General features: G+C 36.4%; 17 protein-coding genes across 19 annotated transcripts; 8 read left to right on the top strand and 9 right to left on the bottom strand.

The window, feature by feature from the left end:
* Nucleotides 1-613: 613 nt before the first annotated feature.
* LOC130747314 (polyadenylate-binding protein RBP47B'-like) lies at nt 614-4,161 on the bottom strand. Its single transcript, XM_057600211.1, has 7 exons — nt 3,545-4,161; nt 3,065-3,147; nt 2,678-2,808; nt 2,301-2,397; nt 1,451-1,609; nt 1,276-1,358; nt 614-1,039 (listed from the first exon to the last, which is right to left on the bottom strand). Exons 1-7 carry the CDS (start codon nt 4,119-4,121, stop codon nt 949-951), a joined length of 1,221 nt encoding a protein of 406 aa, XP_057456194.1. The 5' UTR covers nt 4,122-4,161; the 3' UTR covers nt 614-948.
* Nucleotides 4,162-8,507: 4,346 nt separating this feature from the next.
* LOC130747315 (extensin-2-like) lies at nt 8,508-10,959 on the bottom strand. Its single transcript, XM_057600213.1, has one exon. It carries the CDS (start codon nt 10,903-10,905, stop codon nt 8,806-8,808), a length of 2,100 nt encoding a protein of 699 aa, XP_057456196.1. The 5' UTR covers nt 10,906-10,959; the 3' UTR covers nt 8,508-8,805.
* A 6,411-nt stretch (nt 10,960-17,370) lies between these two features.
* LOC130745003 (ATP-dependent zinc metalloprotease FTSH 8, mitochondrial-like) lies at nt 17,371-19,888 on the bottom strand. Its single transcript, XM_057597156.1, has 5 exons — nt 19,880-19,888; nt 19,567-19,629; nt 18,974-19,159; nt 17,881-18,108; nt 17,371-17,394 (listed from the first exon to the last, which is right to left on the bottom strand). Exons 1-5 carry the CDS (start codon nt 19,886-19,888, stop codon nt 17,386-17,388), a joined length of 495 nt encoding a protein of 164 aa, XP_057453139.1. The 3' UTR covers nt 17,371-17,385.
* Nucleotides 19,889-22,822: 2,934 nt separating this feature from the next.
* Nucleotides 22,823-24,335, bottom strand: LOC130747316 (extensin-2-like). The gene has a single exon (XM_057600214.1). The coding sequence runs from the start codon at nt 24,272-24,274 to the stop codon at nt 23,024-23,026; it is 1,251 nt and encodes a 416-aa protein (XP_057456197.1). The 5' UTR covers nt 24,275-24,335; the 3' UTR covers nt 22,823-23,023.
* A 20,273-nt stretch (nt 24,336-44,608) lies between these two features.
* Nucleotides 44,609-46,579, bottom strand: LOC130747317 (extensin-2-like). Its single transcript, XM_057600215.1, has one exon. It carries the CDS (start codon nt 46,550-46,552, stop codon nt 44,861-44,863), a length of 1,692 nt encoding a protein of 563 aa, XP_057456198.1. The 5' UTR covers nt 46,553-46,579; the 3' UTR covers nt 44,609-44,860.
* A 5,737-nt stretch (nt 46,580-52,316) lies between these two features.
* Nucleotides 52,317-57,383, top strand: LOC130747318 (copper-transporting ATPase HMA4-like). The gene is made up of 9 exons (XM_057600216.1): nt 52,317-52,432; nt 52,511-52,764; nt 53,161-53,909; nt 54,150-54,621; nt 54,711-54,878; nt 55,173-55,427; nt 55,868-55,990; nt 56,076-56,561; nt 56,751-57,383. Exons 1-9 carry the CDS (start codon nt 52,408-52,410, stop codon nt 57,141-57,143), a joined length of 2,925 nt encoding a protein of 974 aa, XP_057456199.1. The 5' UTR covers nt 52,317-52,407; the 3' UTR covers nt 57,144-57,383.
* Nucleotides 57,384-58,078: 695 nt separating this feature from the next.
* Nucleotides 58,079-58,408, bottom strand: LOC130745004 (uncharacterized). The gene has a single exon (XM_057597157.1). The coding sequence runs from the start codon at nt 58,406-58,408 to the stop codon at nt 58,079-58,081; it is 330 nt and encodes a 109-aa protein (XP_057453140.1).
* Nucleotides 58,409-59,319: 911 nt separating this feature from the next.
* LOC130745005 (F-box protein SKIP23-like) lies at nt 59,320-60,447 on the top strand. Its single transcript, XM_057597158.1, has one exon. The coding sequence runs from the start codon at nt 59,320-59,322 to the stop codon at nt 60,445-60,447; it is 1,128 nt and encodes a 375-aa protein (XP_057453141.1).
* A 5,584-nt stretch (nt 60,448-66,031) lies between these two features.
* LOC130747319 (E3 ubiquitin-protein ligase BIG BROTHER-like) lies at nt 66,032-70,972 on the top strand. Its single transcript, XM_057600217.1, has 9 exons — nt 66,032-66,190; nt 66,759-66,874; nt 66,966-67,128; nt 67,356-67,587; nt 68,222-68,259; nt 68,400-68,444; nt 68,990-69,117; nt 70,348-70,456; nt 70,559-70,972. Exons 3-9 carry the CDS (start codon nt 66,988-66,990, stop codon nt 70,610-70,612), a joined length of 747 nt encoding a protein of 248 aa, XP_057456200.1. The 5' UTR covers nt 66,032-66,190; nt 66,759-66,874; nt 66,966-66,987; the 3' UTR covers nt 70,613-70,972.
* A 3,065-nt stretch (nt 70,973-74,037) lies between these two features.
* On the top strand, nt 74,038-77,292 carry LOC130747320 (BTB/POZ domain-containing protein At2g46260-like). The gene is made up of 5 exons (XM_057600218.1): nt 74,038-74,299; nt 74,443-74,570; nt 74,653-74,716; nt 74,790-75,858; nt 76,349-77,292. The coding sequence occupies exons 1-5, from the start codon at nt 74,089-74,091 to the stop codon at nt 77,172-77,174; spliced, it is 2,298 nt and encodes a 765-aa protein (XP_057456201.1). The 5' UTR covers nt 74,038-74,088; the 3' UTR covers nt 77,175-77,292.
* Nucleotides 77,293-79,250: 1,958 nt separating this feature from the next.
* LOC130747321 (BTB/POZ domain-containing protein POB1-like) lies at nt 79,251-81,160 on the top strand. Its single transcript, XM_057600219.1, has one exon. It carries the CDS (start codon nt 79,415-79,417, stop codon nt 80,813-80,815), a length of 1,401 nt encoding a protein of 466 aa, XP_057456202.1. The 5' UTR covers nt 79,251-79,414; the 3' UTR covers nt 80,816-81,160.
* Nucleotides 81,161-89,217: 8,057 nt separating this feature from the next.
* On the top strand, nt 89,218-91,713 carry LOC130745006 (uncharacterized). The gene is made up of 6 exons (XM_057597159.1): nt 89,218-89,322; nt 89,692-89,823; nt 90,025-90,093; nt 90,618-90,666; nt 90,882-91,094; nt 91,667-91,713. Exons 1-6 carry the CDS (start codon nt 89,218-89,220, stop codon nt 91,711-91,713), a joined length of 615 nt encoding a protein of 204 aa, XP_057453142.1.
* Nucleotides 91,714-91,890: 177 nt separating this feature from the next.
* On the bottom strand, nt 91,891-98,065 carry LOC130747323 (zinc transporter ZTP29-like). 2 transcript variants are annotated; one of them, XM_057600221.1, is made up of 12 exons: nt 97,874-98,065; nt 95,044-95,102; nt 94,551-94,643; nt 94,354-94,446; nt 94,059-94,137; nt 93,868-93,923; nt 93,690-93,746; nt 93,457-93,497; nt 92,926-92,993; nt 92,702-92,758; nt 92,490-92,607; nt 91,891-92,179 (listed from the first exon to the last, which is right to left on the bottom strand). In XM_057600221.1, exons 1-12 carry the CDS (start codon nt 97,935-97,937, stop codon nt 92,134-92,136), a joined length of 831 nt encoding a protein of 276 aa, XP_057456204.1. In that variant the 5' UTR covers nt 97,938-98,065; the 3' UTR covers nt 91,891-92,133. The 2 variants fall into 2 exon arrangements, with proteins under 2 accessions (XP_057456204.1, XP_057456203.1); XM_057600220.1 differs by having other exon boundaries at nt 94,059-94,140.
* A 1,189-nt stretch (nt 98,066-99,254) lies between these two features.
* Nucleotides 99,255-103,289, top strand: LOC130747325 (cytochrome c-type biogenesis protein CcmE homolog, mitochondrial). The gene has a single exon (XM_057600223.1). It carries the CDS (start codon nt 99,415-99,417, stop codon nt 100,183-100,185), a length of 771 nt encoding a protein of 256 aa, XP_057456206.1. The 5' UTR covers nt 99,255-99,414; the 3' UTR covers nt 100,186-103,289.
* Nucleotides 103,290-108,653: 5,364 nt separating this feature from the next.
* LOC130747326 (uncharacterized) lies at nt 108,654-111,519 on the bottom strand. The gene is made up of 2 exons (XM_057600224.1): nt 109,220-111,519; nt 108,654-108,971 (listed from the first exon to the last, which is right to left on the bottom strand). Exons 1-2 carry the CDS (start codon nt 110,451-110,453, stop codon nt 108,946-108,948), a joined length of 1,260 nt encoding a protein of 419 aa, XP_057456207.1. The 5' UTR covers nt 110,454-111,519; the 3' UTR covers nt 108,654-108,945.
* Nucleotides 111,520-125,381: 13,862 nt separating this feature from the next.
* On the top strand, nt 125,382-128,948 carry LOC130747327 (zinc finger A20 and AN1 domain-containing stress-associated protein 8-like). Its single transcript, XM_057600225.1, has 3 exons — nt 125,382-125,539; nt 125,642-125,732; nt 127,962-128,948. The coding sequence occupies exon 3, from the start codon at nt 127,982-127,984 to the stop codon at nt 128,513-128,515; it is 534 nt and encodes a 177-aa protein (XP_057456208.1). The 5' UTR covers nt 125,382-125,539; nt 125,642-125,732; nt 127,962-127,981; the 3' UTR covers nt 128,516-128,948.
* A 2,005-nt stretch (nt 128,949-130,953) lies between these two features.
* Nucleotides 130,954-134,427, bottom strand: LOC130747328 (AP2-like ethylene-responsive transcription factor PLT2). 2 transcript variants are annotated; one of them, XM_057600227.1, is made up of 11 exons: nt 134,272-134,427; nt 133,962-134,156; nt 133,801-133,860; nt 133,485-133,698; nt 133,169-133,251; nt 133,008-133,016; nt 132,798-132,886; nt 132,636-132,709; nt 132,435-132,485; nt 132,267-132,343; nt 130,954-131,851 (listed from the first exon to the last, which is right to left on the bottom strand). In XM_057600227.1, the coding sequence occupies exons 2-11, from the start codon at nt 134,101-134,103 to the stop codon at nt 131,082-131,084; spliced, it is 1,569 nt and encodes a 522-aa protein (XP_057456210.1). In that variant the 5' UTR covers nt 134,104-134,156; nt 134,272-134,427; the 3' UTR covers nt 130,954-131,081. The 2 variants fall into 2 exon arrangements, with proteins under 2 accessions (XP_057456210.1, XP_057456209.1); XM_057600226.1 differs by having other exon boundaries at nt 133,485-133,860.
* Nucleotides 134,428-142,337: the final 7,910 nt, after the last annotated feature.

Below are 142,337 nucleotides of genomic sequence, written 5' to 3' on the forward strand. Positions count from 1 at the left end.
GTGGTGTCTCATGAGCACCCTTTGGTGAAAGCCTTGAAGCAGATGCAATTGATCTGCGGTACCGGCAAAGTCGGCTAGGCTAAAAGCGACATAAAAATTCTAAGATTAAATTTTCGCTTTGAGAGCAGGTCAAGTTTGAATAGAGATTACTTGTTTGTTTGTTGTGGTTTGCTTAGTCTTTGGTCTGTTTAGTTTGGATTTCAGGTTTGATACCCTTTGCTTGTAAGTGTCGTTTGGCTTAGATTATGCCAGGAAGATACTTAAAGACTATAAATCAAATCCTAAACTAAATAAAAATAAAAATATCCCGCCTGTCTTAATTGATATTCTCACTTATCTAATTATCATACTATTCTACCCATATTGAAAAAGAAAAAATTTGGTGAACAGCAATTCATCAAAAGGTCTACGGCTAAACAATGGTGAAACTGTTTCGAGATTAATTCAACTTGACTTGTTCTTAAGTGCATGTTTGAATTACAGACTTACAGTGCATCTAAGCGGGAAAAAAGGTATCTACGCATATCTATTTCCTCATATTTTGATTTCTATGTAGTTTCTTTCTTTTCTACAACTGGTAACAAAAAGTCGTTGTTTTGGACGATATATAATATGTAGAAAGCTCCTTTGATGTTCTTTTTCCATATGAAAATGAGTTTCCGTTTAGTATTCATTGCAAAGCAGACAAATATAAATAAATGATATAACAAAGACACAGTCATATTCTACAGCAGTTTTGAAACTGCCTGAAATAAAGTACAACAAACTCCACCTAAGGCAACTTAGAAGCCAACAAGTTCCATGAGTAGGAGGCCTTGCCTCACCTTTGCCAGATCTTCACTCGCAGTTTCTAACATAGGTTGAAGTCCATCCAATTAAGCTATGTCTACTGGAGGCTATATTTTGAAGAGTTGATGCCTAAGATTGATCATGTAGTACAAATAGATCCTAAGCTTGCTGCAAAAACGGCGAGGTTTTCTGCCAGAGGGACCGTCCTAAAATGGCGCTTCCATGTATTGAAACATATGCAGTATTTAACCTGGCAAAGCAATGAAAATTCAGTCATAAAAACACCAGGGGCCAATACACAAAAACATCTGATCAAGCCTATACACATATTAGTTCGTTTGGATACCAGTTGACTGCAATGGTAACAAACTTTTATCCCAATCTATAAGCGTTAACTTCACTTTTTACCTTGAAGTGGCTAGCGGATATTTAATCAAGCCAACTTTTGATTGGAAAAAGGAGAGGGAGAAGGGGGGGAAAGCTTACTTATCGACATCAGGCATTGCCATGGGATCATACAGCTCCTCTGTAGGCATAGACACAGCTGACATGTCTTGAGCACCTTCAACCTGAAAATTATAAAATCAATATCCATGAGTTGCCCGATAAAGTTGTTCTAAGCCGCAGGAACTATTATGCAAACTAAACTTAAGATCTTTACCTGTTGAGGATATTGTGCAAAACCAGCATATGCACCATATGCATATGAGGAAGGATCTTGAGTAGCTCCATAAGCATATGCTTCATAACCTTGTCCATATGCATAGTAGGCATTCCATTGATTTGGATCCACAGGCTGCCCCCAGCCACCAGGTACATCCTGGAATTGTTCCGTTCAAAATTTTGATTAGAGCTAATCTTATTGAGCAGATCAGAGATAATAATACTCATTCATATTCATTCACACATTGGGGATGCACATGTTACCCTCTAAAATTTTACTGTCTCACCTTAATTTTAACTGAGCTGATCTTTTCATTCTTATCGTATGTTTCCTTATTTTACCACATATCATAACAATCTCATGACCTACGTTACGGTGAATGAAAGTTTACAGGAAGGGGAAGTTGCTCTAATCCCAGGTCAGGATATCTGATGGCTGATAACCTACAGAGTACTAATGAAAGACCTGGAGCAGAAATTAAACCTCAAGTCTTTTTCATCAACATTGTCCACTCATACCATTTGAGCCAACCTCTTGGCATCATAATCTCATAATTGTCAGGTAGAGTCTAGATTCATTTTCTAAACATGTCATTCAACGACCAAACCACTAAACGCGGCAAAATCTAATGAAGGCCGTCAAATCTATACTAGAACCGTGCATGAACTTATATTACTCGTTACTACATAGAAATAATGGAAGACATGTAGTTAAGTAGTAGTTATATACATTGTACGATTTCTTGAAATTAAAACGCATGATATTTTACAAGAGTGCAGTAGTCACAGAATGACGAACTAATTATAATCAACATCAAGAAATGAACCATTTGCTATGGCAAAATCACCTGTCTAGCAGTTAAGCTACTACCCCAAGAGATCTGGACCACTTGCTGACCTATCATCTTCCCCTGCATCCTCTGAATAGCATCCTCAGCAGATGCTCTACAGACATAAACCATGGTAGAGGTTAAAAACCCAATTAATAATAGGATAAAGAAAAGGAATAGTAGAAGAAGAAAATAAGATTGATGGAAGACCTCGCAAGATGCAGAGTAACATCAAGCCACATGAAACACTTATTGCCTTGGAAAAGAAAAAAGGGGTAGCAACAGTCAAAAGCATACCATTTCCCTTTTAGTTTCAAAAACATTAGAGCAACCCCATAAAGATGATTCACAATTCACATATTAAAAATTAAGGAAAGGGAATAAAAACAGAAAACCTAGTCCCAAATTGAACAAAACCATATCCTTTGCCAGCATGAACTTTGACAGACGCAACATCCCCACACTGCACAAACGTTTGCTTAAGCTCCTCCTCCGTTACATTAAGATCCAAATTACCAACACAAACCTACAATACAAACCAAAAGATGAGTTCAAACTCCAAATCCAATGTAACATCTTGATCTAACGACTGGCCTCACGGTTACGACAGAAGTCTTGTGCGCTTTGTCCTCACTCACGCACTTTCCGGGAAAACTTCCCAGGAGGTCAAAGTGCACTGAAAAGACTTGTGTTGTTACCGTGAGGTCAATCGTCAAGTTGGGAACAAATAAAAAAACAACAGAAATCACAAAAAGCATAGTTCTGTGATCTATTTGACTTACAGTAGTATTATTCACATCATTCTCTGGTGCAACTACACTCACTGGGGCAACTGGGGCAGTGTATGCCGGATATTGATACATTGCTGCAAAAGAAAAGAGACTCACCATTAGTGCCTCTTCTAAGCTTAATTAACAACAAAACATTAAGGCCCCGTTTGGGAAAACAGCTTAATTAAAAGCTTATGGTAAGCGCCATAAGCTATTTTTAACAATTTATTGAAATAAATTGAAAATAAGCTATATATAAGCATAAGCTCTTTTTTCATAAGCTATCCTGACTAGCTTATGAAAATAAGCTCAAAACAGCATCATAAACTGTTTGCATAAGCTCTCTCAAACACTTACACAAGCGCTTATGCTATCAGACAAAGTCAAATAAGCTCTTCCAAACGGGCTTAAACACATAATTCAACTATGCGCATAAATAATAAGCATAATTAACCATAGGATGAGCCTTAAACTCATGGGAAATTCAAGAACCTTTGGTTGGAGCATATTGCTGTTGAAAAGAAGGGGTTTTCTTCGGCGTTGCAGCGCTGATACGCATTGGACGAGAGGAGCAATAAACGCCGTTCATTTCAGTCATGGCGCGGTTCCTCTGCGCCTCGTCGGAGAATTTGACAAACCCGTAACCCTTGGACCTTCCGGTGACGGGGTCGGTGACGACCTTGGCGCCTCTAACAGAAGGGTAATGAGTCCGAAAAGTTTCCTGGAGGAGGAAATCAGTGACGTCAGGGGCAAGATCGCCGACGAAGATGGAGTGGTCAGGGCCGGCGTCGCCGCCGCCGCCGGAAGAAGCCCAGTTGAGTCTGAAGGGTTGTTCGGTTCCGGGCATGAGGGTTCCGTTGTAGGTGTGGAGAACGCGTTCGGCGGCGGCGTGGGAGACGAACTCGACGAAGCCGTAGCCCTCCGGTTGGCCGGTGATCTTGTTGCGGATGATCTTGACGGAGAGAACATCGCCGGTGTGTGCGAAGCACTGAGAGAGGTAGTTTTCGTCGACCCAGTACTGTAAATCTCCGACCCAAAGGGTTCGTACTTCACCGCTCGGAGTTCCCATTCTGAACTGAAAACTTCACTTTCACTTTCACTTTCGCACCGAACTGATTGAGCCTGCTTTATAGCATCCTAATGGGCTGGGCTCTACATGTCTCAATTGTTGAAAAAATAAAAACTATTCCTATTAGCTTAAAAAAAACATTTGTAGACTAGTAAGTAGTAACTAGGGCGTTAGTAACATGCTGAGGAGGTTGGAAGAAGCTTGCTCCCGATTTGAACTCTCAACTTATGGGGATGATAGAGTTAAACTTGAAAGTCGCGGTCAGTTGTGTCAACTCAAGTTGGCGCCCTAAAAGTATTTTGATTTTTGGCAAATTGCACTAATATTCACTGAGGTTTATAATTACTCCATTGATCTACCATCTATTATTTAGTTAGATAAAAAAAATTCAATAAAAAATCTATTATTTAGTTAGATATTAACTGCCAATATTATATGGGAGACATTGGAGTGGCCTCATGTTAGGTTTACATTGTTGTAATAAACTCTCATAAGATTTAGTATTATGGCATTGAACATCCCTCAATTATTTTTAAATGGTGGGGGAAGGAGGGGAGGTCGGTGCATTTTTGAAAATCATAATTATAAATTTCGGTGTAGTGGAGGTTTAATGGCTTACTAAGAATGCATTCCTTGAGGATCAAACTTTCGATCTAAGAGATTGAAATAATTACTTTTAACTATTGTGACCAGCACCCATTGAGTGTTTGGTGGTTATTTTATTGTGGTATTTGATAGTTGATAATATGCTTTCACACTTTTTTTTTTTGAAATATCTTTCATACATTTTAAAAGAAAAAAGATTTAGCTTTTTGAAAATCATAATTATAAATTACTTTAAATGTAAAATAAATTAAAAAAAATGTATATTATTATCATATTTGATAGTTATATAAATTTTGTTTTAAAAATCACTTTCAAATTTAATATCCATTAAAAAATTGATGTATGCATTATTATTAGTATACAAGATTTATGATCTCTTCAATGTAAAAAAAAAATTATGTATGAATATGAATGGTAGATTAGTATTTTAATCTTTACTATTCCTCAGAGCATCTACATCCATCATACTCACTAAAATATCTACACTTCATTTTTTATAGTTCCCTATAATGTCACATCATCTACACCACTTTACTGACTTTTTCCTCCAACCCAACAACTCTTAAAAGTTTCTATAGTGGAACCCATCATCAACATCACATTTGTATTTTTATTATTTATATTCATTTTAATTAATTATATAATCTAATTATATTAATTATAAGTGCTTGGAATAAATACAAGCACACTTTTCAAGTCTAGTGTAGAGTATCTATTCCCACATACTCATATTTGTCATGTTGAAATTAAATATGTACTCCAATGGTAATAAATACTCATATGAGTATGTATTTAACATTAGATACTACAATTGGAGATGTTTTTGAATGCATTTATCTTAGCAAACAAGCTAGAATTATCATCTCATTTTAAGTTTTTAACCCCCCTCTTTGTTTTCTTCTTCTTCCTTACCTTCATTTTCCTTTTACAACCAATACGGTAATTCTTCAGCTTCCGGTAACGTGCTCGCGTCTGTCCTCGCCTTCAGGCTTCGCACATCTTCTCCCTCTCGCGTTTGTACTCGCACTAGCGCTCATTCTCACATTGGTCTTGCAAAAAAATGGCTGAAGCTTGTTGCAGGGTTTCGGGTAAGCTAGTTCAGGTTTAAATTTCGATTTATTAGTTGGTTCTTTCTTCAAACGGGTCTATTAGTGATAACTTTTCTGGCGGTTTATCATTCTGTTTTTTGCTCTTAATCATCGGTTCAGAATGTTAAATGGGGAATGATTATGCTCAATTTCTTTACAATGCTAGGTTTGGGTAGCACCAACATTCGACAATGCCATTATTAAAGGCTTACATGACAAGTTTCTTGAGTATCCTGATTCTGAGAAAGCTAAGAGATACATGCTTGCACAATATCATCATGTTGAGAAAAGCATTACTTCATGCTTACTGTGTATATCCCAACTCACAATATATAGTGTAAAGGGTAAACCTTGTAACTCTAATTCATTACTAATTTAAATGAATGATTGGAAAAAGAAAAGAAATCTAATGATACATTGTTATGGTAGTCTCAACTCTCAATGAGGTGTTATTCTGTCTCCTTAAGAAACATGGACTAGGACCACAATTTATTTTTTTTGTTTTTCTTTCAGTTTGTCTCTCAATTTGTTTGTATTTGATGATTTTGTATAGAGACATGCATACAATTCAATCCTTTGAATGATAATATTTCATTGGTGGATCTATAGATGGTAAAGTATGATCTGAGCAGTGCCTGATTGCCAGGTTGTTGATTGGACTAATATCAGAGATATAGTGACTGTTGTATGTTATCGGCTTGATGTGAAGGGAGAGATTATTGTCTCCTTGGTAGGCAATTGTTGGTTTTATAATGTATCCTTAAGCATAATATTGGTAACATGAAACTTAGTGGCAGAGGGGTATCTGGCTTTCAGGTTTAAAAAAAAATCATTTTTCTTTTGCATCTTAAGATGAACGGATCACTTTACTTGAGGTGAAGTTTTCTGTTTCAAGCTCCAAGCTTTCAGATTTCAGGAGGTATAACACTGCCTATTGCTTCATGCCAAGTGGTGGCACTTTTGTGGTTACTTGTAAGGTAACCCTGCTGGATATTAGCAAGTGTCCAAGCTTTAGCTTGTCCTGGTGCCTGGGCCAAATTAATTTGGTTTAATGTGGTTCATTTGTCATGGTGATTGATTGAGAAGAGACTAGAGACCCAAATAGTTGAATGTGGTTGTTATACATGCAGGTTTTGAATTTCTATTATGAGCAAGACCAGAAAAACCTAGTTTTATGTTCAAGTAAAGTTGTCACTATTTTCTTCTATTTTCAGCTCTTGGTTCTTTTAGATGCTTGTGAAAATGATAGATTTAATCACTGAAATGTCTGGTTGCAAAAATGCAATAGAGTGCAATACAAATAATGATGCAGGATCTTGTTGCAATATTAAGAGCTATTAAATTCTTGTTTGCTATGCAGATCCTTCCACTGCCAATTTGGACAAAGTTGGATCATTGCAGAAGTCTAGAAGTCTGTGGGTGAGGCACACAAAGGTAAGAGCTTGTGGACTATGTTATCCTCTCAGCAACTATAAATTTCGCTATTTCATTAGCTGCCTATGTTTCTAGAGGATTTTGAATTGTTAAAAACTAGCATGATCGAATGTTTTTAATGTTTCTCTCATACTAGGATTTAATTCTCATGGAATTAGTTTTTCTTAAGAGAAGGAGATATTTCAGTTAGGTGTTCAATCTTAATCGTCCTTCCGTTTTAAGGTGTAGACTGCAGTTGTATAAAGGCCAAACTGTTTTTCAAAATTTATTTTTAGAAAATATTCTTTGATGATGTAATGGTTTTCCAATTATCCCTCTAGAGTTGATATTATTAAATTCCTTGGATAATATTATATGCTGAAGTCACAAGCTCCAATGTTCCTTCCTTTACTTCTCCAGTGCCTAAGTTTAGCTTCAATGACCAAGTTTTCTTTCTCCTCGCATTCATTTCCTGCACAGTATGATGCTCATTGGTAGTTTCACTAAGCTCTTGTGTTTTAAGGTTGTCATATCCATACTTAAAGGTTGTCATAGATAAACAAGATAGAAGGGAAACTTAAATCACTATTGTCTATTCATATTTTTGAGGTCCCTCATGACTAGAGGTTTGACCAAATTAGTCCATATATAGGGCAGAGCAAACCTCACCCTTGAACTAGCTTTTTGGGTAGAATTAGGCGTAACCCGCATTTTGAGATTGTATCAGAGCCTATCAGATCCGTTTATTGGAGACACCACATATATTCGTCACCTGTACATGTTCATTTATGCAAGCACCTTGATATCGATTGTCATCTTGTTAGAGAATGTCTCCAGTATCGTCTTCTCAAATTGCTTTACTTGTATTCTCTTGACCAACTTGCCGATGTTCTCACCAGGTGGCTACATCCACGTTCCTTCTTGACCAAGCTGAGCATGGTGAATGTTTCTTCACCCTCCTCCAGCTTATCTGGGGGAGGATATCAAACCTAGCAACTTACGAGAGTTAGGTGTGTGAAGAGCCTGTTAGTAACTAAATATAGTTGGCACGTGTCAATTACTCATGCACACTATGTGTGTATAAAACAACACTCTGTAGATGTTTTTCATTCCTTATTCTGAATACACGGAAAGTTTCTTCTCAAAGTCATTTCTCTCAATCTTTCCTTAGATAAGCACATGTGCAAATGTTGATATCTCTCTCAGTTAATTGTTATCGAATAAATTTTATTTCTTAGTTTGTGATTTTGTACTATCATAAATAAACAATGCAAAGAAGGAAATGAAAACCAACATATATCAAGATAGACAAAAAAATGATATTACATGGAATTTGGAAAAAAAAGAAGCAATAGTACACACTTTAGAATTAGCACCAATACATACACAATTACACTAATCTTGACTTTTTTATAACATCTTATTAACTTTAACAATGTTGAATGTAATTTACTGAAAAGATTCAAGTTGCTTTAGCCACAAGCTTGATACTCGGGAGACGAGGATGATATCATATTAACTGTGACAAGTTTGAACACCATTTTACTGAAAATATTCAAACTTCCTTAGTCGCAAGCTTAATACACAGGAGGTGGGGGTGACTTATAGAGGTAGGGGTTATAAGGAGGGGTTGGAGATGGTGGAGGTGGGGACTTGTATATATAAGGAGGAGGAGGAGAAGGTGAAGGAAGTGGTGGTGATTTATAGACATAAGGTGGAGGAGGTGACGGAGAAGGTGGTGGTGGAGATTTGTATACATATGGTGGAGGTGGTGAAGGAGAAGGAGGAGGTGGTGACTTATAGACATAGGGTGGAGGTGGTGAGGGAGATGGTGGGGGTGGAGATTTGTAGACATATGGAGGTGGTGGAGATGGAGAAGGAGGTGGTGGGGACTTGTAAATGTATGGTGGTGGAGGAGAAGGAGACGGTGGAGGTGGAGATTCATAAATATATGGAGGTGGTGGGGAGGGAGATGGTGGGGGTGGGGACTTGTAGATATATGGAGGCGGTGGTGAAGGGGATGGTGGAGGTGGTGACTTATAGACATAAGGTGGAGGAGGTGAGGGAGATGGTGGGGGTGGAGATTTGTAGACATACAGAGGTGGTGGGGATGGAGAAGGAGGTGGTGGGGACTTGTAAATGTATGGTGGAGGAGGAGAAGGAGATGGTGGAGGTGGAGATTTATAAACATATGGAGGTGGTGGAGAGGGAGATGGTGGGGGTGGGGACTTGTAGACATATGGAGGTGGTGGTGAAGGGGATGGTGGTGGTGGTGACTTGTAGATGTATGGAGGAGGGGGTGAAGGAGATGGTGGAGGAGGAGACTTATAAATGTATGGAGGTGGTTGTGAAGGTGATGGTGGTGGTGGTGACTTGTAAACATAGGGTGGGGGTGGTGAAGGTGAGGGTGGGGGTGGAGACTTATAGACATATGGTGGAGGAGGTGAAGGTGACGGCGGGGGTGGAGACTTATAAACATATGGTGGGGGAGGGGAGGGTGATGGAGGAGGTGGAGATTTGTAAACATATGGAGGGGGTGGTGAAGGAGATGGTGGTGGTGGAGACTTGTAAGCATATGGTGGAGGTGGTGAAGGAGAAGGAGGAGGTGGGGATTTGTAAACATATGGAGGGGGTGGTGATGGGGATGGTGGAGGTGGTGACTTGTATACATATGGTGGAGGTGGTGAAGGAGAAGGAGGAGGTGGTGACTTATACACATATGGAGGGGGTGGTGAAGGAGATGGTGGTGGTGGAGACTTGTAAACATATGGTGGAGGTGGTGAAGGAGAAGGAGGAGGTGGGGACTTGTAAACATATGGAGGGGGTGGTGATGGGGATGGTGGAGGTGGTGACTTGTAAACATATGGTGGAGGTGGTGAAGGAGAAGGAGGAGGTGGTGACTTATACACATATGGAGGGGGTGGTGAAGGAGATGGCGGTGGTGGAGACTTGTAAACATATGGTGGAGGTGGTGAAGGAGAAGGAGGAGGTGGTGATTTGTAAACATATGGTGGAGGTGGTGAAGGAGAAGGAGGAGGTGGGGACTTGTAAACATATGGAGGGGGTGGTGAAGGCGATGGTGGTGGTGGAGACTTGTAAACATATGGTGGAGGTGGTGAAGGTGATGGAGGAGGTGGTGACTTATACACATATGGAGGAGGTGGTGAAGGAGATGGTGGAGGAGGAGATTTATAAACATATGGAGGTGGTGGTGATGGAGATGGTGGTGGTGGAGACTTATAAACATATGGTGGGGGTGGTGAAGGAGATGGAGGAGGAGGTGACTTATACACATATGGAGGTGGTGGTGATGGAGATGGTGGAGGAGGAGACTTGTAGACATAAGGTGGAGGAGGTGAGGGAGATGGTGGTGGAGGGGACTTGTACACATATGGAGGTGGTGGTGAAGGAGAAGGGGGAGGAGGAGACTTGTAGACATAAGGTGGTGGTGGAGATGGGGATGGAGGTGGTGGTGATTTGTAGACATAAGGTTGAGGAGGGGATTTGTAGTAATATGGAGGGACATTGGGGCCATGATTATCTGGGTGTTGCTCATGAGATGGTGGTGCTGCATAGTATGGCTTATCATAATCAGCGGCAACACTGAGAGCCATTAGGCACAATGCTACTCCACAGAGGAGTTGAGGCCACTGCCTCTGCCAAACTAAGTTTCCCATTTTCTCTCAATGTTTAGTGATGAGTTGCTATGATTGGTTGCCAATGTGTATGGTTTCTAACCCTTTATATAGTGTTTGCCTTCAAGGCTTCAACCAATCATGTCTTGAGACATTTTCTTCCACAGGCTGGCTTAATGTTTTTTAAATAAATTCTGGTTTTAGGTATAGATGCATCCTAGCTACCTTCTGTTTGTTCATAATACATTTAACTTGATATTGATACATGTTTTAGTCTTCCATGAAAGGAGTTAACTAATATATATTTTACACAATACTGGATACAAAGTCAATGTAGAGAGTTGGTGATGGCGAGTGCTGAATGAGTTCTTGGCACATATGAACAACAAATGAATTTGGTAAGCGCGTTAGAGCAGGCAACTCTGAGATTTTCCTTTGTCTTTTAAATTTTTTTGCCAATTGTTATGGATAGCCTAAATTGAAGTGTGAAATGGCTGATAAAGTCTCATATATGCCAAAATTTCCTGCATTCTCTCTAATCTTTGTTTACTTTGAAATTGATTAGCTTATATGTTCTTTCTTCCTAACAAACAAATTTCTGGATTACAAAAACGTAAAATTCATTATCTTTTGTCGGCGAATTTGATAAACTGCTTCAGCTTACTAGACATCATTGTCAACATGTTAATATAGCTTTGACATATGGTTTATATATAATGTAGAAATTCTCAATCGTGGCTGAAAGAATTTATTTTTTTGACTTGGGAGTTGGGACATCTATCCTGGCAGACCTACATTTTTATTTTATTTTTGAAACTACCTACATTAATCTTTTATAATCAATTTAATAAGTGTTATTATATGTAAACTTTTGCCCCTTTTTCAATCTCATTGAGTGTTTTTGTGTATAATTCTATTTATTTATGGTTTACTAGTGTTTTTTACCCGCGCGTTGCACGGGAAATATGTCTATTGTATTTGATACATTAATTAATACTTTGATTATTAAAAATATATTAAACAACGAATGAAATAGAAAAGTCAGAATTGATGAGTAAAGTGGACATAAAGACTTATCTTCTAAGCCCGATTGAGACCAAGAGGAACTCGTTTCACATTCTTTGTAAATATGAAGATGATAACACAAATCATAGATATAAGGAATTATCAGCATATTAATCTTAAAAAAAATTAATGTGATAGTAGTACAAATCAGGATTGTGTAAGATATATCATAAAGTATAACATTATTGTGTTTATTCCAACTAAGTAGGGATGACAATGGTAGGTACTATAGTACCATCTCCATACCCGCATTTTTAAAAATTACATGTACCCGTCTCCATACTCACGTGGGTAGCAACTCGAAGCTCTCCACCTTTAGACAATTCAATGTCATTATAGGAAGCTATCCATCTTTGCCAAAATCTAAATCTATGGATGACAATGGGTCTCAAAATCATAGGGTACCTGCAAAAAATATCCACTATGGGTAGGGTAAAAAACCGCTAAATGGGTATGAGGTTGAGTATAGATAATTACCCGCAAAAAATAGAGGGTATGGGTGCGGGTATGGGTACTATAGTACCCAACCGGCCCATATCCGCACACACATGTTATCATTATTATTATTATTATTATTATTATTATTATTATTATTATTATTATTATTATTATTATTTGGGAATATATTAACAAATTAACTTAAGCTATAGCTTTCAAACTCACTCTTTTTTAAAAAAAAGTTTGGGATATATTAATTAATACTCTAAAAATAAATAATAAATAAATTAAGATAAAATCAAGAAATAAACACCTAAATCCTAATCAAATCTAAAATTTAAAAATGTATTTTTTTTACTCTAAAAATAAATCAAAAATAAATTAAGATAAAATCAAGAAATAAACAACATAAATCCTAATCAAATCTAAAATTTTAAAATGTATTTTTTTATGAGAATTAATCTGAGAATGACACGTGTTATTTTTTTTTTCAATTAGTGAATATTCTGCACCCTAGAAGATTTTCTTTTCCTCAATCCTTTTGCTTTTGATTAAGAAGATAAAAGCAGGAATCCTTAAAGCATATGACATCTTACAATTAGTTGAAGAACAAAATCAATTCATGAAGAAGATTGAAACAGAAACCCAAAATGAAGTCTTGAAGAACAAAATACCCTCTTTCACCAATTTGAAAGGACTGTGGTGAAAGAATTGTATTTAGTGTATTTGTGAATCTTGGGGTGGAGCCCTTGTGAAACAAAAAATCAAAGGAACATTTCAGTCAAGAGAAACAAAAAATGATGTATTGCCTCATATGTGCGCACCCCAGCAAATTATCTATATATGTAAGAAAAAAAACAAAATAATTCTCTCACCCAAAATAATTGTGGTTACTTCACCAATAAAGTTATACTAACAATCAATTTAAATTGAACTTAAGGAAATATATAGAGTAAAGTAAGATAAGTCACCCAATTGGCATACTAAAACATGAGTATATGCAAAACTAATGAGTTTGAGGAAAACATGAACCAACCTTAAGAATGAGCTAACCATACTCATGAAGATTAAATGTGAGCTCTTCATATGCTTTCATCAATTTGACTGACTGTGCATCATTAAAAAAAAATTAGTAAGTTGTGCATCATTCACATACAGTGCAAATAGTATGCTTATACACACAGCTCAAACATGATGAATAAAAACGTGTAAAATTTGAGAAATGAATATAAATTCGGGCTATCCTAAGTTTCGTAAATTTCTATAAATTATACCAAAATCTGGTTTAGAATGGCTTCAAACGCATGGATTTCTACAAACTATACTAAAATCTGGTTTAAAAAAATACAAAAGCGGAAGTAGAACAATAGAAAAAATATTACGTCTTCAACAATGATTCGTTAAAGGGTCTATGCAAAAATTTGTAAACTTTTGGATCAAAACACACAAAATATGTGAAATTTAAGAATCCAGGATTGAATTACGAACAAAGGATAAACTGAAATAGCACAAACCATCAATCACAACATGATAAACTCTTCTTCACGTAACATCATCTTACGGCATACCTCTGTCGTGATCGCGACATGTGGCAGGGGTAGAAAGAATTATGATTTCTTCACACCTCATTTTGAGGTGGAAGGAGGTGGAGGAGGAGAGAGATATGAAGAAAAGAAAAAGTATGAGAGAGAAAGTATGAGATGTGATAGATGATAAGAGGAGAGAGGTAGAAAAAAAAATATGTGGAAATGATGTGTTTAAAAGATGAGGTGTGCATATATCATTACTCAGGTAGAAATAGCAGCTATCAAATCTCTGCGTGTCCATGTTAGTTTTGTGGACCCTCAGCACCAAATCAACTCCCTTTTCTTAGAATTAGCATTAAATAAATAATAAGATAAATTAAGATAAAGTTAAGAAATAAACAACCTAAATCCTAATCAAATCTAAACTTTAAAAAGGTACTAAATAAAGATAGATAAAAAATACCAAAATCTAGCAAATCACAATAAAAAACTCATAAAATCCTGAATTAAATAAAAATATGAAAATTCAATAAAAATACCATAAAAATTCATTTATACTCTAAATGTAACTCAAAAATAAAATAAATTATTTCATGAAATTAAAATTAAATAAATAATAAATAAGGATAGATAAAAACTATCAAAATCTAGTAAATCACAATAAAAACTCATAAAATCCTGCATTAATTAAAATTTTGAAAATTCAATAAAAATTAATTATTATACTCTATAAATAAATGTAAAATAAAATAAAATATTTCCTGGAAGTAAAATTAAATAAATAATAAGATAAAATTAAGAAATAAACAACCTAAATTCTAATCAATTCTAAAATTTAAAAAGGTACTAAATAAAGATAGATAAAAACTATCAAGTCTAGCAAATCACAATAAAAACTCATAAAATCCTGAATTAATTAAAAATCTGAAAATTTAAGAAAATTTAATTAATATACTTTAAAAGTGAATCTAAAATAAAATAAAGTATTTTCTGGATTTAAAATAAATGATAAGATAAATTAAAATAAAATTAAGAAATAAACAACCTAAATCTCAATCAAATCTAATATTAAAAATGGTATTAAATAAAGATAGATAAAAATTAACAAAATCTAGCAAATCACAATAAAAACTCATAAAATCCCGAATTAATAAAAAATTCGAAAATTCAATAAAAATTAATCAATTTATTCTAAAAATAAATTTAAAATAAATTAAAAGACTAAATCTTATCTTTTAAAATAATATCAATCAATTATTTTAGAATATATAAAATTAAAACATATATCAATTGAAAATTATATCTTCTAAAATAATATCAATTAATTAGGTTAGAATATATAAAATTAAAATATATATCAATTGAAAATTATATCCTCTAACAAATTGACACGTGGAATAATTTTTATGAGAATTAATTTGGGAGCGACACGTCACTAACTTGGCCTGTGGGAGCGACACGTCATGCTAGAAGTTGTTCTTTTCTAATATATATAGATTTGATGTAAGGATATTATCCCGACGGGACATCATAACCCATCTCCTTAAAGGGAACGAAAAAGCGAAGCTATCCCCCTGGTGACGGGTTTGAAGCGATCGAAAGACTAAATATACACTCACGGAATAAGGAGTAGGTAAGCCTGTGAACGAGCGCAATAATATTTATAGGTTGCCGCCGGATTTATCTTTAAAAAAGTCATTGGTAATTTATAAATACTCATGTAGACATCCTTATCATCACAACTTTTCTTCTTTCTATTTTTTTTTTCTTCTCTTTTATGCTTTTATTTTATTTTTATTTTTAGTTTGTTTTAAAATTTTGTTCGTTTAATTTGTTTTGTAGTTTAAATATGCATGGTTGATACGTGGTCATGTAATGTTTTGTACGTCGTGACATCGATAATTATCAATGTTAGTTTTTCGAATTTCTATAGTAAAATTAAGATTACTAGTAAACTATATATAATTAGAAGAGTTTAATGTATAATTAGATATAAATTAATATTTGATTGGCCCCCTTTTGTTGGGGAATATGTATTATCTCGATGGAAGTATTTCAACCTTTTAGTTTCTTATGTCATTTGTTGTGATCCTCAATTCCTCATTCATTTTTTTATGAATGAGGAATTGGAATCCTTTCCTTTCAATTCCTCATTCATAAAACTACTATTATGTGTTTTCAAACAATCCTAAACTAAATCTGGTTTTTGATTAATGAGATATTTATTGAATGGTGAAAACTACTTTATAGCTTTCAAAAATTGAGTTTTGAAAGACTTTCAAACTCATCATTCATATCAATATAGATTCTTTGTTGGTTGTTTGAGGGTTTCTAAGTTGGAGGATATTGTGCGATAGCAGTACCTCACATCTCATCTATGTGCAGTTTGAGATGAGTCAAGTTATTCGAGTCGTTGAGTATCGTAATCGATTCAAAACTGTATAGCAACACGAAGTGGGAGGTACTACTTTGAATGATACCTACTTGTTTATAGACCTACAAACCTGGGCCAAATTATTCTAAGGTGAAAGAAAATGTTAAGTTTGAAGCTCTTTCAAAATTCAAATTGTTAGTTGTTAAGTATTTTTCACCATATAAATAATATTTTATTGATGAGCGACAGTTGTTTTGTACAGTATGGCTTTGTTTGGATTGGGGGAAGGGGATGAAGTGGAGTGGAGTGGTGGGGAAGGAGGGAGTGATCCATTGTTTTGTACATGATGGAAGGGAGTGGTAAGTGGGGGTCCAAGATCCATCATGCTCCATTACTTTCCCTCAGGTTGTGTTTGGATGGAGGAATGTAGAAATCCAAGGGATTTTAAATGCTAGGGAATTCAATTGATTCAATTGAATTTCCTTGATTTTCAAATTCCCTTGTTTGGATAAGGTGATGAAATTCCATCAATTTTAAAATTCTTTGTTTGGGTAATGCTAGGGAATTCAATTGAATCAATTGAATTTCCTTTATCTTATTTTTTTAATCTAATTAATATTATTTGAATAATTATAATAAAATAAACTTAACTTAAAATCATCCCATAATTTTATAATCGGCCCAAACCCCCTGAATTGACTCAAAAATCTGAAATTAGTTGGATCACAACAGTGGCATAATGAAAAGTTGGAAACACTGTGTTTTTAACAAGTGCGAACATCAATCCAAACAAACATTCATAGAGATATCACATTTTCTATTATTTAAATTTCAAACTGTGTTTATAACAAGTGCTAACATCAATCCAAATGAAAAATAAATAAAACAAAGTCTCAACAGTGGCATAATGAAAAGTTGGAAACACTACAAATGAGTCCATAAACTATAGCAAATCACGAATCAGTGCATAAAAGCTAAGATGTAATCTTTCTTTCTCTCCATGGGAAGAGCTTTCAAAATCAGCAAGTGCACGGTCCATCTCCAAGTTCCAAGTAAAGTAAGCTCTGCTATCATCTTTCTTATCCTCGTTACTAGCTTCCGCCATTTTCCTTTTTCCCCTCATCTCTCCTTCAAACATAAACAAACATTAGACAATTACTAATAACCAGAAGAATTTTGAAATACATCCGCAGAACTGAACAAAGATAATAGCAGCAAAATGAGCTTCTATGATTGAATACATCATGTGCAGAAATCATAAGTGATTATGATCCTGATTGCTGTTACAGTTTATGGTAGGTTATTGTCTATTTGGAAATCAATACTGCATGTCATGTGCCCACATCTAGGATAGACTTGATACCCTATTCGAATTCGGGCTAGACCTAACTTATCCCCAAAGACCAAAAGCTAAGGTCAAGGTGAGGATTGCTCTACCATATATAATGACTTATTAAGCGATATCACTAGTCAATGTGAAAAATAAAAGTCTGAATCATATTACACCCTTTAACTAGAAAGATCAGCAATTCAGCATTACTCATACAACAAAGAGCTAATGAAAAAACAGAAGACAAAAACAGTAAGTAAACAAAATAGGAAATGCTATACAACCTGCTCTGCAGCCCGACCAACAAGGGTCATACAAGTCATATTGAAAAGCTGCTCCTTTGTCATGAGAAGGTTCTCACTCGGAACATACTGCGCAAATCCAAGAGCAGCTGTTCCACGAGGAACAATAGTTACTTTCAACAAGGGTTCAGAATGTTCCAAGAACCAACCTGCAACAGCATGGCCTGACTCATGGTAAGCGATAGTACGCCTTTCCAGCTTGCTTATTACCTTGATATGAAACAGGGTATTAGATAAACTTTAACCAGTAACTGAAAAAAGCAAAGTGAGAGCTCCAAACTCAGTTCAATACTTTCAATTCATTGCAGCCTATAGTCTTCATATATCATGAAGTCTTAAATTGCAACAACAGCCAAAGAACAACTATTTCTGCAGATTAGATACACAGATAGAGTAGAAGATTTGGGGTATAATGGACAGTCTACTCAGGAACATTATCATTCTCCATGGTACGTGTTAGATACCCAAACTCACAATCACAGTAAACAGAGTAATAACTGGGAAATGAACTGTTGATGATTGCTTATTTATGAAAATGGAAAGATTACAGAAGGGAATGGTTCCCAGATTTCTGCCCAGAGCTAAGCTCCTATAGGAAGCTAATGCTTCCTACTCATATCTCTATCACACAAAATATCTCGATACCTCTCAACCTCTCTCTAGCCTTCCTTATATTCAGGGAAGTATTACAATCATTCTCTCTCACTATTATGTTAGTCCGTTACCTAAGATTCCTTTCTTTACCTCTTCTAGAATATACCTTCCATACTCTAGGACCCGCTCTCTCATGTTGGGCCAAACTCTCTTGTGGGCTCTTCACTTCTTCAGTCCTAACAGTACGTAACCAAATATCATGTGGAACAATATTTATTAAAATAAATGAACAATATTATCTGCTAAAGCTTCATTTTTCTCACAATGATGATGAAAGGAAAGTAATATGGAAAAAATGAAGGCTACAACTATGCCTATAGTGTACAGATCTTTTATAAACTTAAATACTAAGCCCTACCCTGCCTATTTCCTATAGGCTAGATCTTTCTAAATATGAATATAAAAACTAAAAATGGCATACCTTGTTCTTCTTCTCCAAACCACCAATAATCCTATCAATAGCTGCCTCAAAATGGTCCATTGTGACTTGTGTTTTGTCACCTCTTGCAGCAATCAGAGCAGCTTCATTGCAAACATTAGCAATGTCGGCTCCAGCAAATCCTGGAGTAAGGGCTGCAAGTCCATTTTTCGCCTTTACTTTTAAATCCTGAAATAAACATATATGTGTTTGGTTTTATGATGAAATGTTCTAAAATAAATTCAGACTATAAGCTGCAAGTCTTATCTCTGTGCAGATTATAAAACTAAACTTGGACATAGTAGCAGAGTTGATGGACCCCTTTTCCAACTAAACTTAATCTATTCCGGAATAACCACAGCAATGAAAATGTAATAAAATCTCCTTTACTCCATAAATTCTTTTTGCTGATAAATTAATTCATCTTTTAATACTACCTAGTTATTATAGCAAGACAATATAGCAGCAGCAATGAACGTCTGAAGTGTAGTGAAAAGTTCTTTCTATCCTAATATGTCCATGGTTGTTTTGAAATAAAACTCACTACAAATATTAAAATCACAGGCTTGACTATAAGATGAAATGAATAACTTTACCTTCTTCTTTCTGCACTTCTTGGCAGAAGCAGAGTTGCTAGTGTATCCACTTATAGCAGTAGCCTGAAATATTTTTCCGATCATCAAGGATTAGCAAAAAACAGTGACAATAAACACAAATCACTGTCATGACAACTTGAATAATGCTTGAGGAATGCAATGCACCTTATTATATATAACACACATCATGCTATTGCTACTTGCTATAAAAATACTCTTTATTCATCAAACTCCTTCTCTGCATAATGGGTTTTTGTCCCTTTGTTTCTCCCCAAAACCATCCTAATCTAGAAATACACCTACAAAAGCATACCATCACCATGGAAGGACCAAAGAAATTCCAAAAGGGTGGTTGGAAATCAAGGTGGGTCAAGGCCAAGAGCAACAGAGGATTAAAGTACCTTTGATTTACACAAGAATTGAGGCCTAGTCAATTTTCAGATTCAGTTTGAGCAATTCTTATGTAACTCTAATTATTGTTTTGGTAAAAAAATAGAAACTATTGCCTTCCTCACCTATGTTCATCTGCTTCTGAACCAGGCACAAAATGGAGAAAAAAAACATCACAAACCCAATACTAGCATCAACGAACAAAACTCAAGACAAGAACAAAACAGATATTTTCAACTCCAAAAACAAAATCAAATTCGAAAAAACAACAACAACCACAACAACAATACTGCAAAATTTGTGAAAGAATCAAGAGATTTTACCTGAATCAAGAGGGAAGAAAGAGCCACTCCATGAATCGGGAGAGCAAGAACGAGAGAGCGAGATTGCAGAGAGAGTGAGATCGGGATTTGCAGAGAGAGTGAGATCGGGAGAGCGAGAACGAGAGAACGAGATCGCGAGAGGGTGAGATCGGGAGCGAGGGTGAGATCGAAAGAGCGAAATTGCAGAGAGAGTGAGATTGGGAGCGAGAACGAGAGTGAGAGACACGAGCAGTGAGGGATTTTCCAATTACTTCCTATTTTGAGGGTATTCTGATTACCCGATAATCCCTTAATTAAATTACCTCTTTTAATTACCAGTATTTTCAGAATTCCACAAATAAATATCCAAACAAGGTATTTCAATTTAAGGGATTTAAAATACCCTCTAGAATTACATTCCCCCCAAAAATCACCCCATCCAAACACAACCTCAGATTTGCTCCCCCCGAAATTGGGTGGAAAGGAATGGAAAGAAAAACTGACTATGTTGTTAAATTATGAAAATACTAATTTACCCATGGTAACCTCCTTTATAACTTCCCACTTTCACTTGCAGTTATTATTCCATCCTTCTTTCACCCATTCTCAAGAGGTCCAACGTTGTGAATTGGGTGCTGGATGAGTCAATTATTTTTATCTAGAAAGTGAGCTATATATGGATACTTCGTGTAAAGGTTAATTAAATCACTTTAGCCCTGCATGTTAAGTTCTAAGGACCCAAAGTTTTAATTCTCTTTGTGAGCAATAACGTCATTTGCCCTTAAACAATCAGCAAATAATGCTATGGTGAAGAACTTTATGTTTCAAAAAAAAAGTCATAGAACCACTATACTCATCTTGTTTTTGATACAAGTCATGTCCTGATAATCTTTCTACTGTACACTCTAAAAGGATAATAGCATAACTATAATTTCTTTTGAGTAAGGGTAATATAGGAATAAAATAACAATAACTCATACCCAAACAATAGAATGGTAAATTTCCTCCGCTCCATCATAAAATACCCCAAACAATGGAATAAGAATTTCACTCCATTCCGTTCCACTCCATTCCGTTCCGTTGTGTTCCATTCTGTTCCGTTCCATTACGTTCCATCAATCCAAACATACCCTATGGAAAACATAGATAGAAAAATGGAGTTTAGAGCATCTCCAATGAGAGTATGTAATGTCAAATACATACTCCCACCAATATCTATTATCATTGGAGCATATTTTTAATTCCAACATGGCTAGTGAGAGTATGTGAGATTAGATACTCAATTTAGTTATGAAAAGTGTGTTTGCATTTATTATTGCTTAATGTAAAACGTTTAAATAAAACTTGCAATCAATAAAATAATTTTTTATATAAACTTTTAAGAGTTGTTGGGTTTGAGTAAAAATTAATGAAATGATGTAGATGATATGACATTATTGGGCGTTGTAAAAAGTAAAATGTAAATACTTTAGTGAATATCATGGTTAAAGATGCTCTTAGGAAGAGTAGTCACAACATTGTCACGAATGACATACTAATAGTCAAAGAGTTGAAGTTCTTTCCATCAAGGTAGCACTTTCATCCTAGTGAAATGAGTTATTTTTATTCAAGCAAATAAAATTACCGACGACCTCGAGGTCGTCGGTAATTTTCTTGGACAAACACATATGTAGTTTACCCACGATTAGCATCGTCAAGAATTTACCGATGGGCATGACTGTCGGTAAATTTCTAACGACTTTGAATTTTATGGACGGCCATTACCAACAGATCCAAGGTCATTGATAATCCTCAGAAAAGTTCAACTACCGATGGCTTTTGGTTGTCGGTAACAACCAATTTTCTTGTAGTGTGCTGGTGCTGCTCTTTGTCCTACTCATCTCCTGCTACTTCTAAAGCTCATGGTTCTAAAAAAATTTGTATCCCACTTATGAAGAAGACTATGAGGATGATGATGATTTGTAGTTTACTTGATGCATATCGCACTCATGGATTATGTTCATATCTTGGTTGGTTCCTTGACTAGCTCTTCGTTTTAGGACCCTTAGAGTTAAGCGGTTCGCAACCTATGCTTGACCACTAGTTTGAGGGTGCTCGTTTGAGGTGAAGTATTACTTGATACAGAGCCCCTTGATTAGTTCTTTGAACCTTTTGTCGATGAATTAGTTTCGCTATGAGTGACAGCACTATGTGTTAGCTGTAAATTAGCTAGAAACATATTTCGATCGTTCGCTAATTCCTAGCTAATTTGCAGGACTCATATGGAGACCCTTGACAAAGCCAAGTTACATGGTATAGTGAAACCTTATTACACACATTTACAAATCCAAGTTTACTAGGTAATTAAAGATAGTGTGCCGGTAAGACAAAGCCATGTTTAATTGAATGCCACGATTCAAAATACAAAGGATCCACGAGGAAATGAGAAAGCGTGAGTGCATAATTTAATTCTCCATTATGTATCCTTAGATTAATTGTTATCCAGTAAACTTTATTTCTTAGTTTGTGAATTTTGTACGATCGTAAATTAATAATGCAAGTAAGGAAATGGAAAACAACATATATCAAGGTTGAACAGAATATATGTGATATTATGAGATTTGGAAAAAAGAGAATGATACACACTTCAGAATTTGCACCAATACATAGTTACATACACAATTACAAGAATCATTTTTTTTTTGGATAACATCATATTAACTGCGAAAATGTTGAATATAATTCATCATTTGACTTAAAAGATTCTTACTGCCTTAGCCGCATGCTTAATACTTGGGAGGCGGGGGTGATGTGTAGAGGTAGGGATGATAAGGAGGTGATGGAGATGGTGGAGGTGGAGACTTGTACACATAAGGAGGAGGAGGAGAAGGGGAAGGAGGTGGTGGTGACTTATAGATATAAGGTGGAGGAGGTGGTGGAGAAGGTGGAGGTGGAGATTTGTATACATATGGAGGAGGCGGTGAAGGTGAGGGAGGAGGCGGTGACTTATAGACGTAGGGTGGAGGAGGTGAGGGAGATGGTGGAGGTGGAGATTTGTAGACATATGGAGGTGGTGGGGATGGAGAAGGCGGTGGCGGGGACTTGTAAATGTATGGCGGAGGAGGAGAAGGAGATGGTGGAGGGGGAGATTTATAAACATATGGAGGTGGTGGGGAGGGAGATGGTGGGGGTGGAGACTTGTAAACATATGGAGGAGGTGGTGAAGGTGATGGAGGTGGTGGTGACTTGTAGATGTATGGAGGAGGTGGTGAAGGAGATGGTGGAGGAGGAGATCTATAAATGTATGGAGGTGGTGGTGATGGTGATGGTGGGGGTGGAGACTTGTAAACATATGGAGGAGGTGGTGAAGGTGATGGAGGTGGTGGTGACTTGTAGATGTATGGGGGAGGTGGTGAAGGAGATGGTGGAGGAGGAGATTTATAAATGTATGGAGGTGGTGGTGATGGTGATGGTGGGGGTGGAGACTTATAAACATATGGCGGGGGAGGGGAGGGTGATGGAGGAGGAGGAGATTTATAAACATATGGAGGTGGTGGTGAGGGTGATGGTGGTGGTGGTGACTTGTAAACATAGGGTGGAGGTGGGGAAGGTGATGGTGGGGGTGGAGACTTATAGACATAAGGTGGAGGAGGTGAGGGAGATGGTGGTGGAGGGGACTTGTACACGTATGGAAGTGGTGGTGAAGGAGAAGGGGGAGGAGGAGACTTGTAGACATAAGGTGGTGGTGGAGATGGGGATGGAGGTGGTGGTGATTTGTAGACATAAGGAGGTTGTGGTTTTGGAGATGGTGGTGGTGGGGATTTGTAGTAATATGGAGGGACTTTGGGGCCATGGAAAGGTGGTTTGTAATGGTAGGGTGGCTGTGGGTGTTGCTCATGAGATGGTGGTTTTGGGTGTGGATAGTAGGAGTGTGGTGGGGCTCCATAGTAAGGCTTATCATAATCAGCAGCAACACTGATAGCCATTAGGCAAAATGCAACTCCATATAGGAGTTGAGGCCAAACTGAGACTCCCATCTTCTCTCAATGTTTAGTACTTGTGGTGTGAGTTACTACTATGATTGTTTGGAAAAAGTATGGTTTCGAAACTCTTTATATAGTGTTAGCCTTCAATCATGGCTTCGGCATTTTCTTCTCTACAGCCTGGCTTAATGTTTTTAAAATACATTAATTCATGTTTTATAAGTATTATTGAACTTTTTTGAACTTGATCTATATATGTTATGGTTTTCCATTAGAGGAGTTAATGTTTTCAACAATAATTAAGGAGGCTAGCTACAAAGTCAATGAAGATAGTTGGTCATGGCGTCACGCTGAATGAGAGTTATTGGCACTTATGAACAACAAGTGAATTTGGAAAGCGCGTTAGAGCAAAGCTACTCTGAGATTTTCCTTTTTGTCTTTTAAGAGAGAACTGGCATTTAAGTGTGAAATGGCTGATAAAGTCAATAATATGCCAAATTTGCCTTAATTCTCTGATTTTTCTGTTTACATTTATTGATTAGCTTAGATTCATATATTCTTCCAAATTGACATATTTCTGGATTACAAAAACGTTAAATATATTATCTTTGATTTTATTTTTCATGATCACACTGGCGGTGAGTTGATAAAATGCTCCAGCTTACTAGACATCATTGTCTGTTATAGCTTGACATATAAATTAATTTTTTTTTTAACAAGGGGAAATAACAAAACAACAAACTAAGGGCCTGTTTGGTTTGAGAAAACATTTTCCGTTTTCATTTTCTGAAAACTGTTTTCATTTTTAATTTTTTGAAATCAAGAAAACATGTTTGGTTTAATTTCATATTTTTCATTTTCTGAAAATGAAAACAATGAAAATGTGTTTGATTATACTATATTCATTAAAGACTGAAAATAATTTTTAAATAATAAAAATTATATTTATATTTATTAATGAATAGTTTATGAATAAAATTTATAATATAAGTTCTTAATGGTAATAAAGATTAATTTTATAATGTATTTTTGAAAAAGAAATGTATCAAAAAAAAGAATTGAATGAGGAAAAAAAAATAAAGTAGTGCGAAACAAAAGATATTTTTTTGGGTGAATAAACATGAAAAAAAAAATTGTCTTTAAAAAAAGGACATGTAACCAAAAACAAGGATAATATGACATGACCGATAATAAATTTGAAAAATATATAGTATAAGTAAAAGTATTTTAATACAAAATGAAAGGATGCAATATGTTTTTTTGAATTCAAAGGATGGAATATGTTAAGTTGTTAACACGTAACCAACCCTTACCGTAAAAAAAAAATGATTTCTTTCCTACATTTTAATAACATGACAAAGACCTTTTTTTGCTATGTGCGGGAGTTGAACCTTGGACATGGTAGTACTTAACGAAAATTATAAAGCAAAGTTCACATATTTACTAAGTTGCCACCGTGTTTTCCTTGTTTTCATTTTCAAAAGCTTTGCACAAAACTGACAGAAAACCACTTTTTTTTATTTTCAGTTTTCAACCTATTTTTGAAAATGTTTTCATACAAAATGTTTTCTAAAATCTAACCAAACAAGTTTTCACCTCTATTTTCTGTTTTGAGTGAAAATGAAAATAGAAAACACACAAACCAAACAGGCCCTAAGCAACTACATCTTGACAGAGCAGTAGAACTACAACAGCACGAGGAATTGTCCAAACTTTCCAATCCCAATTCTCTCAAACTGCTGCAATATTTGCCAAAGTATCATCAACCTTGTTCCTCTCCCTTAGAACATGAACGATGGTGACATTCCAGTTGTGTGCGAGTAAAGCACGTGCAGCCATGATATCTTCCCCGTGCTAGTAAGTACTCACATCCTTCGTGCTCACCAGAGCTTCTTGGACCCCTAGAGGCAATCCACAAAGCAAGTGATGTGATGGTATCCAAGCTCCCAAGTATGAGTCAGGCCACGTAACACCGCCATAAGCTCTGCTTTGAAAACATCTTGAAATGAGAATTGTTTTCAAAAAGTTTTTGAAAACAGATCATATCAAACAGGTTTATCCGTTTTTAAAAATCAAATTGAATGTATACTTTGTTCTTTTTTATAAAAATTAACTTAAAATTTGTGATACATTAATTTTTTTTATAAAAATATTTTTATTTAATTAAATTTTCTTTCTTTCCCACTCACGCACACAAGCAATACTAATGTATAGAATTAAGAAAGTGGGTTATGAATAATTTTAGAAAGTTATAAAATTCGAAAACAACTTTAATACAAGTCGTAAGAATCTAGTTAATTTAAATTGTTTTTAACCAAAAAAAAACTTAATTAACTAAATTCTAATTAAGACTTATGATTTATGAAGCAATTTTTCAGTGTACCAAAGAAAAAAGACTGATGAAACAGTTATTTAGTTATTATATTAAGGACAGAAGAGTTTCCTTTTCTGTATAGCAGGTAACTCTCTTCTCATAGACTTTAATGATTATCAATTCTACAATGACTGGATTTGCTAGAGCAAGGAGTGAAAGGAGTGAATTCTACAGTTTTTTTTTTTTTTTTTTTTTACAAGTACTGTAATTCGTTTGAGAAACTGCAATTGTTATATTCTTAATATATATGTTTCTAATGGGATTTAAATTGAGATTAATAGATATGCATCGTCAATGTAAAGAAGTTTTACACTGATGTACAATCGCATTATGTCACATAGGACTAAGTAGTTACAAATCTTTTTAATTTTAATTAGTAAATTAATATATTACTGATGTGGCGGAAATCAATTGGGTGCATGTGTAAAGCAAGTTTACACTATCAGTGCATCTCTTATTTTCTCTTTAAATTTATTATGTAGTTCTAACTTTTTTATCACCAGCTAGCTAAAGCCGGTGCTCTTCAGGATCAGCGTTTCCAGTTAGTACCGGCTCCCCCACCGGGCATGGCGCAGCTTCTACTTGCAGATGCGATGGGGATAGCTTTTGTTAGACGTTAGGGTATTTTTTGGTTTTCGCTTTTGGCTCTTGTATAAAAAAAAAAACTAGGCCAACACATTAGGATATTGACAGTTTAATGCTCTTTAGATGTTTCTGTATATAATTCTATTTATTTATTGTTTATCTGATATAATAAGACTATAAATATACATTGAATTAGCACGTTACTTACATTTTTTTATAGGCAAATATTAGTTGTTACAAATGTTAGTAAATTAATCTCTCATCCGGGTTCGAACTCTTTCACCATTCACCTTTCATCTCACCCAACCGTTATGTCTCTAGCACGTTACTTACGTACTTTAAAAAAAACACGTTACTTACATGCTCCATCTTTTCCATGAGCCAGTTTCAAAGGTCATTTAATGTTTTTGTTCATGACTAGTGTTTTTTTTTTACCCGCGCGTTGCACGGGGAATATATTTATCGTATTTGATACATCTATTAATACATTTATTATTAAAAATATATTAAACACCAGATGAAATAGAAGAGCTTGAAATTATAAGTAAAGTGGGCAAAAAGATTTCTCTTATTAGCCTGATTGAGATTTACAGGAACTCGTTTGACATTCGTCATGAACATAAAGACAATAGCACAAATCATAGATATAAGGAATTACCAACATATTAAACAACATGAAGACAATGAAATAACTTGAAGAATTTATAATTTCAGAAAAAGTAGGATATGAAAAATATGGAAAAACAGATTTGCTTTATTTATACTCAAAATAATAAATGCATTAGTTTAAATTGAATATTCACACCATAATCTATGTGATCATTCTTTTTTTTTCTTAAAAAAGTAAAAAAAAAAAACTCATTAATTATTTTGACAGGATTTACAAATGATTTAGGATGGACAAAAATAGTATTAAGTGTTTAAGAAAAAGGTTTTTAAATCTGAGAGAAAATTTGGCTCCAATTACTATTATTCAGTACTCATTTTAAATTTCAAACTCAAATCTAAATATTATTTTTTACAATTTAAAAAAAAAACGCATTAACTAAAATTAAATATTCACTCCTTAATCTATGTGATTATTCCTTTTTTTTTATTTTTTTCTAAAAAAAGTAAAAAAAAACCCAATAATTATTATGAAAGGAAAAATCAAAATTTGTTTCCTTTAAACGATAATTGACTTTTTTTTAATTTATTTTACTTAAACATCATATGTTTTTAAAAAATAGTTGAATAGTCCTTACCTTTTTTTTTTGAAAGGGAATATTCCTTACCTTTTTCATTAAAAAAATGGATTTTGATTATTTCTACTCATTATAGATCCACAATTAAAAAATTACGGCATACTTATTAATTTTTTTTGAACTCCGTATTTTGATTAATTAACTAAAACAGAATATGCTTAATAAAAATCAAAATTTACTCACTAAAACAGTTTTGATTTTTTTTAATTTATTTTACAACGAAATAAAATGTATCCCAAATAAAATGTTTTTTTAAATTGATTATTCATTTCACTTTTATTCTAAAAACTGATTTTCCTTATTTATACTCAAAATAATAAATGCATTAGTTTAAATTGAATATTTACACTATAATCTATAAGATCATTCTATTTTTTATATTTATTTCTTTAAAAAGTAAAAGAAACCCCATTAATTATTTTGAAAGGATTGAGAAATGATTTAGGGTGAAAAAAACGTATTAAATGTAAAAGAAAAAATATTTTAAAAATCTAAGTGAAAATTTGGCTCCAATTACTACTGTTTAGTACTCATTTTAAATTTCAAACTTAAATCTCAATATTATTTTTTATAATTTTAAAAGAAGTAAAAGGGTAAATAGCGAATCTCAAGCAGTACATTATTTTCAACCACGGACTTATCCAATCAGTTCAAAATTGTTCAATGAGGACAAAACAACCAAAATTGCCCAATGAGCACAAAACAACGAAAGTATGGGGTGCATACTTTGGCAATAACAACATAACGAAAATCGAAAAATTTTAGTCTTAAGGAAAAAACACCACCGAAAATTACAAACATAAAATCAGAGAAGACTAAAAAGAAGGACTCTTAAAATCTTCTCCTTTTTGACCACCTTCAACAACTTCTTTCCTTCACCAGAAGGCCCTTAGCTTCAACCTCAGGAGGGGAAGGGCGCTTGAGCGGGAGAGAACCGTTAGAGTCATCCCCAACATTTACAAAGCGTCCATGAACACAAAATTATTAATAGCAATCTCATATTCTAAGTGACCCATGTACACCTGCCATGAACACAAAATTAAAATTTCAGTGCCAAAACTTAGGAAATAAAGGACCAAATCGAAAGGAGCTGTGAACACAAAATTATAATTTCAGTGCCAAAGTTTAGCAAATAAAGGACCAAACAGCTGAAAGGACTACTTATGATCACTTATAATAATAAACTTATATTTAGCTGATTATTTTCCAATGAAAACGGTGTTAGGTGAAAGCCTAGCAACCAAATGAGTTATTGCTGTTGAAGATAGTGATGATGCAGGAAAAAATAACTTCTCTCTATTTGTTCTTGTTTCCCCCTCTTACACAATAAAAGTAGAGCTTCATTTAGGGGAGGATGGGTACACCATACTCCTTCTACCCTCCATAATCTCCATCAAATCAACTTCTTTTTCACGCTACAATCTCTAGAGAACCCTTTTTCACATCACCACCATTATCCAGTTATATCCTATTTTAATTCAAAATAAGCATGAATCAGACATGAGGATGATAAGGAGGAACACAATTTCAGAAATCAGAGACACATCTTTATATATAATAGTGATTCATCAGAGGAAAAAAACTTAAGAGATAGCAGCAAGTAGTTAGGCTAATAGGCAGCTGACATGAAACACAACCAACTCATTCAGCTGAGTAGTATCTAGCATTAAACTCTTTTATAGGAACTGCATATTGAACTCATGTGTTCCCCCACAAAAGACTATTTGGCATATTCTAGAAAACTATCATGGATAGCTTGGTACAAAATTTTCCACCAATATCTATGTATTTTACATTGGAAGCATCCTGCATAAAAAATACTGAGACTTAGAAACGTAATGCCTAAATAAATAAGAGAAGAAAGCAACTTCATTTTCCTATTATCAAGAACATGTATGATTCAATGCAACTATATATTTCTTAACTTTTTCTTTGAAATTTAAAACTAACAAAGAAGAGTACCAAAATAAAACAAACCTGAGTTATATCTATGCCTTCTTCCATCTGCCCATCAGTAGCCCCTTCCATGACAACAACCCCAGATGTAATTGTGTGGCTCAAGTTGAGACGATCATTCTCAACTTGTAAGGTCATATATGATAGAATCCCTAAGACTCTAATTTGCTGTCAAGTTTGACAATCATCAGCTCCAAGCTGAAAGAGTTAGTCCTATCACACATTCAAGCTGAAATCCAGTCACTGAAATTCCAACAGTCCTTGCCCATTCAGTTTAAGGGAACCATTTAAAGGGAAGAACAAAAAATCAGTGTTTATCAACAGCATGCCTTTCTTGCTCCATCACCTGCATAAAACCATCATGAAGTGAAACTCATAAACTAAACCATACTGATTTTAAAAATTTTGTTATCATTTTTTGCATTTATTCCAGAATTAGGAAAATTGAGCCATCCAACTTCTGGATTAATTGGAATGCAATTAAAAACTCAAAAAAGAATGACCAGAGATCAGATATAAAGAAACACAGCCTTGGAGATGGGACACATTAGCCACAGAATTTGCATCACCTTATTGTTCTTGTTGTTACCTTGTAAAATCAGATTTATATCCAAGCATAAAACCAATCCCCACTAAAATGAACAAAAAAACCAAAATAAACTTGGACAATCATAATTTCTTGCCATCCCTTCACATAAAGCACAAAAAATCAATTAGACATAACATACCTTGAGTACAAACATATTAGACATAGCCTTTAAAAATCAATCTGATGATATTTTGCCACAATGTCCTCAATGATATCCATGTAAAGACATATACTTTCTGCCTGAGTACAACAACTTCTACTGGACAAAGAGCCTTTGCAACCGACTCAAAGGAGCCTTTGCAACCGACTCAAAAAAGGGTTATCAAAAAGCTTTACGCTGCATAACGCAATTTGTACAATAAAAAAGAAAACAATAAAGAAAACACTTTAAATTTTAGATTTGATTAGGATTTAGGTTGTTTATTTCTTGATTTTATCTTGGGTCTTTTTTTTTTTTTTTGATTTATTAATAAATATAGATAAAAACTACCAAAATCTAGCAAATCACAATAAAAACTCATAAAATCATGAATTAAATAAAAATCCGAAAATTCAATAAAAATACCATATAAATTAATTAATACTCTAAAAATAAATCTAAAATAAAATAAAATAAAATCAAGAAATAAACAACATAAATCCTAATCAAATCTAAAATTTAAAAATGTATTTTTTTATTAGAATTAATCTTAGAATGACACGTGGAATTTGTTTTATAAGAATTAACGTGAGAATGACACGTCACTAAGAATTAACGTGAGAATGACACGTCACTAAGAATTAACGTGAGAATGACACGTCACTAAATCAGCCTGATAGAAGTTCTTCTTTTCTAATATATATTGATATTGATTGATATTGATTGATATTGATATTGATTGATTGATTCTGTTATTTATTCTTTATTTGATGTCATGAGACTATAAATATATACATTGAATTGAATATTAACACGTTACTCAATATTTTCCATTGATCAATTAGACTCTCTAACTACCAGTAGACAACTCTCTTTTTTTTCCCTCTATTATTTTTACAACTAATTAAAGTAATCAGGATTCTAGAAATTATATATGTCGTGTATATATTATCAGGGAATAAAAGTTCCTTTGGTAATAGCTTAGAAATGGACTCACCTAAATTAAACTTGATGATTTATGGTCTGTAGTACTGTAATTTACAGCTTTGCCTCTTTGTTGTTCCATGTTTAATTTATCTGATGATATAACCTACTTGTGTTGCCAAAGTTGTATTTGTTTTAATGAAATCACTTTGTATTAAAAGAAAATTCCATATATATATATTTAAAAATTAATCAGAAATTGATTGTGATGTATTGACATATTGCAGTTGCAGGTGACATATATATATGCCGGCTTCTATATATCATTTTATGTGTTCGAAATCATAATTATTTACTAATTTGCATGGGGTGCGCTGTAGCCAACTCACTTTGAAGACCTTCATTTTAATTTACATCGTGTAGGAAAATATATATTAATCAGAATTTTGAGTGAAGCCATCGTGGTCCTTTCCCGTACGTACGTTCAGATGGTAGGAATGATTCAAAATCAAACAGAAAAAGGAGTACCATTCTTCATTGAGCTCTTATATGCAGCAGGTAAAAGTTAGTTTAGTTATTTCATAATATATGTTATGAATAAATGGGTTGTCTTATTACTAGGGGTGTCCATAGACTTGCTTCCGACCCACAACCCGCTTAAACCAACAATTTTTGTAAGTGTTGCGGTCAGGTCGGTCACGGCGGTGCAACGGGAGAACATTTTGGTTAAGGCTGGGTTAGAGACCTAGAACGATCGGGTGAGAATTGTCAAAATTATTTTCGACGATAACCAACCATAGCCATGTTTTGAACGCGGCCCAAGCCCATTACACACTACTATTAAGTTTAGCAGGTCACAATTATCAAACAATATTTCTTTATTAATTTTATAGCTTTTAATTGTATACTTTGGAATATTATAATTTTCTATAGAATAATTAGAAATGTAAAAAATTGAGAATAATGAGTATGTATAATGTATGAATTTTCTTAGGAAAGTTTAGCACGTTTTGAATGTATAAATTTGGAATTAGGTTCACAAATGTATGTGTTCTGGGAAGGATAACGTAAGAGAATGACGAAAGGTAACCCTAGCAGAGCACTCAAAATGACAAAAATATCATAAAATGAATATTCTCATTAATGCTGAAAAAGTTAAGTTGTACAAGCTGATGACCTTCCCTTTTATAGAGGGTGAAGTCATGACATGGACTTTTCCTAAATTTGGGCCTGACAATCAGGGCCCAAATCCCTGTGCATATAAGACAAATCCAAAGGAATCTTCCAGCTGGCTTACGGGTCCACCTAAGGATGGGCAAAGAAGCTCGTTGTGTCGTCATTCCCGCCATGGCTGTCTTCAATCGTTTATTGTTCATTTTGGGCGGGCATAATCTTCTTTTATGTCCCGCCCAGTCCACATGCCCCCAAGACATGAGACTCGGGTAACGAGTCGAAATGTCTTTATCATGTTACTTAGTAGTCCGCCTCTATTGTTTACTCATTCATCGCCATTTCATTGTTCGTTGATATGACGCCACTTTTATGCTTCGCCATCTTTGTTGCCGTTTTCGTAGATAGGTCGCCATTTGTCATAACCGTCAATCACGTCTTTTCAACTGACGCACGTAATCCTTGTTTTCCGGGATTTCATCATCATTTGCCATGAATGCGGTTGTGCGTCTCGAGGAGTTATATCTTTTCAGTTCGTGCCTTTTCAAATTTCGAATCCCACGTCTCTTCACAATCTTCCCCCACTCATTCTCTCTCCTCCTTTTCCCTCTATAAAAACCCCTTTTCACTTTTCATTTTTCACTTTCCTGAAACTCTTGTCCTGAAAACTTTCTCTGCAACTCTCACTTTCTCCTCTTTGAACTCCGGTGAACCTTCGTCACTCCGGCCGTCGTCATTGCGCGGTGCTCTCCCATAGCCGACATCCTTCTCACTCAATCCTCCACTTCTTCCTCCGGTGAGTCCTTTCTCTTTCTTGAAACTGTTCGTCTCTCTCTTTTTTCTTTTTTGAACCTGTTCATCTTCTTCTTTTTCTTTTTATGAAATTACCCAGTATGTCACTGCAAAATTTTAGTATTTCTTCCTTAGAGCTTTCTTCACCTTCTACGGAGGGGGAAGTTTCTGCCCCTCCTGTCATTGAAATTCACTCCTCGCCTTCTACTCACGATGATTCCGGTCCCGCCGGCTCTGTAGATTCGATTCTCTCCTCTAATGGAGATTTGTCTTCACCCGAATGGCGCTCAAATGCACATTTGGTTGAAGATAAGTGTCTCTTGCGTTCCATCTGGAGCAGTGTTGGGAGCATTAACTCGCTTCGAATATCTGCCCAAGGGTTCACGAAGATAAATCCCGCCACCTCTAATAATGAAGATCTTCAGTTGAATGTTCTCCCATGTGGCGAGGATGACTGTGTTCTTTTGCGCAAAGAACCAACCGATGAATCGCCTGATTTCTTTTTTGTTTATGGTTATTTTTTCTTAGACTTGAATATCAAGCTTCCATTCTCGCCTTTTATATGTCACGTTCTCTCCTTTCTGAACGTGGCGCCTTGTCAACTCCAACCCAACGCCTGGGGTTTTATCCGCTGCTTTGAAATTCTTTGTGAACACTTGAGTTTCACTCCGACCTACCCCTTGTTTTTCCTTTTCTATAAGTCGGTCACCACTAAACCTACTTCTGTGAAATGGGTTCCCCTTTTAGCCCGTAAGAACATGAGCCGGTTCACCGCCCTTAAAAGCCATTACAAAGTATGGCAGAAGAAATATTTCAAAGTTATGGAATCGCCCGAAATAAAGAACTTGTTCCGAGATTCCGACAATAATCCTATCTTCCCCTTTTACTGGACAAAAAACCCTCGCCGAAAAATATCCGTTTCATACGACGCCTTGGATGATGCTGAGCAAGGCATCGCCGATTACCTTCGCACACTACCAGTAATCTCTGGTCATGACTTGATTGAGGCGTCGAAATCCGGCACTTTAAATCAATTTTTTAGTAAGTTTATAATCTTTGCACATAACTTGTTTTTCTTTTTGTTCATGTATCTCGTCTAATTGATGCTTTCTGTGCAACTACGATGGGAAAAAGCAAGGTTGACGCAAACCCAATCAAGATGAAGGAATACCTCGCCCAGTCTGCTGCGGCGGCGAAGAAAAGGGCCGCCAAAGTTGAGCAAAAGAAGAAGAATGAAGGTGCTTCGGGCTCTGATAACGTCAGGGACCTAAAGCGCCAAAGGACTTCAGGCGCTGCTGGTGGCAAACCTCTTCACCAGTCCACTCTCGATCCAGCCGGTTTGGCTTCCAAAAGTCATCCGGCGGAGAAAAAGAAGGGAAATGACAATATCCCGCCACCCCACCAGGACTCGAGCATGCTAATCAACCGCCCGCCAACTCCATTTAACCAAGCTGGCCCTAGCTCAGCCATTGATGGCGAGGCTCCGCCCCCTTTGTTGAGCTTATCTGATCCTCACTTCAACGGGTTGGACTTCATGACCCGCACTTTTGACAACCGGATTCACAAGGATATTTCCGGTCAAGGCCCCCCCAACATTGCTTCTCTGGCGATCCATCACGCACTCTCTGCCGCCAGCACTGTGGCGGGAATGGCTCAGTGTGTGAAGGAATTGATTTCAGCCAAGAATCGTTTCGAGAAGAAGGCAGCCGATTATAAGATTGCATATGAGCGAGCTAAGGCTGATGCTGAGACCGCCAACAAAAAGCTGAAATCTGCTGAGGAAAAGTGCGCTAAGTTAACTGATGACTTGGCGGCTTCTGACCTGCTTCTTCAGAAGACCAAGTCTCTGAAAGAAGCCATCAACGACAAACACACTGCTGTTCAGGCCAAGTGCCAAAAACTGGAAAAGAAGTACGAACGCCTGAATGCTTCCATCTTAGGGCGTGCTTCTCTCCAATTTGCTCAAGGCTTTCTGGCGGCCAAAGAGCAAATAAGTGTGGTTGAGCCAGGCTTTGATCTTTCCCGCATTGGGTATATGAAGAATATTAAGGATGGCCAAGTGGTTGGCGAGGATGACGTTAGCCTCGACCTCCTTCCTCAATTCAATGATGAAAGTGAACCTGAAGAAGAAGAAGATGGCGAAGATGGAGGTGGCCAGAACAAGGGCGAGGATCAAGGAAAGGAAGACCCTCAAGCTGTGGGAAACAGCGCCAACAACGAGAACTTAGCTTGAATTTATTGTTGTTTTTAAGTCAACATTTTACTTTTGGCCTTTGCCCTTTTGCTCTTGTTTAAGTCATGTTTGGGCCTCGCCCCCTTTTTAGTTTTAATGAAATTTGTTTAAGTTCGACTGTTGTTATCTTGAAGTTGTTGCTTATTGAGTTTCTTTTTATTTCGGTCTATATAACTTAGCCGATTTTTCGACGAGGCTTGGTTCCTAGTGGCCACTAGAATTGCCAAGGCTTTTAACATTTGATGGCGATACTTTCTTATTCCGAAAGGTTTACTCGCGGTATTGTATACCTTGATACGATTTGCATTGCATAAAACTCGTAATATAAATCAAAAAATAAGCAATACTGTTGAAATGATCTTTTCATTACTTTTTCGTATATGGGAACAATTGTTCCTTCATTCTTACATATGCCGCCTCATTAAAAACATCTTCAAAGAAAGGAAAAAAGAGTGCGGCTTCATTCACCTTTGTTGTTTCTTTTAACTAAAATACTGCTTCAGATGAGAGGCGTTCCATGTTCGTGGAACCTTTTGACCGTTAAGTTGTTCCAACTTATAAGCTCCTCCTCCAACGTCGCCTATAATCCTGTAAGGCCCGCCCCAATTGGGCGAAAGTTTGTTGTGCTTGTCAGGTATTGTATTTTTTCGGAGCACTAAGTCTCCTACCCTCATCTTTCTTGGCACTACTTTCGTTGAGAATTTTCTTGCAACCTTCACTTTCCCCGCCTCATTCCTTATGTGTGCCTCACGTTGTTCCTCAGGCAGCATGATTAGATTTGCTATTAAATTTTCCCCATTGTCATTCTCATTAAACCGAGCCACTCGCCAACTTTGGTTTTCAATTTCGACAGGAAGCATGGCATCAGTTCCATAAGTTCGACAGGAAGCATGGTAATTCTTCCGCCCAAAGTCCTTTCGCTTCATCCAGCTTCTTCTTTAAGCCTTTTAAAATAACCTTGTTTGCTGATTCGGCCTGTCCATTGGTTTGTGGGTGTTCTACTGAGGCAAATCGCATTTCAATTCCCATTTCCGTGCAAAATTCCCGGGTAACACTACTTGTAAATTGGGTTCCATTGTCCATCACCAATGCCATAGGGACCCCGAATCTGCACACAATCCTTCGCCACAAAAAATTCCTAACCTTGGCGGCTGTGATAGTCGCCACTGCCTCAGCTTCTATCCATTTGGTGAAGTAATCAACCGCCACAATGATATATTTCATTTGTGCCCTCGCTACAGGGAATGGTCCTAAAATGTCAGTCCCCCACATGGCGAATGGCCAAGGCGCCATCATGGTTGTTAATTCTTCCGGTGGAGCCTTGTGTAAGTCAGAAAAGACTTGACATTTTTCACATTTCTTAACATACTCCAGACAGTCCTTCTTCATTGTCGGCCAATAAAATCCTGCTCTCAAAACCTTTACTGCCAAGGATCGCCCGCCGATATGACTGGAACACACACCTTCATGGACTTCCGCCATTATTACAGGGGCGTCCTTGGTATCAACACATTTGAGCATAGGAGACATAATTCCCCGCCGATACAACTCACCATCCACCAGTGTGTAAAAACTGGTCTCCCTGCGTTTTGCTCTCGTGTTCAGATCATCATCCTGTGGAGGGTTCTGTAGAAAAATCTTAATTGACTCCATCCATGAAGGCTCGCCTTCAATTATTGACTTTACTGCTTTGAACTTCACTTCCACTAAATCAATACTTGGGCGAGACAGGGTTTCTTGAATAACTGTTTGATAATTGCCCAATCGCCCAGTACTTGCCAATTTTGCTAGCACGTCAGCCCTCTCATTTTGGCTTCTCGGGACATGTTCTATCCTAATGTTTTTTATCTCCATCATTAATATGCGCACTACCTCCAAATATTTAGAGAGTTGCGGATCCTTCACTTGATACTCGCCCTGCACCTGCTTAACCACCAACTGCGAATCTTCTTTGATGAATAACTTTTGAACGCCTAACTCAATAGCTAACCTTAAGCCGGCGATCAAAGCCTCATATTCGGATTGGTTGTTGCTCGGCTTGAACTTAAACTTTAGAGATTGCTCTATGATCATTTTATCTGGGCTTTCAATAGTTATTCCCGCCCCACTTCCAGCGTTATTGGAGGATCCGTCCACAGATAGGACCCATTCTCCTTGTGTTTTCTCTCCTCCCGTGGGTGTTAATTCTGCCACGAAGTCGATCAAACTTTGGATTGTAACTTGGCCCCTTGGCTCATATTGTATATCATATTCTGATAACTCAACTGACCAGCTGACCAATCGCCCTGATAAATCAGGCTTTTGGAGTACCTGCCTTAGGGGAACATCAGTTTTAACCTTGACTTGGAAACTCTGAAAATAAGGCCTGAGGCGCCTTGCCGTTTTCAGAATCTCAGTATCTGTGCCGGAGCCCAAACTTGGCGACCAGTACTATCCTGCAGATTGCCCGTTCCAATCCAACAAGTTATCAATTTCAAAAATGCATTGATCTTGAATGGGTTATTCAAGGTAATCCATTCCAAATACAATTAACATATGGCTTACATGCAGGTGATGATAAATGTGGAAGGGTTGACCCGCGAGAACGTGTGTCTAGCTAGCTAGCCCCCAACCATATATCCACCTCCAGAAGTATCGTGCTTTTACTTGAAGAATGGAGAGGATGTTCTCTTCAACAAGAAATGGATATGAATAGGAATTTCCCATGTTGATGCATATATAATCCCATTCCCATGCCTTAACTGTTAGTAAAATAGGCTTGATCGTGATGGAAATCACTTTCCTTAAAGTATTTCAAGCACTCTCTGATTTCGTCTTAGAGTTTGGATGCAAGAATACCCAGAATAATCAGCCTTGCTTCGAGTTTGCACAAGACTAATGAAAACTCGAAATGAAGGGAAGTGATTTTCTGGAAACAGAGGATATGAAAATGTATGTTTTGAACTCTGAATATGCACTGTATTTATAGGCAAAAAACAGAACAATGTATAAGGTTGCGACCCTTCATGTATTGTGTTTGTTACCAACAGATATATCTGTTCCCAACAGTCGCAATGTTTCAATTCAAAACGAGCAAAACAAACGGTCGTTACGGCAACCGTCGTTGCCGTTGCCGTTGCCGTCGCCGTCGATGCGTCGTGCTGTCTACAAGCCGCCACTAGCGCCTCTACGCCCACGCCGGTGGCGACACCGGCGAGGGATGGTGTGAATGGAACATGTGACATAAAAGCTTGGGACCACCAAACCATGCACATGTGGCACTATATCCTCACTTTGTCTCTTTGTTGAATGGTTGGCATTTAATGATATATAAATGCTTTGGAAAGTTGCTCCACTTTCTATGTGGGACTTCATTCCAATCCATTCAATGCAAAATCAACACACTTGTCATTTTGGAACACTATGTAATTATTACTCCTTGAGTAATTATTACAACATTAACCCCCTCCCATGACCCATATGATGCCCATCCTTGGCATACATGCCAGGTGGACACCTCCCTCTCTTATTGCTCTCATTATATTCCACATCTTGGACCAAAAGGATTGACCTCCACCCCTCACCCTGCTCCTAATAATAATTATAAATGAAGGGATTGAACTCAATTCAACCTCCAATGTTCCCTGTACTAGTCAACAATTAGATGGACCATCACCACCGGTGGCTAAGTGGGTCAATCGGTTCCAATCCGCCCCTTCCATTTTCAAATCGTTTTAAGTGGACTGGTGCCGGAGTGACCCATAATAAGAGTATAATTTCTTTCTTTTCAAATGTGAATCACATTAAAGTCAATAAGGCAACCAAAGTGCACTTACATCAAGTCAGAATTTCCTTGTGCCATCAATCAAATTATACCATGTAAGTATTATAACAACAAAAAAAATTATATAGGTATGAATATGACAATTATAACTTTACATTAGTAATTATTTAATAGTATGACACAATTTAATTAGTAAAACAGAAAATGAAATACCCAAGATAGTGCGTTTGAATCCGAAGCATACATGGAAAGAGAACCCATACACAAAATAAATATCATAATGCTTTGAAGAGAAGACACTATATAGTTCATAACATGCTTATTCACAAAATCATAAACCAACATAACATAGTCAAACAAATAAATCAGAACATCCCCTTAACCGAATTTGACATCAAAATCAAGCCTTTAGATAAATTTCTTCATATGTGGTCTTTCGTTGCCCCGATTTCAAGGCCATGTTGGCCTTGCTAGAACATCTAAAAAGGAGATCAATTAAGTGCAATTGGATTAGCTAGAGGGCTTGGGTTATGACTTCATGAGGATCAATCTCAAACAAGGCCAAGAAGAATATAGGTCCTCTGTGATTTGCCCGGTGAATGGTAAGTTTTCGAACTTAATTATAAATAAATTAAAATTCTATTTGAGTTATGCATGTTCAATAATCATGCTCGATACATTATTATAGTCGAAAAAGTTGGACAAACATGCAGTACTCAAGGCCGACCCAAGGGCCAAGCCACCCAAGCAAGGACTTTAGGCCTCCAAAAAAAATTATTTTTTACTAAGTGAAAAAGGCCTCCAAATTTTGTTTTACTAAGTAAAAAAATGCCCCAAAAATTTTAATAAATAAATATTTTTTTAGATAAAAAGACCTCACTTTAAAATTTGCTTTAGACCTTGTCTAGTGTTGGGCCGGTGAGGTACTAAGGAGGTATTCATGCGTACCCCCGCTCCAAGAATATTGATATTTGCTCATGCTCAAGTATCTTCTCAAACTGAGTCTAAACAAATAAAAATAGTTAAAACCATATAGAACATCTATATCTATATATATTAGAAAAGAACAACTTCTAGCATGACGTGTCGCTCTCACAAGTCAAGTTAGTGACGTGTCGCTCCGAGATTAATTCTCACTTAATTATTTACACGTCAGCTTTTCCACCTATTAATTCTCATTTAATAATTTACACATATTTTTGAGTAGATATAAATGAAAGTGACCTCGATAATAAAGAAAAATATTGGAAAGTAGGAAAATTCTTTAAATGCTACAAGGGTAAACATGGAGAGAAAAAATTAATGTTGCATAGATATTGTAAAGTGACTTATATTTTGGGACAAAAAAAACTCACAAAAAGTGACTTATAATAGGGGACGGAGGGAGTATAAATGACGAGGAGAAATTTCTGTACCTAAAATTCATTTCCAAAACAAATCTATCTTGGCTAATTTGAAAATTTTAAATCTATATTGATTTATGAAATTTATAAGATTTTGTTTCTCTGATAAATGAGAATCCATTGAGTAAGATGATTTGCATCTAAGTCTGCTCTGAAACCTAAAAGCAGTTGTTGTTTGTATTTGCGTATAATTTTCAATTGTAAGTTTTAATTTTAAAGTATTATAATGCTATCTACGTGAGATTTTGTTTTATATAAAAAGTATCATTATACTTTTTTTATACAATCATTATATTCTAAACTAATTAATTGATATTATTTTAATAGAATAAATTTAATATAATTAACTTTAGTATTATTTTCAAAATTTAAAGAGTGTATATTTATATAAGTATATAACTATAATAATAATTTGATAGTAAGAAAAGTACGAGGAATACAAAATATTAATACATATGGACTATAAAATTATGACCTGAATTTATTAGTGCTAACAAATTAGAGTTACGAGATCTCACGGGGAGAAACATTTTACATGAAAATGAAAATTTGTACGAGTTAAAAAAAATAAAATTCATTTTCTATAACTTAAGTGTATTTTTAATAATTTAAAAAATAATTATATATTTATGTATTGTTATATATCTAAAACACAAAAACATTACCCTTTATGCAACACGAGTATACATCTTCACAAACAAAATTCAGTTATACCTTACATGCAAAAATTAAAGCTTTTTGTTTATTAACTTCTGTGTTTTTCAAAATTTGTGCTCTTTAAATATCTACATCTTTATTATGATTATTCTTATATTCTTAGCATCTTAAATATTTATAATTTAAAATATGAATCGATATATCAAATACAATAGACATATTCCCCGTGCAACGCGCGGGTAAAAAAGCACTAGTATTACAAATTACTTTATGAATGTTAAATTATACTTACCAACATAACATATCTATTAAACTCTTTTATTTTTCGGGACTGTAGTCGAGTGAGACCTCTTTGGCATCAACGTGTTCGTCCTTCCATGCAGGCTGTGTTTTTTGCGTCAGATTACAATCTTTGGGTTCTGCATAATTTACAGAACGAATCGATGCAACATCTTCCGAGTGGTGTTGTTCCTAGCTTCGGGCTTCTCCTTTGGCTGATCTGGACGACGCGTTCCAATTTTGTTTTTCAGGGGATCGATTTTGATCTGCACAGTGTCTTTACCTCAGCGTTAAGGCTCCAACTGGACCATTCTCAAAGCGGTGCTTCAATCTGTTCCTCTTCTGTGCCTGGTATTCGTAACAGATAAGATGGGAACCTCCTCCTCCTATGTGGGTCAAGTGTAATTCAGATGGTTCGGTGCGTGGCTTGCCGGGGTTGGCAACTTGTGGTGGTGTCTTCCGTGATGAGCTTGGTCAATGGAAACTTGGATTCTGTAGGAATCTTGGTTCCTCTAATGTCTTGTGGGCTGAGCTTTGCGGTATTTTTTCTGCTATCTCCCTTGCATGGAGCAGAAATTTCCCCAAGGTAATTATTGAGAGCGATTCCCATGGTGCGGTGCAGCTTGTTAATCTTGGTTGTGATCCTTGGCATCCTTATGGTGGTCTCGTGAGTCATATTCGGGTTTGGATGGAGAAGGCGTGGGAGGTTCGTGTTGTGGATGTTTGTCGTGAAGATAACCAAGTTGCGGACTGTTTAGCCAATGTGGCTCATGATTTAGCGCTTGGGTTCCATATGTTGGATAGGCCTCCTCCTAGGTGTTCATCGCTTTTGTTAGCCTCCTCCTAGGCTCCTAGGTGTTCATCGCTTGGGTTCCATATGCGCACTGCTTCCAAATTTCCTTCCCCGTGTCTCAATTTTCAAACCCTAACTTCCCAACTGGGATTCAAGGAGCATGCTTCTTTCAAACCCGACCACACTCCCAAGCTTCTCTATAGGAATGATCCTTCGTCGCGCCGAGAAGATTACCAATTACCAAGGAAGATTGAGAGTCTGATACGCTTCACTGAAGCATTGGTTTTGATTCGCTTTCTCAGAATAGGTTAGTTAAGCTTGCTTATAGTTTCTTTGTGATGTAATTATGGAATAGAATGCAGAATTATTAACTAGCATGATGCATCCAGGTTGAAAAATGTGATCGCTCTATTGAATTGATAGATTACCAAACAATGCGGTTATTGGAGGTATGCTAGCTAGCTTACTTTATCTGGAATTATTCACTTGTAGATTATGTTCATCTTGGGATATATAATGTTCTATAATCTAGTTATACCATCAACTAACTGCCTTTTCAAAAAAATGAAACATCAACTTACTGACTGTTATAGTTTATGTAAGAGCAGATGAAAAACTAAATTTGTCTAAGTTAAAAGAGTTAAAATCAGTGTGTTGTTTTACTGATTGATTCAGGCGATTTTAGAGGAAAGTTTTGGCTTGGAAACTGGGTAGTACAATGTTGGGTTTTGATTTTCAGAAGAATCTTATTTTCTTCTCATCATAATTTGGTGAAGGACCAAAAAGCCTTTCATGTAGTCAAAACTTCCACCAGATTTTGATGCTTTGGTCTAAATATCCTTGTGACCACAATAACCATTAATGTTTTACAAGATCATAAGAGCTACAGAGTGATTTGTTAAGCCCACAAGATGTGATCTAGTAGGTCGGACCAGCTCCCGACTACTTCCTCGACAATATAATTAAGGTCCTTAGAAACACGCGATTCGCAGTCTCTGCTTGACCATTATTCTAAGGATGCTCAACCACCGAGGTTGAGTTTTGCTTGATGCAAAGCTACTCAAGCAATTCTTTGATCTTTTTGTCAATGAATTTGGTTCCATTGTCAATGACAACACTAGGTGAAATAGCTTCCTATTAGCTAGGAATTCGCTGTAAATATATCTTGGTCGTTGATTTCCTAGCTAATTCGTAGATATATGTGGTGAATTTTGGGGAACCATTTTCATGTGGAAAACTTAGACAAAGTTAAGTTACAAGTCGAAATTTACAAGCAATGTACTGGTGCACTACCCATTTTCGTAGTGTGCCATAGACAAAGTCATTTTGAATTGAATGCCATGATCCAAAGTATAAAGGATTCATAAGGAAATGAGATATTTTGATTTCTCCCCTATGTATCCTCAGATTAATTGTAATCGAATAAAATTTTATTTCTTAGTTTATGAATTTTGTATGATCGTAAATTAATTAATAATGCAAAGAAGGAAATGGAAACCAACATATATCAAGATAGAATAAAACATGATATTACATGAAATACATATATAGTACACACTTCAGAATTAGCACAAATACATACACAGTTCCACGAATCATGAATTTTTTTCGTAATATTAACTGCGAAAATGTTGAATATAATTTGCTGAAAGATCCAAATTTCTAAAGCCGCAAGCTTGATACTCGGGAGACGGGGATAATATCATATTAACTGCGGCAATGTTGCCTTAGTCACGTGGTTAATACCTGGGAGGCGGGGGTGAGTTATAGAGGTACGAATGATGAGGATGTGATGAAGATGGTGGAGGTGGGGACTTGTACACATAAGGAGGAGGAGGCGAATGCGAAGGAGGTGGTGGTGACTTATAAATATAAGGTGGAGGAGGTGATGGTGAAGGTGGAGGTGGAGATTTGTATACATATGGAGGAGGCGGTGAAGGTGACGGAGGAGGTGGTGACTTATAGACATAGGGTGGAGGAGGTGAGTGAGATGGAGGAGGTGGGGATTTGTAAGCATATGGAGGTGGTGGGGATGGAGAAGGAGGTGGTGGGGACTTGTAAATGTATGGTGGAGGAGGAGAAGGAGGTGGTGGGGACTTGTAAATGTATGGTGGAGGAGGAGAAGGAGATGGTGGTGGTGGAGATTTATAGACATATGGAGGTGGTGGGGAGGGAGACGGTGGGGGTGGGGACTTGTAGACATATGGAGGAGGTGGTGACTTGTGGACGTCCGGATGAGGCTTTGAAGGAGATGGTGGAGGAGGAGACTTGTAAATGTATGGAGGTGGTGGTGAAGGTGATGGTGGGGGTGGAGACTTATAAACATATGGAGGTGGTGGTGATGGGGATGGTGGAGGTGGTGACTTGTAAACATAGGGTGGAGGAGGGGAGGGTGATGGAGGAGGTGGAGATTTGTAAACATATGGAGGTGGTGGTGTAGGAGATGGAGGAGGTGGAGACTTGTACACATATGGAGGAGGTGGTGAAGGAGATGGTGGAGGAGGAGACTTATAAACATATGGAGGTGGTGGTGATGGAGATGGTGGTGGTGGTGACTTGTACACATATGGAGGAGGTGGTGAAGGTGATGGTGGAGGAGGAGACTTGTAAACATATGGAGGTGGTGGTGATGGAGAAGGTGGTGGTGGAGACTTGTAAACATATGGAGGAGGTGGTGAAGGTGATGGAGGTGGTGGTGACTTGTAGATGTATGGAGGAGGTGGTGAAGGTGATGGTGGAGGAGGAGATTTATAAATGTATGGAGGTGGTGGTGATGGTGATGGTGGAGGTGGAGACTTATAAACATAAGGAGGTGGTGGTGATGGTGATGGTGATGGTGGTGGTGGTGACTTGTAAACATAGGGTGGAGGTGGTGAAGGTGATGATAGGGGTGGAGACTTGTAATAATATGGTGGTGGGGGTGACAAAGATGGTGGTGGAGGAGACCTATAGACATATGGAGGTGGTGGTGAACGAGATGGTGGAGGAGGAGACTTATAGATGTATGGAGGTGGTGGTGAAGGTGATGGTGGGGGTGGAGACTTGTAATAATATGGAGGTGGAGGTGATGAGGATGGTGGAGGAGGAGACTTATAGATATATGGAGGTGGTGGTGATGGAGATGGTGGAGGAGGGGACTTATAGACATAAGGTGGAGGTGGTGATTGGGATTGAGGTGGTGGTGATTTGTAGACATAAGGTGGTTGTGGTTTTGGAGATGGTGGTGGTGGGGATTTGTAGTAATATGGAGGGCTTTTGTGGCCATGGTAAGGTGGTTTGGAATGGTTGGGTGGGTGTGGATGTTGCTGATGAGATGGTGGGGCTGCATTGTATGGCTTATCATAATCAGCAGCAACACTGAGAGCCATTAGGCAAAATGCTACTCCATAGAGGAGTTGAGGCCATTGCCTCAGCCAAACTGAGGTTGCCATCTTCTCTCAATGTGTAGTAGTTGTAGTTGTGATGATGTGAGTATGGTTTCTAACTCCTTATATAGTGTTACCTTTCATTAATCATGGCTGCGACATTTTCTTGTACAGCCTGGCTTAATGTTTTATAAATACATAAATTCTGGTTTCGAGGTTGATGCATCCTAGCTACCTTGTGTGTTAATATTATTTGATATGTGTTGTGGTTTTCCACTAAAGGAGTTAATATTTTTTCTAAGTCAATGAAGAGAGTTGGTGATGGCGAATTGCAGAAAGAGTTCATGGCACATATGAACAACAAATGAATTTGAAAAGCGCGTAATTAGCAGGCAACTCTTATATTTTACTTTGTCTTAATTTTAAGAGAGAAGTACTAGCAATTCAAGTATGAAATGGCTGATCAAGTCAATATGTGTATGCCGAATTTGCCTGCAATATTCTCTAATCTTTATATATGATCTTTAAAAGTGATTAGCTTAGATTCTTTCTTCCAAACAGACATATTTCTGGATTACAAAAATGCAGAATATGTTATCTTGGATTATTTTTATAATCACGTTGTCGACGGTGAATTAATAAAATTGCTTCACCTTATACTAGACAATAGACATCATTGTCAACATGTTAATATAGCTTGATACATTTGAATGATACACTTACATTGGTTTTCTCTTTTATTCCATTTCTAGCATATTTTTTTCATTGTCTCTTCTTTACCTATCAGATTAATCATCATATCTTTCACTTCCTTTTGTTCTCTATTCTTATTTCTCTCCATCTGAAATTGTTCGTGTCTTGGTTATAAACAATAATATACACTGCAGAAATTTTCATTGTGGTAATTTTTGACTTGGGATAATTACTGTCTATCCCGGCAGATCAAATAAATCTTTCCCACAATGTTTGGTATATTTTTTTGTTGGTCATTTAATGTTATTTAAATAAGTTATATTTATTTATTGTTTATGTATTTGATTTAATAAGACTTAATAAAAATTCGTTGATTAGCACGTTTACTTAGAACATCTCCAATGCAAGGTTCTTAGTTCTTATTTTTGAGTTAAGAACTAAGAACTAGGTTATTAACCACTGGAGGGGATGACGTGGAGTTCTTAGTTCTTAAAAATAAAAACTCAGTTCTTATATAAGGAGTTTTGCTTTTGAGTTCTTAGCATAAAAAATTAATTTTTTCTCTCTCATTCATCAATTCATTCAATTTAAGTATTGAATTAGCATTTAAATTTAAATCAAAATTATATGAAAATAAAAAATATTACTAATATAATGATATTGTGGGACTTAATGAATAGTGCTAAGAACTAAGAACTAAGAATTCATGGTTGAAGCAAAATTTTCAAAGAGTTGCTTAAGCACGTGTGGCAGTACGGGCCCACATGAATAGTGTCAAAAACTAAGAAATAAGAACTAGCATTGGAGATGCTCTTACATGCTTTATCTTTTGTCCATTAGCAGGTGTCAAAGGTCATTTAATGTTTTTAATTGTACATCATTCTGTTTATTTATTGTTTATTTGATTAAATAAGACCATAAATATACGATGATTAACACTATCCAACTAGTCTCTAACTACCAGATACATACTCTCTCTTTTTTCCTCTCTATTTTATATAACTAACTAAATTAATCAGGATTATATCTGGTAATCCTATGTTACTGCTCATTTCCTACTACATTAGTTATATTTGATAATTAATTAGAATATACGATAAATTGCAGGTGTCTAATGTTAAATAAAGTTGTTTCCGCGTGATAGTGTGTAGCTTAAGTAGTTGAGCCTCTTTAAATGCAGTTGTGTTAAATACTTTGTAGGTAGAGTTTTGTCATCCATAATAGTACCACCTGATTCGAAATTGTAAGCGCAATTTAACAAATCAAGAAAAATTTCCAAGAACTAGAAAGAGAGAAATTGTAAGAGATAAGAATCATAACTACGAGAAACTGAATTGAATGATTCTCTAACAATTACAATTACAATTACAGAGTATTCTGTTTTACATACTCATAGAGTATTTACAGTACTGTTAGTAACTCAACCATAACTAATTAGTAACTAACAACTAACTAGAGCTTAACCATTCTCTAGTAACTTGTTATGCTTTTTTTTGGGGGGTCAAATAGTAACTCTTATGCTCTTTTTTTTTTGGTCGAAGATTTCGGATTGAAACTTCTTATGCTAAATGGAGGAACTGAATACTCTGAGCTTGGAATGAAAATCTGAAAATTTAGAACCTGAAATGGCTTTGGTAAGCCCATCAGCAATGTTGATATGTAGACTCTTGTTATTGGGCTTTGGCGTGCTCTATATTCTATAATTCATCCACCCTATTGTTTTGTCTTTCCATTATATTTTTGTCAAGCTATTCCCGTAAGTTTTAAGGATCAATTTTTTTTTTATATAGGATTCGCACCTGAGATTTAATATGTTATTGATCCACACATGGTATATTTTTACTAATTTTTATAGTTTAGGAACTAAAATTGTTAATCCGAATCTTTTAGAACTGAAACAATTAAGTGCTTTTTAATATATAATGATAAGTGTAAGGAGAACTTACGCAGTTAAGTTTGTTGAGTCTGTTATGGTTCAGTTAGAGTATCTTAGGGTTTGTTATTCATTCAGTTGAGCTATTCACACTATATAAGTCAATCATATAATTGATGTACTCACCGTTTTATTCATTCAATACAATTCATTCTCTCTCTAACCGAACCATAATTAATTCACTAACAATCTCAACAAACTTAACTGACTAAGTTCTCCTTACAATAATAAATATATAGGAAAGCTTACCATTTGAATTATGATACATGTATTTTGGGTTGTCTAAATCGTACATGATAAAATCACACTAGTTTTAACATTGTTATGAGCTATTATGAGTCACCTAAGCTATAATGATTCAGCAACATCGCGTATTGGGAGGTTCTTGGGCTATTTGGATAACTGATATGGATATTATGGAACCAGAGAAATTATATTTACTATAGAGAAGGGGTATTGAATGCTGACAAAGTGAGTAATGATACATACACATCTCACATTCTCTTCTATCTTATTTCCACACTTTTTTTTTCTTGACTTTCTCTGCATTTCTGTTACATCACAAATTATATATCACTCATTTTTTTCTTTTCTCTTTTTTATCATCTAAGGTGGAGGTGGAAATAGATTGTCAACATAACTATATTCTTGACAAAGCTATAGACCTTATCCAATTTAAATCTTGGGCTTGGTTTCAGCCTTTCAGGCTAAATGGAAATTTCTCATTTTATGGTTGGCAAATACAACCTCTATTTTGTTTCTCAAAACGGTAACTATTTCAAGCTTGTAATTGGGATTGGTACCCCTTATGTACAAATTAAGAATTGGAAAGAATAAAAATGCTATTTAATTATCTTTAAAGTTTACAATTTGTTTATTATTTATCTATTTCTAACAAGGGAGAAACAATCCTAAAAACAGCATAAATATGATTCGAAAATCAGATTCAAGAAACTTGCATAGAGATGGATACGACTTTTTTACCTTGGTAGTGTAAATTTAAAATTTATTTACCAATCTAGTGCAACTTTTAAAATATTTACACAGCTAGTGTAAATCGCCACTAGCATCGGCGATATATATATTTTTTTTCTTTATGTTTTAAAAAAATCGCCAACAGCCGTGACGATATATGTATTTTCTAGTATCGCCATTGTTATTGGCGTTAACCAAATATTATATATTTTTTCTTTTAAGTGTCGCCATTATAATTGGCGATTTTGAATTTAGTCTCGCCATTAGGATTGGCGATGTCCTTTTTTTTTTTTTTAACACTTATAATGCTATAATAGGATTGGCAATTTTAATTTTTTATAAACAAATTTTTTTATCCAATAACGCCAACAACATTGGCGACTTTTTTTTTTAATACTAAACACAATGGCATCACGATTGCATGCATGCATTTATTTTTTCTTACCTGCATACATTTAATATATTTATTTTTTAAGTTATTGAGTACCCCAAAGTGAAAAAAACAAAACAAAAGGAAGCCAATTCAATAAGCAGTATATGGTTTAAAAAAAAAAAAGGACATCGCCAATCATAGTGGCGACACATGGTTAACGCCAATGACGATGGCGATACTAGAAAAATATATATATCGACATGACTGTTGGCGATTTCTTTAAAACATGAAAAAAAAAATATATATATATATATCGCCGATGCTAGTGGCGATTTACACTAGTTGTGTAAATATTTTAAAAATTGCACCAGATTGGTAAATAAACTCAAAATTTATACTACCAAAGTAAAAAAGTCGATGGATACTTCAATGTTATGGAGCCCAGAGAAAAAGAAAAATGAGCAAAGCCCACGTTGATTATTGTTAATTGTTTCTAACAGGTCACTGACCCTTTGACAATAAAGCCCCCAACCCCAACAATATGGCCGTAGCCCAACAGTATTAGACTATTAGCACATGCCCTTACAACATTTTGAATTTTATTTTATTTTTAGGTCGAAAAATAAATTGCACCTTACAAGAATTGATCCTTAAACATTTTTCTTCTCAATTCATATGTCCCCAACTTTTACCACTTGAGTGATCCTCCGGGGACATTTTGAAAGTTGATTTTACACTCATTTTAAAGTAATTGACAAAAAATACTATTTTAAAGTAGTAATTTTTTAAAATGTCATATGTTTTATTGTTTATTGTGTTTATAACAACTCAGGATACTGAGATTTAAAACAGTGTATTTTTATGAAATGTATTCTTTTAAGTAATATTATTAAGATACCAGGTTTTTTAATATTCAATAATATACTTTTTAAGATACCGTGTTTTCAAAAACCTAATAGTGTTATATTTTTTTAGCATAGCCAGTTTTAAAACTTGGTAGTGCATTATTAAGTGTGTTCGGTAATGTATTTTTAAGATTTTTTTACATACCCCTTCAATATATTAAGTTTTAGAAGTGAACTTTATACTTTAGAATGTATGTTGTAGAGTAAAATTAAGCAAAACAACAATATTATCTAAAATATTTTACAAAATAATTTTCAAACTTTATCCTTATAAAAAAAATTATATACAATGGTTAAAAATATAGTTTTTATTTAAAACTTACTTAAAATATAATTCAGTTCATTAAGCATTTTATATATAATTAAGGTCCTTTCAGTTTCAAAAAAAATAATTAAGGTGGGATAAAAGCTAATGGGATCAAGAAATATATGTTAGCGTTAATTTTATTTATGCTGTACTTTATTACTTGATTATGTTTGGATTTTACTTTTATTTTTTTGAAAGTATGTTTGGATTTTACTTGATTGTGTATGGATCTTACTTCACTATATGATAGTACCATGACGATGAAGTCCTTGGCTTCAGAACTGAAACGATTTACCACTGTGTAAAACTATGCAACATACTAGGGGCAAAAAAGATAATGAACTAACTTGGGGTGGGAAAGGTTAAAGGTTATCGGCAGGAAGTTACCAATTCGAAAATTCAAAAACATCAAACACTGTGAAACCTCTTGAATTCTATTCAGTTTCAGAGAAAGAAACAAGCACACTGATTAAATTCCATCTCCCTTTCAATTTTGGTAATCCTAGATATTCTCCAATTTTTTGTTCTTTCTCACATTCTTATTAATAGTCACTGTTGTTCTCTTTCTGTCGTTCTCATAGAATCCATCACATTATTGCTATTAGATTTTGTTTCAGATTTTTAATTTAAATAACTTGAGAATAGGGCATGTGAGTGTGTATCAGTGCATGTGTGTGACTCTGTGTGTTCTTGCTAACAATACTCATACCCTTGGTCTCATAGTGCATTGTGCCAATGCCAACAACAATGATATGCAGAGGTTTTCTGAATGCTGAGGATTTACATTATAGCTTGTTCATCTGTGTTTTGTTTTAAACCTTTTTAATGTTTTCTGCAGGGTCAATGAAGCCTTGGTCTCATCAAGATGAAAAAATAGAGGCTAATGGGATCAATGATCTGAAGAATCCATTGTTGCAGGCTCCACAAGATGAAACAGTTGGTACAGTTACACCTCAAATAAAAGATATCAAGGGTGCATCCTACTTAAGAATTCTTGAGTCCAAAGTTAGAAGCTTTAATGGGATAAACGGCATCATGGCGTCTCCAACTGATGAAAGAGCTGCAACCAATCATGTCCCAGATTTCATTGTTGTGAGTTAACCTTCAGAAATCATGAGTTTATCACACAACATTTATCTTTTTATTCCACACCCCACCCCCCACCCCCCCCCCCCCCCAAAAAAAACCAAAAAAAATGTTATTTTGACTGTTATTCACAATGATGTGCCTAGAATCCTAATGCAAGACCTAAAACTGAAAGACCCTTTTGTTAAACGGAAACGGATGTTAGCACTCAATTCAGGACAAAAAGTGAAGAAAACTTTTCTGATGAGATGAAATTAGTCTGTTTATGTTACATTCAACTGATATCCAAACATAGATGATTTGTTCTAGTGTCTTCATAAAGATGACTTTTTCCCCCTTATACACGTCTTATCTTTGAACAAACTAAAAGTTGTAACATTTGTGATGTATTGTTTATTTTAGGCAAACAAAATAAAAGAAACCATAGAAGACACTTGTTTTGGAGTTGATGAGCTCAAGGGGCAAGACATATCAGAATGCCGAATCAAAATCAAGGGAATGACATGCACGAGTTGCTCTCAGTCTGTTGAGCATGCCCTTCAAATGATTGATGGAGTGAAAAAAGCAGTAGTAGGTCTAGCTTTAGAGGAAGCAAAAGTACTCTTCGATCCTAACCTCGTTGATACCAACAAAGTAATTGAAGCTATAGAAGATGCTGGATTTGAAGCAGATCTCATTAACTCCCGAAATGACGATATGAACAAAGTGCATCTGAAACTTGAAGGAGTAGATAGTCCAGAAGATGTAAATGTCATAATTTCTTCACTTAATTCAACTGTGGGTGTGAATCATGTTGACATGGATTTGACAGAACATAAAGTTACTATTAACTATGATCCAGACCTTACAGGTCCAAGATCTCTTATACATTGCATCAAGGAAGCTAGCAATTTCCCTAATGTGTATCAAGCAACATTGTATACTCCTTCAGGAAAGAGAGAAATGGACAAGGTGAATGAAATTCGGATGTACCGGAACCAAGTATCGTTCAGCTGCTTATTTTCTGTTCCTGTGTTCATACTTTCCATGGTTCTTCCCATGCTTCCTCCATACGGCAACTGGTTAAACTATAAGATTCACAATATGCTCACTCTTGGGTTGTTCTTAAGATGGATCCTCAGCACACCGGTTCAGTTCATTGTTGGCAAAAGGTATTATATGGGTAATCCTTGTTTCTTGTAATCTTGTTATTGATGTTTAGCATGTTTGGATTAACTTCTGAGACCCAGAAGCTACTCACATAAGCTTCTTTGCATAATTGATTCTGACATGAGAATCAATTGTACAAGGGTTTCCAAACATGTACGTTATTTAGTAACCAGAATACAGTTGTACCAGTTTTCAATAAATTGGGATTTTTATAACCATTTTACTTTGTGTATCATTATCAGGTTCTATGTAGGATCATATCATGCTCTAAGGAGAAGGTCTGCTAACATGGATGTGCTGGTTGCACTTGGAACTAGTGCTGCTTATTTTTACTCACTATACATTGTAATAAAAGCTCTGGCTTCAGCTACATTTCAGGGACAAGATTTCTTCGACACCAGTTCTATGCTTATATCATTTATTCTACTAGGGAAATATTTGGAGATTGTGGCTAAAGGTAAAACCTCAGCGGCTTTAGAAAAGCTCACACAACTTGTTCCTGATAAGGCTTATTTGTTAGCCATTGACACTGATGGAAATGTTCTCACGGAGAGAGAAATTGACACTGAACTCATACAAAAGAATGACATGATCAAGATTGTTCCGGGTGCCAAAATTCCTGTTGATGGTGTTGTAATGAAAGGGAAAAGCTATGCAAATGAAAGCATGATCACTGGGGAAGCAAAACCAGTTAATAAAAGTCCAGGAGACAAGGTCTTATTCATATGTCCAATATTTTAGTGTGAAGATGGCATGATATAGTGCTGAGAACATTTTCTTTTTTCTGTTTTTGTGCTGAACAGGTTATCGGAGGGACCATCAATGAGAATGGCTGCTTACTGGTGAAGGCCACTCATGTTGGATCAGATACTGCACTTTCTCAAATTGTTCAACTAGTAGAAGCTGCTCAACTTGCTAGAGCACCAGTTCAAAAACTTGCTGATCATATTTCAAGGGTTTTTGTTCCAATAGTGAGTATTCTTCCTGCAAACTGCACACACACATACACAATTACACACATAGTAGAGGAGGGATAAAGTTACTTCCACTCAAGAACACTTTCACGCCGTTCAATAGCTTTTTGCCAAATAACTGTATCCTGAAAACTACCATTGGATTGGAAGTTTCTATTAATCTGATTGGACCAAAAATGTATAAATGATAAAGATACCGGATAAGTTTATCTCAATTAATTAAATTAAGCATCACAACAGTATCTTCTTATCCATTTGAAGCTACTCAGTTCATGATGGTTGCATCCTTAGGTGGTTGTTGCATCATTCATAACTTGGCTGGGATGGTTTATTCCTGGAGAAGCTGGTTTTTACCCAAAATCTTGGATACCAGAAGCTATGGATGCATTTGAGTTTGCTCTGCAGTTTGCTATATCTGTGCTAGTTGTTGCCTGTCCATGTGCTTTAGGTCTTGCCACACCAACAGCAATCATGGTTGCTTCAGGAGTTGGTGCTTCTCAAGGTGTGCTCATCAAGGGTGGGGATGCAATGGAAAAGGCACACAAGGTAATGGCACTCCCCAATCTTTTTCTTTTGTGTTTCCTGATACTTATCTGAACTATGCATTAGAGTAGTGAACTAACAAGGAGCTTGTATAGTTGGAAAAAAGATCTTTCAAAGTGATTTTATTTTGAATTGAGTAAGACAGCATGTTTGTATCAACTTCTCTTTAATCAAAATCAATTCTGAAATGCAAAATCTACTCATAAAAGCTTCTTCCCATAATTAATTCTACTTTCAGAATCAGTTGTATAAGGATTTCCAACCATGACATGTCAGTATCACTTTGTCCTGTATATGTTATATTAGTAAAGACCAATTCTTGTATCTTAACATTGATGTTTGGCATAACCTTGTATATGTTATCTAGCCTTTATCATGTACAACATATTCCTGGTACTTAAACTGTATTCATATTGAAATCTTATCCATTGCTCTTGATGCAGGTAAAAGTTGTTGTCTTTGATAAGACAGGGACACTGACAATTGGGAAGCCAGTGGTCGTTAGAGCAGTTTTGTTTTCCAAAATTTCTATGGAGGAGTTATGTGACATGGCAATTGCTGTGGAGGTATTGTTTAAAATGTTGCATAGTGTATTATATTTTAGTTTTTTTCTCCATAGTTTTTAAGCTAATTATTTGTACTAAATTTTAGGCAAATAGTGAACATCCTATAGCAAAAGCTATTGTAGCACACGTTAAGAGGCTGCGCCGGAAATTCGGAGCCTGCGTTGAGCAAGTCCTAGAGGTGAAGGATTTTGAGGTACACTTGGGGGCAGGAGTAAGTGGAAAAGCTAATGAGAAAACAGTTTTGGTTGGAAACAAGAGACTCATGCATGCTTGTAATGTCCCAATAAGTCTTGAGGTTGAGAGGTTCATTTCTGAGAATGAAGTTCTGGCAAGAACATGTGTGTTAGTTTCAATTGAGGGAAAGATTTCAGGAGGATTCTCTGTAACTGATCCTGTAAAGCCAGAGGCACAGCGTGTTGTATCTTTTCTCCACTCCATGAACATCTCAACCATGATAGTGACTGGCGATAACTGGGCCACTGCAAATGCTGTTGCAAATGAAGTTGGTATTGATAAGGTCTTTGCTGAGACTGATCCTCCTGGAAAAGCTGACATAGTGAAAGACTTGCAGGTAAAGTTACATCATAAGCTGTTAAGCTACATGAAAAATTGGTAACTTACTCTTTTTTTAAAATTACTCATTGTTAATTTTTCTTAAATGTGTTATGTTTTCAACCCTTCCCCTTTGAGGTAAAGTAGACTATCCTTTCCTTTTGATGTTTGATAACTTAATGATATTTGAAACTGAAACTGGATGCAGATGAAAGGAATGAGTGTGGCAATGGTGGGGGATGGAATAAATGATTCCCCATCCTTAGCTGCTGCTGATGTTGGCATGGCTATTGGTGCTGGAACTGACATAGCAATAGAAGCAGCTGATATAGTTCTTGTTAAAAGCAGCTTGGAAGATGTGATTACAGCAATAGATCTTTCTAGAAAGACCATGTCTCGCATCTGGCTCAACTATTTCTGGGCTTTTGGTTACAACATTCTAGGCCTGCCCATTGCAGCTGGTGTCTTGTACCCCTTTTTAAGAATCAGGTTGCCTCCATGGCTTGCTGGTGCTTGCATGGCTGCTTCATCACTTAGTGTGGTTTCTTCATCCCTCTTGCTTATGTTGTATAAAAAACCTTTGCATGCGGATACTAAGTGATCTCATATTTAAGCCTCTCCGTTCATCTTAAAGGCGCACCTGTTGACTATCTAGAACTAGAAGCCTCCGGTTTAACTTTAGATCAGCTAATTGAAGCCACTTCTCTTAGATTTTTTCTTCATCTTCCAAATAGGTGACTTTCTTTAATCCTAGTTTTTTATTTTTCAAAATTTAGTGTAAAGTTTATTAGCTGATGAAAGTGATTGTGCCATCTTACCTTTATCAATGGCAAGTAGTTGATTGACATGCATCTGCAATTTAAATATATATGTCCCATTCTATGCTCTGTTAACTGCAAGAGGAAGAACCTTCAAGGTCTCTGCAAAAAGGGTTTTGAAATTTTGAGCAATATGCTTTGCAAGCATATGAAGGAAAAAAAATGTACTCACAAAATGTGCAAAGTTGCATAGAGCTCCAAAGCCCAACCAATTTTGATATCATTGAGATGAATTGCCATTTTGAAGCATGAAGGAAACCCCCTACTCTACTAGTCCCTAACATGGATGATACTACGCCAAGAATGACACATTACCCTTAAGTTTGGAGTAAAAAAATTGACTTCCTTCAAGCATATAAATTTCAATTTGAATTAATATCTTCTCAAAAAATTGAATTAATAGAAAATAAAAAGTTAATTAAACTAAATACATAAGATAGTTTCTTTTTTTATAAAAAGAATGTCAAATAAATTAAAAATTGAAAAGCATTGAACTCAAGGCATCAACGTTCACTAACTTATTGTTAGTGAAAGCGTTCCTAACCAGAAAATTAATGACACTAGTGCCACTTCAACGAATAAAAGAAAGACTAATATAATCAAGAGCAAAAATAAATTAATGGAAATCTCTAACTACGACATTATAATATAGTTTTGCTTCATAACACTATAATATAGTTAAATTTTTTTTGGTGTTATTCATAAAGAAAACGAAAAACTAAGGCCTCACAGATGCTACACCCATGACATCTGCCAATAATAACAAGCTCATCCCATTAAGCGGGCTATCAATAGAAACTAGTTGACTATCCTGACCAACTCCAAACTTTGCGAGGAAATTGGCACAGGCATTACCCTCCCTGAGCGTATGATAAACTTCCACCCTCCATTCACGATCCAGGAGGTCCTTGATGTCCCAAATCAAAGCAGCATAGCTGCGTCTAGAGGAAGGAACAGAGTTCACAAGAGAGACAACATCAAGAGAGTTTGAATGACACTCAACGTCGCGCGCACCCCTATCCGAGGCCAGACTCAAGCCATGATACATAGCAAGTAACTCAAGGTGCAGAATATTATGGTTATCTCTATAACCATAGAAGCCACCCAATCACTGACCTGAGCTGTTGCGAAAACACCCCCCAAAGCCTCCTCGACTGGGATTATCACGCACACTACCGTCAACGTTTTTCACCGTACTATCCGGTGAACGTGGGCACATAAGGCTGATTAGCTGCTGGACCCAAGTAGAGCTTGATGTCATTCGCCATACTAGCAATATTCAAAGCCAAAACATGATGATTCATCATGGAATTTTCGATGCAGAAGGTGCAACGAGCTCTCCAAATCCACCAAATCGCTGCTACAGCCAAAGGATTCGAGTTGGAAAGCAACTCACAAAACCAATCACGCAGGTCCAGAGCAAAGAATAAAGGCCTCATAGCAGGGTAGCCCAGCCGAGTCCAAACAGCAGTGGCCAAACTACAATCTCTCAGGCAGTGAAGAACCGTCTCATCGCCATTATTACAGATAGCACAAGAAGCTAAAAACGCCAATCCTCTCTTGAATCTGCATTGGTCGGGAGAGAATCATGCATGGCAAGCCACACAAGCAACACACACTTGAGGGGAAGCTTCAACTTCCAGACCTAGCGCCAATCAGCTTGGGAGCCGACCAACGTGTCCATCTCCAAAATACATAAATAAAATTATAATATTAATTAAATTGATTTTTTATTTTACATAAATACTCATATTTTTTTGGTACATCGGAAAATTAAATAGAAAAGAAACAAAAACTACAAAGCTAACAAATCTCTAGCCAGAATCGGCTGAAGCTCTTACTACACAATAATGTATTTTTTTCAGTGTATCGAAAAAATAAATGGCATCTTCCGAGGTTTGATATCTCATGATATATATGAATAGGATAATTTTTCCACTAATTTTCTCCCTCCAAAAAATGCAGCCCCCAAAATCGACGGCGGTAGACTGGTCTCAACTGCCGACGGAGCTCCTCCATCTGATCTCAGAACGCCTCGACAGCCCGCTCTACCTCCTCCGCTTCCGCTCCGTCTGTTCCACATGGCGCCGCTCTTCCTCACCCGCCGTCACCCCCCTCCACCACTTTCCCCTCATCTTCCCAACCCTCTCCGATGATCCCGCTTCCACCGTCTTCCTCTCCCAACGCACCGTCTTCCTCATCACCCCACCGCCACAACAACCAACCCCAACCGCAACCCCCTTGTTGGTCCAAATCGGCCAAGACCTAAGCGGCGGAACCCGCCTCTTCGACCCCCTCTCTTCCCACCAACATTTCCCGTTCTCTTCCCCGCGCGTGCTCGACTACTACCACCACCCTGTCCTTGACCTCGGAAACGTGTTCATCCTCCACCACTCCATTCCTCCTCCCGATTACCGCGACTCCATCTATAAGAGAAAGGTAGTAGCGGCGATTGCCGGAGAGGCTTCGATTTTGCTCACCATTCACGACTCCGGCAAGCTGGCGTTCTTCCGAAGCGGCGGCGACTGCTGGACACTCATCCCGGTAAAACAACACATGCCCTATGACGACGTTTGCGTCTTCAAAGGCCGCCCCTGCGCAGTGAACAGCACCGGTCTCACCGTCGCGGTTGGGTCTGGTCCGTACATGGAGGTAATCGCCGAGCCGGTGCTTGGCGGGGACGAGAAATTCTTGGTGGAGAGTGAAGGAGAGTTGTTGATGGTGGACAAACACATTTCCTCTACATGTTACGAGAATGATGATTTTGATGATGATGGTGATGATGGGATTTTTGTTGATAGGTTTGAGTGGTCGAAACCGGTGAAATTCGACGTGTATAGACTTGATGAGAAGGAGAAGATGTGGGTGGAGTTGGAAAGTTTGGGGGACCGGGTTTTGTTCTTGGGGCATGTATGTGCCTTCTCTGCTTCAGCTTCGGATTTGGGTGTTCGCAGTGGAAACTGTGTTGTCTTTGCAGATTTAACCCTGAAACAAGGGGTGGGTGTTTTTCCTTTGGATGTAGGTTGGATTTTGCTTCTGTCTGATATTCCTGATTATTCCAGGTTGATTGATTATTCCAAGTTGTAGAATCCACCTCCAAACTGGGTCAGGTAGCATCCATCACCATTGATCTTAGCAATATGCCATGATGCAGGTTTTCTAATTTTGCTGGTAATTTTAGATAGAATTTCATACTCATTTGTTAATGTGCTTTCTGGATGCTGTGTATGTTTTTCCACTCTTGGCACTGGTATTGTTTTTGCCATTGTTCATTTTGGTCTGGTCATATGGTATGGATACATACAACTACAGGTAAAGGGCATTTTATATCAATCTTGCTGTTTACTTTTTCTCCATTTTGCACAAAGTGAAAGATTGTAAACCAAATTATGCTGTTTATGTACTTATTTGGGATGTGACACTATACTTCTTTTATTGAAATGACAGAGAGAAATTGCCATGGGTTGGGGTGGGTGACTTCTCTAAGTTGCTGTATAATGTATCCATGATAATTTAGGGTTAGAGTACTACATTATTGCTAAAATGGCTTATAATACTAATGATGCATAAGTTAGAAGCATCAGCCTTTACAAATATTAGGGCATCAGTAACCTAAAACCCGATAGAGAAGCATGCATGAGTGCTTCAGTATAAGGTTAATAAAAGCTAAGAGGCATGGTAGTGGTTGAAAGACCAATTTGCCTCACTTGCAAATATTTTTCTAGTGTACATTTTGTACAGACTCAATTCTGGGTCTGAGTGGATGAGTTTAGCTGTAGGTATAAAATAACCCCCAAACGTACATGAAACGTCCACAAGTCAAGCTTAAAGTAAGCCCCACATTTTTCACACATTGAGCTTTTCTTCTCCGATAGGCTCATCTCATCACAGTCAATTAAGCCTTTTACTGAGGCCAAGGGAAACTATTGCAATCAGTGAAGTTCATGTCCAGCTTGGTGATTTTGCCTTAAGATGTTGGTGTGAAGCTTCAAAGGCAGAAGCAGAGCAACAGGGTTAATTACAATGCAAGGGGAATATTTAAGGTGAGGTACAACATAGGTCTTATCCATTTATCTACGGGTTGCGTAGCATATGCCAGATAGAGATGACTAGTCCTCCAACTGGCGTTCTATTAGCTATAGACTATGCACAACATGGCGATGATCGAATAACATGTTTGGAGATCCCTTTACAATTGATTCTAAAACAAAATTATGAGGAGAAACTCATGTGAGTATGTAGCTTTTGGGTACTAGAATTGACACTGCGGCAAAATTGATCCAAACATGCTAGAAGAGGAAGTGTAGAATTCTTTGTGCTTGTTTATGCTTTCTAGTTTTTATTCTATTTTGATTTATAGCTAATGGGAAATACCAGTGTGCAAGAGAGTGATATCATTCATATGAGATTATGAGTAACGAAAAAGAGAAAGATTATCAGAAGATACCATTTTGATTTTCTTTTAAGTTGTTGATAGAAACTTTCTAGTTACAAACTTAAGAGGAGGGTTTGATTGAATCCCTTCAATATCAGAAACAAGTAGCGGTGGATTTTATTTTCGAAAAAAAAATATATATATATATGTATATATATATATATATACATATATATATATGAACAGGATAAGGATTTATTACTGTATTTATATTTTGAGGATGTACAAGAACTAAGTCATGAGATGAGAAAAAGGCAAGGCTTAATTGCAGTTTTGCTCCCTCGTCTTTTACCTATGTGTGATTTGGATCCCTCATATTTAAAACGAGCGATTTTAATCCCTCATCTTTCAATTTGTGAAAATTATGTCCCTCCGTTAGTGAGCCGTTTAAAGATTGACGGAGTTGGCTGACGTGACGTTCATTAAATCACATGGTTCTGACAGATTGAACACTTGGATGCCATTTGGATGTCAAATCACTAAATAAATAAAACAAATAATTAAATAAATAAAACATATAATTAAAAAAAAAAAACCGAAATACTAATTATTCAAAAAAAAATCTCTAATTATCTGCCTATCTGGGTTCATCCTCAACTCCTCCTAGTTCATCATCTTCTTTCATTGTTCATCTTCATCTAATCTCCCCTTCCCTTTGTTCATCTTCAACTCAGTTTTTCTCTTCCTCCTCTATTACACTGCTTCTTGTTCTTCTTTTTCTTCAAATCTGAAAACCCAAATTTCTCCCAAATTGTAAAAACCTAGATCTGAAAACCAGTAGTTGATCTCCCCCAACCGTCACCTCTGCCATGAAACCCCTCTGACAAGACGAACGGAACGGGAGAGGTGAGAAGAAGGAGAAGAAAAGATGGGCTAAGAAGGGAGTGGTGGTAGTACCGCTAAAATCAAGAGTCAACCTCTTCTTCATCTCTTCACTTGTTCTCTGCTTCAGCTTCTCAAATTTGCTCGTGGCATAACCCCAAATTTGGTATTGTGTTTTTCTACAGGAATTATTGTATCATCTAAGTCCAACTTGAAGTTAGTAAGTGAGTCAGAAATGATAATAATATAATATGGCTTGTTTAGGCAGTTTAGCAAATTCAATTTGTTTCTTCGATAATGCAGCGGAAAAAAAAACATTCGATTAAGGTTAATTTTGTTTTTTAATTTAGTTGTTTTATTTTTATTTTGTTACTGATGTGTCATTTTTTGTGGTGTAATTAGCAAAGCCACGTCATCCTTGGTGGTGCAACAAGCAAATTCCGTCTGAAATTGGACGGTAAATTAACGGAGGGACGTAATTTTCACACATTAGAATTTGAGGGATTAAAATCGCTCGATTTAAACATGAGGGATCTAAATCACACATAGGTTAAAGATGAGGGAGTAAAACTGCAATTAAGCCAAAAGACAACTATGTAAACACCATAACAACTAACTTTACCGCTCTGGCCATGCCACTTAACCACGGTATCGCATAGCGAACAAATGCACTTTTCAATTCCTAACTAGATTTATGTATCGCTAAATACCTTTGCAATGAGTACGTTTTTACAAAAAGTTAATCCTATTAATTACATGTGTCACATTAAATTAAATATAATTTTTAAAATAATTTAACAATTTCATACTTAGTCTATGTTACGGCTTGATGTTCTACAAACCATAAGCCCACAAAGTTTTGTTTTTTAGTTAGTAGCGTGTGGCGCCCTTATTTTAATTGGGCTATTCAGGCCAGCCCATCCCATCATGCCTAGCCCATTAACATATCTACTAGGTAGACAAGTGGTATCCCTGACCCTAACTGAATGTTGGTTTGAATTGATATTGAAACATTTTATCCGTTTCACAAATTCATAACATTATGTTGTGAATTGTGACGCAAATACTTTGAGCTCAAGAATATCTAAGAGAAAGTTCTTAACACATCCTCAAATGTACAAACAAATAAACATACCTCTTCTATGATTATTTAGTATTATATATATATAACTATTACGATCCCAATTTAATTTAAGTGAGGATATTAAACTATGAATAACATTGAATAATATACAACCTCTATATATACTACCTTTACCAAACCACTTGTTTAGAATCATGTTTTCAAAATTATCCATTGAAGAAATTTATAATTTGCAACGGAACAGGAAATTAAGTTCCTAGAAAAAGACCACCTGCACTGAACGCTGATGTGGATTAATATGTCAGGCGCAGTTTTGCTTTTAAATGTGGTTTGACATGTGATTTTCCATGTCCATATATGTAAACGACATAATGAGGGCTCTTTTTTTCTGAAGAGACGGTGTTGATGCTATGCTGATGAATGATGATAGTTGTTTAGCATTGCAGACAAAAGGAATACTATGAAGGGCTTATAATAATAATGATACCTTTCCTTCTTCACTTCACTTGCACGCCAGGTTTTTGTATCATTCGCTTCTCAATCATGTTATGCCTGATTCTCTTCACATGCTTGACAGTCTTTCTTTTTCCATTTATATCTTCTCAGAGGTGTCATTAGTTTTAGCAAATCATAGGAGGAAGAAAAACGTGCTTTGCTTATATAGTGAAACTGCCATTTCAATACTCATGTTGACACCTTGTTGATCATTATTATTATTCTAGAGAAAAAAAAATGAACAACATAGGGTGTTAAAATAACATCTCCTTAGTTTTAACTCAAGATTAACCTTTAATCAGGATATTATGTTGTCCATTATAGTGATACACTCCTTTAATTCATAATGTTTTGTACATTTTTTTATTATCAATCAAATTCATAGTAAAATTGTCTCTAGTCGAGTGTTAGATCTTCGGGCTGTGTGTATAAAAAAAGATTTGTTTGGAGAGTTCTATCAACTTAATCGGATCTTAGAGCCTTAAGGGAATTACTCTCATGATTGTGAATACTTTCATGAAAAAAAAAAAAACATGTTAAAAAATGAACTACTAACATTTTTATTCAAGGAAAATTTGTTACCGTCACTTTTAACAAATAATTTTTCAGAGTTTGAACTTCTTTTATCACCCTTATGCAGATCTAATTTTTCTACAACTAAACCAACATATGGTTGATTATTTCATTCCATTATTTAAAACCTTGGTCATTTAATTTTTATAAAGTAAATTCCATTTGAATGACTCATAATTCTAAAGAACAAGATGCTCCATCTATCTACAATGCGGTTTTGAATTCTCAACTATTAAAATTTTCTAAATTCACTATAGTCGTAATTTCATACCCATCGGATCAAATCGGATGGTTGAGATTAAAAATTACAATTAAACACATAAAATTAATCTCTATATTTAAATTGTTTGATTAAGATCAAACGACTAATCAGTCCTGGCTCTAATTAGTTTAGGAATTTTTTACTACGCAAAACCCAAATCCGTGTGCAATGCTTGTATTTTCCGGGCATGGCTCGAGATGGATGGTGTGGAGCAAAACTATTGTCTCTATGCATAGATTTTGACATGTTGTTCCAGGTTGATTTTCCTAACAAGGCATAACTAGTACCAACTTCATTGGATCAGTTTTGTTTGGTCACCCCTCTTCAACCACATTCACCACTCACGGGATTCATTTTCTAAAGCACTGGCCAACCACTACGAGACTGTCCCTATCAAACATAGAACCCAAGGATTTGGTGGTCTCCTTCAAGTGGAACACCACTTATCTATTTTTTCCCTATGGCTACAATATTTCATCTCTTTATTACTAAAAACCAAACAAAAACTACTTTTCATTTCTTTTTCATGTTTCCCTTAATTGGTAAACCAAAGACCAACCTTAGTTTTATTAATTTTCATCCATTTAATTCCCAAAATATCAATTATCATTCCCCCTTTTTTTCCTCTCATTTTTTGTTAAATTTTAAATGCCAAATTTTATGAATAATTTTTTTTTATATCGGAAAGATAAATTACAACTTTCAGGAATTGATCTCTGAACCTCACTCACTCAACGCGTGCATCCTCTAGCTTGTACACTTGAATTATCATTTGAAAATAATATGAAAATTTTTAATCAAATTAAATAGATAGACATTTTTCATATACACCGTCGAGATACCAAACTTTGACTTAGATAGTTATCACATTATCTTCATTTTTCTATTTGTTTCCCTAATTTATTAGGGGTGGAAAAAAAAGATGAAAATGAAAAATGAGTAACAGTTGGAAAAGAGGTGCGATGCAGGTGATCATGGTCTATCTAACAGAGTTGGCGTGTTGGCGAAACCATTCTCCAGCAAAAGTGGCCAAAAGCAGAGAGAGAGAGAGAGAGAGAGAAAAGAGAGAGTGAACTCGTTACAAAACGAAGAGAGACAACGCCATTTTCGCCATTTTCCCTCTTCTTCTCTCAGCCAAAAAGCGATGATGAAGTTCCAGGTCAGTTCTTCTTCCCTTTCGAATCTAATCCTTTTTCTCTCTTTACTTCTTCTTCATCTCATCTCAATCATCATTGTTGATCTTCACGGTTTTCATTTTTCTCATCGTTTTGATCTGCACATTTTGCGCGATTCCTCGCCGTTAGAGGATTCTTCACTCTAACCAGGTCTTGATTACGAGAATCACACTGTCATTGCGTTGATTTAAGTTTTTTAGCCTCAAAATCTGAAGAATCCTCGTTTTTTCCTCAGAGATCTCTGAGAATTTTTTCAGTTTTCTGATCAGCCAATTGGAAACACAATGTGATAGAATCATATGGACATATTAGAAATTTAGAATACTAATGCTTTCTGTTTATTTGTTTCTCGCTTAATTTGATAGTTCTCTAGATTTTTGATCCTTGATGTGAAATGCTAGATTAGAGTAGCTAGGCTGTTCTTTCATTTTGAATGCAGATGGATTTAACTTTTAAGCAATTGCTCATCAAAGTCAACGCATCCTTGGTTGAATTGATTAATGGAGTTTACCTTCACAACATCTTGATGAATTTTGTTTTGTTTTTTTGCAGGTTTGCCTCATAGGATTAGCTGAATGATAGGACTAGGACGCGGGTTGATTACTTCAACTTCTGTTGATGAATATACCTTGGTGAAGATTTGAAGATTGAAGAATAGATTTGTAAATGTACTGATGTTTGTGTGATTGTGTCGAGTTTTTATATTTTGTTGTCTGTGCATTCGGTTGTCTTGTAATTTACGGAGATGTGATTTCGCAGTGCCTGTAAGAAAGGATTCAAAATGAGTTGGAACCCACACATGGAGGTCCATTACAATAACATCAGCTATCCTTATAGTACTGCGGGAAGCTTTATTGAATATTTTGAAGGCCTCACCTACGAACATGTCAACTTCATTTTTTCTGGTGCATCACACGCTCAGGTGCGTGCATAGATGTGTTCTGTCTAAGTTATTTTCTACTTTGTTTTGATGGATATAGCTCCACTTGTTTTATTTTTTCTATAATGATTTGTTGGAACGACTGGTCTGTGTTTCATTATTTTATCTGTATCTGCAACTTTTGTGTTTTTCTTTTGTTATTAACGGAAGGCTATTAGAAAGATTATTAGTATTCAAGTAAAAACCTTAAATTCCGTTTATATGTGCAGGAGAGTTCATACCCTTTAAATTCAGGCTTTTACAAGTTTGGACTGCCTGAACCTGAGAACACTCCATACTATCGTTATGGTCATGATTATGAGGCAAATCATCACGAACCACTGGTGGATGAGTATAGGAGGCCTTCAGAAAACTCATTGACAAGCAATGAACAGACAGCGGCAGGAAGCACAGAATGGGGAGAAGGTGGCAACCCTGACACGCAGGACACTTCTATTGAGTGTACGTTCTTGAGTTTCATCTGAAGATAATTTTCCTAAATGTAACAGGGCCTTTGATTAGCCTCAAAAACAATAAAACAACAAATGGCCTGGCCTGCTCATTTTAAGTAATGAATTACAATTGCTTAGAGTAATATTTTTGTTACAAAATGTAGTATCTATTGGGTATGTGAAAATCCCTTAGAAGTGCATTGGTGTTCACCTCATACTGCTACACTTTTGGGCTAATTAGTCTTTTGCGAGCATCATAATGCTGAGAAACTTTTGTTGGAGAGTTGGTGCACTTATTCCACAAGAGTATTTTCAGATATCAGCTTTCCGGATATGGAAGAGTTTAACTGAACATACCTACTGAATTACGGATGTATTGGTTCATATTGAACAATTGTCCTTGTTGATATTAGTTTACTTATCTCAAATCAATGCCATGATCTTGAATTCTTTTTATCAGCCTTATGATTTACTGTAATTTATCTAATCCCAAAGAGAAAAGATAGTAGATGACCTCTTCTTTTGTATCAATCCAAAGCCCCTTATTCAGAGTTGTCATTTAACTTTTTTGAGAATGTCTCCCCTGCATATAAAATGTTAGAGCACAAGTCACAATTTAAACAGCTTTGTCTATTTTCTTTCAGGCCCACGAAGACATCACAGCAATTCCAGTGATTATCAGGTATTTTCCTTCAAGTTTCTAGTGCATGGAATGGTTAAATTCGATGGACATCTAAGGAATTTGTGCTGTTACCTATAGTCATCCATCAGCCATAAGCAAAATAGATGATTATCTAAGCCATTATCTTCTATGTTCTGCAGGTCATTTGGCAAGACAATATTGATCCCGACAACATGACCTATGAGGTTAGATTGAAAGTTCTTAGACTCCTCTTTCAGGCATTATATAGTACTTCCTTAAAGTAAGGCGACTATATATTTGATTTTTTTAGTATATACAATAGTCAATCTTGCAATTATTTGATTAAGAGAACCTAATTGGTTAACTCTTTTAATTTCTTTATCTTCTGCATCACATTTCTTCATTGTAACCCTTGGAAAATATTGTTTGGCCTAATCATAAAATTCTTACAGTTCATTAAATATTGTAATGATCTAGAATTGCATTGCATATTTTAACTGTAATTGGTAAAATCCATAGTGCTGCATCTACTACTTGTTTGTTAGTTCTCTGGAAATAGAGAAATTAATAGAGAAACATTTATGTTAGAAAATTTTCTCATAGGTGTACTTATGTTTTTCAATTAAATGTGTTGTTGGTAATATTATCTCACACTATATAAGCTATATGAACATCTCTATAAATCTCAATCAGCAGGAATAATAGACTCCTTATGTTTGAATTGATTCTTTTGTCATTTCTCACATTAATATCATATTATGTTTTGCAGGAACTACTTGAATTAGGTGAGGCTGTTGGAACTCAAAGTCGTGGTCTCACCCCAGAACAGATCTCCTTGCTTCCAGTTTCCAAGTACAAGTGTGGGTTCTTCTTGAGGAAGAAGTCACGAGATGAGAGGTAATAGTTTGGTTTTAGGAGACTCTGTTTTAATGCAGTTGTTGTTTTTCTTGATTTCTTCTACACATTCTCACATTGTATTGATTTCATAATTTTCTGTCTGGCTTTCATAACCTTTTGTCTTTTATTAGTGATGAACCCTACTAATTGTTCTGGGGTTGCTAATTGTTACTCCCTCCGGTCCTTTTTATAAGAAACACTTTGGCAAATTTTTTTGGTCCTTTTTATAAGAAACACTTTTATAAAATTAAGTCAAATAATCAATTCCAATGCAAAAAGACATATTCTCAATGCAAAAATTTGGAGAGAAATTGTAAGCACCCAATAGGCATGGTCAACATTTTTGGTAATTAGTGTGATTGTTCTTGTAAAAAGGAAAAAACATCATTGGAATTAAGCATAGTAGTTTATTTTATAAAAAATATATGTTTCCTTGGTTTGTGTGATTTGGCCAAGTTTTTCTTATAAAAAGGACCGGAGGGAGTAGTAAACAAAAAATCTATCTATTTTCTTTTGGGTCCAAATATATTTTGAGGGTTATGGAATGTGCAATGCTGTTAAACTTGTTCTTTGCATTCATTTTTGTCAGTAATGTCTTCTTTCTCTGTGGAATTACTATTGTATGGTGTGTAGGCTGTCCACAATTTATTGTGAGGTAAAGAATGATAAGGTGCAAATCTCACATGAAGAGAATATATAGATTAGTAGTGGAAAGAGGCAGGTAGATTCTTGTGAACTTAAAAATGCTTAGGTTTAATTAACAAATCTATGGGGTGGGATGGGTAGCTCACTTGGTGAGTTAAGGGAAATGAAGGGTATTGAAGGGTGAAGGACCATGGTCCAAACCCTGGTGAAAGAATTAATATACTAACAATTAACAACTAACATTTGCCTATAAAAAAAATTAAATAAAAAACAAATCTATCATCATTTGTAGTCCTATTGCTATTGCATCCTGTCTCACATGTGTGAATGAGAACAAAATGTGTACCCTCAAATGGATAAAGTTTAGGATTTGTGTCTCTTTTCTTATCTGGAACTAGAAATGGTCCAGGACCTCCAGGTGGTATTACATTTAAAAACCCTGGGTGATGTCTGTTGCATGCTTTGCAAACTCAACTTGAGTCCTTATCAGTTGTCGTGTTATTGTTTTTATGGAGGAAGAGCAAGAAAATGGATCTTGCTTCCTCTCTGCTATAATGTGTTGATATGACTCGTCTTCTTGTTTAGATGTGTGATTTGCCAGATGGAATATAAGAGAGGGGACAAGCGGATCACTTTGCCATGTAAACATGTCTATCATGCTAGTTGTGGGAACAGATGGCTTAGCATCAATAAGGCAAGACATTTTCCAGTTTATCATGGACTGAATAAGAGCTTTTAGTGCTTATTTTCCTGTCTGCTGAAATACCTATCTTTATCCTTTTTCGGCTTTTTTCAGGCTTGCCCTATATGTTACACAGAAGTGTTTGCCGACAAGTCAAAACCCAAATAACGGGCGAAAGAATATGATTAACCAGCATATGTTTCTATTTCTCCTTGACGAGTTTGGGGGTCTTTCATAGAAAAATACATCTATTTGTTTTCATTTTTCGTAGTGAGATGAGTCATTACGTTGGGTTTAGTTAAAATACTTGGAGAGTAGTCGCAGGGATTGTCCCAAAGTTTTAAAAAGAATATGGACATGCATTATGGTTGTGTTGGAAGGGCTGTATTGTGGTTTGTTTTTGTTACACTTTTATACAGTGTGCTATGATTTCACGTACTTCATCACCAGCTGTCGATACAGTTTTTGTGTTGGAGAGGCTGGAATGTGAACATATTCATAATTTTTACGAAAATTTGTTCAAACACATATCTAGTGTGTTAGTTAGACCTTGGACTTTGCAGGATCACCTTATGTATAGTCCACCTTTTAGTTAGAAGAAAGACTGGTGATTAATTAATCTTCTAGACAGAGACACACATTAGGCATTTAACTCTGGTGTTCTCCAGCTGTGGCTTTCTGCAAAAGTGAAGGAAATATTCCATGTTGTCTTCTCAGAATGGCTTTTACTTCTGATCAAGCAGCCTATCTATCAAGTAATTATGCATTCACGGTCATGGTGGCACTCGCCGACTCTTTTCCTTCACACAGTTCATAGCTTATATTATGGCAAAAACTAGTTATTAAGCTGACCATAATCCTAAGTTGAGGTACTAAAATGGTAAAAATGAAAGGTAAGCGGTCTACCAATTCAATCTGATTTGTAATTTGAAGTATTAACATGTGCTGTCAAGTCATTAGCAAATAAATTTCCAGTCATGATTTAAGGTAGATAATGTGATTAAAGGGTGTAGGTGTCAAAATAGCCCAGCTCAGTCTATTAAGCCATGGCTCACGTGTTTGGGCCTAAAAGGCCCCAGGGCAATAAACCCCACTAAAAATGTCAAGTCCCCCCAAATGCCTTGTGGGTTAGGGTCCAATCCATGAGTTGTATTTTACAAAACATTTCTTACTTGAATATTTTAACATAACCCACCCTATGAGCTAGTGCCATAGGTTGGTTGGCCCATTTATAAAGCCCACAAATGAGCTGTTGTTAAAACTGAACTCAAAGTGAATGTAGATTAAACTGTCAAAATATTGGCTCACATATGTCGGGGCTTCTGACATATAACCTTGCATATGCCTAAATAATCTTAAACCATTCCTAAACTGATCTTAGAATTCAAACCAAAACACTTTAATATAGATTAAAGTGCTCTTCTTGGAGGTGAGAGTCTAGTGAGCTCTACTCTTAACGGGATTATCTCCAATACTCTATATTCTTTTAATGGAAACTGAATTTCATACACTTTTTTCGAAAGAAACACTGATATATTGATGAAACAAACTTGAGACCAGCTCTCTCAAGAAAGCAAAGAAATAACAATACAAGGGAAAAGAAGAAACAGACAAGTACAGAACATTGCAGCAACATGGCAATGCTCTTAGAACTTTAGAAGTTAGAACTATGAAACACAAGAACTAAAAAAGAAGAAAAGGATATACAGAAAGGAGTAGTCCTCTCCATGCCATACTTGGCAAGGTGATCTGCAAGCGGATTAGCTTCTCTATATATGTGAACCACAACCACCGCATCCACTTTTTCTTTCAAAAAATCAATAAAATCTGAATTTCACACACTACCCACGAGAATATGATTCGTGACATAATTTTTTAAGACATTTTACTACTCTTACTTTAATAGTGATTATTATTTTAAATATAAACTTTTTTAGAATATACTCAATATCAAATTTTACTATTTAAATTTATTTATCATACTAAATTATTCCAAAAAAAATTAGTTCAATGATAACATTTATCCATTTTTAATTAAATTTGCTATGACTATGTTTTTTTTATCTTTTGATCCTTATTTTTTTCTCACTGTATGTTCCATGATCCTTTCCTAGGGCTATTTTCTATGAACCTTTTTATCACACCTTTGACAACATTAAGTTTTCAAATTGTATGTTAGCTCTTTTGAATAGATACTAAAATAAATTCATATCAGTTATTATTTGATATTAAATTTAAGCTTAAATATTTATATTTATATCTATACATTAAATTTAAAATTATTCGTTTATTAAATTAAACTTTAATAACTTTGTAACTAAAAATTACTGTAATACATAAATATTCAATTTATCTATTTCAACTTAATTTTATGATCAACTTCAAAAAAAAAACTTAATTTTATGATATAAATTACTTTTAAAATATTTATCTATTTCAATTTAATTTTATGATATTTTTTTTTCAAATGTAACAAAAAAGTATTATATTTTAATTCTTTTAAAATTATTTTTCCATGAGCTAAAATATTAGACTATTAGTAATGAAAAAATAAAGATCCTAATAACTAATTAAGATATCAATCTAAAGATATAAATAAATATTCTCAAATAAAATCCTAATGAAGTTACACAATCCCACAAGGTGATATTTTGAAATAATTGAAATCCTATTAAAACAAAAGATATCAACACAAATTAAAACGAGGAATTTGGAAAATCGTCACTTGCGACCCATCTACCCAGCACGTTCGTGTCTGAATTCTAATGCTAACATAATCGTGCTCATAAACGTCATTTGTTTAAGAGTCGGACGAGCATGCACAAAGCCCAAGGCAAATGTGCATATTAGTAAAATTTCAGCTCGTTCGAACGGAGTGAAATTTGACCATTGATTACATAGTTTTTTTTTTCAAACATTAACAAATTTACCATAGTAATTAAATTAAGATTAAATAGTCAATATAACTTCTCAAAATTATAATCTTTTGCGTGGTATTTTTTTTGTTTACATACGAAAACCAGGCACTGAACCCATTCAAGCAAGAGGACATGCCCTCTTCTACATCTATAATAAGAAAATAGTGGCAATCGCCAAACGGGAGGAAAACACATGAGTTCCGAAAGCAAAAGACATGACTGCACTGACCAAGAACATAGTCTGACCAGGGCGAGCCCAGTGCAAGCAGAACTACAACTCAGGGCCTCCAAAAAGAAAGGGTCCCAAAAAAATTCTCATTAAACTTTTCCCTAAAATAAAATTTAGTTATAATAATTTATGTTTAAGATGTTATTAATGACTTGAGTTGCTCTAGTGGTTAGTAACTGCGTATATTACTTTTATGTACAGGGAGGCCACTTTTTTTTACGCCGGAAGCCTCTAAAGGAAATATTGAAATTTTTTAGAGGATTACCCACACCTGACGCCTCTAAAGGAAATATTGAAATTTTTTTTGAAAGAAAGGAAATATTGAAAAATAAAAATTGAAAGAAAGGAAATATTGAATTTAGAAATAGAAAACATTAATCAGCAAATTAACGCATATAAATTAAAATCCAATGAATCTTAATATAATTTCAAATCCTTATCACCATCAACAAATTATACATTCCGCATTGATCCACTATCTCTTTGTCCCTGGTATCATGGAGTCTGAGTCTGAGTGGTCCCATGGTGGCTCTTCTTCTGATTGCAATTTTAGCTTCGCTTTCAATGACCCTAAATTCTCCGACAGGGTTCTCCGGATCGAGATCATGACCGACCCGGTTGATGCCCCTCCTAGTTCAGATAGTGTCACCACCATCGCTGACTGTGAACAACACTGCAAGAGGAGACGCCGCGAAAATTATATTTCCGGTGAAGTATTTGAACTGAATTCTTGTGATTTCCGTTCGTTTTGCTTTGCTTGCTCCGTTTGTATACTGCTTCTTCCTTTGTGTACTATGCTGTCTGTTCTTTCTGCTCTATGAACACTTTTGGTTTTGGCATGGTTAATATAGGTGATGAAGCTGGAAATAGCAATGGTTCAAACAGGACCATGGATTGCTCTGTAGATACAATTGTTAGAGTTAAAACACTGCATATCAGTTCTCCTATCCTGGCGGCTAAAAGCCCTTTCTTCTATAAGGTAAATGAAGACATCTTCTTTGTGGAGTCATTTGTTTAGTTCTGCCAAAAATTTGTTTGCATGACAGTTTTTTTTTTGTCAGCTTTTCTCAAATGGGATGAGGGAGTCACAGCAGATAGATGTCACCCTCAGGATTAATGCATCTGGTAAATATCTTTTCCTGATCATTTTAATTTTCATCAAATAGTCACTGAATGTCATACTTCTTTTGCATTACAGAAGAAGCTGCTCTCATGGACCTACTGAATTTTATGTACAGTAATACCTTGAATATTACTGCAGCCCCTGCTTTGCTGGATGTGCTTATGGCTGCTGATAAATTTGGCGTCTCTTCATGCATGAGGTACTGTATCCGCTTATTGCCAAATCTACCCATGACACCTGACTCTGCATTACTTTACCAGGAGCTTCTTCATACCGTCTATGTAGCCCAACCCCTGGCTGATGCTGTAGAGCAATATCTTGCTGGCCAATTCAAGGATATTACCAAGTTTCAAGAAGAGGTTTTGGCCTTGGTGATGGAGTCTGAAGGGTCCCATTGTGGCTCTTCTTTTGATTGCGATTTTGGCTTCGCTTTCAATGACATCAATTTCTCCAACAAGGTTCTCCGGATTGAGATCATTAGTGATCTGGTTGATGCCCCACCTAATTCAGATAATGTCACCACCACTGATGACTGGGCTCGCCACTGCAAGAGAAGGCGCACGAACGGTTTGGATTTTACTTCGTTGCCCGATGAACAAATTTTGAACGGAAATCAACCTGATATAGGTGATGGTGTGCCCTATGAAAATCAAGATGAAGAGTCTTTTGTAATGGTTGAAAAATTCCCTCCTGGTGTTGAAGGTGCAAACATCAATGATTCAAAATGGAACATGGATAGCTCTGCAGCTGCAGTTGTTAGAGTTAAAACACTTCATATCAGTTCTCCTATCCTGGCGGCTAAAAGTCCTTTCTTCTATAAGCTTTTCGTAAATGGGACAGAGCATAGACATGTCACCCTCAGGATTAATGCATCTGAAGAAATTGCTTTCATGGAGCTACTGAATTTTATGTACAAGAATACCTTGAATATTATTGCAGCGCCTGCTTTGCGGGATGTGCTTATGGCTGCCGATAAATTTGAAGTCTCTTCATGCATGAGATTCTGTATCCAGTTACCCATGACACCTGACTTTGCATTACTTTACCTGGAGCTTCTTCATACCGGCTTAATGTCTGATTCAGTCCAACCACTAGCTGATGCTGCAAAGGAGTATCTTGTCGGTCGATACAAAGATATAACCAAGTAAGTGTTTCCATTTTATTTAATTTCAGTTGTATTATCTTAAATTCAAGCACTACAAATTTTTATGGTTTTTATTTTCTACCAAGTTGCATTTAATGATCCCTCTTCATCCTTCTATTAAGTTATATCAGTTGCTCTTGTTGGAGACAAGAGAGAATTGAAGAACAAACCATGGATTCAAAGAAGGGACTGACGTGTGTTTGTGTCTGTGTGTGTTGGATCTAATGTTTGAATCCTCTGATAGATAATCTTCGTGAATGCCTTATATTTTTTGTCAATCAACTTCATGTTATAAACATTTGAGAGACTTTTTCTATTATGGCATTGCGTGAAGTGTCTTTTGGAAAACATTTTTTTCTTTCCCACGACATTATTGATTATAATTGTCCATTCTTTTGAAAAAGACATGTTTCTTTTGTTGTCATTCTTCATTGTTCTCATTTCAATGTCATATTTCTTTATTAATGCTAATAATCTTGTATATGACCAGGTTTCAGGAAGAGGTTATGACATTTCCTCTCTATGGAATAGAGGCAATCTTGGCTAGTGATGATCTCCAGGTTAAATCAGAAGATGATGTATATAACTTTGTTTTAAAGTGGGCTAGACAACACTACAACAAACGAAAAGAAAGGCAAGAAGTTCTGGGTACACGACTTTCACATTTAATTCGCTTCCCTTTTATGACATGCCAAAAGCTTGGGAAGGCCTTAACCTGTATTGACTTTAAACATAAGGAAGCATCTAAGCTTGTACATAAAGCCCTATTTTTCAAGGCAGATGCTCCATATCACGAACGGTCATGGGTAGCAGAATGGTCTGCTTCATTGAACCATTGTTGTTTTGTGGAGAGGGCATATAAGTGGCGCCCTGTTAGGATAGTAGAATTTGAACTTCCGCGGCAGCAGTGTGTGGTGTACTTGGATTTGAAGCGGGAGGAGTGTGCCACTTTATTTCCATCTTGCGGTTATGTGAGTTCTCAAACATTCCATTTCGGTGGACAAGAGTTTTTTTTATCAGCAAAATGCAAAATCATGGACCAACAAAGCCCTTTCTATTGCTTTGGGCTGTTTTTAGGAATGCGGAAATACAGTTCGGTAAGCTTTGATGTGGACTATGAATTTGCTGTAAGGTCTAGGCCAACAGAGGAGTTTGTTAGTAAGTTCAAAGACAAATGTACATTTACCGATGCAACGAGTGTTTTTGGCCCTGTAAACTTGTTTGCGATTCCATGGACTTCATTCATGGCTGAGGAGAGTCTTTTCTTCATTAACGGTGTTCTCCACCTCAGAGCAGAGCTCACCATCAGACATTAATCACCTATTTTTTTTTATAATTCTTGTTGGTACTTGGTAGCCTTGACTTTTAGCTGATTTCTCATTTTCTTTCTTATATATATTTTTTAAAGTAACAAGCACAAAAATTTCACCTTGATACTGTTTGTTCTTAAGATCTGAATGTGAATTGAGGGTTCACTAATTAGACAAAAATGTTTTATTTACTTGGAAGCATTCTCCTTGAACCTCATAAAGAATAAATACGCTGCTCATCTTATGATAGGGATCAACCCATCTAACAGAAGTAAGTCTTTATTTATTAGAGAAGAGGAATTATAGTGAAAATAAGAGCAGATTTCCATGCAATGGAAATAAGACAATTTCTTTGGTACCTTTTAAAACTGAAGGGTTTCGTAAATTTTTTCATATTTTTTCCATAATAAACCTCTAATATTTTTAATTTAGTCATTTATATGGTAAAAAATGAACTAAATGGTATATCACCTCTTATTTTTCAATGGGTACTGGAGCAATACTCTGAAAATAATCCCTTAACCTTGGGTTCCCACTAGGGTGCACAATTTATTTTTTGGTCCACCCATGGACCATGGGTGTTTTAAGTAATTTACCATAGAAAAATATTAAAAAAAAAGTTAAATCCTAAACATTTCAGATCTGGATCTTCTTCACCATATCAGATCCAACCCTCAAAGATTTCTCTCTTTCTCCCCCCACAACATCTTCTTCTTCTCTTTTTACCTCCTGCAACTCATCACTCATCACCTCACCATGTCTACTTCTTCTTCTTCTTCAATCAACGAAGTCAGCCACCACCACCTTGGCTCTTCCTTCTCCTCCCACGCCCGCACCACCATGGAAACACAACCACCATCATCTTCTTCCTCACGAGTCATCACCACTGTTGCCTCTCCTCCTTTCTCTGGCAAGCATGGCAGTCATAGCTACCATCACCCACGCCCGGGACCATGAGCGACGCCACCAACGCAAGGGACAGGGAAAACGAAACCCTAACCACCGCTACCTTTTCCTCCTGATCTCCGGCGAACCACTCATCATTTGGAGGAACCAACACCACCATCGTACTCCCCTCATCAGCAACTGGCTCTTCTGAACACATGGCTGAGATTTTGGAGAAACAAACGCCACGATCGTGTTCCTGGCCTCGAGAGGAACAAGACCCCCTTTCACCTTCGGCGACAGCGCCGCCGCGCACCACCGTCTTCTCCGGCGAGACCTCAAAAGTGCTACCCTCACCCACCTAGGATTTATTTTTGTTTTGGTTAGGAAATCTCAGAAATTATATTTTTGTTTTATCCTTTAATTAATAAAAGAAAGAATATTACATTTTCACCCTTTTATCATCCTTTTGATCCTAGCCATCCATCTAAAGAATATTTCTAGATTCCAAGATCTAACGGTAATTAACAATGGACCACCGGTGGACCAAAAAATAAATTGTGCACCCTAGTGGGAACCTTAACCTTGCCAATACTAACAAGAACGAACGTAAAACTGACACATGAACGTTTTGTAACTAACAAACATTTCCCACTTTTCCTAATTTGGACCTGCGAGCATACACTTGCATTATTTCGAGCCTGGACTTTGGTTTAGAGTAGAATTTGAGAAGAGAGAATAGAGAATAGATAACAGGGAGGATCTTAGGCTTGTCGATATAACTACCAATATTTTTTGAAAACCCCGCGATAATTTAGCAAAAGTTATGTTAAGAAACGAGAATGATATGTTAGTTCACTAAAGTTCTTTACATGTATGGAAAAAGGAAAAAAAATCTCAATATGTTGTCGAATACATATGCGGGGAGAACGAATCTTAACGAACAATAGAGGTTTCGAAAAAAAAAAACAACAATAAAAAGTATATTCTAAAAAGTAAATCATTATAAAAATTTGACTTTTATTTAAAACAGTAATGATAATTAAAATAAAAACAATAGACGATTTAAAATATTTAAATTGTTAATTATTATTTTTTTGAAAGCTGAATAATTATTTTGAAGCTAAATAATTATTTTGATTTGGAGAGAATGAGTGTATGAATTCACTCTCAGACAAGGAAAGTGGGAAAATAATCTCAATATTGATATTGATGATATCTCATTATACTCTAATCTATTTATAATCGAACCTACCTGAATCCTACTCTTAATCCGAAGTTATTTGTCATCTTTTTCAGGGTTTCTTTTCTTGTGGTTCTCAACTGAGGGAGGGAAGTAAAGTAAGAACACGGCGGTATTGATGATGGAGCCCACGTGCTCCTGTGGTGCCGATTTTGGCTTTGCTTTCAATCACAACAATTTCTCCGACGCTGTTCTCCGGATCGAGATCATGACGGACCCGGTTGATAGCGCCACTGCCATCGCTGATTGCCTTTGCCAAGGCAAGAGGAAACGCGATGAAGAATTATTCCCTTCTGGTACTATTGTCAGGGTTGAAACACTGCATATCAGTTCTACTATCCTGGCCGATAAAAGTCCCTTTTTCTTCAAGCTTTTCTGGATGAAGGAGTTAAATCAGACCCTCAAGATTAATGCATCTGAAGAAGCTGCTTTCATGGAGCTACTCAATTTCATGTACTGTAATACATTGATTGTTACTGCAGCACCTGCTTTGTTGGATGTGCTTGTAACTGCTGATAAATTTGAAGTCTCTTCATGCATGAGATACTGTACCCAGTTATTGCTAAATTTCCCCATGACACCTGAATCTGCGTTACGTTACCTGGAACTTCCTGATACTGTTTTAATGGCTGATGCAATACAACCATTGGTTGATGCTGCAAAGCAGTATGTTGTAGGCAGATATAAGAATATAACCAAGTTCCAGGAAGAGGTTATGGCCTTGCCTCTTTCTGGAATAGAGGCAATATTGGCTAGCGATGATCTCCAGGTTCCATCAGAAGATGCTGTATATGACTTTGTTTTAAAGTGGGCTAGAAAACACTACAACAAACAGACAGAAAGGCGAGGAGTTTTGAGTACACGCCTTGTGTGTTTAATTCGCTTCCCTTATATGACATGTAGAAAGCTTAGGGAGGTTTTATCATGTATTGACTTTAGACATAAAGATGTATTTGAGCTTGTTCGTGAAGCCCTAATTTTCAAGGCGGAGGCTCCACATGGTCAATGGTTACTAGCAGCAAAAGAGCCTGTTTCTTTGAAACATCGTTTCGTGCAGAGGGCATATAAGTATCACTCCGTTAAGGTGGTAAAATTTGAACTTCCACAACAGCGGTGTGTGGTGTATTTGGATCTGAAGCGGGAGGAGTGTGCCAGTTTGTTCCCATCTGGGCGGTTGTCATCTCAAGCATTCCATTTGGGTGGACAATGGTATTTTCTATCAGCACAATGCAACCTGGACCAACATGACTCTTTCCATTGCTTTGAGCTGTTTGTAGCAATGAAGAGAAATGGCCCGGGAGGCTTTGCTCTGGTGGAATGTGAATTTGCAGTAAGGTGTAAGCCAACAGAGGAGTTTGTTGTTAGCAAGAAAATGGCCAAAAAGAAATTCACTGGGGGAGATATGTTTGGCCGTAGAAACTTGTTTGCAACTCCATGGACTTCATTCATAGCTGATGATAGTCCTTTCTTCATCAACGGTGTTCTCCACCTCAAAGCTGAGCTCACCATCAGACATTAATCCCTTACTTTTGATTCTAGTTGGTAGCTAGCCTCGACTTTTAGAGGATGATTTCTCTTTATATATTTGACTGCCATGCATTTCTGTAAATATGATATTATTACTCTTGAAAGTATGGACTAGCTATTAGAACTTGGCAAATAAGAGAATAGTTTTAAAACCAAAAAAGAACTTCAAGTAAAAGGCCGGTAGTTTTCTTGTTTATGTCTATAGAAGATCAAGTAAAAAAGTGAGTGCAAACTGCAAAGTCTTTATTAAATTAGTTCACACTTCACAGGATGTGGCTGTTTAACACTTACACAGTCTTTAAAAGTTTCATATTTATGCTGTTTAGGATGATCGTTTCTTGTACGCATGTTGGAAAGAAAAAAATTAATTGTAAACTTAAAAGATAATTGAATAGCATCATTATTCTTTCCAATTCTTAACTAAAGGTAAAAGTATCCTACCCTATATCAACTGCTATACATTATTACAATTGGAAGTTTGCGAATCTCATATCTGAAGCCATATTGCTTCAGTGGAACTGATGATAGCAGTAGAAGATAGTCCATAATGATATTTGTTTGTACATTAGAGGATGTTTTAAGAACATAGAATGGGACATATTTAAATTGCAGATGCATGTTAATTAACTACTTGCCATTGATAAAGGTAAGATGGCACAATCATTTTCACAAGCTAATAATCTCTTTACATTAAGATTTGAAAAAAGAAAATACTAGAATTAAAGAAATTAAAGAAGTCACACCTATTTGGAAGAAAAAATTACAGTGAGATAAATGACACCAATTAGCTGATCTAAAGCTAAAACCTGAGGCTTCTAGATAGCCAAATGAACAGAGGATTAAATATGAGATCAATTAGTATCCGCATGCAAAGGTTTTTTATACAACATAAGCAAGAGGGATGAAGAAACCACACTAAGTGATGAAGCAGCCATACAAGCACCAGCAAGCCATGGAGGCAACCTGATTCTTAAAAAGGGGTACAAGACACCAGCTGCAATGGGCAGGCCTAGAATGTTGTAACCAAAAGCCCAGAAATAGTTGAGCCAGATGCGAGACATGGTCTTTCGGGAAAGATCTATTGCTGTAATCACATCTTCCAAGCTGCTTCTATTGCTATGTCAGTTCCAGCACCAATAGCCTTGCCAACATCAGCAGCAGCTGAGGCTGGGGAATCATTTATTCCATCCCCCACCATTGGCACACTCATTCCTTTCATCTGCATCCAGTTTCAGTTTCAAATATCATTTAAGTTATCAAACATCAAAAGGAAAGGATTGTCTAATTTACCTCAAAGGGGGAAGGGTTGAAAACATAACAAAGTCTCTTGTTTCCATCTAAAACTGTTTTCTCATTAGCTTTTCCACTCACCCCTGCCCCCATGTGTACCTCAAAATCCTTCACGTCTAGGAGTTTCTCAGTGCAGGATCCGAATTTCCTGCGCAGCTTCTTAGCATGTGCCACAACAGCTTTAGCTATAGGATGTTTACTACTTGCCTAAAGTTTAGTGCAAAACATTAGCTTAAGCAAACTAAAGTTTAATACACTATGCAAAATCTAAAACAATACCTCCACAGCAATGGTCATGTCACATAACTCCTCCATAGAAATTTTGGAAAACAAAACTGCACTAACGACCACTGGCTTCCCAATTGTTAGTGTCCTGGTCTTATCAAAGACAACAACTTTTACCTGCATCAAGAACAATGAACAAGATTCCATTATAAATACAGATTAAGTGCATTAAATATGTTGTACAAAATAAACACTAGATAATATATACAAGATTATGCTAAGCAGTAAGCATCAATGTTAGAGATACAAGAATTGATCTTACAAGTCTAACATATACAGATAGTTTGGATGCAAACCAAATAACACTTATCGGAGCTTATTTAGTGCATTTTCTAGTATATAAGCTCCAATAAGCATGTATCCAAACGAACTGAAAGTGATACAGTCTCACTTCAAAAATAAAATCACTTTGAAAGATCCTTTTTTCCACTCTAATGCACAATTCAGATGACAAGAAGTGTCAGGAAAAAAATTACCTTAATTGATATAAAGCGATCACCACAGAGGGGAAGGACCAGGGTTTGAATCCTGGAAGGGAAATTTGAAGGGATTTTTTAACTTACTAACAACTAACCACTAACATCTTTCTATCAAAAAAAAGGATAGGAAAACTCTCGACTACATCCTTAATCGATATAAAGTGATCACTCGAAGGTGCAATTAACTAGATGGCTTTCATTCATTAATGGTAACAGAAGTATAATATAATATATGTAACCAAATAGTGGATTACATGTCAAATGAAGATCGATGGTTTAGTAAGTTCTTTCGGTTGTCTGTGTCGTGGCTCGAGTTCGAACTTCGCATGGGTATGTTTTTTTTGTATTTATAAACAAATAATAATACTTTTGATTTTGGTTAAAACTTAAAATGAGGGCAGCAGTTAGAAAAGTAAAAATCTTGCTTCAGTCAGGATACGAACACAAGACATCAAATGCACCAATTACTTTGCCTACCATCATGGTTATCAAAATCGAGTTTTAAATCGTAAACTCGTACGATTTTAGGTGTTCAGGTGGTGAAATCGAGTTAAAACGGGTGTAAACTCGTTTTAGGGTAAAATCGGGTGAACTCGGGGTGAACTCGTTAAAATCGGGTAAAATCGCGAGTTCAAAACGAGTTCAGCGAGTTTAGAACAAGAAAAAAATTCCTCTGCTTTTAACCCAAACGACGCCGTTTTGAGAGTTACAAGGTTAGGGACTTAGGGTTCTGCTTTTCATAACTTGAAACGGCCTGAACCATCATCGTTTTTCTTCTGCTTTCCTCTATTGACGACTCCATGTTTCTAGTTCTGTGAGTTCCTCTGCTTCTGGTTTGTCGAGTTCCTCTGCTTCTGCCTTCCTCTGCTTTTACGTTGGATTTTGCTTTTGGTATGTCGAGTTTCTCTGCTTCTGGTTCGCCGTTCTCCGATTTCTCCACTTTTGCTTCTGTGTTTGGCGTTCCTCCCTCCACGTCTCCACCTTTTGCTTGTCATTCGTCATCATACCTTTGCCCAGCATTGGTATTTTTCAGTCATTTTATATTCTTCTCTGTTAAGTTTATACACTATAGTCTGAACTCTGAATTGATATGGCCATGATGATGGATTTCAAGATGTTGAAGTATCTGAAATTTGATATCCTGACCTCACCTGTTGGCTTTTGTTTAATGTTTTATTATGACTTGCGAAACCTTAAATTTGGATTATTTAGTGCTTTTATGTATGAACTTGAACTTGTTGGTAATTTAATTTATGGTTTGAACTTGTTCTTACCATTATTGTTGGTGATTTGGTTCATTTTTATAGTTGTTAATGAGTGTTCATCACCATTATAGTGTTTTTATATGTATTTTTTGCATGCGGTAAACTCTTACGAGTTTACGAGTCGAGTTTACCCCCCCTCCACGAGTTTACCTAAACTCTCGAGTTTGATTACCTTGCCTACCAGGCATTGTTTGGTTGGAGGAGAACGGAGGGAAGGGGAGGGGAGGGGAGGGATTTTTAAAAACTGATTTTGTTTGGTTCAAACTTTAGGAGGGGAGGGGAGGGAAATGGAGGGGAGCAAAATCCCTCCAACCCCAATATTTTGTTCCCCCCAAAAGTGGGGGAATTAGGAGGGGAAATAAATTTCGGACAAAAATAACCTTGCACAAATCTAAAAATTCCAATTTTTTATTCTAGGGTTTCTCTTCTTCATTTCACGTGTATTTCCTACCTTCTTCTCACAACCACCCTTCTTCTCACAACCACCGCTGCCCCCTCTCTACTCACTCTCTCCGCCGCCGATGCCCCCCTCTCCGGTCTCTCTCTCCGCTGTCGTCGCCTCCTTCTCAGGGTGCCAAAACTCATATAAGAATCATTCAATTCATTGTCAAAATTGAAATTGAATATTCACTCCACACACCACTGTCTCACTTCCTTTCTCAAATTGTAATCTCTATTTTTCAATACTGGTACGCTTTCTCTTGTTTCATTTGCATACAAGGTTCAAATTCAGTTTATTAGGCACGTACCATACTTTGTATCCACTCATTCATGTGAATTCTAGAAAATGTGTGTGTTCATGATGAATTAATTGCTTCTTACGGAGATTAGTCATGACTGTTTCTGATGAAAATGGAGCAACGACAAAGCCCAAGGTATTTGTACTCAAATTATTAATCATGAATCATAACTTTTTTGTTCTGTTGTTTACAACAATTTCAATTCATTTATTCTGAGCAGGGGAAATTTTGATCACTTTGTAGCAATGAATTTGTGAATTTAATGGTGCATTTAACTTCTCTTTTTTTGTCACTGTGCAAGTGCAAGATCTCGAAAATTCTGGTTTGTGAGGTTGTGGTGAAGGCTTAATATGCAGAATAATTGTTGATGAAGAAGATGTTATATTGTGTTGTTAAATTCAAGTAAATATATAATGGTATAAAAGTAATTTTAATTATAAATTCTCTTCCCTCACCTCATGAACCAAATAAAAATAAGTTATTTTCCCTCTCCTCCCCTCCTATGAACCAAACATAATAAGTATTAAAATCCCTCCCTTCCCATTCCCTCCCCTCCCCTCCCCTCCATTAAAATCCCTCCCCTCCCCTCCCCTCCTTTGAACCAAACAGGGGCTTAGGCTACATTATAATATGTTAAAAAAATTTGCATTAAGATATATTGTTTAAAATCAGTTACTTTTATAAGACCATACAGTACGATTAAGAAAAGTGCAACTCTCGATTAAGACCTTAATTGATACAAAATGATGACTCTATGTTCTATAGAAAAATCTTGACTTATACCTTAATTGATATAAAGCGATGACTTTATGTTATATAAAGCAATATTGACTTAGACATTAATCGATATAAAGCGATAACTATGTTCTATAGAGCAATCTTTAACTTAGACCTTAAACGATATATAGCGATGACTATAAGTGTTATAGGACAACTAAGACCTCCATCGATATAGATATGATTAAGAAAAGTGCAACCCTCGATTAAGACCTTAATCAATATAAAGCGATGAATCTATGTTCTATACGGCAATTTTGACTTGTACCTTAATCGATATAAAGCGATGACTCTATGTTATATAGAGCAATCTTGACTTAGACATTAATCGATATAAAGTGATGACTCCATGTTCTATAGAGAAATATTGACTTAGACCTTAATCGATATATAACAATGATCATAAGTGCTATAGGGCAACTAAGACCTCCCTCGATATAGTACGATTAAGAAAAGTGCAAGCCTCGATTAAGACCTTAGTCGATATAAAGCGATGACTCTATGTTCTTTAGGGCAATCTTGACTTAGACCTTAATCGAAATATAACAATGACTATAAGTGCTATAGGATAATATTGACTTCGATCTTAATCGATATATAGCAATGACTATAAGTGCTATAGGGCGATATTGACTTATACCTTAACCACAATGACTATAAGCTCTATTTAACTTATTATTAACTTATTATAAAATTGGGCTAAAAGAATTTTAAAAACTTAAAATAGAATTAGGAGATTATTTTAAAAAGTTATATTTTTTTTTGAAAAGATTTTCAAAAGTTATACTTGAAGATTATTTTACATGTATTTTAATTGATTATTTTATATTTATCTTTTTTTTTTTTTTAAAGTATTTTATATTTATCATAAAAGAAGAATACTTTTTTAAAAAAACTTTATTAATAAAACTGCTTCAGGTTGGACTTGAAGCTTTGACCTGTGGACATATTATAAAGCTTGATACCACTGTGACATTAAACACTTTTACTCTTAATTGCACCTTATATATATATATTATGATTTTTATTTTTTTTTGAATTTATATATATATATATTATGATTTAACACGCAATAAAATGTTAAAATAATTTAAAAACCGTTGCAGTGCAGACTTGAACCAGGGACCTGTAGACTAATTTTAAAGCGACCCACCACTGGATCACGACCATGTTTGTCCATTGAATCGCACTCTTTAATATTTATTATATAAATTTAACGTTAACGAATATTAAGAACCCAGGATGAATAACGCGACTGTGGCGAGACCAGTTTGTGGAAAAAATTAGAAGCTTGTGCTGAACATTGAGTCTGATTCTGTACGTGTGATAAGATCTATTGGAGACCAGTTTCAGCTTAATTCATATTTATCTCCACTTGTGAAAAAAATTAGAAGCTTAGTTTCTTTGTTTACTGCTATTTCCTTTAGTCATGTGTATAGAGATGCAAATAAGATGGCTCACATCATTGCTAAGTATTCAGGGTCTCTTAAAGACGAAGTTTGGATTGAGAATTTTCCTTTATATTTTAGTTCTTGTATTCGGTCGGATGTTTTGGCCTTCTTATTTTAATGCAAATTTTTTTTCCGTCAAAAAAAAGTTGTTATGAAGTCGGTTTAAAAAAAAAGAGTTGTTATAAACTCTAAACAATAAAACATATGCCATTTTAAAAAATTACTACTGTAAAATGGTTTTTTTATCAATTACTTTAAAATGGGTGTAAATTGAAGTTCCAAAATGTCACAAATGATAACTCTAGGTAAGACATAGAGACATATGAGTTGAGGAAATGAATGTCTAAAAATCAATCTCCGCAGAGTATAATTTACCTTTCCGACATAAAAAAAAACTTACAAAATGTTGTAGGGGCATGTGCTAATTCTGTTGGGCTACGGCCATATTGTTAGTGTTGGAGGGTTTATTGTCAAAGGGCCAATGACCGGTTAGAAACAATTAAAAATGCATCAATAATCATGTGGGCTTTGCTTATTTTTCTTTTTCTCTGGGCTTCCATAACATTGAAGTGTCCATCTCTATGCAAGTTTCTTGTTCGAATTCGTATTTATGTTGTTTATAAAATTGCTTCTCCCTTGTTAGAAATAGATCAATAGTAAACAAATTGTAAACTTCAAAGATAATTGAATGACATTATTAGAATTGCTTCTCCCTTGTTAGAAATAGATTAATAGTTAACAAATTATAAACTTCAAAGATAATTGAATGACATTATTATTCTTTCCAATTCTTAATTTGATCACAAGGGGGTACAAGGGGTACCAACCCCAATTACAAGCTTGAAATAGTTACTGTTTTGACAAACACAATAGAGGTTGCATTTGCCAATCACAAAAAGAGAAATTACAATCTTTCCAATTAGTCTGTAGCCAAGCAAGATTGAAATTGGATAAAGTCTATAGCTTTATCACCATTCAATACCCCTTTTCTAAATTCTAAATAGTAAATATTGCATTATTTCTCTGGTTCCATAATATTCGGCGTCCAAGCACCTCCTAATGTGTTGCTGAATCATTTTAGCTTCAGTGACTCATTATTATTTTGAAATGTGTTTTATAAAAAAATATACATCTACAAATATAATTACAAGTGATAATATGAAGTTATTAACCATATTATTTTCGTTATGTAATTCAAATGTTAGTGTGTTTTACTGTACATATTAATTTTATTTCTTATAAACATTTGGTATACTTTTAGAAAAATCATTTTGCCTACCAAAAGTACACATTTAAAAAATAGGTGGAACTAAAAGGGCAATTATATCATTACATAGATAAATATGTAAGAGATAAGAAAGTTGATGGTGATAAACAAAATAAAGAATCTGATAGTATGTATAATGTATGTGTGATCGGTTGGTTAGTGAATAAAATAACTAATTTGATGAAGGTGAGCTGTGTCCACTTGACCAAGGATCATGCACCGACACCGGGGAGCTGTCCTTCACCTCCATAGATTGCAAATAGCTCTCGTCCTTCGGCGGAACAATCAATCCCTCACTCTCCTGCCCCACTTTCTTAACACTATTCACTGATTTCTCACTTCCATTGCGAGGCGATGAACACGCAGACGAAGCCATGCCTATGGTTTCGCCCATCCACTGCGTCTGATGTGTTCTAGCTCCTCAGCCACTTCCATCATAGTTGGCCTCATGTCACTATGAAAAGCAAGACATCTAAATGCAAGTAAAATAAGTGGCGGTAAAAAAATGGTGCATATGATTGTGTGATTGATTGGATTCAGATTATTTTTTTTTTTTTGTAAACGGATTCAGATTATTTAATATATAATAGTTAAATAATATAAAAATAATGAAAAGAGCTTTTAAAAACAAAAACAACCTCAATTTGAATTTATTTACAGTTGTAATTGTAACCTAACAAACAAAGTGTTCTGTTTAGCGTGAAGGGACACGCGTTCATCATCCATTGGTTAACTGCAAAACATGTTTTGCGTGACATGACACGTGTCCCTTGTTGATTGGCTATTCTTCCTATAAAATGGCTTCATGTTCATTTTCAAATTTTCCCGCTCAAAGAGAGAATGGAATTGACATCGATTACTCCTGCTGCTGCTGAGAACATGAATGGTGAGAAGAAGCTTGTTCTTCACGGCAACCTCTTCTTCGTCCAGCTCAACGTTGCAAAGGTATAATCACTCTGTTTTTGGCTTTACATTCAATCGATTTTGCTTCTAACTCTGTTATTTGATATTCATTCAATCGATCGGTTTTTGGTTTTTCATTCATTCAATCGATCTTGTTTTTGATTTCTCCTACTAGTTCAACGATAACTAACTAGCTTCTCAAACTAGTTTTCATTCATATCGCTGATCTTGAAATTCTCATCCTGAAGAATTACGTTGACGTTGAGCTTCTAATTCTGATATTTGCTATTCGATCTTGTTTTTGATTTCTCCTACTAGTTCATCGATAACTAACTAGTTTTCATTCATATCGCTGATCTCGAATTTCTCATCCTGAAGAATTACATTGACCTTGAGCTCTTCGAATTGCAGGAATTGAACCAGATCGCTAAGGTAGATGACGAGGGCGAGAAGAAGATCGTAACTCCTGCTGCTGAGAACGTGAATGGTGAAGAGGAGAAGAACGTTTCCAACCTCTTCTTCGTCCTGCTCAATGTTGCAAAGGTATAATCACTCTGTTTTTGGTTTTTCATTCAATCGATCTTGTTTTTGATTTCTCTTACTAGTTCAAGTGTTCAACGATAACTAACTAGCTTCTAACTCTGTTATTTGCTATTCGATCTTGTTTTTAATTTCTCCTACAACTTCATCGATAACTAACTAGTTTTCATTCATATCGCTGATCTCGAATTCCTCATCCTGCAGAATTACATTGACCTTGAGTTCTTCGAATTGCAGGAATTGAACCAGTTACTCTACCTCAACCTCGCAAAGGTATAACGTTACTCTCACTCTGTTTTTCGTTTTTCATTCAATCGATCAGTGTTTTTCAGTTCATTACTACTCCTATTTGTTGAAGTTGATCTCTGCGCGATTTTCGTATTTCTTGAATTGAAGGAGGTTAATGCTTCTGATATTGTTGAACTAGTTTTCCCTCAACTGCTCTGTTTTTCTGTTTTCCATTATGAGCTTTCATTTATCGTACTTGTTCCTGGATAATTAAGTAGCTTCTTGAACTAGTTTCCAATTCACTCTTAATGTTGATATTGCGTTTCTTTCTCATCCTGCAGAAGCACATTAACATTGAACTCTATGCAATTTGTGTCAACATTATGAATAAATCTGTCTGTTTTTTCATTCAATCTATCTGTTTTTTCCGTTCATATCTCTTTAACACTTACTAGTTCTTGGATAACCAAGTAGCAATTCCTTCTCTAGATGAAATGTATGTGAATTACATTTGATGAAATTCTTGAACTAGTTCTTATTAATTCATATTTTTTATCTTAATTCTGCAGCAGTACATAAAGCAGAGCAATGACGTTGAGCTCTCCGCATTGGGCCTGGGTATTATTTAGCTTGATCTTTCTCTTTCTTTGTTTCTAAGACTGGATCATTTCTGCTTGATTAGGTTCTATAATTCAAGAATTTAATTATAATTGCATGAGAATGTGTTCAATTCGTTCTTTTACTATCCACTGTTATCGTGCATTATTCTTTAATAGATAGCAACATTTCTATGTGATAAGTTTAATAATAAGAAAAATGTGTTTCCTGCGCAGAGGTGGCACTTGATCACGGTGGCAGTGATCAAGGACCTAAGACTGGAGGTGTCACAGCCACTGATGGCGGCAACAGGGATGGTAAGAAGGGCAATAGGGATGGTAAGAAGGAGGCTGGTCGGGATCGTAAGAGGAAGGGGAGGGATGACAGTAAGGGCGAGGGAGGCAAGGGAGGTGCTGGTAAGGATGGTGACGATGGTGATCGTGAGGGGGGTGAGAAGAAGAAAAAAGTTGATGAGGAGAAGGAGGAGGAAGATGAGCATGAGGAGAAGGAGGAGGAAGATGAGCATGAGGAGGAGAAAAAAGTTGATGAGGAGAAGGAGGAGGAAGATGAGCATGAGGAGAAGGAGGAGGAAGATGAGCATGAGGAGGAGAAAAAAGTTGATGAGGAGAAGGAGGAGGAAGATGAGCATGAGGAGAAGAAAAAAGTTGATGAGGAGAAGGAGGAGGAAGATGAGCATGAGGAGAAGGAGGAGGAAGAAGGGGACTATTATATTGCGTCTCCGGTTCCCGATATCCCCGCCGATGAAGTGGACTCCCCCAATGACTACAACGAGGACTACGAACGGTCATCAGAAGATGAAGCTGAAGATGAAGCTGAAGAAGGAAACATTTTTTATCATGGTGACTGAGGAAGTTCCTGATCATGTCATTCTTTTTAGTATGAGTTTAGTGTCAATTTCTGTGTCTGTGAGAACATTTTCATCACTGTCAATTTCTGCGTCTGTGAGAACATTTTCATCAGTGTCAATTTCTGTCTCTGTGAGAACATTTCCATATATCAGTGTCAATTTCTAACAAATATGCTTTATCAGGAACAATGACTGGTTAGAAACAATTAACAATGCATCAATAATAAACGTGGGCTTTGCTTTTTTTTCTTTTTCTCTGGGCTTCCATAACATTGAAGTGTCCATCTCTGTGCAAGTTTCTTGAATCTATATTTCGAATTCATATTTATGCTGTTTAGGATTGTTTCTTATACCCATGTAAGAAAAAAATTGTAAACTTCAAAGATAATTGAATAGCATTATTATTCTTTCCAATTCTTTGTACATTTTTATACAGGGGAAACCATAACTATAGGTGATTGCATCCTACTATCTATTAACTGCTGTACATTATTGTAATTGGAAGTTTGCTAATCTCATATCTCAAGCCATATTGATTCCATTGAACTGATTATGGCAGTAGAAGACAGTCCACAATGATATTTGGAATGCTTCTAATTCAGAAAAGAATTAGTTTCCATCTACAAGCCCGTTTCCTCTGGTAAGCTTAAACGTAGAAGATACAAGCTGCACACAAATTAAGCAACACGAAATTACTAATGAGTAAGGAAGTGATAGCAAAAGAGAAAGAAAGTGACATCATCTATTGTCATGTTTGAAAATTCTTCTACAATTAATTCTAAAGTCAAAATCAATTTTGGAAAAAAGCTTTTGCGAGTAGCTTTTAGGTACCGAATTGATTCAGAGAACAAAGACATGCTATAATCGTGAAATGGAAAACAAACACAAAACTGGACAAAAAGTAACAGTAAAATGAAATTGGTAGCATTGTTTTTGAGCTTTGAGATGGTTTTTTATTGGCAAAGAGATTTATTACCTTGTAGACATGAAAGCCATTCCACAAAAAACTGCTTTAACAGATTGCTTGTGTCCCGCATACTCAAAAGCCAATGGCAGCATTTCATGAAGTGTTAGAAAAGCCGTAACGCCACCAACTGTAATAATCATAACAGAATAATCAACAAATATAAATAAATAAAAAGTGCACAAAAGCAAATAATAACTTCTAGAAATTTTAGTAGTGCAAACCTGATGCAAGTAAACCCTCAAGAATCTCAGGATTTAGACTGGTAGGGAATAGACAAGCTACAGAGAAAGAAGAGAAATCATCTCAGTAATTTCAATTTTAATGTATCACAAATATCAAAGATAGCCCAAGTGTTACAATAATGCATCTTTATGCATAAAATCCAACTCAGATGTTGAGAGAGAAAGGGATTTTAAGTGCAAGGTGTATGAGGCAGATGACACACCTACAATTATAACACCCAGAGGCTCAGCAAAGCCAGAAAGTGCAGCCAATTTGAATGCATGCCATTTACTACAACACATCCAGAAAAAGAAAATAGTTATAATTCAAATTTTTATTTATTGGTGTTACAAGTGCAACATAGACATAGTAACACCAACCACAGTGATTAAAAAATCATTTCAGATGTTAGAGCATAACAAAACAATGTCATCAAACATGTCTAATTTGCAAATTTACTTATCATGTACACAGAAGGTCATATATAATCTTAGTTTTAAGTTTTAACAATGCTTTACAGCAAACTATTTGCATAACAGATCCACTATCTTGTTCTCAGAAGTCAGAGCATGAATTTCCCACAATAAATCTGCTTATTTCACATAGATTGGTTGTTGAGTTCACTATTTTGTACTCTTAGTTATTAACAAAAAACTTCTACAGTTACACTAGAGTATATAAAGTTCATTCAATTATTTTCTTAATTGTAAGTATATCATAAAATTAAAGCAATTAGAGTCATGAAGATTCTTACCTCTCTGTAGCAAAATAGACAGGAAGTGCAACAGCAACACCCTGGAAAGCAAGTTGTTACAATTATTGACTAGAAACCAAAGAAGTACAACAACAAAAAACAAATTTAAAGTAAAAAATTGAGACAAGGCATCAAATTCTATGCGGTTTTCCCTCTTAGATAATTGCACAGAATAAAACATAGCATCCATTCCCAATAGGCTTTGTCACAACTCACAAGGTGAGAATTTATACCTCAGGGATATTGTGCAGAGCAATAGCCAGAGCAAGGTTAAGACCAACACGAAGACCCTATTAAAAGAAGAATGACACAATCATTGAAGTGACATCAACAAGCATATATGTTACCTAGTATGAATTTTAAAATGAAGACTTAACCAATTAATTTCTCATTCAAAAGTTCTATAGGTACCTTCATAGATCCAAGGTACACTGCCATTCCCTCTGGAAAGTTATGCAAACTTATACCTAGGAGAGAACCAAGATGAAAAATTTAAAATCAAAATCAAAGAAATACTGAACCACAGGGAACATTAGATGATGAGAAACAACTTTCTAATTTTCTCCACTCTTACAGAAAAGTACTCATGCATACAACCATACCTATGGCTGTTATAATTCCACTGACTAAAACTTGACGGCGTCGTTTTTTCATAATGTCCATGTTATCTTCATTCCTAGCCTTCTATTTTTAAGCATGTCACCAAACAATCAGAATTAGCAAGTGACATTCTCTCTATAATTGATTATAAAGTCAGAATTTATACCGAAAAATAAGCTTTTGGATTTCAAAATTGATTCTGAGGAAATAGAAATGCTAGTAGCCGCAATGCCATGTTGAAAATGAACTAAAATGGGGTAAGCACTTGCTTGGTAGAAAAAAAAATATTCACTAAACCTTTCTACTCTTTTCATCTGAAGTAGGAGGAGCAACTGCTGGTTCTGGTATAAAATTGGCAACAACAGCAAAGAATATGACACCAGCAAAAAACTAGACAAAAAAATGAAAGAGATAAAACATCATGGTCAGAATCAACATGAGAGAACAGAGCTAGATTACTTGAATTATGCTGAAAAGTGAAGAGCATAACCTACCCAAAGGTTGCCTCTGAGGAAGCCAAGTGTGTTCAAGGCATTATGAGCAAGGTCAAAGAATGATATGCTCAGCATCAAACCAGCAGCAAAACCCTTCATGGAAGGAAACATTTTAATAAAGCATGCTTGTTACTTAAGCAAGGAAATTATTAGATATAATTATATGTCACATTTCAAAAAAAGGGAGGTAAGAAGAAAAAAATGAAAATGACCCAATATAATCGCAAACATATAAAATGAGATGACACCTTATATGCACCACTTTTAGAGTGGTGTAACTTTACACCACTTTTTTTAACCTGTTATAACAGGTTAACACATCTTTTTTTAAACAAATTTAATATATAATAAATTTTTAATGATACTTTTTTTAAAAATAAATAATGTGTTGACTTGCTATAACCGGTCAAAGTAAGTTGTGTAAAATTGCACCACTCTAAAAGTGTTGCATATTAGGGGAACCTATAAAATGAATTTAAATGATGAAAATCACCTGTAACAGCCCAAGCATCTTCAGACTTGGAGCTTGACTCATGATTACAAAAAGTGCACCTGTTGACATTGAAATTTTTTAGGGGACCTATCAAATCTTAATATGGAAATATTAATTAACAACTAATGTTATGGGTGGCTAGCAAAAATATCATTATCTTTCCTTAAAATAAATTTTCAATTTTCAATAGCCATAAACGAGCAAAAAAAATTTTTTTTATAAAAAGGTTCTACAAGAACCGCATGAATAAAATGGAGACAAAAGAAGTATTAGTTCAACTAATAAGATGAGGTTTCATCTTCCTCGACGAGTTCGACCTTGCCGCCAAGCTTATGGCGAAAATTCTGGGCTACCGATGCACTTCCTAGATGCAAGGAGACAACTTGGAGAGCTATACGAGGTTTCCTTCCGGTTCGCGAGCAACTCTTCCGGCGACATGTAGTCACAGATCCGGGCTGCAGTCTTTGCGGGCATGATAGCGAGTCTACGGAGCATATTTTCATGCGGTGTCCGGCGGCTTTGGCGATTTGGTATGCTTCTCCCCTCTCCCTTAGAGTTGAGAGTGTGCCTTCTTTCCAAGCGCTGTGGATGTCGCTCCTGCAGGAGCAGCAACCCGAGGTGGTAGCGTTGGCTCAGACGTTGATATATCAGATTTGGGAGGTGAGGAACAGGGTTGTGTTTCGTCATGGCAGGATGGTGGTTTCAGAGGTTCTTGACCGCGTCAAGGGGATGGTAACAACGTGTCCTACCAGGGTCCGTGAGGGGGCACCGACGAGTATGGCTGTGGGGCGGAGACCTCCAGAGCGAGTTGTCAAGCTGAATTTTGATGCTTCTTTTAGGGACGGCAAGGTGGCTGGCTTGGGTATGATAGCACGTAACCATCAGGGGGACATCATGGCAGCAGCTACCTCCTACCCGATGCCCATTTTTTCATCTCTTTTGGCGGAGGCGTGTGGATTGAGGTGGACGATGCAGTTGGCGACTGAGCTTGGCTTTAGGCGAGTTTGTTTAGAGACAGATTGTCTCCAGTTATTCCAATGGTGGCAGAAGGAGGCCGTGGGTCGATCCTATTTAGATAATATTATTAGAGATTGTCGTTCTTATGTTTCGTTTTTTGATTTATTTTCATTGTCTTTTGTTAGACGTTCTGGTAACGCAGTAGCAGACTTTTTGGCCAGGAATGCTTCTACCTATGCGGATTGTGTATGGGTGGAAGAAGCCCCTGATGCCGTTATTGGCTTGATAAACTTGGATGTAATTGCTTCAAGGTCGTCTGGCCCTTAATAATATTCATGTTTAGTTTCAAAAAAAATAAAAAAATAAGATGAGGTTAGTTACAGTTGGAGTTTTTTTTTTTCGATGACATGATTTTTTTTTGTTACAGTTATAGTTGGAGTTTGATATAGATAAGATAACCCCTTGTTTAATACTTATAGTAAACAAAAAATTCTCTCAAGTACACTATAAGCATACATATAACTCCATTGACTTAGATATATATGAGGATGGTGGAAATTTTTATGGGCGCCCGATGGTAGTAGATGGTGCACAATGGTGGCGCGTGGCAGTTGTGATGGAAGCCCAATGGTGGTGGCAAGCAATTTAAATGATGGAGGCCAAGTAGTGGTCGGGATCGGGTGGCGAAGGATGTCAAACATAGACGAGGGGTGGAAAGATTAAATGCAGGAAAGCAGCGGGGATACAGGTTTGACACTTTTTTTTTTTTTATGTGAAACGAAATTATATTAAGAATTCAAAGAACCCAATACATCCGCCTAAAATTGCAATGAAAAAATATTATAGGTTTCAAAAAATTATTTCAGTTCAATTTTAGTCAAGGCATTTTGTTTTTAAATTTACATTTAACAACTAAAAATAAAAAAAACTTGCAACCAAATTTTATAACATTAATTTTTTTAAAGAAATTTAATAACATTACTAACAACTAACATTTGTTTATAAAAATATTTGTCTATAAAAAAATGTAAAAAAAATGAAAATGTAAAAAAAAACTGCTATCGAATGCTTTACATTTCTTTTGTTAGTGGCGTGATTGCATTTTCCGTCCCCTTAATTTGTATTACGTGTGTTTTTGATCCTTTGGGTTATTTTTTATTTAATCAAGTGCCTATATACTTTTAAAATTAAGCGATTAAAGTATATCATTTCATATCCATAAAATCATTTTTTAAGACATAAAATCATTAAATCTTCATTTTCTTTTTAAATAATTTAGGGATATGATTATGGATTTGATACATGTTAATTACAATTTTAAATGTTCAAAAGCTATAGATTAAATTTTGTAAGTTTTTTAGTATATGAGGTTAGGTTCAAAGAGGAGGAAATTTGGGCTTCCAAAAAAATTTCTTTGAAATATATCCTTAATTTAAGGAGATACTCAGGTTTTAATGCCTGAAATCTTAATTTGAAAGACTATTTTTTAGTTCTCAAATTTTGGTTTTAATTTGTCTTAAGGACTCGAATATGTGTATTTTTAAAATTTAACCAAAAAAATATGAGGAATCCAACCAATAATTTGCTATTTTATAAGGATAAAAAATATATTAACTTAAGTTGTTATTATTAAGAAATGGGTCGTGACCCGTAAACACCAATTTTTTGTGACATCTTATGGCACTTACAATTTATAGGAGTTTCTTACCGCCACATATTGTAAAGTTCAAAACAAAAAATTATATAATTTGTGTGTCAGAAACCTCCCCAAATTATAAGTGTAGTCAAGTGTTCATTGCAGAAAATAATGTAAAGGAATATTTTCGTAAAAAGATACATAGAATGATGAGAGAGGGATTAGAGGGTGATGTACCAATGGATGTACTGAAGCCACCAAGGGATGAAAGGAGGATACCAAGTATGACCTGAGAATCCATGAGGACCTGAGGTTGAAGATGATGTTTTTCTATTACCCTGCAGAATTGGAGTTAATGCAGGGAAGATCGAAGAGATAATAATAGAAACGAATTTTGAGAAGGAGGAGGGAATAAATGGAACTGTACGTGGATACCAACAGGACCTATATTTATATATACACACACTTATATCATTTGATTATTTTATTTTGATACAAGGAAGAATCTTGTAAGGGGAAAGCAGAGGGAGGGGAATTTGAAAATCACACGATGAAACAAGAGCATAAACTAAGAAAGAGATGAATTGCATCATTGGTCCACGAAACGCACTTCCTTTCTCTCCCCTTGCCTTCTCCCTAGTCTCATCCTACAACACAGCAACCACCAACTCTACTTTACCCCTAACGTACAAAGTTATTAGGTTTTCTTATTAAATAATGTAAAAAATAAAATTATTTACCTAAAAGAGTGCTATAAAAGTTAGACGGTTAAGTCGGCTAGTGCGCGAGCTAAGCTCAACACACCATAGATTCACGCGCCACAAAAGCGGGATGAATTGAGTTTGCTCATTTTTAATATGTGCGTTGAAAATTCTAACTCAACCTATGTTTAAATAGACAAACGGGTTGGAGCCTTTACCCAACAAATAAAATAAAAATTGATTTCAAACTTTGCATTAGGATTTAGCATATGATCGATTAGCTCTAAAATTCTAACAATTGATAATAATCACTCTACCATTACAAATACATTATCACCCTCGTGCGTGTTAGTGTTGATTACAATTGGGTTAGACATCTTGAGTGCATGGGTGTAGGTAGCATACTTCGGGACGTTGACGACAATTAGATTTTCGGATTATCATCTAGCTAGCTTTCAACAAGAGAGTGCATTTCGAGTAGAGCTTTTTGCAATGGAATTTGGTCTGAAGCATGCTTAAGATTGGGTTATAGAGAGGTTAGGTGTTGTTCGGATTGTACGAATTTCGTGAACCTTCTCCATAACAACTCGAATGTTAGTTCCTTTTTGGGATCAAGAAGTTATTATTCGGGTTAGAGCACTTTAAACTAGGATTAGAAGCTTTGTGTGGTGGGGTGAAGAATATGGTAGTGGATGCTCTTGCTCAGCGAACAACACAAGGGTACTCTGCTTCGCATATGGAGATTACCGCATTCTGGTGTGATCGTCTTCCTTTATCAGGATGCACTAGACTCTCTTTTTTTTTTCTTTCTATGTAACAAAAAAATATGGTTTTTTTTTTGAAATCCGATGTTAAAAAAAAATATATGGTTAAAAATAATATAAATAAATATTCGTGTATTATTCTGTTCCGTATGATCCATCTCTTTTCCTCCGTCCAATTCATCCAGAGAGAAAAATCATGTCCGAAACTTCTCAGTTGCATCCTGTTTTCAGTAATGGCGGCCTCACTTAATCCAAAACCCTAAACCCTCTACTTAGAAAATTCCCACTCCTCAATTTTCCCGAGAAAATTCAAATGGCCTCTAAACTCGCTCTCCGATTCAGATCCCATCTCCTCCGCACCACCTCACTCTTCCACCGACAACAACTATTTAAACCCCCGCCGCCGCCGTCGCTCCTTGCTTCGCTACCGGAAGCCCTTTCAACCCGCCAATACTTCGCCCTCTCCGGCCACCGCTTTCTCTCCACAGCTCGCCGCCAGCCGCCGCGATCCAAGAAACACGTGGACATCGGCGCGCGAGCCCGGCAGCTCCAGAACCGCCGCCTCTGGACCTACGCGCTAACCTTCGGGTGCGTGGCGGGGTTCATCGTAGTCGTGCTCAACAACTTCCAGGACCAGTTGGTGTTCTACGTTACCCCAACCGACATGCTCGAGAAGCACCGCAGCAACCCTTCCAAGGCGAAGTTCCGGTTAGGGGGTCTCGTCCTTGAGGGGAGCGTGGTGTACCCTTCTTCTTCCCCTGGTGTGGAATTCGTGGTCACCGATTTGATCACCGATATCGTGGTCCGGCATGAGGGTTCTCTGCCGGATTTGTTCAGGGAAGGGCACTCGGTGGTTGTTGAAGGGTTTGTGAAGCCTTTCACGGTGGAGATCAAGAATGAAGTGTCGGCGAAGAGCGTCGCCGCGAAGGCTAGGACTGGAGAGTGTTATTTTGCGGCTACTGAGGTTCTTGCTAAGCATGATGAGAAGTATATGCCTAAAGAGGTTGCTGCGGCGATTGAGAAGAATAAGAAGATTATTGAGGAGGCTGCCGGTGAGTCAGTGGAGGAAACAACCGCCTCTTAGATGGACTGGTACCACCCCAACTTTGAATTTTGATTTAGCATTTTTTGGGGGATTATATTACAGTGTTATGATTATTTTTGGAGGGATTTGGAATATTTAACTATAGGCTGAGAAATTTTTGTGGTAATAATTAGGATGAATTGAATACATTGGTATAGGAGAATGAGGATAATGGAAATGGACAAATTTGATTGTTTATGAGGCAACTATGTCTTGTTGTTGTAATGCATTATTGAGCAGTGATGTTTCTGAATAAATATTTACAGGGTTCTAACAGAATGGTGATTTGGTTTTTATTTCATATTTTATCCTCAAAATACTGTTAGGTTTGTCTTGCCAATACAATTTAGGTAGATTGCATACACTTTGAGAAGGAGATATTTTGTGCTGGAATTAGGTTTATACTCTTGCCCTCTAGCTTGATATGGTAATCTCGTTGAGCCTGTTTTGTTGATGATTTGAACTCTTAAGTCTCACCTGTTACTGGTACCGTGTTGTCTCAGAAGTTCATCTGATTCTGCATTTACAATAAGATTGTGTTTCAAGCCACCTTTCATAGCAAAACTGAAGTTAGTGTGATGTTTTGTTTTGTATCATTAGGTTAATTACTTGCTATAATGTTTGAAGCGCGAAATTCCAGAGTATCTAGGTACATAAACCAAGGTTGTAGACTTGTAGGGCCTTGAACTTAATTTGATGATTATAATCTGCTGCAATTTGGAAACTAGAGTCTTTTTTTTTTCTAGTGAAATTTGGAATCCAATGATAAGACACATGTAAGGTTTATGAGCTATGACAGTTTATGGGCAAGAGACTGAGTTCAGTTTTGCAGCACTTAGGGTTTAGTGGGGAGAATATCGAGATTTTCATTGTAGGATCCTGGTTGTTTCAAGAGTATATACAGTGTACAAGGCACTCAAGTTGGGTACTTGGGCTGTGCATAACCTTCTTTGTAAGTGGGAAAAACAGAGGAGGTGTGGGGTTTAAGAGATATAACTGTGACCAAGCATTTGAGAAACATTCAGTTGAGATGTACTACCACATTATTTTGATTTTCCAACTTTTATTTAAAATGACTGCTAACTATGATAAAAGAGAGTAAGCGGTCTAAAAGATTTGGTCACGAGTCACGACTCAGGAATGATTGAGAACAACCCTGAAACACTGCAGTTGGCTTTAAAGAGTTCTGCTAATGACAGCAGAATGTGTATGGATGATCTAAGAAGCACTGATACTTTAATATGGGTTTCATTTAAATGATCCATGCTATGATGTAGATACCTTTGGGATACTTTTTGATACTTTTACCCTGCTAGACTCTCTTATACTCACTTTTTAGATATTCATCAGCTCATTTCTCTCTCCCTCTCTGTATTGTCCTTCCCCAAATGGGAAGTGAGCATTCTTTTGTACTCTTTCTTCCCTCACAGAAAGTCAAATAGTGTCTAGAGTTAAAGGAGCACAAGCTCATCACAACTGTGGCAGCATTTCCTAAGTCTTCTTTTGGTTGGTTTGCAATTAATATTACTATTTGCTTGTGTTATGTGTCAAATTAGTAGATTCTGGCTTGTTGTTAGTGCTGGACCCTCAGCAAATGAATGGATGAACCCGGATACTTTGGGTGGGAATTTTCAATTCTTCAATCATGAGTTAAATCCTTTTCTGTTTGTATCCAATGGATTTTTGTCTAAGATTAGGGGGTCCGGGTCCTCTAAAGTAAGAGAGTCACTTTAGAGGGTAAAGTAAATCATCTTCGTCATTGATTGAGTTGCTTCATTGACTTTTTAAAGTAGGTAGTCATTATTAATGGTTGTGATGCTTTAATTTACCCTCTAAAGTGAATGAGAGGAGCCAAACCCAAGATTAGGATAACAGTGGAAATATGCTTGGGAGTGGTGGTGGTGGTTGTTGTTAAGATCAGGATTGTAAGTACTTTTTTACAATGGTTGGAAACCGGGAGATATGGTTTCTAAGTTCCTTTTTCATTGTCTTTTCCATGGCAACTACTATACTTTTGTGCATAGAAGGTTGTGACATATTCAGCTAGAGTGACAAGTAGCAATACTGACATTTGAGTACAGAATTTCAATTTCTGTAATATTAACCAGATTTAGGTTTAAACATTATTCTAGTTTTGGTTAATATTCTAGTTTTGGTTAACTAGACTTTAGAAATCATCATTCTGGAACTGGGTTTGCTTTTTGTTATCTTTTGGACAAGTAATGTAGATAGCAATGCAGTTTATATACTTATGTCATGTTGAATGTGCTCAGAAGAGTAATAACTCATTAACTCGTGCTGTTGAGGCAAAGGATATATGACAATGAGTTATATGCATTAGCCGGTGATAAATTCACATCTAAGAATCTCGGTGATAATTATTGGTCCTAGCGCTTAATTGATAATGTATTAGAATTGATTTTTAAAAATCCTTCTAAAATTGTCTTCTAAAGTAAAAAATTATTTCGGGGAGAAGCTTCAGGGTGTTATAAGAATTCAATTTGAGGAAGGAGAAGTTGATAGATACAATCGTGTTATTTCTGTTATCTTGCATGACCTAGGTTTGACACTATTTGTGTATGCGTTTCAGATCCTTCAAAATTCAAATGGCCATTTGGTAAAAATCTAAAATTCTTACTATCATGTTTTTTCTCCTGGAATCTGAGCAAGCAACAATGTTAAACAAGCTAAAACTCATGTATTCATGGGCGTCTTCATTTTTTCCACTTCAGGGACTAAAATAAACAGTTCATGTTCGTGGTGTGTGGAGTAGTCATTGATTCCGAAGCTTTTCATGTGTTTCTTCTGTCTTTATCAAGCTTACTTCTACCTTAGTTTCTTCTGTCTTTAAAATACTTATTCAATTTTCTCAGTTGGTCAAACCAATGTTAGACTAGAAGATGATAAAACATACTTGACACCAGAAATTTGAAATTCAATATTGTAATAAATCATACCCTAACCAATAATTAGGGGAAAAGCATGAAGATAATACAATAACAATCTGTCACCAGCCAGCCACAAGTCCACCCACCATAACCCCTAGACCCCCCTCCATTTAGAATAGAATGAATAGATAAAAAAAAACAGAATCTGAAAATTAATGAAGAATTGAAGAGAGTAGATATGTCTCAGTACATTAGGGAAACTCAATGGCGTAGAAGGCCAAGGAGAGAAAGAAGCAGAGAAGAGAAAACAAAAGCTCCAGAATAAGTCACCATAGCTCCAGCTCCAACATCCGGTGATGGTGCCGGCGCTTCAGACTGCCCCTTCACCTCAGTAGCAAAGAGAAGCCCCACAACCAAGACCATGAAGAAGAACACTGCTCTGGTGTTGCTAATGTGAGCCATTTTTCTCAAATGCAAAGAGATGAAAAGAAAGATGATAGCTACTTGGATAGCTTAAGCTTGGATAGAGAGGTAGTGTGAATTGTTTTGCTATCTCTGTATTGTGTTGTTTGAAGAGAAACAAGACTCTTATTTATAGGCTGCAACACTTCAAATTATTTTGAGGTCACTAATTTATTAATATTAAATGATAACGTCTCTATGCTTTGAATCATTTGGTTGTTGTTGTAGGACCCGCTCACAGACTGACAGACAGGTCATCTTCTTCTTTTGTTTCCTGTAGTGGGTCCCTTCATGCTGGCTCCAAACGGCTATGAATTATGATCATTAAAAAATTAAACGGCTATGTTTTTTTTTTCCTTTTTCTTTTATGTAAAAATCAACGGTTATGCAGCTACGTGTCAGAAATATCTGGTGGTGCACCATAGGCATTGCAGATGAGTGAACCAGGGAAAATGGTCATTCACACCGAGTGATTTTTTCTGAAAATACATGAGCCTATTTTGACAAGTATTTTTCCAGCTGCTGTATTTCTATATCATTTCAATAAACTCTTCAATTCATTAGTGTTGGAATTACTTTTTTCTTTGCAATTCATTGAACATTACTTTGGTAGTTTGGTTGATATTACCGATCGTACTATCAAGTGTGTAGCGTTAGCTTAGTGTAGGTTAAACATACGATTATCGGCACATTAGCTTCGAATCTTTAGACGACAGACTTGGCTTCGACATTAAAGTAGGTATAGTATCAATTTTTGACTTGTTAGCATCGAATTTTAGTCGAGGTTAATGCACATTTTTCTTATAGTATATTTAAATAAGGAATATTAGTAGTTTTGCTTGTACAAATTGATGGTTGGTTCGAGTGATACATGGTTGATTCTCCTAAACAATATCTCAAATTCAAGTATTGTGTATGGAAGAAACCCTAGCTGAAAGAGCTAGACCCATTAAAATCTAAATGTACCTCATTGGCTAGAACATGTTGTCTTTAGTGGAAAGTATCATATCAGACCAGAAATATAGGGATTTGGCTCGTCTACACTGTGTGGATTCACTTTAGATGATAAAGTAAGAATCATAACAATTACTCGCTCCGTTCCTATTTAACTGTCCGGGAAGAGAAGAAACACACATATTAAGGACTACAACTGATTTTGTTGGTTTTCATAAAAGTAGTATTTGTTTTTCATTTTGACCCTTTACATTGAATTTTATCTTTATTCATTTATTGTTTTGATAAGGGTATTAGTTGTAAAAACATCATTTAATTCTCTCTTGAAATGCTAAATGGATAGTTAAATAAAAATAAATTATTTTTCTCAAAGTAGACAGATAAATAAGAACGGAGAGAGTAATATTTAGGAAGTTGTTATTCGGACTCCCCTACATCTATTGGAACCCCCCTTAAAGTGCAAAAATACTTAAAGGTGACCATAACGCACTTTCAAAGTGCGAGCGAATTTTTTTTATAAGGGGCCTTTTTGGATTTTAGGAATTTAACAAGGTACGAATAGATGTTGGGGTCCGGATAACAACTCCCTAATAGTTATTACCTACTTTCATAAAAATAAAATAACTTGGCAATGGTTGTGATGTTTACTTTGTCCTCTAAACTCACTTTAGGAGAATACTGATTCATTCGCACTCATTCTCTCATATCTCATTTGGCAGTTTATATTCATGTATTTTACTTCTATTCATATCTCATCATATCATATCTATTTCTGATATTCTTGTACCTCACAGGTGAAGTGAAGAATATTGTTTCATGTGTGAACAAAACATTAAGCTTTGAAACATAATGTGTAATTCATTCCTACAGTACGTTAAGCCAGCTAATAGATTTCGGCTTTTGATTTATTAAGACTTTTGTTTATTACATTTCAAACTTTTTTATTTAGTTTATCTTTTTTCTTTTCATATCACATTACCTAATACGTAATACTTATCATACCTCTTTTTTTTCTCACTTGTACATGTGAATAAATACTAATTATACCTTACTATTTGAATTCTTTCTATCATTTAAATTTTATCCTATTAAGTATTAACATTTGATGAACATATATACAAGGACATATATGCAAACAAACACCAATTCTATTGTAGTTCATATACATGGTTAGAGACTTAGAGTTGAGCATACGGGCCGTGAACCACAGGCTGCCTGCATAATCCACAACCGGTGCTGATTAGGATTGAGTAAAATACATCGTTTTTGTTTTTAGTACAAGGAAATACATCCTTTAAATGCGGTTTTTATAGCCGAATTCATTCAACCTGTAGGGAAATGGGTTGTGGATGTGGCTGGGATTAAACAGATCGCGAGTCACTTATTATTATTATTGTTATTCAAGATGTATTTCATGAAAATTAGTACTTAAATGAAAATTATAAGAATGAATTATGACCGTTAAGAAGGACTGGTTGAGATTAAAAAAAGCTATGTGATTATCAAGTTGGTCGTTAAACCATTAAATGGTGAATTTGAAAGAAATGTTTTCCGTGACTATTATTGATAATCAAATACCCTATATATGCAACTTACCTAGTTGACTAACAATAAATATTAAACCCTAATTACAGGCGTAATTACAAAGAGAATAAATAATATCCTATTCTATCACACCCCCGCAGTCGAAGCGGGAGGTTCACCGACGCTGAGACTGGAACGAAAATCATCAAAAAGAAGCCGAGGTAGGCCCTTGGTAAAAATGTCCGCAATCTGATGACGGGAAGGAACATGAAGGACGCGAGCCTGGCCACGCGCGACCTTTTCCCGAACAAAGTGGATATCCATCTCAATATGTTTGGTACGCTGATGGTGCACTGGATTCCCAGAGAGGTAGATGGCACTAACATTATCACAGTGGACCAATGTTGCCTGAGAGAGAGGAAAATGAAGCTCCAGAAGTAAATTGCGGATCCAGCAGGACTCGGAGACAACATTAGCAACACCGCGATATTCAGCTTCAGCACTAGAGCGAGAGAGAGTGGGTTGCCGCTTGGAGGACCAAGATATGAGGTTGTCACCGAGGAAAACACAATAACCAGAAGTGGAGTGTCTGGTGTCAGGACAGCCCCCCCAGTCAGCATCAGTGTAAGAAACAAGCTTTTCAACCAGGAAGGGATACAAATGTAGCCCATAAGTCAATGTGCCACGAACATAGCGAAGAACCCGCTTGAGGGCAAGCATGTGCTCGGTGTGGGGTGCATGCATATGTAAGCAAACCTGCTGAACAGCATAGGAAATGTCAGGACGAGTAAATGTGAGGTACTGTAGGGCACCAGCAAGGCTCCGATATAGGGAGGCATCCTCACAAGGAGTCCCAGAGGAAGAACCGAGCTTCTGCTTGGTGTCAACCGGTGTAGCAGAAGGGTTGCATGAGGCCATGCCGGCGCGAGCAATAATCTCAGTAGCATAAGTGCTCTGACTGAGGAAAAGGCCACCTGCATGTCTAGTGACAGCGATGCCAAGAAAGTAACTCAGAGGACCGAGATCCTTCATAGCAAACTCGGATGCAAGAAGTGCCATAAAGGATTTGCGGAGATCATGCGATGATGCAACCAGGATGATGTCATCAACATAGAGAAGTATGTAGGCAATATCAGAACCCTGCCGGAAGATGAAAAGAGAATGATCTGAAGTGCTGTGCCGGAATCCAATAGAGGAAACATAATCAGCAAATCGTTGATACCAAGCACGAGGCGCCTGTTTCAGACCATAAAGGGACTTCTTCAGACAGCAGACATAGTCCGGGTGGTGAGGGTCGCGGAAACCCAAAGGCTGATGCATGTAGACAGTCTCATGGAGATCACCATGCAGGAAAGCATTCTGGACATCCAACTGATGTATGGGCCAAGATCTGGAGAGAGCAATGCTGAGAACTGTCCGGATGGTAGCCGGTTTCACCACGGGGCTGAATGTCTCATCACAATCCACACCTGCAATCTGAGGCCTGCCATCACCTACAAGACGAGCCTTATACCGCTCAAACAAACCATTAGACTGCTTTTTATGACGAAAAATCCACATGCAACGAATAACATTAACATCACAAGGACGGGGAACCAACTCCCACGTATTATTTCTAATAAGAGCATTAAATTCAGACTGCATAGCGGACTTCTAATTTGGATCGGATAAGGTTTGTTTTGGGTTACGAGGCAAGGGTGAGATGGACGGGTCATCAATAGAGACCGAAAGACTAAAAGGCTTTTTAGGTTTGGAAATGTCGTGCAAGCTACGGGTAGTCATGGTCCGTACGGGTGGTGCAGGAGGGACCGGAGGCAAGGGCAAAGGTGAGGGAGAAGCGGTAGGGGAGACGGGAGCCGATAAGGGAGGTGAAGAGTCAGTGGGACTCGACGGCTGGACCGGAGGGTCAGGTGGGCGGGAGGATACGGTTTGCCAATGGTGGATCAAGGAAGGAGGGAGGTCCTCGGTGAAACACTCATAAGAAGGGGCAGGAGTCAAGGATAGGTCAGCAAAGGGAAATCGGGTTTCATCAAAAATGACATGCCGCGATATTAAAATTTTTCTGTGTGACAAATCATAACATTTATAACCTCTGTGATTCATCGGATACCCTAGAAAAACACACGGAGTCGATCGTGGTTGCAATTTATTTATTGTAGCGGAAGGAAATAGAGGAAAACATAGACAACCAAAGACACGTAAGTGGGAGTAGGAGGGGTCGCGATGATACAACAGCTGAGTAGGAGAATCATTATGAAGAGTCTTGCGTGGCAAAATGTTCAGAAGATATGTTGCCATTTGAAGGGCATGATGCCAAAATGAAGGAGGAACTGACGAATGAGCAAGGAGGGTGCGGATCATGTTGTTAATGGTGCGAATTTTCCGTTCTGCTTTGCCGTTTTGAGAAGAAGTGTGAGGGCAAGAGAAGCGAAAAATAAGGCCATTAGCATCACAATACCGATGAAAGGATTCATTGTCATATTCACGTCCATTATCACATTGAAGACATTTAATATTTGCTGAAAATTGTGTTTTAATAAGTGTAGCAAGAGTAGTAAACATTTCATAAACCTGAGATTTCTTGCTAATCGGAAACGTCCCTAAAAAATCAGTGTGATCATCCAAAAACAAAACGTAATAACGATGACCAGCAGTACTTAAAACAGGAGACGTCCATAAATCACTATGCAAAATATCAAATGGTCTCAAAGTAATAGTTGCAGATGAACTAAAAGGCAACCGGACATGTTTGCCTAAAACACAAGAGTCACAAACAGAACTAGAACGCGAAGGTTCACAAAAAATAAGTTTATTATTCCTAAGATGGTTTAAAGCTGAGGAAGCTGGATGACCAAGTCGATTGTGCCAGACACTAGAAGCAAGACCAGCAAAGGGAGAGGAACGAGTGACTGGGTAGAGGTCGCCGAGGCTGTTACATCTCAGGAGAGGCATCCCCGTCTTGAAGTCAGACACCGAGAATCCAAATGGATCAAAAGAAACAGAAACATTATTGTCAGTAGTGAGTTGTCGCACAGAAATTAAGTTTTTAATAATTCGCGGAGTGTGCAAGACATGATTGAGTGCTAAAGGTTTGTGAGGGGTAGGAATAGAAGTGTATCCTGAACCCTGAATTGGAATGCCCTGACCACTACCAACTATCAGTTTCTGATTTAAATGACTTAAATTAGAATAAGACGTGAGAGTACCTTGAGATGCCGCAGTATGGGACGAGGCGCCGGTGTCCATGTACCACGTGGTGTCTGGAGGAGTCAAGGACATGGTGTGCATGTCAGCAGCGATATCAGTGGGTGCTGGAGAAGCAGTAGCGGTGTAGGCCTGAGGACGCGGACCTAAAACGCCGGGTTGCTGCGGAACACCCATGGGACGCGACCACTGAGATGTGGGGTAAGGACAAGGAGGCATGCCCCAAGGGGAAGGAGCCCAACCAGGGGGAGGAGCCCAACCCCATGGATTCCAGGATGCCTGCGGTGGTGGGCGCCAGGGTGGAGGAGATGCAGCAGAGGAACCAGAAGAGCCAGATGATCCAGGATAACGGGAGCCACCTTTCTTCCTAGGTTTACCAGAACCACCCTGATAATTGCGATTTTGCCCTGACCCATAACGATGGTTGGAGTGGCCCTGATCGCTGCGGTAGGTGGGGCGCTGCTGAGAGGAGTCAACGGAGGCCGGTGGACGGGAAGCAGAGGTGTGCAAAGCAGTCTGAGAGGCCGGACCTGACATCCTGGCGAGACCAGATTCCCCTAGAATCAACATGGAGCGGACCTTGAGGAAAGGAGGCAAAGGCTCACTCTGACGGATCAGGGTGGCAACACCACGGAAAGGCTCAGTGAGACCAGAGACCAACTGGAGAACAAGACGATGATCACTAACAGGGGCACCAACATTCCTCAACTGATCAGAGATATGTTTCAGACGTTGACAATAGGCCGAAACATTAGGAAAATCCTCCATGCGAGTGGAGATGAAATCCTGGTCGAGGGCGACAGCACGGGAGTTCTGATTGTCCTCAAACATAGAAGCGATACGGTTCCAAGTAGCCATAGCAGTAGAACCTTTCTCCATAACAGTGGAGAGAAGGTCAAAGGAGATGGTGGAATAAATCCATTGTTTGACAGTGGAGTCAAGAGTGGCCCACCGGACATAGGAAGCATCGGTGCGCGCAGGAGGCTCCATGTCAGCTTGAGGAATGATGTGGTGGAGCACCTGAGTGGCGTGAGCATGAGTCTCAAACAATTCAGCCCACATAGCATAATGATCCTTGTCTAACTCAAGTTTGAAAGGAATGTTGTTTTTGATGTTGCTGACAGCAAGGGCCGGATGAAAATCCGGTTTGGCAGAGGAAGACGACGACGCCGTGGGCGTAGGGATCACAGTGGTGTCGCCGGTTGGAGAGCCATTGGTGGAGTCGGAGGTAGCCATAGAAACTGCAAAAACAGAAGATTAAAATAAAAGGAATTTAATCTTTTTTTTTTTTTTTTTTTTGAGTTTCTGGCGGGAGCGGTTTGACCGGGTTTGGTTGAGCCGGTCCGGTCTGGTCAAACCGGTGTCTGGTGAACCGGAAAGGAAGTAACAAATAAAATAAAAAATAAAATTAAACAAAAGTGGCAGAGGGAGACGCGGGTCGGATCCGGGGCCGCGGGTTGCAATGGATGTTGCAAACCCTAGGGGCGGCGGCGGCGCTGGTCTTTCTGACCGATGGGTGGCGCGCGCGAGCCGGTGGCGGGCGGCGACGGGGCAGGCGCGGTTGGAGGCTGCCGGAGGTGTGCGGATCGCGAGAAGATGCGGCTCAATTTGGGTCGTTTGGGAACGAACGGTGCTACTGCAGTTGTTCGTTGGGGACGAACGGAGGAGGATGATGGCTGGCTAGGACCGGCGGCGCGACGGAGGAGGCGCGGGTGGACTAGCGGCGGCGGCGGCTGCACTGAGAGAGAGGCTGCGGCGGCCTTTGAGGAAGGAGGGAGAAAAAGGAAATAAAATAACTGTAAAGTAAATAATTAGGTCAGATAGGGAAGGATCTGAACCTGCTCTATGATACCATGAAAGAAATGTTTTCCGTGACTATTATTGATAATCAAATACCCTATATATGCAACTTACCTAGTTGACTAACAATAAATATTAAACCCTAATTACAGGCGTAATTACAAAGAGAATAAATAATATCCTATTCTATCAGAATTAGTTCCATCAAGAATCTGATTTTTAAAACATTGCATCACACTGGAAGATAAAAAAAAATTGACTGAAAAAAATTAAGACTCAAATGAAATATATTTTAGTCACATTTTCTATAAGTGGGCGCTCAAGTAATGAACTGAAACGCCATGAGTTACAGAGGAAATAAACAATGTAGTCACTGTCACCAGCCACAAATCCACTGACCGGCCACCATGAATCACCCTTTTAGAATAATGAACAAAAGAAGAGAACAGAATCTGAAAATTAATGTATAGTAATTGAATACAGTGGATTGTGCATTAGGAAAACTTAATGGCGCAGAAGGGCAATGAGAGAAAGGAGCAGAGAGGAGAAAACAAAAGCTCCAGAATAAGTCACCATAGCTCCAGCTCCAACATCCGGTGATGGTGCCGGCGCTTGAGACTGCGCCCTCACCTCAGTAGCAAAGAGAAGTCCCACAACGAAGACCAAGAAGAACACTGCTCTGGTGTTGCTAATGGCAGCCATTTTTCTCAAATGCAAATAAGAACTTGAATATGCTTGGATGAGTGTAAATTGCTCTGCTGCTTTGCTATCTTGTGTTGTGTTGTTGGAAGAGAAACAAGACTCTAATTTATAGGCTTCAACACTTGTTCAAATTGTTTTATGGTAATAAACTAATAATTAATTCTCAATTATGAAATTTAGCAACCAACGTCTCTCTGGTTTAATTGTTGTTGTAGGACCTACGCACACGGCAGACAGGTCATATTCTTCTTTTGTTTCTTGTGGTGGGGTTTAGGTACAGCTCCCTTCTTCATACATAGATACAGCTCTGCAGGCTTCAAAGTTTCAAACGGCTTTGATTTTTTTATTTGGTGAAAGAAAATAAAAAGATTATGCAGGCATGTGTAGGAAAATCAACTGCAAAATAATAAATTTCCCATGTTTTTTGTGAATTATATTTTCCTAAGTTAAATGTATGAGGAAGCTGGTAGAGTGGGCATTTGGCGTATTGACATTGTCCATGTCTAGGGTGGTCAAACATAGAAACTTAGAATGATATCAACAAGAAATTATACTAGGCTGCAGATCGACGAATGTAACATTGTTTGTTTATGTATATATGGTAAGTATTTAGTAAATAAAGTCCTGTAATGTGATAATGAGAAGGATAAAGTTTGACCGGAAATAAACATGAATAGAGGAAAAATATATATATATGAAATGCTAACACTAATCACTTTAACATTTTCTTTTCAATATTCTTTCTTTTAGCAGCTTTTTAAACTGGACAAAGACATTTTTGGTCTCCCTCGATGCACCCAAGGGGTATAAACATCTAGTCATTTGAATCTTTAGGGAGAACCACCATGTAAATGCTCCACCATCGGGTCATTGCCCATTCGGTAAAAGTACGTGTGTGTTCATTGACCCAATTGGGCCAACCATCAAGCTCGACCAACTAAGTTTCGCCCCGAGAGCGAGGAAGATGTAGATGTTGGTGATGGGGTCCTCCACCTCGCGAGTCAACGTCGTTGTTCGGTTGTTGGATGCAATGGTCGTCCATATGCTCTCTATGAGGGGCGAGCCTCCAAGTCAGACTCGACTTGAGGTGGATGGAGTAAAATGCGGCCTTGGCTCTTCCACTACAACTTCTAGTGGTGGATGGGGTAAAATGCGGCTTTGGCTCTTCCATAACAACTTCTAGTGGTGGAAGGGGGTTCAACAAGGAGGAGGATGTTTCGACCACAATTGAGCTTCTATTTGCAAGTGCGCAAAAGGTGGAGAAGAGCGAAATTATAAATTTTCCCGTTTATCCCCATTCAATCTTGACCATCAAATTTGAGGAATATTCTCAAAACCTTATTTCAAACAAATGTCTTGATCACTCTAAAGTCTTGATCACTCTAAATGTTGCCTTTACTTTCTTCGTTCAAAGTTATATGGATCTTAGAAAATGAGAAGTAAGACTCAGTTTTTTTATTTAAATCCACATAAATTTCAACCAATTGATTAAAGAATGTTAAAATGAATGTCAATAACATTTAAATACCCGCATTCTGTTTTAATTTCACCATGTACTGCCTACAAACAAGAGAGAAAGACAAAATAATTTTACATTTTTGCGTATTCTGATATGTTCTAGGGGATTTTAAGTGAAGTTTCGATATTACCAATATCAATATTTCATGGTAAAAATAAGGTCCCATTTATATTTTTGTTAATAAACAATTATACATTTATACTTACTGCCAAATATATGATCAATTCTTTTCACTTCAACTTTAATGAGACACATAGTACACACCACCAAAATCACTAACTGCCATTTGAACAATACCGAGCTGGACCTAAAAGTATGATATATACTAAAGAGGAATCCCGGTTAATGACAACTGTATTTAATCATTGATGATTGATCCAATAATTCTAAACAGCTTCTAAGTGCTGGAAAATGAATGTACCTTTCTCAATCACTAACTCACAAGCAATACTTATAAGGGCAATCAAATGAGCTGCTCTTTTATATCTTATTATATCTTTTTGATTAATAAGTAATAGCTCAATAAATAATTAATAACTAGTGTTCTTTCAGAAAATAAGAGATGTATCTTACTATCTTTGCTTGAGATGTCATGTGCAGTGGTGATTGAGGCGAAGAATATGGTGAGATAGTGAAAATTACAACGGAAATGCGCATACAAAAATAACATTTTGATGCTCAAATTAGTTAAATATTTGAAAGAATGTCTCAAAGTCCGTTACCAAAATGAATAATGTAAGTTATAAAATTAAGAAACTTGTATATATTGAGTTTGATATGAGTGACAATAAATGTGTTTAATATTTGTCAAACCATTGTAAGTAGTCCTGACATGATAGAGGTTTTTGTAGTCTTAAATCATCAACTCTAACAACTTAACATTTATTTGACTAATTGGTTGGAAAAATTAAGACTTTATTTTGGTCACCCTGACCGATTAATACAATGATGAGTGGAGTGAACATTTACTCCAACCAGAAGAACTACATAATTAGTATTAGTATTTTTATTTTGGTACAGGTACATCTTAAAGTATCTAAAAAGAAGAGAATTTTTTTTAATGACAAATTTAAGAAACAGGTGAATTACACCTCTTTCCAGACAGGTCATGTATGATATAATAATGTTTAATCCTCTTCAATATTCCTATATATAGCCTTCACAAGAACCAGGACTCTTCATCCTCTGCACCTACCAAAAGCCCCAATATCCACCATCAAAGTCTCCGGTTATAATATCACTACTTGTAGAAGATATAATGGAAATGAAGCAAAACATTTGTGCTATCTTCTTTGCTTTGGCCTTCATGTTGGTGGCTATGGCCGCAGCACAAGAGGCCCCAGCACCAGCTCCAGGACCCTCCAGTGGCTCAATTGCAACCATTCCCATGGTTGGTTCCTTGGTTGGAGCTTCATTCTTGTCCTTCTTCGTGTTCTACATGCAATAAATTTCCTGATCAAGGGTGGAGATCGATTCCAATAATATATGTTATGAAATTGATTTGTATGTTCCTTCCATCATGGCTCCCAGTTAATTATGCAAACATTTTGTAGCAAAATATTACTATCGTCTGTTTTATGTTAATGGATTAATTTTATGCATTGATGAGCTAATCTTATGAAGAAAAAAGACTATTTCAACTTCACATTTGAAGTTACAATTACTTGATTTTAGTTTACAATTTTTTTCCTAATAGCCCAAGAGCTTATGCTTTAGCACTAGAGTGGGCCGACGCTAATTTTGGGTTCATATTGCCGACCATATTATTAAGTGTCTAGCATTGAGTTAAAGTCGGCTAAATCAACGATCTCGACTAATTAATAGGTCGACTTTACAAATTAGCTTCAGTCTTTCAAACACCAGTTTTGATGCCAACACTAAATCAGTTATACCGTCAAATTTTGACTTGCTAGTGCCGACTTTTGACCAACGCTTAGGGGCAGAGCCAGGATTTAGACAACGGGGGATCAATGATCAAACAAAACATTTATATGTGCATGTCTGGAACACTCTAAAAAATTATAGTGGACAAAAGCAAAGTGAAGTTGCTACTGTGCACCATAATTTTGGTTCATCAGAATTTTTATTGTGTATCTAAAATTCACTTTGTTAAAAGAAGAAATAGGTGTCACAAGTCAGTTTAGTTGATTACTACGTGTCACGTGATAACTTTTGATGATAGTATTATTTATAATATAAATGCACTAAATCGTGGATTAAATCAGCTTAGTGGCTCCTAGATTAGAGGTAAGTCATCATGTTAAAGAAATGTCTAGTGGAGAAGGTTCGATTCCAACTCACTACATTTGTCCTTTATTATAGTCTTTTCTTATACAAAAATAACGTTAAATATTGGGTGAGAGTGATTCAAACCCAGGCCATGAAGAGAAGTCATTGAAGTTCAATCCACCCTGGCCACCATCACGTAATACGTGATTTATGATATCTTTGTTTTTATATTAAGTTTACTACAAGGCCAAAAGAGAATATAATGATATATATATTCGAATGAAAATCGAAAAGATGCGGGGGCAATGGCCCCGGTGAGCCACTGCAGTCCCTCCATCATCATGAAAATGTGGTGACATTCTCCAGAGATGGTTTGGCCATGCATCATCATTGTTTCTCACAATACTACAAGCCCATGCATCACTAAGGTTGTCAAACCAACTAATCGTAGATTCTCGGGTTTTGATTTAATTTATTCAGATTTCTTTTTATTTTTTATCTCAATTTCAACATACTATTTTCATTTTTTATATCACATCACTCGACATATCTCTTAAAATGTCATTTTTATTTAAATTTTTATATCTTTTAATTTTTATTCTATTAACAATAATTAGGATCGAGCGAAATACATCATTTAAATATGGCTTTTAGCCTAATTCCTTTAACCTGCAATGAAACGGGTTGTTGTTGGCGGTTAAACAAATTAAATTCAATTCACAAATCACTTATAATTTTTATTGTTATTGAGGAATGAGGATGCATATTTTAAAAAAAATAGAGGTCGGGAGATAAAACAAAATTGACTAAATAAAATTAAGACTCAAATGAAATATTTTAGTCACATTTTCCATAAATGGGGCTAGCTCAAATAATGAATCAACCCTTAAGGGAAAAAGAATAAGATAATACAACAAACTGTAATGCAATGAACAGAAGAAATAAACAATGTCGTCACTGTCGAATTTGTACTGTCACCGTCCACCACAAACCACCCTTTTAGAAGAATGATCAAAAGAAGAGATCATAGAATCTGAAAATTAATTAATAATTGAATACAGTGGAAAACTCAATGGCGCAGAAGGGCAATGAGAGATAGGACCAGAGAGGAGAAAACAAAAGCTCCAGAATAAGTCACCACAGCTCCTGCTCCAGCATCCGGTGATGGTGCCGGTGCTTGAGACTGCGCCCTCACCTCAGTAGCAAAGAGAAGCCCCACAACGAAGACCATGAAGAAGAACACTGCTCTGGTGTTGCTAATGTAGGCCATTTTTCTCAAATGCAGATAGGAACTTGAATATGCTTGGAAGTTGGATGAGTATAAGAAAATTGCTTTGCTTTGCTATCTTGTGTTGTGTTGTTGGAAGAGAAACAAGACTCGTTAATTTATAGGCTACAACATTTCTTCAAATTGTTTTAGGCAAATTCTGTGGTACCCTGAAATTTTTTTGGGTGTGGTACCCCGATTAGATGAAATTGTGAAATTGAAGGGTAGAGAAAGAGAAAATCTTAGACCTTTTAACCTTTGTTGGAATCTTTGACGTCATGCCGGTTGTTGCGGCTCTTTTTAAGTTAGAATCTAGTGGTGGAAGTGGAAATGTATGCGATGTTAGAACAAGAGAGTTATTGACCACAATAAGGGTGAGATATGGAAATTGGGGTCTGGCGAACAACAAGATAATGAGACAATCTACTAAAATGCTCATGAATGATGGTGCTAGAGGCTTTTAAAAGTTTAAAAAATTGGAGATAAAGAGGTTTTACATCATTTAAGGTATCGTACCCTCATTTAAATTAAGGTACCACAACAAACACCATTGTTTTATGGGAATAATTAATTCTTAATTATGAAATCAATTAATTAACCAACGTCTCTCTGCTTTAATTGTTGTTGTAGGACCCACGCACGCAGCAGACAGGTCATGTTCTTCTTTTGTTTCTTCTGGTAATCCCTTCTTCATACCTATACAGCTCTGCAGGCTTCAAAGTTTCAAACGGCTATGCTTTTTTTATTTGGTGAAAGAAAATCAAAAGACTATGCAGGCATCAGGCATGTGTAGGAAAATCATCAACTGGTGGTGGACTCTTTATGACTGCATAATATTAATAAATTTCCCAAGTTTTTTGTGAATTATAATTTCCTAAGTTAAATGTATGGGGAAGCTGGTAGAGTGGGCATTTGGCGCATTGTCCATAGCCCGGGTGGATAAACATAGAACCTAATTAGAATGATATCAACAAGAAATTAACTTTGGTGGCAGATCGAAGATTGTAACATTGTTTGACTTTGAATATATGGTAATTCAGTATTTAGTTAAAAAAAGTCCTCTAGTGTGATAATGAGAAAGGTTAAGTTTCACGAGGAAATAAACATGAATATGAATAGAGGAACGATATATATTCTTAAAAGTAATAAGTGCTAATACTAACCACTTTAACATTCTCTTTTTAACAACTTTATAGATTGGACTAAGAGATTTTTGGTCCCTGATCAATGCATCCAAGGGGTATAAACACTTAGTCATTTGAATCTCTATCGGAGAATCACTATATTTAAATGCTCCAACACGGGTTATTGTCCAATCGGTGAAAGTAAAGTGTGCGCTTGCAGACCCAATCAGGCCAACCATCATGCTCGACCACCTTGACCAGCTAAGTTCCGTCCCAGTGAGGAAGATGCATTTGTGATGAGAGGTCCCTACCTCGTCAGACCAATCAGAGCTATTGTTGGATGCTATTGTTTGATTTACGTTACCAATCAGACCAATCACATTCTTAAAATCTGATGGATTAACGGTGTAAAAACACTTTACATTGTCTGTGCATTATCATTTTTCTCTTTTTAAAAAGAGTTAAATATGTTTTTAGTTGTTATGAAATAAGGGTGATTGAGATTTGATTCACCTAAAAAAATCATAGCTTTATGTCTCTACTGTTAATGGAGATATGTTAATTAGTTGTATTTTGTGGCGGTTTAAACCGCCTCTAACGCATATTATGACGGGTGAAAAGTCTCCACTGGTATATAAAAACATACATAAAATAAACAACAATAACTAACTTCACGTATTCAATGAATATTGGTGACTAAGAACTACTATTTTAACAAACAATTATATATTGATACTTGCTCTTGCTGCCAAATTTATGATCAATTCTTTTCATTTTGAACTTTAACGAGACACATAGTACACACCGCCAAAAGCACCAACTTCCATTTGTACAATACCGAACTGGTCCATAAAATATGATACTAAAGAGGAATCATGGTTTTGTACAACTGTATTTAATCATTGATATGATTGATCCAATAATACTAAACAGCTTCTAAGGGCTGGAAAAATAGAAAATGAATATACAGCCTTTCTCAATCACTAACTCACAAGCAATACTTATAAGGGCATTCAAATGAGCTGCTATTTTATATCTTATTAACTTTTTAATTAATAAAAATAGCCCAATAAATAATCAATTACTAGTATTCTCTCCTGCAAAGAAGGGCAAGGTGGCCTTCAAAATTGATTTGGAAAAGGCATATGATAGTGTTTCCTGGAATTTTCTGAAGGAGACCTTGGAATATTTTGGCTTTCCGGAACCTACCATCCGCCTCATCATGTGCTGTGTCACCTCTTCTCATATTTCTATTCTTTGGAATGGCTCGTGCCTACCTAAGTTCAAGCCGGGGAGAGGTCTTAGACAGGGAGATCCGCTATCACCTTACCTTTTTGTGCTTTGCATGGAGCGCTTATCGGTCTCTATTCAAAGCCTGGTTGATGACGGTGTTTGGAAACCTATTCGGATATCCAAAGATGGTCCTCCAATTTCCCATCTTTTCTTTGCGGATGATGTGCTTCTATTCTGCCAAGCGTCAACAAATCAGGTGAACCTTCTGGCTTCCACCATGAAATTATTCTGTGACAGTTCTGGTCTCAAAATTAATTTGAATAAATCAAAGGCTATCACATCCAAAGGTGTAGGAGCGGAGGTGAAAGCTGAGATTTCTAGTATTGCTCCCATTCCCATTGTCAATGACTTGGGAAAATACTTGGGCTTTCCACTTAAAGGAGGCAGAGTTCAGCGGCAGAGTTTTGATTTCCTCCTTGAAAATATTCAACGCAAGTTGGGATCATGGAAAATGAATATGCTGAACCTAGCAGGTAGAGTGTGCCTTGCAAAGTCAGTTATAGCTTCCATTCCAACCTATGCTATGCAAGTTTTTTACCTTCCTCGTAGTGTGACAAGCCGAATCAACAAGATCATGCGTTCATTCATCTGGAGAAATAATCAAGGAGGAAAAGGATGGCACCTCGTGGGTTGGCATAATGTGGCAAGACCTAAGGCTGAGGGAGGTTTGGCACTCCGTGATATGAACTATGCAAACACAGCTTTACTTGGCAAAGCAATTTGGGGTATCTTCCATAAACCCCATAAATTGTGGGTTCAAGCACTAACACATAAATATTTGCGTAAGTCTTCAATTTTACAGGTCCAATCGAAACCGTCGGATTCTCATGTGTGGAAGGGCTTACTTAACGCGCGGGATCAATTGAAGAATGGATTCCTGTATCGTCTAGGTGATGGCACAACTTCCCTATGGTATGATGATTGGAGTGGGAGCGGAAAAATTGCCACCATGGTCCCTTACGTGGACATCCATGATGTTAGCTTGTCATTGAGGGATGTTATTTCAGATGGAGCTTGGAACGTGAGCAACTTATATACTGTTATGCCGACTGAGGTGGTGGAACAACTGGAGAAAGTGAAGCCAAATCTGATTCAGGGGCGTCGAGATACTTGGATTTGGGATCCCAGCGACAAAGGGTGCTACACGGTAAGAGAGGCATATGTATGGCTTCGTCAGCAGGACCAACCAGAAACACCTCAAGGGGATTGGCGATGGCTTTGGCGTTTGAAAATTCCTGAAAAAGTTCGATTGTTTATCTGGTTGGTATTGCATAACTCCCTCCAGGTGAATCGTTACAGATTCAGATGCAATATGGCGGATTCGCCGAACTGTGGCCGGTGTTCAGCGGCGGTGGAAGACATTCTCCATTGCCTGAGAGATTGTCCGCATTCCAGAGAGATTTGGAGGATGGCGGGCGCCTTGCGATGGAGGGGATTTATGGATAGCGACTGCCAGAACTGGGTTCGAAGACTAGCGCAGGGACCAGATGGCTTGAAGTTCATGATGTGTTTATGGGGAATCTGGAAATGGAGAAATAATATGGTTTTTGAAACCTCGCCATGGCTGATTCAGGAAGCATGGAGGCGCATCTGCCATGAGCATGATGAAGTGGCTCGGTTCCTGGATAATAACATTGCTGCAACGACTGAAAACTGGATGTGCAACAGGTGGGCGGTGCCTCCATCTGGGAAAATAAATCTGTGCGTGGATGGTAGTTTTTGGTTGCAGGATCAGCGTATGGGTGCTGGGGGCCTTGTGCGGGATGACCAGGGACACTGGGTGCGTGGGTTTCATGCCTTCCAAACGACGGGAAATGCCCTCCTGGCTGAAGCTTGGGCCTTAAAGCTTGGCTTGCAGTTGGTTTGGGATTGGGGCTTCAGAGATGTCATATGCAATGTTGATTGTGCTGACTTATTGAAGTCTTTGGAGGATGAAGAGGGTAGGATGTGCCTACCTATCCTGGATGACATTCATGAGCTTATTAGCAGGCAGTGGTCAGTCTCCCTGATTCGAGTCTCGCGTGATTGTAATAAGCCGGCAGATTGGTTAGCAAAGAAAGGAGCCTCTTCCCCTACGGTGCCCCTTTGTGTGCTTGATTCTCCGCCATTGGACTTAGAGATCCTCATTATGGGTGATCGTTTTGTGGCTTTGTAGTTGTTTGTGTTTGTTTATTTTCCGATGTAGCAAAAAAAGAGATGTATCTCTACGCGGGGGTTATTAAGGTGAAGAATGTCGTGAGATAGTGGAAATACACATGTAAAATATTAAAATATAACATAAAATCATTAAATAACATTTGTGAATTTTACCAATATTCCAAGGCTGCTTTGAAGTTCAGTGAGACAACCTCAAATTAGAAGTGGGGTTTGTTTTAGTCGTATAAGATTTCTATAGTCAAACAATCACTTATCTCAAAAGCTTAAATTATTGGATAAATTTCCCTTTAATAGTTTTATATTATATTCTAACATAAAAAATATGTTGGTGCTTGAATTAGCTTAGTATGAAAGAGAATGTTTCAAAATTCGAGAACAACAATATGTGAGTTTGCAAAATAAATGCCGTTAAAGTTATGAAACTTAACAATTTCTAGCCTTTATATATAAAGTTTGATATGATCATAAATATATTTAATATTTTTCTAGTCGTTGTATGTAGCTCCTGACATGACATCACGGCCGTGTATAGACATTTTGAGGCCTAAAGCGAAAATGCTAAAAATAATTTTTTTTAATAAGAATCTTAAAAAGACTTGGTATATTGCATAAATTATCAAATTTTTATATTCATCTTCTAGCTCATGCTTTCTAAAAAATAATGAACAATAGAACCTTTAACGCCATGAATGAAATAATGAGATATTTTGCAACACTTTAGTATCAAATCATTTTTTTTATAATTAACTTAAAGGTAGAAGAAATGATTTTTTTTAGAAAAGAAACAAAGAATGAAGAACAAACATGTACAATATATAAATATATAAGCCATAAGAAAAATTACCAGTTATAAGTAAACACAAATTTTCTCTCTCAAGTCTTGGTAGTATATAATATATGTTCACTAATTTATATTTTAGGGGCCTAAGACAATTGAGGGGCCTAAGGCCAATGCCTCAATTATCTAAGGCCTTACACGACCCCGTATGACATGATAAGTTTGTTAGTATGGAATCATCAACTCTAACAACTTAACATTCATTCAGCTGGTTAGTTGGACAAGTTAAGACTTTATTTTAGTCATCTTCACCTATCAATACGATGTTCATTTAGCAGTAAATATTTTGAACCAATCTGGACAATTGTGAGTCAATGTGTATATAACAGAGTAATTTTTTGGGTATAGATACTTATCTAAAAAGAAGAGAATTTTTTAAATAGTAAATTATTTTTAATGAAAATTTTAAGAAACAGGTGTATTACACAATACACCTCTTTCCAGACAGGTCATGTCCGATATAATAATGTTTAATCCTCTTCAATATTCCTATATATAGCCTTCACAAGAACCCAGGACTCATCATCCACTGCACCTACCAAAAGCCCCAATATCCACCATCAAAGCCTCAGGTTCTAACCACTGCCTGTAGAAGATATAATGGAAATGAAGCAAAACATTTGTGCTATCTTCTTGGCTTTGGCCTTCATGTTGGTGGCTATGGCCGCGGCACAAGAGGCCCCAGCACCAGCTCCCGGACCCTCCAGTGGCTCAATTGCAACCATTCCCCTGGTTGGTTCCTTGGTTGGAGCTTCATTCCTGTCCCTCTTCGTCTTCTACATGCAATAAATTTCCTGATCAAGGGGGTGGAGATTCCAATTATATATGTTATGAAATTGATTTACATGTTCCTTCCATAATGGTCCCCAGTTAATTATGCAAACATTTTGTAGCAAAATGTTAAAATGTTACTATCCTCTGTTTTATGTTAATGGGAGCTAATCTTTTGGAGAAAAAAGGGCTATTTCAATGCTTTTATCCCCTTTTCCTTTATACGTACGCATAAGTATTTATCTTTTGAGAAGTGAAAGGCATATACAAATCCATCTTTTCTCTTTTAATTTTCTCCCTTTGTTTTTCTCACATAGCAATTAATGTTATTCGTATAATTTTTTTTTTTTTTGAAACAGATTCGTATACTTGATTTTTTCAGAAAATTATTAGTGTTTTTTTACCCGTGCGATGCACGGGGAATACATATGTCGTATTTTATACGTAAATTAATACGTTGATTTTTTAAAATATTATAAACAAAGATGAAATATAAGAGTCTAAAATGCGATGTAAACGATTGATTAACTAATAAAAAGATTGGTTAACGAAATCTCAAATTCTACAAAACATATAAGGGGATGGATTTATCGTATTTGATACATCAATCAATACGGTTTTTTTTATACGTGACTCAATACGTTGATTATTTTAAATATATTAAACAACGGATGAAATTGAAGAGTCTGATACGCTGAGCATAGTGGCGGAAAAGTCTTAAATTGAATCACTTGTTTGAAATTCGTGCCGTAGAATAACTAATAAACAAAGATGAAATAGAAGTGTCTAAAATGCGAAGCAAACGACTGATTAACTAATAAGAAGATTGGTTAGCGAAACCTCAAATTCACCAAAACATAAAAGGGGACAGTTTTACGGTGTCTAATAAATAGTAGCTAAGTTACTCTACAGTGACCGCGATCATGAGCGTCAATTTCCGCTCACACGTTCTCAAAAACTTCTTTGTAAACAACATTAAAAGGAAAATTAGCTTGTACAGTGAACAAATAAAAGTGAATACATTATTTAATGGGAATAAAATAAAGGTAAATATCCAATGGTAACAATGTTAATGTGAACCTTCTCCTCTATCATGACTTCTTGAATTGTAGAACATAATCCAAAGATTTTCAAGTCAAAAAATTACAGCAAGAAACTAATTCAAAAGGGAAAAGAGATCAGCATGAAAGTACGCCCCTTGGGAGCCATTTTTTACAGAGATATGTAAAGCCTAAACATGTAAATGAAGACTTGACAATCTGAAGATAATTAAGAGGTGTGGAAAGATAAAGGCTAAAAATAATTTCCAAGCCCACATGTACCCCAGGATCATATGACTTTTATTATGTAAATGAGATTTTAACATAAATCATTCATGCATATATCAATATGTAGAAAAGAAAAAAAAAAAGACTAAAGAAATAGAGGCTCTTAGAGTTTCATTTATAAGCCAACCGGAACTTGATGCCACTGCTGCTCTAATACCGATGCCAACAATATAAAACTGACTGCTAATCATAAATAAATAAGAGTAAGAATGGTAATAGCTTGAAATGAAAACCAAAACATAAAATTCATAAAAACCCAACAGGGAACAAATCAAGGAAAAAATATTACTTCTCGTTGACATGGATAAATATATCAGCCAAGATACCTTATAATTCCCCAAAACTGTTCTGACATGGATAAATATATCAGCCAAGATACCTTTAGTACTTATCAACTATACATTCTTGCAAGACATTCAACTTTCTACTTTTTAGCTGTATATAATTTCATTTATATTATTGCTCAATATAGGCTGCAAAAGATAAGCTGCAATATGCAGCTAGAAAGGGCAATTTCTTAAGTATGCAAAAACAACCATGTAAAGAGGAGCTGTGCAGATAGAAGAAGCAAAAACAAAAGGATTTTTGTTAATTTGAATTTTTATAATGGGACTGTTTGACAGGCAAGAAAGGAAAAAATTGCAATTAAATTTGAATTTTGAAACAAATTTTCTTGGAAATAAGCAGCTAGAATATGAAGGGGTGCATTTTAACCGGGCAGCTGTTTGGAAATTGGAAGTAAAAGGTTGTAACTGTCACATGGGGTGGAAAGAAAGTAGTGGGAATGTAAAGATTCAAAAATACCCTGTCTTTTCTTTTTTACCATACACACAATCTAGAGTTCTAATCAAATCCATTAGAATCAGCAAATCACTTTATCTAAGCTTCTACACCTCAAACTTCTTATAATATTAGTTTTTAAGTGTTGTGCAGTTACTTATATTCAAGTTGATACATATCAGTGGTATTCTTCCTCACTCCTCAGGAACACAACATCAAGATTGTAAAAAGAGAGTATATACCTTACTTGTAACACTGCCTTATAATAGATGAAACCAAAATCTTCCAATAGTAACTTCCCACGTCGCCACATTTCAGTGAAAAAACAGTTCGTTGGCACAGAGAGAGAGAAAAAGAAGCAGCAATGCAATGCAAAAGGCCCCTTGTATTTAAATACCAAACACTGACACACACAAACGACGCATCCATTCTCTCTCTCTCTCTCTCTCTCTCTCTCTCTCTCTCCCTCGTCGGCTTCACTTTCTCTCTCCTCTTCGATCCCAAATCTACTAGGGTTAGGGTTTCGTTTCCAATTGTTCTATTTCACGCGTTAATCCCTTGTTGTTTTCGATTATGATTCATCCATGGATTCTGATTGTTTTTTTGGTGATTCCAGGGCTCGTATGCGATGCGATTCTGAGCTTGTAGATCCGTGTCGAGGTTTCGTCTCCCTGATTTTTTTGTAATTCCTTTCCTGCCCCTATCAGGTGAGATTATCCTTCATCGTACAATTTTCGCACCCACGATTCTTTTGTGTGTCGATTACTCGATTTGTTCGTAGTTGTTTTGTCTGGTTTTTTTTAATTGTCTTGTCGTGTGTGAAGGAATCTGAGTTATGTCGGGTGGAACTAGCAAGTTATTTCTGCAGATATGGACAAAAAGTTGAGGCATATAGTCTTTTTTCCCCGCATGCCATGGTGGTGTGTTATTCGATTTAATCAATTTATATTCAATTTATCAAAATTCAGTGCCGAGCCCCAAAAGTTTGGTGTTTAAATTCTGGGTATATAATCTGATTGGCTGGACTTGTCTGTTGCTATTAATTTAGTCTTTGATAGTCTTCAAATGCGTTTGGGGTTGGGGTTTGTTATTGTGTTTCTCTGATCAATAGTTTCTGAAGTTTGTTGGTCAATAGATGGATGGTATGATGTTAAATGATTGCAATTTTCCAGGAATTTTGCTAATAATGGTCTAAATTTCTTTACAGTGATGATTAGTTTTGATCATGAAAGTTTTTCCTGTTGGAGTTTTGGTAAAAGAATTCATGAGTTGTTCTTACTAACATAGATAAGCATGTGCCTATTTTTTTTTATTGCATATGACCTTGGAATAAGTGGGGTTTGATGTATCAAGTGAACAGGCTTTGAGCAGTAATTGAAATCAGTAAAGCATATATGCATTTGAAAATAAAGCTATTTGTTATCGAAATCAAAGCTGGTACTATCCTTTTTGTGATACATGCTGATTGAAATTGATTTTCTGTAAAACATTTACCACTACATGCTATTCAATGTGCACCCTTAAGCCCTTTATATTTGCGCCTTGGCTTTTTCTTCTATTGGCAGGGATTTGTATGGTGTAGAGTTATTTCTTATTGACCCTTTTAAGTTGCATTCTGTACAAACTTGTGAAAAATAAATCAAATAATGTTTCATAACCAATATTGCCACTTTGGTTGTTTAAATTTTGCTGATAATCTATCTGATCTTTTGTGATTCATTTTAGTAGCTTGAGCTTGTGAAGTTGACACAACCATGTACCTAGTTATTTGATGTTTTTGAAGTTTTCACTCATTTCTTGGTTTACGACTTCATTTTGAAATTTGATGGGGTTTGTCTGTTTCTGCACCCCTGCATATGCATGCTTAATGAAATGCAAGACTCTGTATGTGTTATTTTTTTGTTTAAGTGCATGTGTAATGTGTCCATGTAGAAGTTGTTCTGCCACTGCTTTATATCAATTGATTGATTTATAATCATCATGGTAGTTCAAATGAGGAGTCACCGGTAAGATTGCATGATCTTACTATTGTTGCTGCAGCCCATAAACTAAAAGCTTGGAACTCAATTTGGTGAAATTTCAGTCGGTTCCTGCAATCCATCATACCTGAAAAAGAACCAAAGTTTGAAGGAAAAAAAAAACCTTCTGCGACCTGATTGCTGACAAATTCTGATAACTATTTATGACTTGTTTGAGTGCAATTGAAACAGTGGCTACCCCCATTCTTCTCTTTCTTCGGTTCGGCATTTGCCCATTCCTCACTTGCATAGGCATTTGTCTTCTTCCCGCTGGTCTTGTCGGTGTCGACTTATCTGGTGTTCTCTTCTCTTTGATTCTTTGTCTACTGCGAGCCTTTCAGCATCATTTTGCTGGTTCAACCTATTCTTCCTTGCTCTCTCAAGTTTCTTTTTCCTCTTTGAGCTCCGCTTAGTTCTTTCTGCTGCTGGTTGCTTATCAGTGCCATTTCTTTGAACTGGTGGCTGAGTTCTGGGTGCTACTTCTTCATCCTCTTAGTGTGCGACTATGAACTAGTCTCAGTTTGCTGCTAGCTGCATCTCTCTGCCGTGTGAGGTGAAGGATTGAAGGAAGCGCTGTGCTCTATTTTTTGTGTGGGATTTGGTTCTGTTTTGACAAAGATGTCTTAAGAAGAGGATTAGCTTAATTTTAATTAAGTATTTGTGGTGATTTGAAGTCTTTTTGTTCTTATTTATGTCCTTTTATATGCATATATATGAATTTAAACACATAAGATCTGTGTTACGATTCCACAATGTTTCATTTCCACTCCTCTTTCCAATCCTGGGATAATCTTTATTTTAACTACCTTGATAATCATATCAGGACACTCGGTATGCTTAGGAGTTGCTACTTGTTTTTTTTATTGTGGACTTATTGATCTATTGAACTTGGATTGATCTTGGTTCTGCTTAGTGCAGGAAAATTGTAAAAGAGAAAAATGGACCATGAAAAGACTGAATGCCAAGCTCCTCCAGAGAGTCCCATGTTGTGCATCAACAACTGTGGATTTTTTGGAAGTGCAGCTACCATGAACATGTGTTCTAAGTGCCACAAAGACATGGTGCTGAAACAGGAGCAGGCCAAGCTTGCAGCAACCTCCATCGGAAATATTATGAATGGATCATCAAGCAGCATTGAAACTGAGCCGACTGAACCTGTTGTTGCTGCCAGCGTGGATATCCCAGTTATTTCAGTAGAGCCTAAAACTATCTCTTCACAACCTGTATTTGGTTTTGGTTCTGGTTCAGGGGAGAGTGGTGAGGAAAAGCCAAAAGATGGTCCTAAACGTTGTAGCAGCTGCAATAAACGGGTTGGTTTGACAGGGTTTAACTGTCGATGTGGTCATCTTTTCTGTGCTGTACATCGCTACTCAGACAAGCACGATTGCCCATTCGATTACCGCACCGCTGCACGGGATGCCATTGCTAAAGCAAACCCCGTTGTGAAGGCTGAGAAGCTTGATAAGATCTAAGATCTGATGTCTTGATGTTTCATGCCCTGAGATGATGTTATGCTCAAATTCATCATGCCCAAGTTTCCTGCACATTTTATTGGTGTTCTTATTATATTGTTATATGTGTGGTGAGGGACTTGGTGTTATAGGACATCTCTGCAAGTTGAAGTACTCTTTCATGTGATTGGCGAAAATATATATGTTGGCCCTGGTGTTAAGTTTTTAAATCTGTGCTGGTGTGGTGGATGTTGGTGTTAGCTTTGTAATGCATCTATTCTGTTTCAGGATGGTATTTGCGATTTACAGATGATTTCAAGAGCATCCGTGGACATGTGGTTAGATTGTAATTATTCTGGGCTATCTATGATTTTCTTTGGATCTTGTAAACAATGGGATTTATCATTATCTAGGTTTCAGTTCAATTTGAAGTACAAAATAAACGGTTTTTATACGTTTACAGGTTTCGAAGCTTTACTTTTTTTTCAACTCATTTTTATCTTCCACTCTTTCTAGTTCTTTCATTTTATCTAACATTAATATCATATTTATATTTTTTCTCGCTTGACATTTTTTCCCTGGATGTGGGAATTTGAGGTGGGAATGAAACTTTATTGAAATAAATAAGTAAACAATTGTGTTTAACTGTTGCTAGGGGAAATTGAGGAGTGGTGAGTGCTATAATGATAAATTTTAGAGGGGTCAGTGCAATAATAATAAACTTTAGGGTAAGTCTGTGCAATGTTTCAAATTAGAGTAATTAGTGTCTTATTAAATTAAAGAAATGTTTCAAAAAAAAAATTAAAGAAGAGAGGCAACACAACAAAGATAAACATCACGAGACATCAGTCTCTTAGAAAGGTTGGGACTTGGCTTTAGTGTTGAGTGTGTTATAAATCTTGCTGACAGAGGGAAAACGTATTTTAGTATGTACCAAATTGATGCGGTAACCAGGTTTAAGTCGGCGCAGCCTTTTTTTTTTTTCTATTGTTATTGCCATTAAACCAGGCCCAGTAAGAGAAGGGGACTAGAAAAATCCCAGAACGCTAACCCAAAAGATAGAAAAACCCACAATTCGTATCAGATACTGGCACACAGTTCCATTGTTGAGTTTTGAAGGTGGATTTGGAGCATTTTTGAAAATCCTCCAAGATCCTTTGTTTTGTGTAGAGTTTCCTAAATTAGAGGGCCGGTTCAGAGGAATTTGGAGGAGGGTTATACCCCCTTCCACATTTTTTTATACGTAAATGTTAGTTGTTAGTAATATTTCGTAAATTAATCTCTTCTCAGGATTCGAGTCCTAGGCCTTTCACCCTTTATTTCACTCCCTCCACGTATGTGTCTGTGTATCTCTCTCCCTTATTTGATCAAATCTTGGGATCCTTCCGTCTTTACGAGAGATTTGTGTTTTTAAGTTTTTAGGTGACAAAAGGAAAAAATTTGAAGTGAAAGGAGAGGAATACAGGGGAGGAGGAATGAGGTAAGTAATGCTTGTTTAAAGTCTAGAACTCCTTATTTGGAGAAATTATAAAATATAACTACCGGAGGGTCTTGGGGGTTCTTGTAGGGTATTCAAAAATTCTTTAAACTCTTCTCTTCTTAAAAACTCACAGACAAGGGAAGGACTTATTAGAAGCTTCTCCCTTGTGTTCACTCACCTCTAAATCTTAACTCGCATACACACCCTTATTATAGATTACATGTCTAGATTCTTCTTTTTTATTTTAGGTAAAATTTGAAGCAATTTAGAATATTTGGCAATGAATGTTTCTAATGGCATTGCTCCCTTTTATTATCTTTCATTTTTTCCCTATCTTTTACTCTGTAGAATAAACCTTGCTCTTGAGTCTTGAGCTTGGATTGCAACTTAGGTGGGATCTTGGGCTTCGACGGATATATAGTTTGTTGCACAAACTGCATTGATGATGTTCTTCAATCTGACACTATCGTTGACCACTTATGGGCACACGATGTTGTTTGCAGAGTTACATGCATGCTCGGTTTGAAGGGTGACGTTTCTACATATTCCTTGAGAGAGAAATATTACGGGAGACTCTTTGGCTCGCCAAACTTCGAGAGAAGCCTCTCCACGACGCGTTTAGCTAGCGGCAAACTCCCTCTCATTTGGTTGAGTTGTTGATGATTCAGGATGCCTTAGTTTTGTTTTGTTATTTGATTCTCTTTTCTTTTGTTTTTTTTTTGTTACATTCTCTTTTCTTTTGTAACCAAAAAAAAAATCACATTATATTTTTACCTCTTTTTTTATTTCCTTCCTATTTCTCATTGTCTGCCTTTCATTTCTACTTTTTATGGAGCGTTAACAAAAACTTAATTTACACTTTCATTTAGGGTATAGTGGTATACCACATATTTTCCTTAGTCTTCTATATATATAAACTTAAAACAAGCAAAGCCTCATGAAATATGCTTCCGCTCGTTACTCAATGTTGCACTGAAAATTAACCATTATGTTATCGTCTTCAATTGCGAGAATGATAAACCCCAAACATTAATTTAAAATAAAACACAACAAAATCGTATGGTTAATTGTTCCACACTCATAAGCTTTTCTCTTTTCTCTCTTCTCTCACTCATTCCACATATTAAACAAACCACCAGCCGCCGACGTGTGCATGGACTCCGCCGCTGACCAACCACCATAACCACCGCCAGCAGCAGCATCCATGTCATAATCAACCTTAACCAACCCAAGTTCCTCCGCTGCGGGACCCACAAAAGAAGCCCCACCAGCAGCAGCATTATGATCATTCTCCAACACAGACGATGAAGAACAAGACCCCATACTATTGTTCATCATCATTCCCTGAAGGTTCTGAAGGTAATAATTTCCACCATTATAGAACTCACTGTTCTGATGAGGAGCTGTTTCTTGAGCATAACTAGAACCACCACCACCGTGTTGATTCAACTGCAACTGAAGCTGTGTTTGAATGTAACTCTGCTGAAACGAAGGGTCCTGCTGATGATGGGAGTATTGAGAATTAATGTCATGGTTTTGTAAGGTTAGAAATGGTTGAGGCTGTTGTTCAAACTGATTGTGATGATGCATTAGGTTTAGCGGGTAAGGTTGTGGCCTTGTAGAGCTTGATGGGGTTGCAATTCCGTATTGATGAAATGTTGAGCCGAGTGCAATCATCTGATCTTCACGTTTTCTTGAAGATTCCAGAGCTTGAGTTTCTTTTAGCCTTTTTGAAGCTCCTCCTCCGATTGGGAGGGTGTTGCTCTCTAGAATGGCTTTCACATCGTAACGGTTCATGTCAAAGTTGGTGATGGCGTTAAGGCCTCTGAACTTTATCGCAGCTATGTCGTAAGCTTCTGCCGCCTCTTCCTCAGTACCTTCAAGGGAATACATAATGAGTTGGGATATCTAATGAACAAGAAATTCGCTTTAACACTTTTTTCTCTCTTCATTTCTCTCATTTAATTTATTAATTGAAATTAGGTAAGTCTCACGATATTTTCAGTGAACATCACATGAATTCTGACTGATTAATGAGATGTGATAAAATGAGTGTTGCTAGTATTTTTTTAAAATATTCACTCAAAGATAGAAGAAATAGATACGATGAGCAATATGTTACGAAAAGGAAAGACAATGACAGTTAAAGTGATGAAAATGTGATCGAATAGAGTGTTAATGCATCAAAATGCATGAACAAGTGTATTTCAAAAGTTCAGTTGTTGGTTTGATTCAATTCCCATTATAATATAGCGTGAGTTTCTTTGCATGGAGGTTAGGTTTTTGTCTTACCGAAAGTTCCCAAGTAAAGATCTTTGTTTCCTGCAACTCTTCCAATCCTTGCTTGCCACCTCCCATGTTGATGATGCCTGATCATACAACAGAATATTATAAGAAAAAGTGTAGGAAGAAAGGGAGACAAATTAGCCAATGCAGGGAAAATGAGGAAGAAGAAGACACCTTGTAACTCCACGATACATTGAAGCACCCCTCGAGAAACCACTGCTTTTCCTGCAATTCATTCAAGAGAGAGAAAGGAAATTGAACAATGAGCTTCAAGGCCATCAAAAGTTCAAAATTATAACCTAGACTACTACTACTACTTAATCTTATCACCATGTTGCATTTATATACATGATATCTCTTTATTTACTAACTCACCTTCTAATGGAAGCCACAAATTCTTGTCTTGTCATATGCTTCATGTCATCCACTTCCTTCTCATAGTTGCTAACCTGAAAAAACGACAAGTGTAATTCAACAGGACTCTAGCATGAGCCATTGATCGAGAAGGTAGCTAGAGTGATTAGTATAAAAACTTACCGGAAAGTTGGTAGTAGTGGATGTCCCCCAGTACTTAAGGGCAGCTAAATCATAGGCCCTAGCTGCTTTGTCTTCTTTATCATATCCACCTAGAGTTAAATGACAAAATAAATACAACAAAATTTGTAGGTTAGTACTCTATCACCACGTACTAGTGTCCCCAAAAGAAAAGGGGTTGAACAATAGAATATATGTGGAATGAATACTTACCCAAATAGACTGAAGAGAAGAAAAAGAAGCAAAACATGAGAGAAGAAATGTGTTAGTAGAACTCCAAATATATTATTACCTAAAAACAACTTCATATTGTTAATAAAAAACATAAGAAAAGAAGACAAAACCCTAAAAGTTATTAACTTCGTAGAGTTTACCTTGGCGACCTTTCCTTGACTGTCCTTCCCTTCTACAGCTATTGTCCCAAAGGTGAGCTTCATACCTTCCGGTCCATCTATGTCTATAATAGTTTTGGCACAATTATAACAAAATTTAAACACAAATGATGCATAAAATAAATGGAAAATGATTTGTGAACATTCCGATAAAAAAATAATGTATGTGATAAAAGATAGAACATTGTGATAAGAAGAGAAATATAGAGAAAATTGAGGTATTTGTAAGCTGTCTAGCGGTTCCTACCTCTAACAAAATAAATTGATTGACGGAAGAATAGAGAGCTATATATCCTACCTTGTTACACCTCGATATATAGATGTTCTTTGCCCAAATGTCTCCAAGGTTCTTCTAGGCACAGCTTCGATAGTGTTGGTACTAGTGTCACCACTGGTTTCACATGTTGAATCCTTACCACTTCCCATGGATAATGTCAACGATTGCAAATTACCATTACCATTTTCTTGAGACTCATTACCATTACTACATGTGCTTACCACTGGATTTTGCACTGCAGGCACAAGACTATTATTTGTGAACAGATAATCTGAACTATTTGACTGCATTTCATTTAAGGAAGCAAGATCTGACTGATTTTCAAATTTGTTCACACCAAGAAAATCTGCAACCTTTGGAGCTTCATTGCTACCATGAGTATTAATCAGATTCCAATCTGTTTCATTTAAATGTTTGTACACAATAAGTAAAAATGAATAGATAAGAAGATAAGGTAATACAAATCACAGAAAGAGGGAGGAGTGAAAGTATATATACCATGATTTTGAAAGGGGTTTTCCATGTTGTCATTCACTAGTCCAAGAGAAAATTGATGATATTGAGTTGCTTGGAGATCATGAACAGGTAATGAAGAATGAGAAGGAGAGAGGGGAAAAGAAAGCCAGTTATTGTTATTCATTGAGGAGCTCTTATTTGCTAGCTTCACCTTGTTCCAATAAAATCAAACAACACCTGCATTAAATGACAAGAACATATAAGACTATATATGTTGTTAGAAAGAATGTGTAAGGACAATGTAATGAAAAAAATAAATGCATGATGGCCAAAGAAACATGTATAGGTTTACCAAGGTATGGACACTTTAGTTTCTCTCTCACCCTTTCAACTTTCAAGCTTAAGATAAAGTGGAAGGAGAAGGAGAAGAAGAAAAGAGAATATAGATGGAAAGTACAATATTTAAAAGGCTTCTTCTCTCCCTCTACCCCATTCTTTAAGCGAAGGTTGGTTTTTGTAGACTCTGACTCTTTCCACAGGTTTCCAACACTAAAAAACAAAGTTCAAATTCTGTCCACAATGATTAAATAATTAATATTTACATAAGATATTATAGGGGACACGAGTGTGTTACACTAAAATATAATACTTCAAATGCTTCAGTACTCTTTTGTATAGAAACAACACCACCGTTCCAACTGGAAAAATACGATCCCATACTCTCTCTCTCTCTCTCTCTCATACTCTCTCTGTCTCTCTCTATTTTTATATGTATAGACACACCCCACTTGGTTTATTGGAACTCTCTTCCTCGTTTTGTGAAAAAAATGACCCCCCAAAGCCCAGCATTCCCACACACTGTAAATCATCTCTCGATTTCAAAATCGACGACTACACGTAAAGTTAGACTACCGACTTTATCTCTCTATGTTCAAGCTACATGATAAACAAGAATAAAGACTAGAAGATCAAGTCCACTAGGTAGAGAAAGATCTCCAATTAGGTAAATGATTTAACAAAGAACATGAGCTTTGGATCCCAGGGTCATGCATGTGTTAAACAAATTGCATTAGAACCGCCATCTATATCTTCTCTTTAATGATGTCTCATTTCCTGTCATACTAATATATATCAATTAAATATCACACATTCAAGATTATTATGAATAGCATATGTATTCATATAATTTTTTTAATTGATAATGATATAATTTCATTTGTTAAGACAGAAAATCAGATTTCATTTAAAAAAAAAGCGCATCTCAAATCTTACTTGTGTAACAAAATCCAACATATTAAAAATTAAAAGTACCTAAGGTAAGAGTAAGAATTTCTTTTGTTCAACATGAGATGAATCTCACTTGCCTTTTAATATTAATTAATAATTTATTAACGTGATACAATTCATCAAATAGTACTTGGGAGATAGAATAATTTAAAAGGTTTGGTTTGTTCCCCCAAGTAGAAATCTGTTGACCACCTACTCGGTTACCTCACCAGTCAAAAGACCAAGTGCTTGAAATTTGTTAAAAAGTATATAAATTTTAAAATGAGACAAACAAATGCTATCAGTATTAGGGCAAATATCCTACAATAATATAACCTTTTTTTGATACTATACAATTAGGGGTGGAAATAGGTCAGGCGGCTTGTCAGGAGCTTATGGTTCGGCTCGTTTGAGGCTCGGCCCGACTTGGCTCGTTTACTAAAAAGGCCAGGCTTAGGCTTTTTAAAAGGCTTGTTTAACTAAAAAGGTCAGGCCCAAACAATTTAAAAAGTCTATTTGGCCAGATAGGCCGGCCTACTTATATATTATATTATTAATAATATAAATATAATATAATTATATTTTTTTTTAAACTGATGTATACTTTAGTATAAAAGAAAACCCTAAGTCCATGCCCTAACCTAGACTAGAAACGTTCCAGACATATTCAGCATAGCACATCCTCAGCCGCACAGGACGCAGGCTGCAGCCAGTCGCCACTGTTGATCTGTCGCTGCCATGTCCACCTCTCTTGCAATGATATAGGTTTAGTTTTTGAAATGCAATGATACAAGTTTTTTTATTTGAAAAGAACATATAAAATGCTTATTAGCCCGCCAGCCTAATGACCTTCTTTTGATAAAATTGTCTGTTAAGTTAGGCTTTTAAGAAAGCTTGTAGGTCAGGCCAGACCTTAGAAAAGGCCAGGCCAAGCCATAAAATTTGGCCTATTGATAGGCCACAGGCCAGGCTTGGGCCACCAAAAGAGAATGCAGGCCAGGCCTAGACCACGCAAAGCTTGGCTCGGCTCGGCCTATTTCCACCCCTATATACAATACTATATAACCTTGTATTGTGCATTGGTCGAGAAGTTCATATTATAAGGTCCATAAAATCTGGAATTCACATACTAAAAAGATCATCTTAACCATCATATCTGTGCACAGAGACTGACCTAACTTAGCATTCTTGGCACAAATAATATCGTAATTTAGGGAATGTCCAAGTTTTTGCTCAATATTAGTAGAATGTTTAAGAAGAAATAGAGAACAGATTAAGGTGCCAGCTAGGGCAAGCTTGGATCTTGCAATTTACCGCAATTACCGCACAACACACGCACGCAGACACATGACTTTAGTGAACAATTTTTTGGGTAACTCCAGCACCACGTGATGTGTAAAATATATACTAAGAAACGCCCATAAACAATAATTTTACATCTCTTCACATATATATAGTACACTATTTTAATTAACAAATCATTTACCTCCGATTTGGCTATAAGTAGGAAGCAACTAGCAAGAACGATAAGATATATAGTGATTCAAATTTAGAAAACATTGGATTAATTAGAAGAGTTTGAACTAACTAGAATAACACAGTTATAATATAGAAAATCAATTAATCTAATAGAAGCATTAGTTAACAACAACAAAGAATATTGAAGAATTCTGACCTGCCATGCCAATATTATTGATGAAGCATAGCTCGCTTCTGTCTTAGATTTCACTTAAACTTGTATACTTTGAGACAAGAAGACGAAACAGACAGGGATTAGAGGAGAAGAAATGAAAATGAAAAATGGAACTCAAAAGAAAACAAAGTGCATTAACGAGGAATCTGTTTCTTTCTCACAGTGTGTTTAGTGTAATTTTCTTGGAAAATGTGGGAGGCTCATTAAAGAGAATAAATACTAGTGTTTGGCGAATGGAGGAAGAGGGTGGTGGTGGTGACTCGCCACCGGCCACGTGCGGTCAACCCAATTAATCTGGTTGTCACACGCCGTTTCAGGTTCTGAGGCCAAGTTCAGAGTCAGGGGAATGTGACTGACACGTGTCAGTTCTCTCCTTCTGTTCGATCTCTTTTGTCTTTTTTTCACTTTCAAACTTTGCAGCCAAATGAGCCAATTATCTTGTTTGCATGCCTGAGATCAAAAATACGATCGAATAGCTGAAGAGCTTTGACCACGCTAGCTCTTATCCTTTACCTTACACCTTTTGTGTAACTTCAAGTTCACACATAATAAGATCAAGAAAATCAACAAGTTTGTTTTTTTAAATAAAAAATGCATGGTAGAACAAAGAGAAATTAACACATCCTATATATAGAGAGTCAATTCAATATAATTCATATTGCTTATAAAAAAAATGTATAAATACTCAAAATGAATAGCATGTATGTAAATACACGATAAAACATGTAGCTATAGCCTATAGGGTTGGAGCCCTTGGCGGTTTACTCTACGAGATTGAGGGATCTTTTAAGTTGAGCGTCCGAGCAAGTTAGGTGATCTTTAACTTCCATTCCTTGACTTGTTGGTCTCGATCCTCTAGTGGTCGAGCGAACCCTGTTGGGTGGGACATTCCTTCTTGGGTAACTAAGTCTGACCTTATGTTGGATGCTTCAATGCATGCATTTTGATTGATTGAGACGTCTTCAGGCCAATGGACTAATTAAGAAGCCGGTAGAAACTGATGCCCCCCAGCTTGGCGTGTCGAGAATTTGCAGGTCAAGCTTTGATGACAAGGTTCTCTCTTCTATTCGGTTAAAAGGGTTGCTCAATTTTAAATGATCTAATTGTGATTAAATCGCAGTTAAACGGTTAGCAATTAAATAATAATTTTTATTCAATACTTATATACTAAAAATAAATATATAACATCATTAAACCAAAATTATCACATATATTAGTAATTAGTGCATACAACATTTTGTTTTTATTATAAATAATTTTATATATTTTATTTTTACTCTAAATTACCTGATCATAACCCAATTCACACTTTTGTCACCATATGGTCTTCTTGCTGGAGGCAATGTGAACCAACACACTAAATATTGTCATGTTTACCAATAAAGGCCCATAAAGTGTTCTACAATGCAAAGTTCAACGAGCCGCATTTGACAAAATTCAAGAAACGTAGTCGCACAAAAGTGTAAGCACAGCCGGTGAAAGGTTTTAATTTTGATGAGCTAGGCCCATTACAAGAAAAAACCATTTTTTGGTCGAAAAAACAGGTTTTCTTATCCAGAAAACTGAACCGCCTGGACTGCTCACCTGGCTGGTTTTCATCCGGTTTTATGCTTGTTCCTAGGGGTGTTCATCGGATACTGACGAACCAAACCGAACCAAAGCAATTGAATTAGTTTTTTTTGTTATTTGGTTAGAAACCGATAAAAACAAATGAAGATTGGTTCGGTTCAAAGTTTGAAAAATTAAAAATCAAAGAACCGTTGAACCGAACCGATGATATATATTTATTTATAAAATATTTAAATATATATATATGTATTTATTAAAGAAATGTTTTGAAGAAATGTTGTTAATGTTAGACTTTTTATGTTTGTTAAACATATTATGTTTTTGTTTTCTATTATTAATTTGTAATGGTACTAATATTAAACACTACTTTAAGCATTTCTACATTGTTAAGTACTTAAGTTGTTGATTATGAATTATGAATTATGGATTTATGATTAAGCTATGATTGAGTTATTGATTTGCCATTTTTATGCATTGTTAAGTTGTGAATCATATGTGTTTGCTATATATTTAAAGTTGTAGAATTGATATTTACCAAAAAAAAAGGAAGAAGTTGTGAAACCGATGAACCGAACCGATCCAATCATCGGATTAGTTCGGTTTTGAATTTTTTTTTTGCTAACAATCGATCGAAACCGAATCAATGAATTTTGATTGGATCGGTTTTTGATTTCACATAAAATCGGTCCAAACCGAAACGCAAACACTCCTACTTGTTCAGACCGGTTATAGGTCCCTCCCGATTGAATCGATTGGTCTGGTTCGGTTTTGGCAAACATGTAAAAAGTGCATACTTATCATAAAATAGTGGTAGCGTGTCATTATGCCCCGCATTGCCATTGATTTGCAATCTCCTCAACGTAATCGCAATGATAGTATACTTGAAATTCATTCGTTTATATATGCCAGCAATGACAACAATAATAACAAGGGCCATAATGCCACATATAGCCATAAGAATATATAAAAGAAAGCTGAAGACAATACAAGATGGAGAATCGAAAGCTTTTAAGCATTTGCGGTAGTGCTTTCATTTGGTAACATATATAAAAGCAGGTGCCAGTGTCACGGTTCGTATCTTCTCCATCATGAAACACGCGCAACTGAGGCTTCCAGGTGTACGCAACCATTAAAAATGCATATGATTAATGACTGAGTTTCATCATGTTTTTCTTTCTGACATGTGCATGATAGAGAACAGACCCATCCACTAAATAGTCCTGTTAATTCAGAATTTGATCCAAATTAAATGTCATAATTAAGGGCACATTTTGATGAAAACTTAAGATTTAACTTTATGAAAGAAAAATAAAACCTTGGATTGAGTGAAGGTTCAATGATAATACCCCGTGTGCAGCACTTGTGAAAGTAACAGAGTGATAATGTGTGTGTATGGTTATTCTATATCAATGCAAACGCAAATGTACAAATAAGAAAAGTTTTCATGATTTGCAATATTGAGTTCAATCGTAAAAACAAAATTTAGGCATGTTGAGTGATGTTAATTTATACTTATTAAGTTTTGTTGAATCCAAACACACTAGTCAATATTGAATGTGTATGTTTAGTTGCACATTTAGAATTTATGTTTGACTTCAAAATCACATTAACTCATAAACTACAACATAAAGCTTCTTCGCCTACTTAATTCAAAGTGCGTGCGGATATTTAATTTGCAATTCATCTATATGGTCTAATTAAATGTAGTGTGTTCATCAATATAGACCATGGAATGTGGATGACTATACATGCATGAACATTTGTCCTCATCCCAAATTACGCTTATGAATCTGTGCGTGCAGACACACCCTTCTAACAACGCAAAGCAAGCAAAAGCATTAAACTATAAACTTGATGGAAGCTCAATTATTAGTTTACTTTACTATTTAAAAAAACCTCAATTATATGCTTTCTTTATAGGAAGAAAAGTAGAATAGAATTACAAACATGACGCTGCTTGATACCCAGGATTGGAATCATGAAGTATTTACCCACCTCACTAAGCTCCTAAACCAAGTAGGCCATAAATTTTCCTAAGTTTAATCGTATTTCACATTAACTTAACCCAATAGAATAATTATATTGATTGTTTAAGGAATTCTTTTGGATGGTGGGATCATGGCCGACATGGCATCAAAGTGTAAAGAGCTTTTGGCTTTAAAGTACATACATGTGTTACAAACTTTGACATATGGTGGGGGAATTTGATTACTATTAGTACATTTTTTCCTTTCTTATTTCCCCTTTACTTGAGGATTTAATGGTGGAAGCTTATATTTTCTCCCAGCAAATGATGATCGACAGGAAAGCATATGGTGAAACTTCAAAGATAATGTAAAGTCATCTTTTGAAATTTGGAGCGGGGCTACTAGTGTTTCCAACATATGTAAGATCAAAAGACAGGCCAAAAATAAAATGGAGTATACAAATTTAAGATCCCATGTAACCTAAAGTTGTATTATATGGGGTTTATGTGGGCCGGCTTCTTTTCCAAAGAGCTCCTCCCATTTGTTGCATAGTTTGGTGTACCAAATTCTTATCTCACGCATTGATAAATGAGTAATGATATATGAACATATAATTTTTTTACCTTACATCTAACTGATATATACATTTTTGGCATGTTAAATTGTATGTCGAAAAACTGGTTGACCAAAAAATACACATTCAATCAGAAGTGTGTTCTTATTGGTTTTGCCAAGGTTTAGTCAATTATGGTAGCTGACTCATTCATATAGGAATACTAGTCAAAATAATTAGAAGATAAGATGAAAATCAATGTATCCGACTCTGTATTATAGAGTGAATGAAGTGTAAAAAAACTATTACTGTATCTTTACTTTATATTAGCTAGAAAAGGCTTATTTTATGATGACTTCACTAATTAACTATTCTATCAACAATCATTCAGTCAACTAACTAATTGAGCAACTAATTAAGCATTTAATTAGAATCTATTTCTTTTCTATTGCTCCCGAGTTGGAGAAGGGTGATAATTATAAATGTTCACCCATTTCCAACTTAGAGAACAAGACTTTAACTTGCCGAGGAAGGCCTTAGTAAATTAAGATGTCCACTATATGGTTATGAGTGGAAAGAACTCATGACCAGATTGTAAATGTTCCCGCATTGAAAATTAATATAGATGTTTGTTCTCTCATGAAAATATAAGGTTAGTTGATGATATGTGAAGTACCCTTTGATCATCGCAATAAAGAACAAGATCGCGAGTACCACACGAAGATCCTGAAGCAAGGAAGTAACCTATTAAAGCTCACAAGTAGTTGAAGCAAGCCCTCGAAATGGAAGATATGTGAAGAAGCAACAGAAAATGGAAGGATGAGTATCGAGTTACGCAACAATAAATTGACTGTTTCTTAGATTTCCAATTAACTAAATAGAGAATGATCTATGAAGAAGCAATACCATGAAATGGAAGAGCGAGTATCGGGCTACCACCCCGATCGACGACACCATTATCTTTGAAGTTAAAGATGTGAAGTACAAGCTAGGAAAGAATAATCCAACACCCGAAGAAGATTTGAGATATATGAGTATACTAATAGCACCCTTGTGATGAAGAATAGTTGGTTGTACCCTAAATAGATCAATCATCTGAATTCGAGTAACAAGGCTCCTATAGTCAGAAATATCAGGAAAATGTGCATTATCATCAAGGAACACATGAGCTCCGGGATCAAGTCGAGTAGAATTGAATCAGGTTTGCATCTTAAAAGACCAACATCATGAAGCAAATCTAAACAATAATTTTGTTGGCAGATATAAAAAAGTGGGTTAATCGTCTACTTGGTCCCTGTCTTTGTCTCGCCGTATGAAATTAGTCCCTCCCCGGAAAATTTGCAAATATGGGTCCTCTCGTTTGCAATAAG

The sequence above is a fragment of the Lotus japonicus genome, chromosome 3, assembly GCF_012489685.1.
Source record: "Lotus japonicus ecotype B-129 chromosome 3, LjGifu_v1.2".
Lineage (NCBI taxonomy): Eukaryota > Viridiplantae > Streptophyta > Magnoliopsida > Fabales > Fabaceae > Lotus > Lotus japonicus.

Bases quoted from the DNA above. Each gene is read 5' to 3' on its own strand.
- LOC130747314 (XM_057600211.1), bottom strand. From the start codon at position 4,121: ATGGGAACTCCGAGCGGTGAAGTACGAACCCTTTGGGTCGGAGATTTA. The intron at 2,398-2,677 runs GTTTTCTGTTTT...TTATGTCTGTAG, and splicing joins TTTGTTCAATTTGGGACTAG to AGCATCTGCTGAGGATGCTA. The intron at 1,359-1,450 runs GTAAAGATCTTA...TATAATTTTCAG, and splicing joins TTGCACAATATCCTCAACAG to GTTGAAGGTGCTCAAGACAT.
- LOC130747315 (XM_057600213.1), bottom strand. From the start codon at position 10,905: ATGGGAAACTTAGTTTGGCAGAGGCAGTGGCCTCAACTCCTCTGTGGA.
- LOC130745003 (XM_057597156.1), bottom strand. The intron at 19,160-19,566 runs GTAAAGTTATTC...TGTTTATTTCAG, and splicing joins AGAAGTGCAGAAAGAAGAAG to GATTTAAAAGTAAAGGCGAA. The intron at 18,109-18,973 runs GTATGCCATTTT...TTTCATATCAAG, and splicing joins GTTTGGAGAAGAAGAACAAG to GTAATAAGCAAGCTGGAAAG.
- LOC130747316 (XM_057600214.1), bottom strand. From the start codon at position 24,274: ATGGGAGTCTCAGTTTGGCCTCAACTCCTATATGGAGTTGCATTTTGC.
- LOC130747317 (XM_057600215.1), bottom strand. From the start codon at position 46,552: ATGGCAACCTCAGTTTGGCTGAGGCAATGGCCTCAACTCCTCTATGGA.
- LOC130747318 (XM_057600216.1), top strand. From the start codon at position 52,408: ATGCCAACAACAATGATATGCAGAG. The intron at 55,991-56,075 runs GTATTGTTTAAA...ACTAAATTTTAG, and splicing joins ACATGGCAATTGCTGTGGAG to GCAAATAGTGAACATCCTAT. The intron at 56,562-56,750 runs GTAAAGTTACAT...AACTGGATGCAG, and splicing joins ACATAGTGAAAGACTTGCAG to ATGAAAGGAATGAGTGTGGC.
- LOC130745004 (XM_057597157.1), bottom strand. From the start codon at position 58,408: ATGTATCATGGCTTGAGTCTGGCCTCGGATAGGGGTGCGCGCGACGTT.
- LOC130745005 (XM_057597158.1), top strand. From the start codon at position 59,320: ATGCAGCCCCCAAAATCGACGGCGGTAGACTGGTCTCAACTGCCGACG.
- LOC130747319 (XM_057600217.1), top strand. From the start codon at position 66,988: ATGAGTTGGAACCCACACATGGAGGTCCATTACAATAACATCAGCTAT. The intron at 68,260-68,399 runs GTATTTTCCTTC...TATGTTCTGCAG, and splicing joins GCAATTCCAGTGATTATCAG to GTCATTTGGCAAGACAATAT. The intron at 70,457-70,558 runs GCAAGACATTTT...GGCTTTTTTCAG, and splicing joins GATGGCTTAGCATCAATAAG to GCTTGCCCTATATGTTACAC.
- LOC130747320 (XM_057600218.1), top strand. From the start codon at position 74,089: ATGGAGTCTGAGTCTGAGTGGTCCCATGGTGGCTCTTCTTCTGATTGC. The intron at 74,571-74,652 runs GTAAATGAAGAC...TTTTTTTGTCAG, and splicing joins AAAGCCCTTTCTTCTATAAG to CTTTTCTCAAATGGGATGAG. The intron at 75,859-76,348 runs GTAAGTGTTTCC...GTATATGACCAG, and splicing joins CGATACAAAGATATAACCAA to GTTTCAGGAAGAGGTTATGA.
- LOC130747321 (XM_057600219.1), top strand. From the start codon at position 79,415: ATGATGGAGCCCACGTGCTCCTGTGGTGCCGATTTTGGCTTTGCTTTC.
- LOC130745006 (XM_057597159.1), top strand. From the start codon at position 89,218: ATGGAATTGACATCGATTACTCCTGCTGCTGCTGAGAACATGAATGGT. The intron at 89,323-89,691 runs GTATAATCACTC...TTCGAATTGCAG, and splicing joins TCCAGCTCAACGTTGCAAAG to GAATTGAACCAGATCGCTAA. The intron at 90,667-90,881 runs GTATTATTTAGC...TTTCCTGCGCAG, and splicing joins GCTCTCCGCATTGGGCCTGG to AGGTGGCACTTGATCACGGT.
- LOC130747323 (XM_057600220.1), bottom strand. From the start codon at position 97,937: ATGGATTCTCAGGTCATACTTGGTATCCTCCTTTCATCCCTTGGTGGC. The intron at 93,498-93,689 runs GTATAAATTCTC...CTTGCTTTCCAG, and splicing joins CTCTGCACAATATCCCTGAG to GGTGTTGCTGTTGCACTTCC. The intron at 92,608-92,701 runs GTTTGCACTACT...TGATTATTACAG, and splicing joins TGAGGGTTTACTTGCATCAG to TTGGTGGCGTTACGGCTTTT.
- LOC130747325 (XM_057600223.1), top strand. From the start codon at position 99,415: ATGGCCTCTAAACTCGCTCTCCGATTCAGATCCCATCTCCTCCGCACC.
- LOC130747326 (XM_057600224.1), bottom strand. From the start codon at position 110,453: ATGGCTACCTCCGACTCCACCAATGGCTCTCCAACCGGCGACACCACT. The intron at 108,972-109,219 runs GTACTCTCACGT...TCTGACTTCAAG, and splicing joins CCATACTGCGGCATCTCAAG to ACGGGGATGCCTCTCCTGAG.
- LOC130747327 (XM_057600225.1), top strand. From the start codon at position 127,982: ATGGACCATGAAAAGACTGAATGCCAAGCTCCTCCAGAGAGTCCCATG.
- LOC130747328 (XM_057600226.1), bottom strand. From the start codon at position 134,103: ATGAATAACAATAACTGGCTTTCTTTTCCCCTCTCTCCTTCTCATTCT. The intron at 133,861-133,961 runs GTATATATACTT...TAAATGAAACAG, and splicing joins AAACCCCTTTCAAAATCATG to ATTGGAATCTGATTAATACT. The intron at 132,486-132,635 runs GTGAGTTAGTAA...AATGAATTGCAG, and splicing joins TTTGTGGCTTCCATTAGAAG to GAAAAGCAGTGGTTTCTCGA.